The sequence below is a fragment of the Centropristis striata genome, chromosome 3, assembly GCF_030273125.1.
Source record: "Centropristis striata isolate RG_2023a ecotype Rhode Island chromosome 3, C.striata_1.0, whole genome shotgun sequence".
Taxonomy (NCBI): domain Eukaryota; kingdom Metazoa; phylum Chordata; class Actinopteri; order Perciformes; family Serranidae; genus Centropristis; species Centropristis striata.
This window is the reverse complement of record NC_081519.1, coordinates 41392262-41522646: the sequence shown is the minus strand read 5'-3', so window position 1 is coordinate 41522646 and position 130385 is coordinate 41392262. Positions and strand designations below refer to the sequence as shown.

Genomic DNA, 130385 nt, shown 5'->3' with positions numbered 1-130385 from the left:
TTTCACACATTATATTGCTTTGAAGAAATGTTTTTAAACAGTTTTACACATTGTTTTTTAAATTCTAAATAGTTCCTTATAACTTTAAATATTCATAAGCACTGTGGGGGCGGTGTGTGTCAATTCTTTCTAGTCACATGTATTACAAAATGTATTAATTAATTATTATAAGAAACTGTTGTAGTATATAAGAGTTGAGAACATTACAGTGGGGAGTAAGGATACAATTTTGAGTTGATCCCATTTGTTACATAGATTTGGTGCTAAATTTAACAACATTTTTACAACTTCACAATAGATAATGAGGCATTTATGTACATTTTTGGCGACTTGAAGGTGAGAATTTCTGTTGACTGTCAACTGCTGAGAAGCCCCCTTATTGTCAATATACCTAGGAAAGCTTTACATCTTCTAAATGCTCTTGGTCTCTAGTTTGTGGTCGTAAAGGTTAATGAGGCTGTGATTATCCTAGAGGTCACAGTGGGTCATTTTACACGGTGCGGTTTAATTTGGAGAAAAGAAATAGCCTCACTTCAATTAAATACCTTCTATGGGGACTAACATCATTACACATGAGTACAATCTCAGCATAAACTAAGCAAAAATATTAAAATACAATAGATAACATATTTGTACTGCATGATAAAATGTCTTTTCACCCCAAACTGTATGAGATTTGCATAAGGTGGGCATGCCTGTTATTTGTGTGTGCATAAATGGAGCCTAACTGTTTAAAAAGACTGTATCTTAATACAGAAAGTGATAAGACATTACATAAGAAACTGTAAAGAAAGGGATCTCCCAAAAAAAGTTTAAAAGGCATCTGTTTTTTGTGTTTTTTACCCTTGTGTAGTTTTTCTTTGTTCCCAGTGGATAACTAAGAGAGAGACTCACTGAGAATTACAAGACAAAACAGTGAAATTGTATTTAGTCTGAGCTATTGGTTTTATTTACCTCCAGTTAACCAACTGCCAGAAACAATCAGTGGAGATCCCTCTGTGTGAATGTGGTTCCAAAGTAGAGCACACTGAGCTTCATTGTACATATTGACTTTGAAAAGTACGCCTGTTAAAAGATACTTTCTGCACTTTTCTTGAGTTGAGCAATTGTCCAGGGAAAGCAGAGTTTGTGGTTAAACAAACCACATTGTGTAAGAGCTTTGAAAAGAAAACTTGGTTTCACCACATGGTCCAGTGCTCACAGCTATCTCTGCTTTTTATCTGATCTGAAAAGTCTCTCTTGACTCCCGTGTTGCAGAGCGGCCACTGTCGCAGTGGGAATATGAGAAGGCGAAGAGAAAATAACCTGCAGCCAAGGTACACATCCACCCTGTGTGCTTTGTGCGTTGTGCGTGTGCATGTGTGTGTGTGCATGTGTGTGTGCATGCGGTTTTGTCGAAAAACACGGGCCATTAGTCCTTTTCAGCAGCAGCCACATCTCCTGACAAGCTTTTTATATTTTCCTGGAACCAGGCATCTCCAAATAAATACTAGTTAGGTGAGAAGGTGACAGAGCGCCACGAGATGAGGTAACATCAGTGAGCCAAAGACCAACAGAGGAGTCTGATGGCGAGGGAGGGGGGGTCTGACAGAGGGGGGCCACCAACAGGATTGGTGAGGGAAGTGGTTTTTGCTGATAAAGAAAGGGAAAGGGTCGATTGTCCTCACCGCTCTAGTGATAGAGGTGGATGCCATTAAGATAAGGCGGATTAGACCTGCCACCTCGCTGTCCAAGCTGCTGCAACCTGAGGGGCACGTGGAGAGTAAAAGAGCCCGTCCAGAGGGGTTTGTTGTCACCTTTCAGTGACCAAAGAGACTGATTCACATGGAGTTAATAGGATATTGTTTGGCTTGAGAGCAATCCGTTAGTCGTCACGTGCAACTCTGTCACAAGCTTGAAAACAGACTGCCGCAAAACATTTTTATCAGCGGTGGAAGAAGTATTCAGATCCATCACTGAAGTAAAAGTAGCAATACCACAATGTGACAATACTCAATGTGACAAAATGCTACTCAAGTCAAAGACTGATTGAGTGTTCACATCTTGTCTGACTTTTATTTTTTTTATTCTTTTAAGTTTTTATCGTAGGGTCATCACAGACCTTCCTATTTGATATTTCTGCATGTTTGTAACAATTTATTTACTTAATGCATCAAGATATTCACATCCTGTTTGTTCACACATGTAGAGGAACCCCCTGTGTGCTGTCACTCCAAATTCGGAATCATTTCAAGTTTGCATATTGAAATGGCATATGTGTGTGTCAGGTGAATCATCTCCCATTAGGCCGGGCTTTATTTTTCACTTTCTTTTTCACTGACTGTGTCACATTTAATATTTAATGAAACAAGTCAATATATGTTTAAATATACCTTTTATTTAGTATAATGCACTTGCATTGGAATGTACTTACCTTGGTTGATGCTGTATTTTATTTACATCTGTTTATTCTTGTTTGTTTGAAGGTTTTTCACCTTTCTTCCTTGGTCATTGGCAAATAAACTAAGAACGAGTGAAATCCATGGTCTGACTGGTCCTTCCTTTTCAAGTGTGGGAAGCCACTGCGTGAAATACACTTGACAATATATCTACTACTCTATTGCAGTAAAATATTTCAATGAAAGAATCCATTTCTATGCGGGAGACCTAGTTCCAAACTAAAAGTGTGTTGCTGCCCTGATCGATCCTGCTTTTGTTTTTATTTGCAGGTCTGTCTCTCCTATGCAACAATATTCACACACAGCCCTTTTTGAAAAGCTGTATGTTCCATCTATAATGTAAAGTTAAATAAGAATAGTAAGCAACATGCATATGCACCAGGGACGTGCACATACATTTTGAAGAGGGCAGAGGCTGTTGCTCAAGGGCATTGTTCGGATTTTTAATTCAAAGGGTATCCCATTGGTTTTACAATTCGTTAATCCACAACTTAATAGTCATCCGGAACCTCAACGGCAAAAATAAAATATTTATTTTTTCCTCCAGAGGGGCAGCTCAGCCGAAGAGGACAAAGGAGGCCCGGCTCTGTGCACACTAATACACACTTAACATTTCCCTATAGCAGGCCCCGCATAAGCAGATTACGCTACTTCTTTTTAAATGGCCTGTTTTTACTTCTAGTTACAAAGAATTATGCTGGGCCACGCTAATGTTTGGCCTGAGAGAGAGAGAGTAAAGACGCCAGTGCAAATGTCCACAGTGACCACAGGCGTCTGCTCTGGCTGCCCGTATTTCAACACATCACACCTGGAAATCGTGATCTAATGGACACTGATTTATGAGACGAGGACAGAGACCATGAGGTTTGCTTCGGGTTCGAGTTAGTCAGCACACAACGGGGCTTTTATGTCAAGGCTGTGCTTAATGACCTGTGTGCTTCTCTAAGACCTATTAAACATGTGCAGTAAATCAACAGAGGAGGAACATACCAGTTAATCACACTTTGTTTCGGGGCTGAGGGACGACAATGAATCTAACAGAACACCAGCGAGCTGACAGAGAGTGTGTAAAGACGACAGCGTTAGACAGACGGACTGCCTCGGCAGCCACCTGCGTCAAACAACAATCAATGCCTCTATTTCATCCAGCCAACCACCCTTATATAACCAAGACGACAGGGCATTGTTAGTATTTGTAAGAGAGGACAAATGTAAGATAGTATCACCTCGTCACAATAAATAAGCTTTCTGCTCGAAAAACAGCATTGGCTTTAAGAATTGCAATTAAAAACTTGAATATTCTGCGCTGGTTAAGCTCACACTGACTGCTGGTCTAATCCGACAGCATTTAACACGAGACATAATTAACAGGAAGAGGAGAATGTAAAGCAGTGATTACTACTTATTGTCAAGCCACAAGCTCAAATATAGTGATTTCAGGCAAAAGCAAAAACAGTAGAAAAACTATGTTAAAAGCTATACCTATAAGGGACAGTTCACCCCCAAAATAAAGTTTGTCCCCTTACCTGTAGTGCTGTTTATCAGTCTAGATGATTTTGGTGTGAAAAATACATTAATTCATGACTGGGTAACTGCACAGACCTTGTAGTTAGCAGTTTCATGTAGGAACTATTAGGGACTTCAGTGACAGTTGTAGGGACAGCTATGACATTCGAAGTTGTAGCTCTCGACTACAACAGGAGACAGATTTAACTGATCGTCGTCCTTTTAACTGTTGTTTTTTAAGGTCCCTATTTTCTTTCTACTGTCTTTCTACTCTTTTTACTGAATTGCACAAAGCAAACCATATCAGCAGGAAACATGAATCTACTCATGGACGACAGATGTAAATTTTAATGGTTAGCTTGTGGAGCTACTTTGTAGCTAAGAAACAGAGTAACTAACATTAGCTTGGTAACACACTGCTAACATTAGCTTGATAACATATAGCTAACATTAGTTTGGTAACATATAGCAAACATTAGCTTGGTAACATACAGCTACATTAGCTTGGTAACACATAGCTAACATTAGCTTGGTAACATATAGCTAACATTAGCTTGGTAACATATAGCTAACAGTAGTTTGGTAACATATAGCAAACATTAGCTTGGTAACATACAGCTACATTAGCTTGGTAACACATAGCTAACATTAGCTTGGTAACATATAGCTAACATTAGCTTTGTAACATATAGTTAACATTAGTTTGGTAACATATAGCAAACATTAGCTTGGTAACATACAGCTACATTAGCTTGGTAACACATAGCTAACATTAGCTTGGTAACATATAGCTAACATTAGCTTGGTAACATATAGCTAACAGTAGTTTGGTAACATATAGCAAACATTAGCTTTGTAACATATAGCTAACATTAGCTTGGTAACACACAGCTAACATTAGCTTGGTAACACACAGCTAACATTAGCATGGTAACATATAGCTAACATTAGCTTGGTAACATATAGCTAACATTAGCTTGCTAAGAGACAACTTGTTCTCTTTGGTAGACATAAAGTGCTAAAACAATCATATGTTATGCTTAAATCAAATAGTTTTTAACTCGAAACAGGTATTGCATTAGTATTTAAGTGGGCTTGGTTAAAGTGTTTTAAATTTATATTTTCTTTGCTATAATTAGTTATTTCACAGCTAACAGAAATTAGCATTTACCATTACAAAAATAGTTCCTAATTGTTAGTTAAAGTTAGCTTAAGATTTTGACAGTTTCAACTCTAATGCTGTTTGTGTTGCTCGATCACATAAAAGGTTGTTGCTGAGAAAGAGAGCAGGGTTTTTTTTTTTTTTTTAAAGTTCCATTATATTTGAGAGAAGGCAGACATGTCAGCTGAACACTCAGCAACTCACACTGAAACAATCACGACTAGAAAATAATATTGATTTGGGGATGAACTGTACCTTGAAATGCTGATTAATTCATCTGGCTTCAAATAAGAACCCGCTGTTTTAAAATCTCTTTTCTCTTGAAAACAAAGAGAAGAACCATTTGGTCCATGTTGCACAACTGTAACTTGATATTATTTTAAGTTATGAGACTTTTTTTTTTTTTTTTTTTTTAAATATGTAACCTGTCATCCAACAACAACAACATCTTTCTCTCCAGTTTCCAAGCACACATTACATTTTCTGCCAAAGGCTTTTAGCAAAGTTGAGCAGCCTTCTCCATCAAATCCGTACAGTAGCATTCATCAACAGTAGCCTAATTAAAAAGCTTTCAAGCTTGTTTTTCAGATCCACTAATCACAGAGACAGTCCAGTATTTGTTTACGGCCTGTGTGAGAACAAGCATACACTGCCTTACAGCGAATAAATCTCCAATAATCTAGTTTGAAGTTCCCTACTTAAACGTAATTAGACTTACTCTTGCAAAAACCTGAGGATACCGTCTGCAACTCAAGTACATAACATGCAGTACCTAGACTGGAAACTGCAGCAGAGTCGAGATTTGATGTTTGCCAGCAGCTTGTTTGAATTTAAGTAATGATCATGACAAAAATGAAACAAGCAACACATTAGCTGTCAATGCTGCTACACAGAAAGCCCCAAACCACAGCTGGCAAAAAAAAAAAAAGGTTGTGACTCCTGGAAATGTGATGAAAATCTTATCAGGACTGCATCGTTCTGAGAGGAAAGAGGGAAAGAAGGAATATCAAAGCAACCAAGCCTTTAAAAGCACTGATGTTCATTTACATTGAGTGAAATTAGTATACATTAGTTGGAACTGGGACTAAGATAAAGCAGCTTCCAGCAGCATAAATCTGACTTTTTACTTTAATTTCATGGCTGTTTGCAGCAGTCACATGGGCAGATGTATGAGTCCCCTGTACCTACCACCATTCCTGTAGGATGACTTCATAGTTCAGAGGGACCCAGAGTTGACCTGACACTGTTATGCTTGATTACGTATTCTCTCTTGGCCTTTCCTGATTTATGTGAGTAAGAAGTAAATCTCTGCACTTCCCTGCAGGAATAACATGGAGACCTCGACCAGCCATCGAAGACTGCAGATGACACAATATACCAAACCTGAATGAGTATAAATCATGAGGAGGGAGGAATATCATGCAAGCCACATTTAAAACCTATGCTGCTAAAGCTTTGGTGGAGTATTTGGATTTATTTTGGGACCTTTTGTTAGCTGCAGGATTATTAAAATCTTTTTTAAGGCAAATTAGGGCTTGGCACAAAATCCCAAAATTTTCAAATGTAGGTTTTTGGGTGACCTATTCAAGATATTATAGGTATAAAATAATAAACAATATTTTGGGGTATTTCTAAGGGAACCCATTGTGCTCACCCTAGTTATTTTCTGTCATAAAGATGATGATAACAATGTTGGAACACTGCAAAAAAAGAAAAATTGGGTGAATTCAAAATTTCAAGGCAACAAATTTCGATAAAATTTTAAGTTGGACAATTAAACTAAATATTTTAAGTTTTGTTTTTGAGTTTGCTCAACTCTGAATTCAGATTTTTGTCAACTCAACTGTAAATTGTACTAATTTATAATTTAACATTGTAATAACTTTTAATCCTTACTTCTGCTAAGTTTTGCAATTTGACGATTGTAACGCCGCTATGAAATGTCAGCTAATGTTGCAACCACAATTTTGAGTTAGCTAATGGCTACTCTTGTAGCTGTAACAAGCAGCGCCGCTAGCATCAGTTAGCCGCTAGCTTTCGCTAATGACCGAATTTAACCGCTTTCCCGCATTTCTCAACAGAGAAATAAGAGTTATCAGAACTATTGTCCCTTGTTTTGAACCCCAACTTAAAGATATCAGTAACAACAACTCACCAACTTGTTTTTGAGCAGACAACTGGCTTCCTTTGTTGTGCTAACTTACATTATTGCCCTAAATGTCAATCATTTATATTTCCAAGTTTTACCAACTTAAATCACTGTTTTAGGCCAAAAAATACAAGTTAGCTTTTTTGCAGTGAAGTTCATATTATACATGGACAAAGTTTTAAAATTGTGGTAAACATATGATAAATATAAGTAAAAGTGAGTAGACGCCTGAGGTTGTCAACTGCTCCAAACTCTTTTTCATGAGAGATTTATTTGTACGGTGATCTGCTCCAGGAAATCTGCAATCATATTTGCTGATGTTGTTGATTTCTTCCCAGTTTCGGATCACATTCCTGCTGGAACACGGCAATTGACCATGCAGTTTTGTTTTTTGGAAGTTTTTATTTGGTGATTCTACACTGTAGAAAGTTCAGCTGCAGTGTTGTTTCTTTTTTTCTTTTTTCTTTTTTCTTTTTATTTACTTTTTATTCGTTTTTTCTTAGTAACATACACATAAGTGCCAGTGGGCACAAGAACATACAACATAACATAAACATAAACATTACAAGGGGAGGATTGTGCATTCAGTAAAACAGCAGAGTCGACATAAGCACATCATACATAAAAATATAAAGATGCTGCTTGAAAATAGCGAGGTCATTAAAAGCTGCAGTGTTGTTTCAGTCATTCCTCCCTGTCCTCCTGACAGACAGTACAGAAACCAATACTAACTCTTTTCCAATGAAAGAAGCTAGAACTAGCTCTAATAGTTGCTCAAAAAATTGGCAGATGATGTGATATTCTCATGTGCATACTGGTGACATCATAAAGCATTATTTGCATAAGTGGTGTGAATTAAAATACAATGTATTTCACACTTTTTCTGTGATGGAATAAGTGGCTAAATTTGTCACTTTTTAAAAATAATATTGCAAAGAGGGTCTGAAAAGTCTCTAAATCTAGCAAGAAAATCATCAAGTTTGCAACACTGACAGACGTAGAGAGCCCAAATGCCGGCAACCAATCAGAGCAGACTTTGCTTTTCCAGCAGTGAGGCTTACGGTGTGTTCAGACCGGACGCGTAGCGAATATTTCACGCGACAAGATTACATACAAAGTCAATGCAAACACGCGAATAGACGCGAATTTTTGCCGGCGGCGCAAATCGCGGGTTTCGCGCTACGCGAATGCTGCGATTGACGCGAATGTCGCAGCGCGAATGAAACAACGCGAATTCACGTGAGTTCAATAAATTCAACTTTGGCGAAATATTCGCGTGACGCTGTGTCGGGACAGCCTATCAGCGTTGAGATTCTGGACGACAGTGTCCGAGATACATACATGAGAGAGAGGAGAAAAGAGGCAGGAAGGAGGAGTGGGTCGGCAGGAGGGAAAAAGGTGGAAGTACTCTGCGGTCCTCTCTCCGTGCTGAGTGCGCCTCCGGATGATGTCACTCACCCAGACACGACGGCGTGTTTTCCGACGTATCTCGGACTTCCAGAGCAGGTACAGGGACGCTATGCTTGTCATGGTTGATGACAGAATGAAATGGAGGGAATTATTTGGCGCTAAATAGTCTCTTGGGCGAAAATTCGCAAGTTATTTACTCGCGCGAGTGACGCGAGTAAATTCAACTACTCGTGCGATCAACTCGCGCGAGTAGCGCGACGCGAAAATTCGCTACGCGTCCGGTCTGAACACACCGTTAAAGAAACACTTTACTGCAGCAGCTACAGGCAGTATTACAGAAAAAAAAATTTTTTTGAACATTAAAGACCTCTAAACATGTTCTTGTAGAAGCCCTAAAGACAATTATGAATCTAAAAATGTGCATCATACGTCTCCTTTAAATACAATTTTCACCCCTTCACCTGACTGTTTACTCAATTATAAACCTTAAAGAAGTGTAATTAACTTGTCCAATGTCCGGCACCCTAAAAAAAAAAAATCTAAATTAAGATTCAGGATATCATGAACATCAATTATATAGCACTTCACACAATGACACAATGACTATACGAGAGAAAACATCCTCTCTGCTAAATAAAATCTATGAATAAATTATTAACTCAGTTGCAAACCTCGACTCCCCGCCACGCTGCACTCCATCAGTCAGTGTTGTTGAACGACTGCAAGCTTCTTCACTCATAAACATTTCTGTGACATTAATCTTCAATGAATTTCAATGACGCTGCATGTGAGCAACAAAAAGGATCTTTTAAAAGCCTCGTTCTATTTTGGGCTTCGATCCATTCAATTTTGTTTACTCTCATCCTGTCTTGGGCAGCAGCGGCCACCTGAGCAACAAGCCTCAGCCAAACACACTCTTTCTGTTTATTATCAGCTAATTAGTGTGGTTAATCAGGCTGATAATGAGCCCGGGCACCGTGCCATTTCAATCTGACGCCAGGCCAGGGTTCAGATCCCCACCAAGAAACACCTCAGGTGTTCGAGATCTCGCCCGGTCTTCCTGGATGCGAGAGGAGACGAGGAGGATGACAAGGGCAACAGTGATGAGTGGCCTTTTTTTTCTGATGATGATGATGAAAGGAGGACACAAATCCAGACTTTTACAGCTGCGGGGATAATAAAAGAACAGCTAAAAGAGCTTTAGTAACTCTGTTAGTAGATTATCTGTCTGCAGAGCGCTTTAACAACATGTTTGTCTTATCTCTCTGGAAGCTTTCCTGGATTTTTCTGCCCTTTTCTGTCAGCAGCTGGTGAAAGAGAGAGAAAAAAAAATAAATTGGTGTTCCCAGATCTGTTGACCCCTCAGATACACACATATCATAACCCCTCGAAAACAATCCAGTAGTATCACCTCCCATTTTCCTCCTCTCTCCCTCCCTCCTTCCTTTCTTCTCTTGCTCTCCCTCTCTCACTGCTGCCTCACTCATTCCCTGAGCAGCACTCTGAACTGGATAACGTCTCCTTCAACCCGCAGCACAGACTCATTTCTCTACACACCAGCTCTGAGTGGATGCTCAGCAGGGGTGTTTGAGATATTAGCGCGCTGTGGGGGGAAAAGGCTCAGGGACTTCTTCCATCCACATACAAAAGGTAAGCCTCTGGATCCTTTTAGATTAGACTCCTGTTTGCTGTCAAGCACCAAAGTTAAGGTGGTTAAAGTTGAAGCCATCTGAAACTGCAGCCTTTAGGTATCACTCAGATTCTCAGCAGTCCCAGGACACACAAGATTTCTGGACATTTCTTTACATGCTGCTGTCTGTATTATTAGATTTGAAGTTATATGGTCAGTGAGGAATAACAGTAAACAAGATGAAGTGCGGTGGCAGTCTGATCTGAGAGTTAATCCTTGTTTTGTTTGGAGTAGTTGGTGCAGTAAGTTCAGAGAAGAACAGTACCAGTCACTGAATGTAATCTTAATGTGCTTGAAACAAGGAGTCCTGGAAACGTTTAGCACAGATTAGTCTCACTTTAAGAAAAAAGGGGATTTTAATTTGACACACTGAACCCCTGACCTGTTTGATTGCACCATGTCACTGGTATGTTAATGCTCTGTTTCATGCGTCATATCATATGCTCACTTACTTGTTTGTGCTGGAGACATATTATGAAAAAAAACGAGAGTCAGATCGTGTTGTATTTATAAATCTGCCCTTCTATGCATACATGTCAAAAAATAAAAAGCTCTATAGCCTGCCTGATGTTCTACAGATGGGTTATGTCCCCTTTCTCCACATTGTTGGAGATAACTGCTGTTGGTGAAGTGAATTTAATTTTGAATCAATTTGTTCAATGTGCTTGCTTTCCTATTTTTGCTCTATTTTTCAGTTCGCAAAATTATATTTATGCATTTTAACTGTAGCATGTGACAATTACAGTCTTAACCTTCTAATGTTGTTTTTTGAATTGACAATATTTAAATGCTGCCCTCTTGGCCGGACCCCTCGCTGGGTCGACCGATCGTTTGCAGAGGCCTCGCTGTGCTGCACGAGCACAGAGCTGAAGGATGTTTTTCAGAGCTGCAGCTGGAGGAAGAGAAGCAGATTTTCTCTGTCACTGCAGCTTCTTATTCTGCAGCTGGTTGTCTGTGTCAGTTATTAAAAATGCAAATACACTGACTGTTACCTTGTGCTCACAGCACAGTTCATTATTATTTTTTTTTGTCCTGGGTTTTTTCTCTCAGGCTTCACAGAGGCTGCCCTAAACATCTGGTTGGTGAATCTCTGCAGGCAATCTGCAAATGCTACTCAGGGCAAGAAGAAAAAGCACTCCAACCAATCATTTTTAAATGATAAAAAATGATCTTCATTTTACAATAAATTACATGTTATTATATTTTTTTGCTTGAATAAAAATATCCAATAATGAATGTAATTATTTTTATTATAATATATATTATAAGTTGTAGTGACAGCCCACCTACAGCTGCAAAGCTTCAAAGTCATATAAGTTATATAAGGTTATAAGAAATAAGAAAAACAATGAGAGAGTATGTTTTTAAAAAAAAGTTATTTACAAAAACACAAGATAAAAATTGTCATGTAAAAAAAACATAGCATAAGCAGGTTAAGGTCAACGCTAATGAAGCAGTCTGTACATTGTTTGCTTTAGGTTTCCCTCAGTTAATACAATAATATGATATTCAGAAGGGTTAATGCATTAATGTAGAGCAATGAACACACATTATTTATTTAAATCCTTAGTCTGCCATTATTACCACAGACATGCTTCTTGCTTTGGTCATTGACAACCTGTTTAATGATTTCAGTTTTAGCCCTAATAACAGACACATTTAGCCATAATTGGATTCAGTTTTACTCAAAATAACAATTCTAATGTGTCTATAAAATGTCCCAGGGACGATGTTTTTGCACACCAGCAGGCAGTTTATTGCTTCGGTTAAAAAAACCCCAACAAACTTAGTAGTTAGGAAATGCAAAAAGCTTTTTCACTTTGCTAAAACGCTAAGATATGAGGTTTTTTTTTTCTTTCTCTAATCTTATTGTCCAATTTTGAAAAATCGAAAGGGAAATGGAAAAGCCTTGGACTGAATATATGTGGGTATAACTTGAGTGCTGAGAACAGTGAGAAATGAAAGAGAAGTGCAGCACAGCATAAAATGTGAGGGCATTAAAAGATGTAAATAACTTCCTATTGGACCACAAATCTTGTATTGACACAGTAGGCTGCACATTATTGCTCAGTTGTCCATAAAGTGAGGCCTGTCTTTGATGCAGTATAACAGGATATCGCCTCGGAGTCTGATGCTGAGGATGACAGTAAAGCTCTAACAAGCCCCTGCCTGCACTTCATCACTGTAGTGCCAGATATGTGCCCATGAGTATTCATCAGGGAAGGCTAATGGGGCACAGCAGTGTGAACCTCTGATTAACAGCCCGTCCCCTGTCAGGCCTAATGATAGGGCAATGGGGCTGGTTATGGAGGAACAGGTGCTGCTGCAGAGTGAATAGATGCAAAGCAATGCTGCTGAAAGCTACGGGTGATTGTCGTTTTGTCCCCTGCACAAACGCTCATTTGCAATATTGTGTTCACACATACGTAATTATTGTGCATAGAAATAGCTCTCTTGAAGTAGGCTTATGGCTACAGGCCTGGTGTGTGTGTATGAACATGTGTGTGTGGGGGGGCAAACATTTCAAAGCCTGTCTCCAATAAGTTTAACGGTTCATTTACTGTTGCCTGAGTGGTTCCCGAAATAAATGTCACCTTCAATATACGCAACGACTCTCCATCCTATATTAACAGCAGATGGACCTCAGTGATAATAATGTCCTTAATAAAGTCAAACAATATGGATTGAATGTTATTAAAACAGGTGCTGAGCCCTGGGGAATTATCATTATTACAGTTAACTAATTACTTTAACAACCAAAGGCCTGATGTGCCATTTAGGCTGAGCCATATGGGGGAAAAAACGTTTATGTTAGTATAACTGGGAGAATGGAAAAACACCATGTAGTTATTCACACTTTAAATTTACTTAGTTAACAACATATGTCAAGACCTCTGAGGCCAATGCTGAAGTACCCCAAACCTGCATTCTTTCTAACAGCCAGCAGGGGGCGACTCCACCACTGAGCTGTCTTATACAAAATCAAAGTATTCTAAATACTACAGTATAATACTGTACTTAAAAAGTAGCTCTGATCTCCAAAGTTGCAAAATTGCATCTGCTTCTTGAAATTGTAGCTTTCCAATCTGTGTGATCATATCTCTTTCAGAAGCATCGTAATCCAGCACAGAACAACAATTATAATGTCTGCCATGATCATTTATTTATTTATCTATTTATGAAATGTGTTGTCATTATTTGTCTGCATATGCCTACAAAGTGTAAGATATATCTCCTGATGTAAGGATTGAGTCTGTTGATGAATCAGAGGCTGTTTCTGACTCCCTGTGTGTTGATCTAAGAGGTCAAGTCCAGTGGAATAACTAGATATTTTTCCCATTCTAGTGTCAGTAGATTTGTGCTGTTTGACAGTGGTGGTGAGGTTCAAACAGTTTGTAAAACTTTTTTTTTATTTAAATGTGTTTGAGAAAGTTAGAGAGACAGAAAATTAAAAGCACATTATGAGGGTATGGAAAAGTATTCCAATTATATGTCAATTATATTAAATCAAGTTGATGCTTTGGTGCAATAATTGCGCTGCCAATGGATATTGGATTATAAAATACAACATTTGCCTGATTTAACACAACTTCTGGTTAAAACCATTCCTGACATTGATGGTATATAAATAAATTAGTATAGGCACACTGTGACCTTTAAAGGTGAGAAAGGAACGAACAAAAGGGTCATTTTGTGGGTGCAACAGGTTAATCGGTTAATTGAAATGTCAAGGCTATGAAAATAATAAACCCTGGCTAAAATGAAGAAAAAAGAAAAGAAAAACATTTAGAGTGACAAACTGTTTGTGTGCAGCGAGACCAACAGTTTCACAACTCCTGTCAGTGAAGTTGTTGTAGGTGTTCAGCAGTTGAAGCTCACTCACTGCAGGTCAGCTGGCACAGTTTACTGATGGATCACTGCACAGCCCACACACACACACACACACACACACGCACACACTGGTAGCTCTCTGCCTGGACCATCCCACACTCTAACGGTGTCTTTCCTACAGAGCCGACAGTCAGGAGGAATATGGGCAAATCCGAAAGCCAAATGGATATCATGGAGAAATCAAGTAAACCTGGAAAGCGTCGTTGGACTGTTGCAGAAATCGGTCTGTCCGTGCTGCTGCTGTTGGTCAGCTGTGCCTTGGCCGGGCTGGTAGTCCTCTACACATCGATTGTGAAAGGTAATGACTCTGTCAGGCTGACTGTGGAACGATCCAGATATTACAGATGGAAGCAGCAGTGACAAGGGTCTCCCTGCTCTGTTTTGTTTTTGTGACTGCAAGCAGGAAATTATTCTGACCTTAGAAATGCTTTGCATTGCTTTTTTTGCAATATTGATGCACATATGTCATCTGCTGTAAAGGTTAATGTTAGTCAGCAAAATAAGGGTTTCGCCTTATTGTACCATATACTCCACTATACACACACACACAGGCCTAACCTTAAAGTAGATAACTGCAACTCCAGGCTCTTTTTTTTTGCAGTTTTATTGACAGAATATATGATATTTTGTGGACTTGCAAACACAAATCAAACTCGACATAAGACTTGATTGTGATAAAAGATGATTAAAATCTAGAATAAAGTCTTCCTGGCTGTGTCTAATACCTGAAAATGTGTTCCTTCCCACTTCAGAACAATCTAACAAGACGAGTGTGTCGAGGAGCTCAACAAGTGAAGGTGAGCGTCGGTCACTTTAAGCTGGTAAACTGCAGGAAGCTTTGTGTGATAAGTGGGTTGTGTGTCATATTGGAGGCTGCACCACTGATAGTCCCTGTAATGCTGTAATTCCCTTAACTGCCTGATCAGCAGTGCCACACAAAAGTCAAAGAACAGAGTCACTGCTGACATAGACATTGCCCGCCAAACACACACACACACACACACACACACACACACACACACACACACACCATAGACTGTTTAGAAGCTTTTTACACAACTGCTTGTCTCTGCGGGGGTGTATTTTGTCAAATCGTCTGCTTGCTTTCTTATGAATGTTGACACTGATCTCTCCAGGCCAGATGTCTCGCTCCAGCCTCGACAGTGTGTGCACAACTGCGGACTGTGTTACTGCAGGTGAGAGGAGCTGTTTTCTTCTTCGCTCGCCTGCTGTTTCATTTTGCAAACAATCACATCCCTGCAGAAAGCTCTTTTCTAACCACACGTGGATCTCCACCCCGTCTCTCTTTCCCCTCTCGTCTCCGCAAAACCTCAAAGCTGCTCGGCTCCTGCAGAACATGGATAAGTCTGTGAAGCCTTGTGATAATTTCTACCAGTATGCCTGCGGGGGTTGGCTGGAGAGACACGTGATCCCTGAGACGAGCTCCCGCCACAGCGTCTTTGACATTCTGAGGGACAAGCTGGAGATTGTCCTCAAAGGTCAGCCGGGTTTGATCTTTAGTGGCCAGTGGGCTTCAGCATTCAGAGCCCTGTGTGGGCTTCATTCAGAGATGAAATATGTGCATGTGTTTTGTTGTTGCAGGTGTTCTGGAGATGGAAAATCAAAAGGACAGAAATGCCATCAAGAAGGCCAAAGTCCTTTACAACTCCTGCATGAATGAGAGTAAGGCCCTTGTTATTCTGTCCAAATGTGTTTTAGCTCTCAAAGGTAGCACGATAAACAGTTTTTGTTTCTGTAGCTGTTTATTGAAGATTCCTCATCCCGGATATTTGCAGGTTCAAGTTAAATGTGGGACCTTTTAAACTCTTTCATCAATTTAATGTTTCATTACCATGTTGGCCAAAGTGTCAAAATATGACAGAAAACCAGTCGAGCTGATTATGACATTGTGCATCATATTTTTTCAGTGATTATAGCAATGTTAATTAATTATGATATAATTTACTTAATACATTCCACTTCTGTGGTCAGTGCACGGTGCAGAGCGCCACATTTAGTTTATAGGTGTATGACATTTCCTGACAGTCTCCAAATGGATATAAAAACATTTTAAAATGAACATTACCACCTGCAGGATGCAAGTCAAATAAGTAAGATTTTTCTCAATTAAATTAAAAACTTTTTGATACATTTCATCAAAGTAACTTTTGAGAACTCATAAGAAGACTTTTTGAGTGATTTAACATCATTCACACTGGCCGCGTCCTAAACTATGCATAACTTTCAGCCCTAATTTAACTAAAATGGGTGAGTTTCGTAATAAATCATCCCCCTCACAGGTGTCATGATGGGGAAATGAGCTCTGGAGACCAAAACTGTTTCTGTACCAGGCTATAAACATGTTTATTTTTGCTGTAAAGTGGGGCATTTTAACATGGGGTTCAATGGGGATTGGTTCGATTTGGGGCCAGCCCCAAGCAAGGTTATAATAGTTTTGGATTTTTCATTAGTTTTAGTTTTAATTTCGTTGTGAATTTTTGTTTTCAAATTCAGTTAGTTTTAGTTAGTTTTTAGAGTGAGTTTGCTAGTTTTAGTTTAGTTTTTATTTTTTGAAAATGCTTAGTTTTAGTTTAGTTTTTATTAGTTTTAGTGTTAGTTTTATTTTTTTTGTAATGGGCTATATGTTGGGTGCCAGATTCAAAGAGGTCATAATACATTTTGCCTTTATTTCCTTTGGTTTATCCATCTCAGCCCCAATAAGGTTATTAACTCTTACAGTTCTGGGTGTTTTGAATTTTGTTTCGAGTGTAGACATCCCAGTCTCAGTAAACATATTCACCATGTGTTGCATGTTCAAATAGAAACACTGAATTATGAATGAAAAAACGAAAACTTTAGTTAGTTATAGTTAGTTTTATAACCACGCAATACAGTTTCAGTTAGTTATCATTTTTTTAAAAACTCTAGTTTTTATTTGTATTTCAGTTAACGAAAATCTTTTTTCAATTCTAGTTTTCGTTATTTCGTTAGTTTTCGTTAACTATAATAACCTTGGCCCCAAGTGGTCATTTTAGGAAGTGCAGGTTTTGGGTACCCTGGAGGTTGCTGCTTGCACTTTAAGGACTTCTCCTACAATGCTCAAAAGTTGAGAGCAGTTTAAAAGTTGAAAGTTTATTCTTGTGGTGAGATTGTTTTCATCAACTGCTGTTTCAAGGTAGAAAAAAGCATGCTGTCTTACATAACGGACAGTAGACAGTGTTGTTGTTATCTGTTTATACATTGTGGTATTTTACCTGCAGGCCTCATAGAGCAGCGTGACTCGCAGCCCCTTCTGAAGCTCATTGAGAGTATCGGAGACTGGCCCGTGGCGTCAGATGACTGGAACACCACTACAGGTCGAAACACGCTCTGCTTAATAACGTCTGCAGCTTATTCTGTGCAAACATTCAAATGTGCACGTGCAGTACATCCACACAAACAAGCACTCATGTTCCTACTCAAATACATGTGCTCACGCAGAGCCCGTGCAGCTATATTTGCTCTCAGTGAATCGCTGAGTGTGTGCTTTGTTGGCGGGATCAAGAGGCCGGCGGAGGCTCTTCAGCTGAGCAGTTCTGTGTGGAGTTTGGGAGCGTGATGAGTGGGTAGAGGAGCAGGTCCTCACTCAGTACTGTGAAGGATGCTTTAAATAGTCTACGCTGCTCATCCCCAAGCTCCTGGCTCTTGCCACTTTAATTAAATGTAATCATGGATGGTGGCTCAAACTGAATTAACCACACATTACTGCATCTGCACACACAGATTTACAAGGAGAGCCCGGTTAAACGGGCAGCAGAGGCAGCGAGGGAGTCTGGTTTTTGCATCCTGCTACATTGAATAGTTTTTTTTTTTACAGCTAGATAACTGTGATTAAATGAAGTGCCCGTTTTTTTCTCTCTCTGTAATTTCAGAGGAAGCATGGAGCCTTGAGGACACACTGGCCAAGCTTACCGCTCATTTCCACAAGAAGGTTCTGCTGGACATGTACGTGTGGACGGATGACAGAGACTCCCGGCGCCATATCATTTATGTAAGTCATAATGTCATTATAGGCTCATTATGTGACAGTATGACTCTCTTAAAGCTGCAGTATGACCTAGCTCAGCCATGGCGGTAGCCTTATCTCATACACCTGGGCTTTTTCTCTGCTGGGATGGAGCTCTCGGAGACTCTTTGGGGACCTTTCAAATGCAACAGTCTCAACAGAATCTCAGTCAGAAAGTTCCCTCTACATTTATGAAGACGTTTCAAGATTTATTAAGTGTCTAAATTTGCACAATCATGAACAATATCATTACCGTATTTAGTGACTCATGTCATACTTGCACGAGTTGAAATTCTGCCTCTGTTTATTTGCAGCATGTGGCCAATAATTAAATATTGCTCCTTTAATACATTCCAACTAATTCACTAACCTGTCTGCGGCACTCAGGTCACACCCATTCATTTCTACTGGAGGCGTAAATCTTTAAAACCACATCAAAGATACAAAGATTTTAAATATATATTAGATTAAGAGGGTTTATCCTCATGTTCCTTCAGTCCTATATTAAGGTTAGGTTAGGTTAAAAGCCTATAGGGTTAGGGCAATGCCATTTAATTTTGTCAGCCCTTTTTTGGTGCTTTTTTTTAGTTCTAAACAACTAAAATTTTTCCAGGTTTCCAGGTATCAAGCTTCCTTAAATAGCTGCCGTTTTGAAAAAGGAGGACTAGACAATTTTAAGCTGTTAATAATAATAATAATAATTTTTCTAAGCTATTTATTTCACCTGTGAAAACACACAAAAGACAGGTGAAATGATTTATTTTACTACACAGTGCCTGTGTTCATTGAAATGAGGGTACATATAACCCAGTGCAGCATTGTGGCTCACTGATGTCTTTTTAATATATTTTTTTGACAGAGGTCTGTTGCAAAAAAGGAATAAACTATATTAAGCTTTAGCTACACAGAGTACACCGCAAAAAAAGCCAACTTGTATTTTTTGGCCTAAAACTGTGATTTAATTTGGTAAAACTTGGAAATATCAATTACTGACATTTAGGGCAATAATGTAAGTTAGCACAACAAAGCAATACTTATATCTTTGAGTTGGGGTTCAAAACAAGGGACAATAGTTCTGCTAACTCTTATTTCTTTGTTGTGAAATTCAGTCATTAGCAAAAGCTAGCGGCTAACTGATGCTAGCGGCTAACTGATGCTAGCGGCTAACTGACGCTAGCGGCGCTGCTTGTTACAGCTACAAGAGTAGCCATTAGCGTATCAATGCTAACTCAAAATTGTGGTCACAACATTAGCTGACATTTCATAGCGGCGTTACAATCGTGCCAGAGAAATTCAGAGTTGAGCAAACTCAAAAACAAAACTTAAAATATTTAGTTTAATTGTCCAACTTAAAATTTAATGGAAGTTTGTTGCCTTAAAATTTTGAGTTCACCCAACTTTTCTTTTTTTTGCAGTGTAGGACCAGTATTAGTTATTGTGTTTTATCACAATTAGTAAAAAGGGATCAGACTATTACCAGCCATCTCATTTGATTATACTGTTAAAAGCATGCAAAAAAATCAATGTTATTCTTGGTTATTCTGCTTAGATTGACCAGCCGGGACTTGGCATGCCATCAAGAGACTATTACTTCAACGATGGAAACTATAAAAAGGTGAGGCCTTAATGATCAGTTCACCCAAACCACAAAACAACAAACACATTTGTGACTTAACGCTCAAGGTATCTAATCATGCAGTTCATCTACTTATCAAGGTTTTGAGATATATTAGATTTGTCTCCACCAAAGCACATAAAAGGTGAAAATAGGGATTCAGTTTGTGGTGTAATTTGCATTAAAAACAGCTGCACTGCAGGTACTTTCTACTGAAAAACTGTCTGCAGTCAGGTCTTAATTATATCTTGTCTTAAAAGTCTCTTGATTAATATGTGTTTCCGGTACATTTTTGATAGATAGATAGATAGATAGATAGATAGATAGAAAGATAGAAAGATAGATAGATAGATAGATAGATATACTTTATTTATCCCAAGCTGGGAAATTACAGTGTAGCAGCAGCATTACACACAGAGACAATAACAACACAATTAAATAATTAAATAAAAAGAACAACCTAGGCATACTTCAAGCAATAAAATCTAAAAATACAATAAAATACAATAAAATGTAATGTGAAAATAAAAATAAAGTGTCTAAAGAATGAGTATGTATTAAGGAGTAGAATCCCAGTGCAGAATAAATATGAATATGCAGTATAAAAATGTTGGTGCTATGAAAACAGACTTATTATAGTATACTAACATCATTTTAATTTTGTCTAAGTGGTACACATGTAATTCTTTTCACCCCTGCTGTCCTGACACAACCTTGATTTTGTTGTGGAAATAAATTACCATAGGTTCGAGAGGCCTACCTACATTTCATGGTCTCCGTAGCGAAGATAACCCGTGAGGACAGGAACTTGACTCAGGATGACGACCGTGTGTGGGAGGAAATGATGCAAGTGCTGGAGCTGGAGACAGACATCGCCAATGTGAGTGCCAGCCACAACAGGAAATATGGAATAGTGGGACGAGTGCTCAAAGGAAAATTAACAAGGACAGGATGAAAAATGAGCAGCTCCTCTCTGCTTCCTGTAAATGAGAGAATCAGGCTACATTAAGTGTGTCCGTCAAGAGCGTGACGAATGAGACTTTGCTGATGTAAGCAGAGCAAATTGTGAATATATATATAACCGAGCATCAGTTTATACAGCGCTTCTTTCTTCCTGTTCCTGTCGACAGGCCACATCGCCGGCAGAGGAGCGCCAAGATGTCACCGTTCTTTACAACAAGATGACAATTGGAGAGCTACAGAGCACATTCAGCTTTAATGTACGTGTGATTTCACTTATTTCTTGTGTGCGACATACAAAGCAAGCCGTTTCAGGGTGTATTTCACTGCAACATATAAGTCATCAACACAATCCTGATTAACCTTTTATCAGGCAAATAACTATATTTGGTAACTTCAGGTAATATTTCGAGAAAAAAGTTGCAAATTTACTAGAAAAAAAGTTGCAGATTTAAGAGATTTTAAGTGGCAAATATGCACGAAAAAATTTGCAGATTTAAATCAAATCAAATCAAATCAATTTTATTTATATAGCCCAAAATCACAAATCACAGATTTGCCTCAAAGGGCTTCACAGACTGTACATGATACGACACCCTCTGTCCTTAGACCCTACATTAAGACCCTTTAAGAGATTTTAAGTGGCAAATATGCGCGAAAAAAGTCGCAGATTTACGAGAAAAAAGTGGGAAAAAAGCAACTTTTTTCTCCCAGATTCACCACTTTAACCCTTAATAGGGCACTCATTGAAATACTTGCAAATTACAAATTTCAACCCTAGAGAATATTGGAAGATATTACATACTGCCAGAATGTGTAAAAAAAAAAACATGAAAATAATATTTTGAGAAAAAAGTTTACGAGATTAAAGTGGCAAATCTACGAGAAAAAAAATGCGTAGATTTATTTATTTAAAGTGTTGAATCTGGGAGAAAAAAAAGTTGCTTTTTCCCACTTTAAATCTCTTAAATCTGCAACTTTTTCTTGTAGATTCGCCACTTTAATCTTGTAAATTTGCAACTTTTTCTCGAAATATTACCTGAAGTAACCAAATATAGTTCTTCGCCTGATAAAGGTTTAAGAGTTTGAGCGACTCAAAAATGTCTTTTGTGAAGAATAACATGGTTATAATGACATTAATCATTCAAAAAGTGCCCACAAGTGTTATGAATATCGAAGGAAAAAAATAGGTCTCCACATGCTATACATATTGATCTATTTGCATTATTACAACCTCTCCCATCCTCTCCTCCCTGCTCTGTGTAAACAATCGATCAATAATGGCTTCACAGTAGCAGGAGCGTAGAACTTAATGTTTTAACAGGATCTAGTTATTACAGACAGTTTATTCTTGGCGACCATTTAAATGAGACATGGAGAAAAAAGTGATTTTAACAGAAACGTTACAATTTTAAGCTTTATTTTGGTAAATTTTTCTAACGGAAAAACTTCGTAATTTATGATGTAGTAACAAACTTAAGGATTAAAAAAGCACTGTTGTTATCACTGGAGGCTAAGCTAACGTTACTTTATACCGGACAGGAAGTAAACTGACGTGCAGTTTGTGAAACGGATATACAGCACACTATATAGCAGGGGTGTCAAACTCTGGCCCGAGGGCCAAACTTGGCCCGCAGTGTAATTTTATTTGGCCCGCAAGGCAATACCAAATTATTATCTTATTATTGTACTATAAAAGCTGACCCACCGGTATTATCCGACGCATTTACAGCTAATACTACAAATCCCACAATGCCCTGCTGTTGTTTTGGCGCGTCAATCAGGACAGGACCCAGAAACGCTCCTCTGTGACAGTCGTCATAGCAACCAAGCTAGAGCTGTCTCCCAGCTACCCCTTCCCAAAAATGGAGAAAAGAAAGGCAGAATTTATTAACCTGTTGAAAAAGTTTATTTTGATATTTAAATCAGAAGGATGCAAATAGAACAGAGGCAAAAGATTTTTATTTATTTTTTATTTAATAAATTAATGATATTGATGTGTTTTTTATTTGAAATTTGATTTTGCATGTCTGCACTATTTAGTTATATATTGTATGTTTATAAACGTTGCTGGTTCCATATTTAATGTTAAAGCAAAACATGTTTGGTATATATTAAAAGGTTTATTGGTTCAATGTGGGCCCGCGATTTTATTCAAGTTTTAAATTTTGGCCCATTGTGTATTTGAGTTTGACACCCCTGCTATATAGTGTCTATATAGCAGGGGTGACTGCTATAAGTGATCGATTCTTTTAAAGTTTTTATAACAGAAGCCTCAAACATGACTTCAGCTAACAACTAACAAGGTAAACTGGCCTTCTACCTTTTACTCTCAAAGGTAATTTATCTCAGGTGACTACAAACAAAATATAACGTTGAATGAAGGTGTGTAACATACTCCATGTGTGATATTGAGAATAATGGACGGTGCACGGGGAACTAGAGTGTCAAGTGTACTGTTGTTGTTTGCCTCGGCCCTGTCTGTTGTTTTTATACATAATGACACCTTGTGTATTATTGTTTACTTCTTACAGATGGTAATTCAAGGTGCCACTTAGAAGGCCTGCAGTAGCAGGGAGCTCAATGTGTGAACGTGCTGTGGCTGAAATTTACACTAAATATTGATTATTTACAACATGTGACACTTTGAGAACACGAGACTGTTGTTGTTCCTGTTGTTTGTTGTCTGTTGTGTTAAGACAGAGACAGGCATTCAATTTCAAAATAGGGACTAGCCTAGTGAACCCTCTGAACAAAGCCATTGCATTTTTTTTACTCTCTTTACATTTTACTCACTGTGGCCTTGTATTTCACTGCAATATATAAGTATATAAGTCCTGAAGCTCTGTGGAATCAGCACAATCATGGCTATGTGAGTGGGAACAGCTCAAATCTGGTAAATATACATATTTTTTAAAAACTGGAATAAAGTGGAATCTATATAAACAACACTTTTCCAAGTGCCCACAAGTATCATGAATATTGGAAAAACAGCCTGCATTTCTGTCTGGTTTTCAGTTAATATTTGTCACATGACCATATGTCACAGTAGAGAGAAAAAAAAATCAATCATGGCTTCACAGTGTAATTTGAGAAGGACAAAATTTTATGTTTTCCACAGGACCTAGTTATTCCAAACGGTTTATTTTTGATGACGTTTTAAATGAGACATGTAGAATAAAGTGACAAATGTAATAACATATACAGTTGAAATTGACACAAACATATAATAAAAAATAAAAATAAAACATAAAATGAACATATTAAGATAACCCCTTAATTGGTTAGCTAGAACTATTTGGTTCCTAATAAATTAAAGGATTTCCATTAACATTTATAATCTTGAGTCTACTGAATTCAGCTCCACTAGCTACAGAGTTATAACTCTTTATAACCTTTTTGCTTTCCAGGGTTTTAACTGGACACAGTTCATCCAGGGAGTGCTCTCCAGCGTGTCCGTGGAGGTGCAGCAGGAGGAGGAGGTGGTGGTGTACAGCTCTCCTTATCTGGAGAAGATGAATGAAGTTCTCCCCAAACACAGTGTCAGGTCAGTTCAACAGAGTGTTATGCAAACAGCAGTGGCGGTTCTAGACCAGTGTTACTGTGGGGGCCAAGCAGGGGCCAGTGTTTAATCAGAGGGGCACATTAAAAACAGCAAAGATATTCCTTGAGAGGCTCGGCAGCCAATTTTTTATAAAAGATGGCAGCCTGTCATCACATATGTGAGTACCCTCACCTCTCTGGACCCCAACTGAGTCGATCTGATGCATCCAATTTTCATTTATTTTATTAAGGTATTTTTTTAAATCTTTTTTTATTTTTTTAATGAGCATACTTGGCATCCTGTGTTTATTTATGTATTGGTATTATTAGTATAATTGTTAATGTTTCTGTTTCTCTGCTTTTTTGCCTCCCTATATATTATTATATATTATTATAATACTATGTTTTTAGTTTTGTTTAGTTTTGTATTTATTTTTCTTTTGTGGTTCTTTGTTACCCTTTAAAAAACAAAAATGTGGAAAACAGCTGTGGAATAAGTTATGTCTTGTACTGATGCTTATGAATGCTAATTTCCAATAAAAAATATATAAAGTAAAAACAGCAAAGATGATATTTAAGCATTCAAAACCTTTATTTTAGCTTATTTAAAAATCTCATTTAAGTGTATTTGGAAGATACAAACAAATTGATTGAAACAATGAGACTTACCAACTATTTTTGCACGATAATGACATTTCTCATTTTTGTGCACAATTCCTTTTTTTATTTTGAAAGTGCAGTACAGTGAGAATGATCTTTTTTTATATATATACACAAGCTTTTATTGCACAATTAAATTATTATACAATGTACACATTCTGGGTTCCTTTTGTGTACAATGAGATATTGTTTGAACAAAAAATAGGTAAGAATTGTTCCGTTTCTCATCTTTACAAATTGATAATTTTATCATTAATTTGACACAAACAGGAGTCCATGAATTAGATTATTACAGAATAGCAAAACACCTGATTTTTATGTTTGCAGAACTATGCAGAACTACCTCATCTGGCAGCTTATCATTGACAGAGTTAATAGCTTGAGCCGCCGTTTCAAAGACGCCAGAGCACGTTACAGAAAGGTAACATGACATAACAGAGCAGTACATCTTGAAATGAGCTTTTCAAAAACTAAATGACAACCTATTGTCTGTCTGTGTGTGTGGGTATGGTCAGACTTTATATGGGACCACTGTGGAGGATGCGTGGTGGCGAGAATGTGTCCGTTATGTCCAGAGCAGCATGGAGAACGCGGTTGGAGCTCTTTATGTGCGAGAGACCTTTGCTGGGGAAAGCAAACGGATGGTAAGTTCTTCTGGTCTGCAACTCCCCCCAGAACATAACACAAGAAAGGAAATCAGTTATTACCACAGAGGCAGTTTACGTCAAACAATGAATGCAAGCTTTAACTGTCACATGCTGCATTGTGGTTAGAAATTATGTGCAAAAAAAAAAAAAGACCCTGAGGGGTAAAATGTCACTTTTCAAGCTTAAAGTGTATTATATGCTGCTTTATTTCTCTAAGCAGAAATCTGCATATGAATGCAGAGTCTGTAGGCAATGGGACAAGATTTTGGTATCAGAATTATTTTGGTCTTTTTTGGGCCTTTATTTGCCTTTTTTAGATAGTACAGCTGAAAATAAAGGGAAGGGGGGACGACATGCAGCGAAGGACTGCAGGTTTGAATTGATCCCAGGCTGCTCCGCGTTAGTCTATGGGGTGCATGCTCTTCCAGTTGCAACATGGTCTCACAGGAATCCGTGAAATAGCCACGGATTTGCTTAACTCAAAATCCGTGGAATAGCCACGGAATCACTCAAATTTCCGTGAAACTGACACGGATTTCGCTACAATGCAAGTTAATGACAGTCATATCCCGTGGCTATTCCAACATACAAAGTGATTATGTACATTCACTGAGTGAATATTTAGAAAATAAAACATATATTTCTCGCTAGAAATGTGATCAAAATCCATTTTTATGCAGAAACTAAGTCAAAATATTGATTTTTTCACTAAAAATGAGAGAACTGTCCGCCATGTTTTTTGTTCTGACCGCCGGGACCTTGAAAGTCACGTGACTTGGAACAAACCAATAGCCACGGGATATGACTGTCATTAACTTGCATTGTAGCAAAATCCGTGTCAGTTTCACGGAAATTTGAGTTATTCCGTGGCTATTCCACGGATTTTGAGTTAAGCGAATCCGTGGCTATTTCACGGATTCCTGTGAGACCATGTTCCCAGTTGAGCTACTGGGACACCACAACAACTTTGCTTTTTATTAGATTTTATATCGATTTATCTCCACTCATATTAGGAGAAACAATCTGGCCATAGACGTCCTCTCTGGTGCACTGACGGAACGTTTCTATGTACTTCCTTGAGTCCTTCATACATCTTAACAGCATAGTGTCTGAAAACATGCTCAGCAATCATGAACTCACCGGAAGCTCCGTGGATCAGCCAGCGAGAGTCAGCTCAGGGCATCACACTGTATCAGCAGTTATAAGACTAGACTGATAAATTAACTCAATAATGGCTTCTTTCTGAGTACAGTTTGTTGGTACTTAGTGGAGGAAAAAACCAACATGTACAGTAGTGTTCAAAATAATAGCAGTCCAATGTGACTAACCAGATTAATCCAGGTTTTTTGTATATTTTTATTGCTACTTGGTAAACAAGGTACCAGTAGGTGCAGTAGATTCTCAGAAAACCAACAAGACCCAGCATTGGTGATATGCAGCTCTTAAGGCTGTGACATTGGGCAATTAGTTGAAAGGGGTGTGTTAAAAAAAATAGCAGTGTGGCATTCAATCAGTGAGGTCATCAATTTTGTGAAAAAACAGGTGTGAATCAGGTGGCCTCTATTTAAGGATGAAGCAGCACTTGTTGAACATGCATTTCTCTTTGAAAGCCTGAGGAGAATGGGTCGTTCAAGACATTGTTCAGAAGAACAGCGTACTTTGATTAAAAAGTTGATTGGAGAGGGGAAAACTTATAAAGAGGTGCAAACAATTATAGGCTGTTCAGCTAAAATGATCTCCAATGCTTTAAAATGGAGAGCAAAACCAGAAACAACCATCAAAATGGATGGAAGAATAATCAGAATGGCAAAGGCTCAGCCAATGATCAGCTCCAGATGATCAGAGACAGTCTGGAGTTACCTGGAAGTGACAGTTAGAAGACGTCTGTGTGAAGCTAATCTATTTACAAGAATCCCCCGCAAAGAACACATCAACTGGCCTAAAGAGAAATGGAGGAACATTTTGTGGACTGATGAGAGTAAAATTGTTCTTTTTGGGTCCAAGAGCCGCAGACAGTTTGTGAGACGAGCCCCAAACTCTGAATTCAAGCCCCAGAACACAGTGGAGCATCATGATATGGGCATGTTTCTCTACTATGGTGTTGGGCCTATTTATCACATACCAGGGATCATGGATGAGTTTGCACATGTCAAAATACTTAAAGGTCATGTTGCCTTATGCTGAAGAGGACATGCCCTCAAAATGGGTGTTTCAACAAGACAATGAGCCCAAACACACTAGTAAACCAGCAAAATCTTGGTTCCAAACCAACAACATTGATGTTATAGAGTGGACCTTAATCCAGTTGAGAACTTGTGGGGTGACATCAAAAATGCTGTTTCTGAAGCAAAACCAAGAAATGTAAATTAATTGTGGAATGTTGTTAAAGAATCTTGGAGTGGAATAAAAGTTGACAAGGTGCCACAAGTTGGTTGACTCCATGTTGACAAAAAGCTGTGGTCATACAACTAAATATTAGTTTAGTGATCACAGGATTGCTAAATACTAGAAACAAAAAAAGTTTGTACAAAATAGTTTTGAGTTTGTAAAGTCAACGGCAGACACTGCTATTTTTTTGAACACACCCCTTTCAACTAATTGCCCAATTGCACAGCCTTAAGAGCTGCATATCACCAATGCTGGGTCTTGTTGGTTTTCTGAGAATCTACTGCACCTACTGGTACCTTGTTTGCCATGTAGCAATAAAAAATATACTAAAAACCTGGATTAATCTGGTTAGTCACATTGGACTGCTATTATATTGAACACTACTGTATAACTATAATGTATACTTGGTTGGTGGTCCCTTCTCTTCTGTTATTTTGTAAAAGCGACAACCCTTGGGGGGAGAAAGAAAGGCTCCACACCCAACTTTTTGACCTTCATGAGTGCAAAATACGGGTACTCATAGTGTACTAAATGTTTCCATGCTGTCAGTGTAAACACACTCGATCCACTCAAAGTAGCAAGTGGAACTACAGAAGAATGCGACTTGAGAAACAGAAGAGGTCTTGGTCCAGATATCTGTTTGCTGCACCAGAACACGAGTTATTGGCCGTTGTCCCTGGAGGCAAAAATGGCGTTGAAAGCTAATGAGATCGTGTTCCACTAAATCAAGAAAATCAATTTAAAATGTGTGACTCTTGGAAAATAAGTGAACTTTTGTAACATCAGATGCATTTACTGCTTTTTACTTCCAACTCTTACGTACGATAGTTGTAATAACACTGCAATTTTAATTATTCCTAATGCATGTTATTCTTCAACATGTGCATTTTCTGCACAAACAGTATTCATTATGTGCCATGAACCAGTGCATTATAGACTATTGTGTTTCCTAGGACTCTTTATTTATGTCAATGTGTTTCTGAATGGGATTGTGATTATACTGTTCACAGGTCAGTGACCTTATCGGTAAGATCCAGAAGGCGTATGTGGAAACGCTGGAGGAGTTAAGTTGGATGGATTCAACCTCAAAGGAGAAGGCAAGAGAAAAGGTAAAACACAGGAAGCAAAAATACAATACAATACAAATACCAAGCTGAGAAAACAAGGGTGTATCTTCTTTCATGTTTTGTCTTTTTCGTTCTAATTGTCCTGCGTCTCCTTTAGGCTATGGCGATCAAGGAGCATATTGGCTATCCGGATCATATTCTGCAGGAAAGCAACCACAAGCTTGACCAGGAGTACGCTCATGTAAGTCAGAGCCAAGGTTATAATAGTTTTGGATTTTTCATTAGTTTTAGTTTTAATTTCGTTGTTTCGTTGTTAGTTTTAGTTAGTTTTTAGAGTGAGTTTTCTAGTTTTAGTTTAGTTTTTATTTTTTGAAAATGCTTAGTTTTAGTTTAGTTTTTATTAGTTTTAGTTTTTTTGTAATGGGTATGTGCCTTCATTTCCTTTGGTTTATCCATCTCAGCCCCAATAAGGTTATTAACTCTTACAGTTCTGGGTGTTTTGTATTTTGGTTGGAGTGTAGACATCCCAGTCTCAGTAAACATATTTACCATGTGTTCCTGCATGCTGAAATAGAAACACTGAATTATGTATGAAAAAAGTCGACAAAGACGAAAACGAAGGACATTTTCACTATAATTTTAGTTAGTTTTAGTTAGTTTTGTAACCACAAAATACAGTTTTAGTTAGTTATCGTTTTTTTTAAAAACTCTTGTTTTTATTTTTATTTCAGTTAACGAAAATGTTTTTTCAATTTTAGTTTTCGTTATTTTGTTAGTTTTCGTTAACTATAATAACCTTGGTCAGAGCTGAGTTGGTTTTCAAAGTCATGCTGAACATTAACGACATCTGTCACTGATGTGTCCCGTTTCTGTTTCCAGCTGAATTTCAGTGAAGAGCTCTACTTTGAGAACATCCTGGAAAATCTCAAGTCAGAAGCACACAAGAGTCTGAAGAAGCTCAGAGAACCAGTCGACCCAGACTTGTAAGCTGTTGATACATCTGACAGTTCAAGCTGTGTTTATCAGTAAAACCTGAGCTGTGATTGATGATTTTTTTTGCTAAGTAAGGTTTCTAAGTGAAATGACCCATGTCATGATAAGAGCTGGTCAAACTCTCTGAATGCAAAGAAAAGGTGTCTTAATGCTTCCTTTCTTATCCCCTTTAGCATAGGATACACTGCACCAACCTCCTAAATTGAAGTTAAAAACACACAAGGTGAATTATTAAAGAAATCGATCTTCAGACTATTTTAGTTTCACCACTACAGACCCACGTCAATAACATCCACCGTCACCTAGTTACGTTACCTGATGTACACTGTAATAAATTATTCTGTAGTCATTTCGTTTTACTTAATATATTTGATAAAATGTATTAAATATAAATGCGTCTTTGATTTTGAGGCAGTTGTTTAAGTAACTTTAATATAAAAATGTTGAGATAGAATCTTATTTTGATCACATTAAATAGAATCTTTATGTGTATGTAATTCTAAATCAAGAGAATTTTGAATGAATCCAACACAATAGAATTAGTCCGTTTTTAACTGACAGGCACTTCCTGTTAAGTTATTAACTCAACTTGTAACATAGTTAGATTTAATTAATAATATTGCGTGCAATCTGTTGCCTCAATTTTATTGAGTAGCTATTGTTTTTTGTTTTTTACAGTGTATGTGGAGTCAAATTCTCTCAGCACTGGGTTTGTCCGTTTTTTCCTTTTTACATTTTGTCCCTACCTCATGATGTTTTCCATTGGAGTCAAGAAAAAAGTGGTTTGGAAAAGACATAGGATGTTCTTTTTTTCTTTTTTTTTTACCACAACAAGGTTCTTGCAGTCAAGTTGTTTTCAAGCGCATGACATAAAACGTCATCGAGGGTGACAACACACTCCCCTTTTTAAATTAATCGGATACAGTAGATGAAAGTCAGACAATTTTGCTCCCTCCAAGATAGTAAACAGGGTTGTGCTTAGCCAAAACATGACAAAAGTGATTTGCTAAAATGGAGCTTAAAACGTCCTCACAGTAACAAGAGAAAGACGTTCTGTCCTCATCAAGTAATCTGTGAAAAATGAAGGTTTAAATGTTTTGTATCATGGTGCAAAAATGTGGTCTGTGCGTGTTTGTTACAGCTTAGTATCGTGAACTAAAAAAAATAATTTTCCTGCTTTTAAAAAAAAATAATTTCTGAACCAATCACTCCTCAGGTGGATAATTGGTGCTGCTGTGGTGAATGCATTCTACTCACCCAACAGGAACCAGATCGGTAAGAAGCTTTACAAGAATCAATGAGCCCACAGGGAGCCTCTGTGACAAATGAGAGTTGTGTTATTTTACGGAGACACTGTCGTTTCTCAGATAAATCCTGTTTGGTGTGTTTTCACTCATGTTGTTTGTGTCTGTTCAGTGTTTCCGGCAGGAATCCTGCAGCCGCCGTTCTTCAGTAAACATCAGCACCAGGCCCTTAACTTCGGCGGGATAGGAATGGTTATCGGACATGAGATCACACACGGATTCGATGACAACGGTGAGACACGTGTAATTGATTGTGGATATTTTGGGAAGCCCAAACAGATAAATCATCCACTGTCAGTTTATAATAACAGTTTATTTTAACGTGCACAGGTTGCTGCTTTTAAGATGCATCGTGTTTGACAAACAGTATTTTACGTTTGTGTTTTCCTTGCAGGGCGTAATTTTGACAAGGATGGTAATATGCTAAACTGGTGGAGTAATTACTCTGCAGAGCATTTTAAAGAGCAGTCACAGTGCATGGTGCAACAATATGGCAACTTCAACTGGAAGCTCGCAGGTGGACAAAACGTAAGCACCCAGTGGAGAGAGTGAAATGAGATGTTTCGTCTTTGCCGACAATGTAAAACCATACATTAAGTGACCGCCGGTCCACAATGAGTGTTTTCATGTCGGTGTGTGTTGGTGGTTTTGTTTGTGTGGCTGCAGGTTAGTGGAATCAGCACTTTGGGGGAGAATATTGCAGACAACGGAGGGGTTCGTCAGGCATATAAGGTTGGATGTCACCTGCAAAACCGCATGTAACTATTTCAGATGGCACAATGTTTATAATAAACAATCTGTTTACAGGCTTATTTAAAGTGGGTGGAGATGGAGGGTGAGGAGCCTCATCTGCCTGGTCTAGACATGGATCACAAGCAACTTTTCTTTCTTAACTTTGCCCAAGTAAGTAAGAATAATGAGGGAACATGTTGTATCTGAATGTGTTATGTCAGCAGACAGGTCAGAAAATAATGTCTCCGTCTGGACGCGAGAGCCAAAGCTCAGAAGGGGCATTTTTTCAGTGGATATTTGTGCTGAGAAGTAAACAGTGGGACAAAGGGAGAGGGTCAGGGGGTGAGAGGCTGAAGAAAGCCCAGAACAAATCAGTGTTCGGCTGCACACACACACACACACACACACACACACACGGGATGAAGAAGGGCTTCCAAAGTAAAGCTCATCGTGGTGCCAGGGAATGTAAAGCATAAGCAGGAAACTGTCATCGACAATTTAACGGGTCAAACATTAACAGATTCCACATTGGGATGGTGAATTTCAAAAGCCAGTTGGGTAAAAAGAAGGGAAATCAAATAATTATTCAATGCAATGTGTTGTAAATACTGTATAAAGTAAATACATGAGTTATATTTGAAGTTTGAGCCAATATAAAATAAATAAATGCATTTTTTGGTATTAACAGTGTGCAGAAAGCTTATTTTAATGACTGCTTTTAAAAGGAAAGGAGTCAACACTCATGTAAACAGTTGTTTTTTCTTTGTTTGTTTGTTTGTAGGTGTGGTGTGGTGCATATCGGCCAGAGTATGCCAGCCAGTCCATCAAGACTGACTCCCACAGTCCCTTAGAGTACAGGTAAGGGCCTTTCTTATGCTCAGATATACTGTATGTATATATATGTGTGTATCATCTCAGCTTGCTTAAAACCTTGAGGTAGCACCATAGAAAAGCACCAGGTACTATCCACAACTTTTATACTCATGGAAAACCAAAGAAGAGTGAGTCGAGTCCATTCATATCATCAGTAGTGGAGCATTTAGCAGCTATGAGTGGGTGGAGACCAAACACGGAGCTACTGTATAGAGAGTGAATATTGGATCTACAGAAACAACAGATAAAATATATATAAATATGTATATTTTTTTTTTGCTCACCTTGGTCTGAAGATCATATGCCAAGTTTCATGAAGATTGGACAGAATATGTGGCCCCCTAGAGGTCAAAGGTCACCAGATGTTTTGGGTCATATGATGACGTAATATGTACCAAGTTTGGTTAAGATTTGCTAAAGGGTTACTGAGAAATGGGCTTACTTCCTGTTTGGCGACCTCACCATCAAGTTTGATTGGCTGTCACAGCCAAGTGCCTTTGAATTTCAAGAAGATGTTGAATGCATTTGTGTGTCATGGTCTGAAGATCATCTGGGCCAAGTTTAGAGAAGATTGGGCAAAATTTGTGATAAGAGAGGCCTTTTAAAGGTTTTTGATCAAATCAAAGATGGCGGAAAATCCAATTTGGCCGAAAAACCCCATTGAGGATGCATTGAGCTGGGATTGGCCCAAGGGTTCCAGTGATACATCCTTTGAGAAAAACGGATGAACGGGTCAAAAGTTAATAAACATTCAACTTTGACCTGTTGGTGGCGCTAGAGCTCTTGAGCTAGAGTTGCTAACACAGTATCACCACTTGAACCCAAGTAATGGGTGGTCTGCTGTTAAATTATTACAATATTGGGGAGTTATTACATTATCAGGACTTGCGAAATGAAGGCTAACCTGATAATGTAATAACCTCCCATTAATGTTGTACTTTATTACATTATTGGTAAAAAGTGTATTACATTATTGGGAAATGCACTTTATTACATTATTGGGAAGTTATTACATTATCAGGTTTTATTACATTTTCAATGGACTCAAGTGCAGATTTTTATTACATTAACAGGAATTTATTACATTATGAGGTTCTACAGGGACTACTCAGTCTAAAGTAGTTTTTGCTGATTTAAATTCACAGTAGAAAACCCACTCAATATATTTTTTACGGTAGTTGTGGCAACCACAGCTGCCGGTAGTTTACCGTAAATTAAAGAGATTTTATTTCATAGTGTACTTCACTATGTTTTGGAATTAGTCCAAATAAGAAGACTTGAAAGCTGGACTCACACTCCGATAACATTTTGTCTTTCTTTTGTCTTCAGGGTGCTCGGATCGCTGCAGAATTTCGAAGCGTTCTCAGAAGCTTTCCAGTGCCAAAAAGGCAGTAAAATGAACCCTGAGCAGAAGTGTCGTGTCTGGTAGAAAGTTTTACTCTTGAGAAATGTATTTCTTGACTTGGGCAACTCAAATGAAAAGAACAAGATGTACTCCTTAAACCCACAGAGACATCCTGCTTATTTCCAACTTATTTGGGGCAGAGTGACAACACAGACATTTGCATTTACTGTAGATGTATTTAAAACGGATGACATCCTGGGCTACATCGTAGTTTTAAAACTTGAAGCACGTATACCATAAAAAAAAAAAAGAAAAAAAGAAACTTGCTAAAGTGTTGTCTCTGGATGAAAAGGTCACTTGTTCTGTTTTTTTGCTGTGTCCCACGGCAGGTGACTAGTGGGAATAAAAAGGCTATGTAGAAAAACTAAGACCTGGAAAAGGTCAAAGCTTATATGGCCGGCTTTAAATGCTTTGCCAGCCTTTCTTGAATTAATCCTGAAAAGAATCTCTTGTGCAGATTTCTGTGATTTTTCCATTATCATTTGGCACTCAGCTGCCTTGGTATCTTTCCTCTGATGTATTATTTTCAAGACATTGTGCCACTTAGGAAGAAACAATAGTGAACAAATCTCTGACAGAGGAGTATGAAATAAAAACAAGAGCTATGGGCTTTGCGAAAGTGAAGCTACAATAGAATTAGTCACACTCTGAGAGTTTGGTCATTCACTGTTACATGAAACAAATTACCTAAAGACTTTAAGACTGTTAAATCTTTGCAGCTTTAACCTTAAATTAACATTCTGAGAGAGCTGCGGCTTTTTACACTCACAGAGTGGATACATATTTAAAATTTACAAAGCTATTTAGTACTTTTTGGAGGATATTTTTTTCTAAATTTCATTATCACGTCCTGCAAATGATTGTCGCTCAATACTCACTGCAGAAATGTATATGTACGTCCTGTGAGAAACCATATTCCAGATGTTTTACTGGTGGCCTGCTACTTTTTTAAGCAAGTGAGAAAAAAACACCTGCTGGAGATAGAGAGATGTGATAATGATAAAAAAAAGAAAAATGTATATCACTTAATTGCATTGTTGCCAAGTTTAGATAGAGGTTTGGATATACAGTAGGTTGCTAATCACCGCTGTGTTGTGTGTTTAAAGCTCGCTCCCTCTCTTTTTTCTGCTTCCACACATTCCACCTTTTTACATGATTTTGAGAGGTTATATAGCTACCAAAACAATTTGCACTTACCTTAATTTATTCCAAATTATAACGTCTGCTTGTACGATATCTGTAAGTTTACATTTAACTCAACACAGTGATCGAAATGTAGAAGAAGTGCGATCTCCAACAAAAAAGAAGGAGACGCAAACACACAGTGATAGCAAGACTTTTAGCCTCTGGGCTAGCCAATTACATGCTAAGGGTAAGAGAAGAAAAAACCCTCACAAACACACTCACACATGGACAGATGAAGTGGTTTGCCCTCTGATCTCGCATTGATCAGCGCTGTGTGAGATGAAAGGATGAAGCGCAGTGTGCTGAAGCGTGGTGACTGACCGCTGCAGCCAAACCACCAGCCCGCAGGCACACACACACACACACACACACACACACACACACACACACACTCAAGAATGAGGCTTGTCATTAAAAGAGATGGCCAGGGCCAGGACTGTTATTTTCTACCTTTATTAACAAGTAATGACAGGAGAAATCAAAGCAGAGCAGAACTCATAAGAGGGCTGCAGGAAGCCTTTTTTTGTGCAGGGGAGAGCTTGTAAACACAGCAGTAGAAACAAACCCAGTCGCCAGAATAAATGTTGGTATTGTCCATTTCTGAAAACCTCAGATATGTTGAATGTGAACGATCAGCGGCAGCTTTTAACCCTTAATAGGACACTCATTGAAATACTTGCAAATTCCAAATTTCAACCAGAGAGAATATTGGAGGATATTACATACAGCCAGAGTGTGTAAAAAAACATATGAAAATAATATTTTGAGAAAAAAGTTTATGAGATTAGAGTGGCAAATCTACAAGAAAAAAATGCGTAGATTTATGAGATTTAAAGTGGTGAATCTCTGCGAAAAAAATTTGCTTTTTTCCCACTTTTCCCAGATTTGCCACTTTAAATCTCTTAAATCTGCGACTTTTTTTCTTGTAGGTTTGCCACCGTTCTTTGCCTGATAAAGGGTTAAGAAGTGGCGTGAAACTCGGTTTAAATTTACTCTTGGTTCCCTGAATACTATTTAGAATTTTCTCTAGATTCACACATTCTCTAATCCAGCTTCATACCTTTAACATTGTGTCTTGAGATTCATTTTTCCAGTCGGGAACAAATCTTTCCGATTATTCTGACACCACAACAAAACCCCAAATTTAATGTCTTCTTCCTCTGCTCATGTTACACTCTTCTACCAAGTTTCAGGAAAATAAGGCCTTTCGTTTCTCGGTAAAGGTACTTAGAAACAGTTGAGGTTATAAAAAATGCATTACTTAGGCAATCCAACTAAGAGGTCTAAGCGGGACTCACACTTAGCAGTACTCCGATAACATTGCACAACTCGCAAATGCTTTTTTTTCTGTGCACCCGAGGGGTCGATGCTGGGTCTCTAAATCATCACTCTGTCAGGTTAAAGCTTAAAAAACAATAATTCCAGACATAACTTCCAATAATGTGACACAAAAATATGAGCCTGGACGAATTTGCCAAGCTCATTTTTATTTGCTCTGGCAGAAAAATCTCAACTCTTTCCCATTCAGAGTGATTGCCAGCCACTAAGGCCTGAGCCGCGCTAATCGGCAGGTTTAACAGGATAACTGGCAATCGGTGCAACTCACGAAACTCAGACCAAACGGTCAAACTAGGTAGCACTGACCAAATATGAATCAAGATGATGTGACTATTTAGCCTTTTTCTCAACTTTTTAGTGTACACACTGCAAAAAAGCCAACTTGTATTTTTTGCCATAAACAGTGATTTAAGTTGGTAAAACTTGGAAATATAAATTATTGACATTTAGGGCAATAATGTAAGTTAGCACAACAAAGGAAGCCAGTTGTCTGCTCAAAAACAAGTTTGTGAGTTGTTGTTACTTATATCTTTAAGTTGGGGTTCACAACAAGGGACAATAGTTCTGCTAACTCTTATTTCTTTGTTGTGAAATTCAGTCATTGGTGAAAGCTAGCGGCTAACTGATGCTAGCGGCTAACTGATGCTAGCGGCTAACTGACGCTAGCGGATACCTGATGCTAGCGGCGCTGCTTGTTACAGCTACAAGAGTAGCCATTAGCGTATCAATGCTAACTCAAAATTGTGGTCACAACATTAGCTGACATTTCATAGCGCCGTTACAATCGTGCCAGAGATATTCAGAGTTGAGAAAACTCCAAAACAAAACTTAAAATATTTTGTTTAATTGTCCAATTTAAAATTTTATCGAAGTTTGTTGCCTTGAAATTTTGAGTTCACCCAACTTTTCTTTTTCTGCAGTGCAGTTGAGATAATTTGAGAAAGCTTGTCATCCAGCTGCCATGTTTGCCCTTGAAAACATCCTTTTAGATTAACAATCAACATATCTGTGGTTTATAGAAGCCTAAAATGCAAACGATTTTTGGTGGCGACTGGGCTGAACGCAGCCAGTTTTGAATGTTTGCTCGTCTTTTGTCGGTCACTTTCAGGATGCCTCGGTAAACTGGACACGACATTTAGGCCTCAGCAGAGGCTGCTGACATGAATGTGCATATTGAAGCTTTACGCTGTCTCTGTCTTCACATATTGGCAAATACTGTTGTGTTTAGGACGGGGGAGAGGACACATTATTGATTTTAAAAAAGAAAAAAGAAGAACACTGTTTTACTCAGAATGTAAGTGGTGATACTGTGCTGCCACCCTAAAGTAATAGTTTGACTTTTTGAGAGTCGGGAGAGTTTAGACGAGGAAATTTACAACTCTCATCTGTTGGTTAGATATGAAACAACAGTCAGCAGATGGTGAGATTAGCTTTGAAACAGGCAACAGGAGGAAACAACACGTCTATGGAGCCAGAACAGTGACTTTAGAAGGCAAACATTTTTAATTAGGTATTGAAAACAAAACCTAAACTAAAAAAGGCAACATTGGCATTGAAATATTAAGAAAAGTTATATTGGGAACCACACCGTGTTCCATCGGACCTCTGCCAAAACCACCATAGAAAACTAATTATAAGCCTTCAGCAATAAGAGACAAAAAAATTGACACTGACATAATTAAAATAAGTGCATGGTGAAAAACAATTTTGTAACTTCTATTCTTTTTTGGAAGTTATAATTTTTTGTCCTCAGAGCCAGTACACATTTTTGTTTTTCTGGAAAGTGTTTTAAAAGCAGCATTTTCTTTTCCAGTTAATTTTGGATGCCAAATTTTATTTTAAGTGCCAAAATTTGAAGTCTGGCGCTGTTCAACAAAAGCAAAATCTGCCTTCCAGCACCTTGAAAACTTCATCTCAATTGTTGAAACCAGAGGTTTTCGGGACGGGAAGTGAAATTAGAATTACATTAGTTATCAAAAGATCACATATAATAGCCTAAATGTGTGTGATTTGGTGACAGAGACAGTTCAGAGATGCAGTCGCTTTGGGGATTTTACTGTTTTCCCACTTTCCGACAGTCAGAAACTCATTATAAATATAAAAAGAGTGTCTGTGGGAGGGGGTGGGATGCATTTTTTCCCAGTTCTGTCTGAGGAGCGTCCCACCATCTCAGACTTTGAAAACTCTGGCTTCACCTGTGCAAAACCAGTTTAAAACAAGAATTTGCCACGTTTATTGGACTAATATTGAGCTAATTTAGCAGTTGCAAGACATCATCATAGCACGTGTCTTGTAATGTATTTATATTAATACGTATTTCTTGTAGAGTTGGCCAAAAATAGCAGACGATTCAAATACAGAGCCTGATTTGACTGACGGTCGAATCGTCTCAGTGGTTACGAAACAAATGCACTAAAACTATTTTTGGCAGGTTTATTCATTTCAATTACATTCAAAATTTCAAAAGCAATTCCAAAAAAAAAAGTACAATTTGTGTAATTAAGTCAAATAAAAATGATATTAGTAGATTATAAGAAATGTATGTAACTATAGTTAGTTATTTTATAGCCTTTTAAAAAGCTTGATAATGTTTTTTGTATGTTATTGAAATGAGTAAAGCCTTTTACATTCTGAATGTAAAAGGGGGTGTCTGATTCTTTTACACAGAATTGCTTGGTTTCTCCCAATAAATCATGATATGTTGCCTATTTGGGTATAAATCTCAACCTATTAATAATACTATTAACCCTTTATCAGGCAAAGAACTAGAGAATATTTAAGAATATTACATAATGCCAGAATGTGTAAAAAAAAAAAACATACGAAAATAATATTTTGAGAAAAAAGTTTACGAGATTAAAGTGGCAAATCTATGAGAAAAAAATGCGCAGATTTATGAGATTTAAAGTGGTGAATCTGGGAGAAAAAAGTTGCTTTTTTCCCACTTTTTCTCATAAATCTGCGATTTTTTCGCAAAGATTTGCCACTTTGAATCTCTTAAATCTGCGACTTTTTTTCTTGTAGATTTGCCACTTTTTTCTTGAAATATTACCTGAAGTTACCAAATATAGTTCTTTGCCTGATAAAGGGTTAATATGAAATAGAAGTGCTCTGTACTGACAAGTATTGGCCCATTTCAGGCAGTAAGGTTCAGATTAAACAGGATGAATTTGTTACCTTTAGACAAGATGTTTCACTGTTTCCAGTTTTTGTGTTAAGCGGCTTCATACAGTGTTATAATTACAATTTCTCGTCTCACTCTCCCCCAGAAAGCAAAGAAGCAAATCTCCTGAAATGTCAAACTATTCCTTTAAATTACACAGCACATTTATCATGTGTGGGTCAAAGAAATGCTGGAAGATAAATAAATAAGCTGCATTGTTGGGCTGCAACAGATAGACTCCTGTATAGTTTGTCTGGTTCTCCACGAGAAGAGTAAAAACAGTTCAGAACTGTTACGTGAACACTAAAGGGTACATAATATGCGTTATTGTAGATACTTGATGTTCTATACTGCAGTATTTACATATAGAGGATTTAAATCAGGTAAGAAAGGAAACATACATTTCTTACCTTAGTTCTAGCTTCACATTGACGTACATGGTGAAATCGTGTCGTTTTGAACTTATACCAGCCAAGTACAAATACATTTTTGTTATATATGAACATGTTTCATGTGTATACCCATCAGAAGAGTTTATTTATCTACATGAATATTTATGAAATAACATTGTTGCTTTGCAAGAATTTAAACGTTAAAAAAAGATGTTTTATGAATGTTCCTGCTGCTATGTAATTATCTAGATTGCCATTAAAGTGACTGTCTCAACTGGTGTCATCTCAGCTCTCTCCTTTAAAAGGTGTTAAGATTGTAAAATAATAATTACAAGATTTCCTGCCTTTGCTTGTCTTTAATGCTTCTTGACATTTTAGTGCAGTATAATTTCTACTGATGCATTTGTGAGTGTTGTAGATTTTCATTGGAAAATGTATATACGGAAACACACATCTTCCAAATGAATTGCTGTATGTTTATTTGTTTACCCTTTATCAGGCAAAGAACTATATTTGGTAACTTCAGGAAATATTTCAAGAAAAAAGTTGCAAATTCACTAGATTAAAGTGGCAAATCTACAAGAAAAAAAGTCGCAGATTTAAGAGATTTAAAGTGGCAAATCTGCACGAAAAAAGTTGCAGATTTATGAGAAAAAAGTGGGAAATAAGCATTTTTTCTCTCCCAGATTCACCACTTTAACCCTTAATAGGACACTCATTGAAATACTTGCAAATTCCAAATTTCAACCCTAGAGAATATTGGAGGATATTACTTACTGCCAGAATGTGTAAAAAAAAACATACGAAAATAACAACCTGGTCTCACAGAAATCCGTGAAATAGTCACGGATTTCGCTTAACTCAAAATCCGTGGAATAGCCACGGAATCGCTCAAATTTCCGTGAAACTGACACGGATTTCGCTACAATGCAAGTTAATGACAGTCATATCCCGTGGCTATTGGTTTGTTCCAAGTCACGTGACTTTCAAGGTCCCAGCGGTCAGAACAAAAAACATGGCGGACAGTTCTATCATTTTTAGTGAAAAATCAATATTTTGACTTAGTTTCTGCATAAAAATGGATTTTGATCACATTTGTAGCGAGAAATATATGTTTTATTTTCTAAATATTCACTCAGTGAATGTACATAATCACTTTGTATGTTGGAATAGCCACGGGATATGACTGTCATTAACTTGCATTGTAGCGAAATCCGTGTCAGTTTCACGGAAATTTGAGCGAATCCGTGGCTATTCCACGGATTTTGAGTTAAGCGAAATCCGTGGCTATTTCACGGATTTCTGTGAGATCATGTTGGAAAATAATATTTTGAGAAAAGAGTTTACGAGATTAAAGTGGCAAATCTACGAGAAAAAAATGCACATATTTATGAGATTTAAAGTGGTGAATCTGGGAGAAAAAAGTTTCTTTTTCCCCACTTTTTTCTCGTAAATCTGCGACTTTTTTCGCACAGATTTGCCACTTTCAATCTCTTAAATCTGTGACTTTTTTTCTTGTAGATTTGCCACTTTAATCTAGCAAATTTGCAACTTTTTTCTCGAAATATTACCTGAAGTTACCAAATATAGTTCTTTGCCTGATAAAGGGTTAAAGAGCTCAAGGCACAAAGGGATGATGTTAATTTTCATGTATGCAGAGTCATAGCATCATGTGTCTTACTGTACATGAAGCGAGCCTCATGCTACTTCAGTTTATAGTCAGTAAATGAGAGTTATATGAGGTTCTACACTACGGTCTTTAGTCATGCATATAAATCAGTGATTATAAACACTGATGTGACAGTCAGCAGGTACCACAGACAGCATCATTATTCACAGCACTGTTTGTTCCTACCCTTAAAATTACTGCCACCACTTTGGAATCAGAATCAGAATCAGAATCACTTTATTTGTCCCTTGAAGGGAGATTTGTTTTGCAGCAGGACACACAAGACAAGGTACACAACAATACAAGACAAGGTACACAACGATAACATAACATAATAAGACCCAATAAATATCTAATAAAACACAGTCAAAGAAACGCCATACGCATATATAAAATCACTGACACATGTTCGTTGCAGAGCTGATACCCCTAAATGGAGAGTTACTACCTAGTATGGGTATAGGTAAAAAGTGCAATGTGCAGATGTGCAAGAAACAGACTTGTGAAGATGAGCAATTTGAGGGCTACTTTCTATTAGTTAAATAAATGGCAGTTGGTATAAATGAGACCTGGAGTCTTTAGTCCTCCACCTAGGGGCCCTAAGACGACGGCCTGAGGGCAAGAGCTCAAATTCATTCCGAAGAGGATGATCAGGACAATCCATGATGGCCATCACGCCTTCCTGCTGACTTCCTGAAATCCTTCCAGCAGTATTGACCAGCCTACCAAGGTGATTCTTGTTGGACAGGTTCAGGTTTCCAAACCATGCAACAATACAAAAGGTTAAAACAGATTCAATAAAACTTCTGTAAAAGAGAGTCATCATCTCAGAGGAGACATGGAAGCTCCTCATTATCCTTAAAAAGAACCGTCTCTGCTGGACTTTTTTGGAAGTAACCTCAACATGTGGTTCAAAGCACAGCTTGTTATCGAGGACCACACCTAGATATTTATAGCTGTCCACCATCTCAACCACAGCACCTTTAACAACTGTTGGAGGTGGAGGACAGGATGACTTCCTAAAATCAATGATCATTTCTTTGGTTTTTGACACATTCAGCTCAAGAGAGGACACATCACACCAGGCTACTAAGTCATCAACAACAGGCCCATGTTCCTGCTCGTCACCCTGAAGAAGACTAACAATAACTGTGTCATCAGCAAACTTTAAAATGTGTCTATTACTGAAGCTGCTGTGGCACTCATTTGTGTACAAAATAAAAAGGAGCGGTGACAAGCAACAACCCTGAGGAGAGCTGGTGGAAGAGGAGAGCACACTGGAATAAACATGATTAACTCTCACACACTGAGTCCTGTTTGTTAAAAAGTCAGTTATCCAACCAATTAGGTTCTGATTCAGCTTAAAATGATGGAGGAGCCTATCAGCAAGTAGATGGGGTTGGATAGTGTTAAAAGCTGAGCCTGGCATGTGTCTTCTGTCCCTCAAGGTGCCTGAACAAAAAGTTTAATAAAGTGACAACTGCATCCTCAACACCTCTGCCACTTCTATAAGCGAACTGCAGTGGATCTAGGTGTCGTTCAACATGCAACAAAATTTCAGTTTTGATTATCTTTTCAAAAGTCTTCATAACAAGAGAGGTCAGAGCTACAGGCCTGAAATCATTGAGTATTTTGGGGGAGCCACTCTTAGCAATTGGAACAATGACTGAATGTTTCCACAGCTTAGGTACTTTATGCAGCTCAAGTGAAAGTGAAAAGATGTAGTGAAAAATGCCGCTCAGCTGCTCCGCACAGGTTTTAAGTACTCTACCACAGACCTGGTCAGGCTCAGGACTCTTAGCCTTAGTTTTCTTAAAACGATTTGCCACATCATCCACATCGATAGAGAATGCTGGAGACAGTGTAGCGTTAAAAACACCTGTTTGTGCAGTAAAACCCTGATTTCCAAATCGGAGGTAAAAATGGTTCAAATCATCTGCTAAAACTTTGTCCGAAGTAAAACCATCCAATAAAATGTTATTATTCCCCTTCCTCTGTGCTCCTGTCATAGTTTTCATTCCATTCCATTCTTTCTGTAGGTTATTACTGCTCAGCTCAGCCTCAATTTTATCCCTATACCTTAGTTTAGCCTTTCTTATTTCGGACCTTACTTCATTGTTTAACCTCCTCACTGCAAAGACATCGCCTTCTTTGAAAGCAGTTTTCTTCTTATGAATGAGCCCCCTAATAGCCTTAGATAGCCAAGGTTTGTTATTAGGAAATATCTTAATTTCACAGATCACAGAGTCTCTGCAGAATGAGAAGGTATGAGGACTTGTTGTTGATCTCCTGCCAGCAAACTTTTTCTGCAAATACGAATTGTTTCAAGCTCCTCCCACCCCAAAGAGACAGGGCTCCACATCCACCAGAGGGGAAAACTACTGTTGCCACGATACACAACCAAGGGCTGAAACACTAACATAATATCTGTTTCTAGCTAAAACTATTGAAGTACACTCATGCTCAAATGTTTGAGGTCACCCAGAAAATGTCTGTGTTGTTTTTACATGATAACAAACTGTTTTATCCATTAAAAATGAGTTACAAAATGAATCGAAAAAACAGTAAAGACATTGAAAAGTTTAGAAACAATAATTTTAACCTGTACAAATCTCCAACTTTACCTCTAGATACTCAACTAGCCTGAGGAAGATCATTTTATTGCTTCTCAAATCAGCACAAAACAATTTTCAGCTGGGCTAACATAATGCATAATGCTTACTGACAATATATAATAGATATTTCATAAGAAAATCAGCCGTTTCCACCTTTAATAACCATTTACCACATTAACAATGTCTAGACTGATGTCAAAAGTTCAGATGTTTGGTGTGTCAAATTAAAAAAAAACATATAGTCATGGTTCTTCACCCTGTTTGTACAGCATTAAACCACACAGCAGCTTTCAGACATTTTTTGTTGTTGTTCGTTAACAGACATAATTACCAAGGAGGCTCCTTCATTCAATACAAAGTCAATGGAGAGAGATGGATTGTTTTCCCTCCGGTGGGCTTAAGTCTCTATCGGGTGGCAGATCAGCAGCACTGGAGTCTCTCTTCCATGAAGCCAACATGCAGAAAAGGCCTTTTTTAGACTTTAAGATTTATCATCAGCTTCATCATCGAAGGGCAGAACCTTGCATTATTTATACTAAGTATTGCTTAGCCCTCCCTTCAATTAATACTTTTGGTGAAGAGCACATTATGACTTGTTGAGGACTAAAACAAAGACTTTGTGCAACCTCTGTCAGCAGTCTTTAGGTATATTTCTAGCCTTAATCGGAAGGACGTTAATTTATAATGTTTATAAAGTGTCAGCATCAGCACCTCATAAAAAAAAATAAAAAAGTTAACTTTGAAGAGTTTAGAGAGACACTGGAGGTGTCAAACAATTAAAAGTTTAAGTCTTCAGTCAACACATTGACGGAGAGTAAACAGTGGAAATAAAGATTTGTTGAAGGTGATAATATGACGTGTTATCCTGTGATGGAGTTTTAAATTATTAATAGTAAATAATTGATCTTTTTTTGTCAACAAGCCGGATGCCTCCGCCCCTTTTAATAAAAACTCCACTCATGTCTGTAGTCAAGTGTTGATTTGAAACTTTTATTTTAATTAGTTACATATAAATAATTAATGTATTTGTAAAAAGTGTCATGAATGCAAATTCATAAATATCTTGTCTTGGTAAAATTCTTTCAATTCATTAACATTATGAGGGAATGGTTATAAAAGGAATGCTACTGTAGATAATACAATAATATCTAATGTTACTGTCACAAACAAATTACAAGGAATTATAAATATTGGCAGTAGTTTTATGTTCATTTAAGCACTTTGATGAAGTTCCACTTCTTTAATTTCCGTTTTAGCCTCCTGATGTTTAGATCTTCAGCAGCTCCGTCATCACCGTGTGCAAACATCATCGTTGCACTGAAAGAGAGAGAACAAGAGAAGTTTATTGATTTTATTGTTATTATTATTATGGTATTGACATCAACCTGCCAAAGGGACTAAAGATGGAAATTAGCTGTTGGCTATAATCTTGCATATTTACATGTATATGTTCATTAATATGTATTGTCCCTGTTTTAAATAAATAAACTCAAACTCAAATCAAGTCGAGTTTATTTAAACAGCCGAATATCACAAACTTTACAATCTGTACAGAATACGACCCCCGAGTCCTTCTCAACTCCTTCAGGTTGGAAAAAAACTCAAGAATGTGAACATATGTGAGAAATAGATCCTGGAGGATGTCAAGCGAGGTAGGGAAGGTTTAACAGCTTACTAGATGATATATACACATGATAAAGCAACTTTTTTTACTATTAAATGCAAGAATATGGATCGTTTCATCATAAAGCAGAAAATGTGCTTTTTAGATTGCCTGCTTGGATCTGTAGCGAACTTTAATTTTCTCAAAGTACTTTTTTCAAGCAGATTTGCCGCTTTAAATCTCTTAAATCTGCTACATTTTTTCTTGTAAATTTGCCACTTTAATCTAGTAAATTTGCATCTTTTTTCTCGAAATATTACCCCCTCCCCCCGGGTTTATATTTTTATTCATTCTTGGCCCTAATATGCCGTCATACTCAAGTTCTCCTGGTACAAGTCATTGAAGAATAACTCTTAGAGAATAACTCTTAGAAGAATAACTTTTTTCTAAATTTTTCATTTTTACATCGGAGGTCAAGGTCAATAAAGTTAATATTATTATATTATTATCATACTGATTGGTCAGATGTCATGGTGTCACTGTCTGTGACGTAGCCTGATCTTTGCTGATTATCTGGAAGAAATCCATGTGGTTCTACGACCAAACAGAGAGACATGGGGAACCATTGATATCCACTGAAGTTACCAAATATGGTTCTTCGCCCGATAAAGGGTTAACAATGCAAGATGGCAACTGTTGCCCTTTCGCAAAAAAAGTCAATAGAGTCATAATTCTGCCCTAAACCCGCACTCAATTTTATGATATATGCACTTTATTTTAGGATACATGTATTCTGTTCTATGTTCTTGTTCAATGTCCTGGGTTTTTAATTTTTTTAATCTCGTACTCAACAATGACAATACATTCTGTCTATATATCTATCTATCTATCTATCTATCTATCTATCTATGGCAACAGCCGGACCTGGAATATTTTGTCTTGACTTGTGTACGGTGGGAGCAGGTAAAGACATGTTGCCTGTTCTTTATACAGTGAATGTACGAGCCAAATGAGTGCAGTGCGAAGCCCGTTCTTTTCTTTTCTGATATCAGTGTGTGAAGAACGAGGTCCAGCTGTGAGTTGCACTCCAATTTCCAGGAAAAAGGCGGAACTGTAGCTAACTTTGTTTTCCTCGACCGAGAGAGAGTCAAGCACGTCTTGTTTCTGGGGACTCACAGAATCACGGTGCTGAACTTTTCTTCCGGGAAATCTAGTTAGAGGTTTTCAATCTCTCCGCACAGATAAGAGAGCTGCACCATCTATCAGCTGTTTGAACGGGAAAGTTTTGAACAAGAAGACTTTACTTTGTTTTATCCCGACCTGCCGGAGACTTGGCTGTTTTCAGGGCCTCTTGCACACAAAGCTTGTGACTCGCACTTGTTTCTGCCACATTCTGACCTCACAGAGATAAACAAGGTCTATTCTGTTCCTGAGCTGCAGCGATGACATCTCGTCGGTCTTCAGACAGGTCATGGGGAAGCCAACCGTACATGTTGCAAAAGCTTTGACATAGTGGGTTTTGTGGGAAGCGAGTAATGGAGCCGGGGGGAGAGGGCGGAGACGACCATGTGCTGATGTGACCAGCCATGCCGAAAGCACTGATGATCACAGGACAAAACCTCTGGACACGGGACCGTATGTCCAATGTGCTTTATGGTAAAGAACAAGACCTACAGTTTAACCCTTTATCAGGCAAAGAACTATATTTGGTCACTTCAGGTAATATTTTGAGAAAAAAGTTGCAAATTTACTTGATTGAAGTGGCAAATCTACAAGAAAAAAAGTTGCAGATTTAAGAGATTTAAAGTGGGAAATCTGCGCGAAAAAAGTTGCAGATTTATGAGAAAAAAGTGGGAAAAAAGCTACTTTTTTCACCCAGATTCACCACTTTAACCCTTAATAGGACACTCATTGAAATACTTGCAAATTCCAAATTTCAACCCTAGAGAATATTGGAGGATATTACATTCTGCCAGAATGTGTAAAAAAAACCATATGAAAATAATATTTTGAGAAAAAAGTTTACGAGATTTAAGTGGCAAATCTACGAGAAAAAAAAATACAGATTTATGATATTTAAAGTGGTGAATCTGGGAGAAAAAAGTTGCTTTTTTTCCCCACTTTTTTCTCATAAATCTGCAACTTTTTTCACGCAGATTCACTACTTTAACTCTAAAATATGTACATTTTCTTTATGCCAGCGAAAAATAAATAAAAAATGAAATTGAACATTCTTTTGGATGGTGGACAAAAAACATGATTAAAGCACCTTGTTTATATGTAAAAGTCTGTATTTAATGTTCTTAAAAAATGTAAATACAATATTGTGGAAATAATATTACATCTGTGAGATATTCTATGTTATTCTATCTATATTCTATCCCAGATACCAAAACCTCTGCTTAAATGACTGGATTTATGTGTTATGTGCAAAGACTTTCCATTAAAGTATATTCATAATTATCAGTGACACATTTGACCTATTAATTCCTCTAACTTTCCTGATATAATGACGTTTCATTTTGCAGCGGACTGCTGAAGCTTTTAGTTATACAACTTTGATGGCATTTGTTTGAACACTCAAACTGTTTGTGTTTGTGTTTGCAGAGCGTTTTTAAGTAGAAGGCAGCCTGAGATCCTCACTGGAGATAAGAAGTGTTGGGAGGCCTGTGACACAGACACTGACAGAGCATGAAGACGGAGTAATAAGTGTGAAATTGTCTTTGAAAAGGCGACTCTGATGTGTGTGTTGCGTCTGACGTAAAACAGAGTCGGCTGGAAGAAACTGACTAACTGACACGAGTCCAGTTTGGTTTAGTAAACACAGCCAGAACATTTTATTTAACCCTTTACTATGCTGTTATAAGACATCAAATGTTTAAGGGAGGCAGTAAAGATAACAGAGAAAGAAAATTAATAACAGAAATTGGAAATAGGGACATCTTAACCCTCTATAGCAAGGGTGGGCAATTAATTTTCCCAAGGGGCCACATGACCAATACCACGAAGGTTGCAGGGGCCGGACCAAAACTCTGAACTAAATTCTGCTCAATATTAATTTAATCGCTTTATAAAATACAGTAAATTATCTGGTTTTGAGCTGCTACTGATAGGAACACATGTTATAATAAGACTGTTAATGTGGAGTAAATCAAATATAGCAGTAAAAAGTAGTAATACTCCAATCACTATATTACTTAAACATTTATTTTAAACACAACTGTAAATTACCTTTAGCAAGGTTCCTATTTATGTTTTTGTATTATATAGCTTGTTTTTCATGTTTGTACATTTTCAAGGTGTTTAACAATGTTGAGATGCTTTTATTTTGAAAAGGTGCCGTCCAGTGTGAAACGGGTGCTTTAATTTTGAAAGGTAGTGACAGGAAATAACCGGTAGAACGGTTAAATGAAAAAACGAACGGTAAATAATAACGAGTGCGTCGTAATTCATATAAAGTTGATATAAAGTATCAAAAAGGCTTCTATAGTGGCTGACTGACAGGAACAAGGTTTGTTAGAGTTTATAAGTTTTTAATTTTATTCTGTCATATATATTAGTGCCTATATTTGTTGCCTTAACTATAGTAAAAGTGCTTGTTAGCTCTAGTGCGAATGATAATGTTTGCTATTTTTTTTTCAAAATAAAAGCACTGCGGTTATATTGATTTCTAATTTCTGGGTAACCTCATGCGGGCCGGACAAGGACAGCCAACGGGCCGGATGTGGCCCGCGGGCCGCCCAATGCCCAGGTCTGCCATAGAGGGTTAAAAATGAAGTGCATCTTTTCTCGTGTGTTTACAGGACGTCTTACCACCGGCCTCTCTCCTGCTGTCGCTGTGACTGAGATGCCCAAAGTCTTGGAAACGTCCTCCAGAGACGCGTGGTCTCCCGGTGAATCCTGGATAAAGTGCATCAGGACCTTTTCTCCACCTTAACACACACATTTAGGAGGAATCAGAACATACGCAGCTCGTCCACTTTATCATTTGCAATCAAAGATTGTTATGGATTTGCTTTGGTGAACTCATGACTCACATAAAAGCAGCAATAAAACACAGCTCATTTTTAACAGATATATTTCATATCCACATGTTACCGGTGATTTATAAAGAAAACATATAAATAGAAGGAAAAAAGTCTCTTGAACTCACGCATGTGATCAACGCACTTTAGTTCTAGCACACATTTGCACATGTATTCAAGGCACTTTTTATCTCCATGTGAAGTGATCTTGCATATTTTTACCATTTGGACTGTTTTTTTAATTTTTTTTTATTGTTTATTGTTCTTCCCTTCCACCTGACTGCAGCTAAATTTATCCTATGGGAGATAATAAGGATTGACTTGATATAAATGGGGGGTAAACACTTCATGATAACCATGATAAATAAATGGTAAATTGATTGTTTATTAAACTTTTATTTTGCTCTTAACAAATAATGTAATTATAATGACTTATCCTATTTTTAGTAATACTTAAATGTATGCTATTTTGTTGCACACATTAATGATTTTTTACTGAAAAGATTACAAAAACCACTTGTGTAAACATTATTTGGATCCTATTATAGAGCTGCACAACCAGGATACTGTCAGGAAAGGGTTTTTGTCATGGAGATATAAGTTCAAGACAATTTTGAAGTATTCCAAAAGGGATTGAAAGTATTAAGGACATGTTACTAATTATGAGTAATCTAATGCAATTTGTTACAAATTACATTTTTAGGGAAATTATTCAGTAATCTGGAGTGAAATACATTTTAAAAGTGACACTCCTAACACTGATTAAGGGAAGGTGGTTTTGAGAGCTCACTAGAAATTTTCTAACTCAGCTCAGTGATGTGATGCAGCAGTGCCCTCTAGAGGACAGACTGCAGAAATGCATTTCTTTGACCATTGATTTCCAATCATTTATATGATTTCACCCTTATCAATGCAACGCTACAAGGTAAATTACATGCTGATGTCCCTAAATTTAATGTCATAGTTTTCTATTCATTTATACACCTAAACAACACAGATCAGCACGTTCAGTCATCGGCTCATTCCACCTGAAATGCAAAACTCATTGAACAAATGTTCTCCAATTCACTGACACTTTAACATGTTTGCACTACTAGTTTCTTAGTTTGGTCTTGGTTGTTTGTTTGTATTTTTTAATTTATACTATTTATTTATTTTTATCCTTATTCTATTTCATTTTTTCTACATCATTCTACAGCTGTCTGATCTCATCGCAGCACTTTCTAAATAATGGATCAACAAATTGTTGACGACCCGGAGCCTTAACCCTTTATCAGGCAGGAACTATATTTGGTAACTTCAGGTAATATTTCGAGAAAGAAGTTGCAAATTTACTACATTAAAGTGGCAAACCTACAAGAAAACAGTTGCAGATTTAAGAGATTTAAAGTGACAAATCTGCGCGAAAAAAGTCGCAGCTTCACGAGAAAAAAATGGGAAAAAAGCAAATTTTTTCTCCCAGATTCACCACTTTAAATCTCATAAATCTGCACATTTTTTTCTCGTAGATTTGCCACTTTAATCTCGCAAACTTTTTCCTCAAAATATGATTTTCATTTTTTTTTTTTTTTTTTTTACACATTCTGGCTGTATGTAATATCCTCCAATATTCTCTAGGGTTGAAATTTGGAATTTGCAAGTATTTCAATGAGTGCCCTATTAAGGGTTAAAGTGGTGAATCTGGGAGAAAAAAGTTGCTTTTTTCCCACTTTTTTCTCGTAAATCTACGACTTTTTTCTTGTAGATTTGCCACTTTAATCTAGTAAATTTGCAACTTTTTTCTGGAAATATTACCTGAAGTTACCAAATATAGTTCTTTGCCTGATAAAGGGTTAACTGTTTTACTCTGCACTCGTGCTGCTGCAACAGCTGAATTTCCCCCATAGGGGGGATCAATAAAGGAATATCTTATCTTATCTTAGATTCTGACTTAAACTCCCTCTGGTGTGTTCTGATTGTACCTTTGGCCACGATGAGCAGGCCTCCGCTCTGGAGCAAATCCCCTGAGAAGTTTCCCTGGATGCCTCCAGCACTGGCCTGAAAACAGCAGAGGAAACAGGCAGTGAGGCCAGAGAGTCAAGTATTCTGATCCCTTACTTAAGTAAACGCTCTAATATCACACTGTGAAATTACTTCATTACAATTTAAGTCCTGCATTCAAAACTTACTGAAGTAAAAGTACAAAAGTATCAGCATCAAAATGTACTTAACTCATAAGAACCCACAGTGACATGGGTGTAACAAACACTTTAGTGACTTCTCCAAAATGTGGCTGTGACTGGAAACAGAAATCTAAAAAAGTAGCTTATTTTTTAAAAAAAGCTGATTTTTTGTTACTAGGCTAAGTTTAAACCCATTTAACAATTCTAATCCATTAACAGGGTTTCCTTTATTGCATTTAACTCTATTAGGGTTTGTTATTTATTTAAAGTACAAGTACCTCAAAAGTATACTTAAGTACAGTTCTTGAGTGTGTAAATGTACTTAGTTACATTGTACCACTGGTGGTTGCCGTATGAGAAGATAGATAGATAGATAGATAGATAGATAGATAGATAGATAGACAATGCTATAGTGACTAGACAGTATATAATAATAATAATAATAATAGTACAGTATATAATATACAGTATAATATGTAATAATACATAGTAACAATAAAAATAAAAATAAATAAAATAAATGCAGAGAAATAAAGTGGTTTACCTTTGCAGCTGCGTCTCGTACTTTCTTTCCCAGAGCAGCAGGTACCACACTTAATGCTGTGTATCTGAGTGTGAAGAAACACAGTTTCTTAATTAGAGATCATCATAAGGCAGCTCATCTTTTTCAAACGAGAGAGGATTACCATGAGCGCTGGAGCTTAGTAACCTAATCATTTCCCACAACCTCAGGAGAAGCTTTGAAACATCTTGATTTAATCATCCAAAACCCAAACATATTCACTTTACTATCATATAAGAGAGAAACCAAAAAAAATACTTAAACAACTAATCATTAATCAGAATAGCTGCAGATTAATTGTTGCATCTTTAATGTGTATAATTAAACAAATGAAAGCAGCTCACATCAGGAACACAAAAGAAACGTTACTCGACTCACCTTTTGAAGCCCAGATCCTTGTAGCATTTCTTTTGTTCATCAACGTAAATTGCTAAAAGAAGAAGAAGATGAATGATGATTATATACAATCCTACAAAAGGTCTGGCTGTTTGAATTGATGGCCTCAATCAGCATGTCTGATTATTTGTCACACACCAAGTGTTGCTGTTATGCAAGTTTGGTTGTGCAACGGCAACAATGCAGCTATTTTGTAGAGAAAAGTTAAAAAAGGGAAGGTTGTGTGTTGTTGTTTTTGTTTAAATTCCATTGTAACATAATCCTACTTATGTGAAAACTAGCAGAAAACGTACAAAACACAGAGATTCTGTTCTCTTTTTTATTCCTGAACAAAGTCAAATTCACAAGTGCTTCAAAATCTCATTTATACATGTTTGAATGGCCGCCATGTGACGGCCTATTTTTCTGGTGGATAATTTTATTTGTTTTTTAGGGGGGTGACACTGTTACAAAATACAAATACAAAAATCTCTTTACTCTTGACTCTAGAGTATGAGCAAATAATAAAAAATAACCATTTAGGGGTTTCGGGGGCAAATTTTAATGACATTTTGTAAAGGAGAATAAAGGTATGTTTTATTTAAGGCATCTTATTTTGACAGTCTTCTTGTAAGTTCTGTGATGGGTTCTGTTAACACACTGTGCTCTTATTTTGAAAGCTGCATGTGTTTAGCGACAGAGACTAAGTAGCTTTTTGTGATTAAAACAACTTTAACCACTACATCAAGAAGTAGGAATGTTGCCAATATCATGATATGCATTTTTTTTTTAACCATAAATAAAAAAATACCGATATTATGGTGAACGATACGATATGGCACACCCCTAGTGTCAGTACATGAATTTGGGAAATTGTATTAGATGAGTAAGTAGTATTGCTTACATCCTTTGAAAAATCCTGTGACGTGTAGCCCCGCCCCAAATCATATGATTCTTTATCTTCTAAATGGGGCCATTATTAGAACTATTGACATCAAATTGTCTTGAAGATCATTTTTAACAAGCGATTGAGGCCATATTGTTGTCCTGAAAAAAAATTCTGAGATAATAAATCAAGTGAGAAGTTTTCAAATTTTGCACTGAAATGAATGGGCAGATTTTTTTTGCAGCCAAACATAACGCCCCCTGCTGGAATTTTCTGTGGATTGCAGACTTAAGGCACTTCCTGGTTGGCCTCTATGCTCAGACACGGAGATTGCCATTAGATGAGTAAGTAGTTCTGCTTACATCCTTTGAAAAATCCTCCTTCCTTGAACTCCTTCAGCCCAAAGTCCTCTGGTCCGACCCCCACCAGTGCTACACCGTTGGCTGCTAAGTCCGGCTCCAGTTTGCTGATCTCTGCCGCCATCCAGCGACACACCTGACAGCCGAACCTGCGCAGGAAGAACAAGACCACCGTCTGCTGCTGCCACAGAGACTGCAGCTCCACACTCTGAAACACAGAGAGTCAAACCACAAAATATTATAGAATTTATTTTATTATAGCATTATAGAATTATTATTTTTATCAATAACAGTTACAATGACCCTTAAATTGATTTACTTATACTTGATTGATTTACTTAACATTATACAAACAATGCAGGCAAATGCATAAATAACTGTGAACATAAAGAATGCATATGAATTAAATAAATAGCTAAATAAACATAGTATTGAAAAAATACTATTTTAAAAAATGAATTAAAAATGGCTGTTTCTAAATCACACCAAGCAACATTTTCTGTAATATAATGTGTAAAAATAATAAAAAATAAAAAAAAGTTTTCATAAGGACACACATCGGACAACATTGATTGGCCAATATCGGCCGATAAAATCTATCAATTGATATATCTGTCACACTAGAGCTGGGCAATGTATCGATATGAAAAAATATATATCGTGACATGGAATTAGACCATATTGCATATATTGATATAGTTTTAAAAATGTCTTTCTTTATATATAAATGCTGCCCTTTCTAGGGTTTTTCATATTTAGCTATTTTGTAATGTTCATTATTCTTTTCTCATATAATTATATTTATTTCTGGAAAAGATTGGCCTATATTATTTCATAGGCTATTTAAATTTAAGATATTTTTTTCTTTAAATGTGCACTTTATGGAGCTATGATTTTATTTTTAAAGTACTCCTGTTGTTATACAGTATTTATGTTCACTTAAAACGTTTTCAATAAAACTATTTGTGACATGTCATATTTGACTTTGACTGAACATTTGCCCTTACTTTGCATAAAAATATCGGAATATATATCGTATATAGATATTCTGCCTAAATATAGCGGGATATAATAATAATAATAATAACTTTATTTATATAGCACCTTTCAAAAGCAAGTGCTGTACAACAGAAATAAAACATATCAAATACAATTTACTGACAACAACAAAATAAAACAACAAGAAGAAATTACATTTAAAAAAAACTTTAAAAAAATGTAAAATTCAAAATCACCAATCACAACAAGGGGATGAATATGACTTTTGGTGCATATCGCCCAGCCCTATATCGAGCTCTAGTTGTTATTATTATTATTATTATTATTTTAAATGCAAGGAGAAAATGGGTGTAGCCTAACCGTGTCAGTAACCTGAAATCAAGCATCATAGATTCAAACAGTGTAATATTATGGTTTGTATGAACACGTGATGCCTTCAGGTGATCATTATGTCACCCTGGAGGCTTCATTTGTGTAATGGCAGGTTTAATACAGCAGCTCGCAGCAGGGAACAGGGTCTCTGAGGGGAATAAATAAACCTGACAGCTGTGTAGAAACACAGAGCACCTTTAAAGAAAAATAATCATCCAGACAGACGAGAAATAAGAGGGAAGCTCGCAGCCCAGCAGTCGCTTTATAACTCACCTCTCCAGTTTCTCCGCTCTTTAACAAGTTCTTCCCAACTCGAGACAGGTCGACGTTTGCCATTTTCTACCGCTAAAATACACGGTTTGTTTAAGCTAAACAAAGGCACAGAGGTTGTAAAATTTGCACGTTGAATAATCTTTATAGTAACGATGTTTAAGTAACGCCTGTACAACAGTTACAAAACATCTGCATCCTGATACGCCCAACGAGAACTGACGGCCAATCAGATCGCGTTGCTGAGAATTAGCCAATCATAGAGCGCGATGTATGTAATGGAGGCGGGGCTTCGTAAGAACGGCTAAAAGCAACATTAAATCTTAATTAAGCCATTAAATTTTAAATGTAGCTGCTTTTTGTTGCTTTTTTACCCCCTAAACTACACGTGGAAAGTTTTATTATGCACTAAAAGGGGTTACTGAGTATTTACACTTTTTTTTCATAATGCAGGTTGCCCAAGGTGTGTTGCAGGTGAGTTCAAAGGTGAGAGGATTTATTGCATGGCCTTTGTTTGCATTTAATAGCTGTTCGTTTGGTCCCATCTGTCTGTTTTCTATTAACTCCTGAGACTACCAGAGATAACAGTCATTTAGATTAACCAGTGGTGAAAAATGTGCTCAGTCACTGTAAGCCTACATCTGTGTTTTCATCTTCTGCCACTTTATACTTCTACTCCATTACAGTTGGATATATTGTGCTTTTTTTTTTACTGTACTACATTGATCAAACATCAGTTTTCAGTTACTTTAAATATCAAGATTATACCCTTAATAATGACTTATGTTTACTTCTCCAATATTGCAATAGTACTTCTCTTGTGCATTTTTGTTAGTAGGAGACTTTAAATTGACTCATTTTTATTCACTTTTCTTTTTTCACTTGTCTGATTATTCTTATTTTTACTGTATTTCAATAATGTAATAAATATAATACATTTCTATCTTATTTGTCTGTCCCTGCACCCAGAATCATTTCATCAAAAATTGTTACAAAAATACTATCTATTATTTTCTGTGGTTCAGTGACAATTCATTTAATGCATCAGTGCTTTAGAGGTTGATTCTGTCCCTGCTGTGTCAACCTGCAGGCCAGATCTCACTACAGTCAATTAGATATAATGAGCCCGCTGTCTGAGGTGGCCCTAAAATCCATTTAGTGTTTCTAAAGAGACGAGTACATCCGGTTATAGTTTATGAAATACAATAATAGGTAGATATATTCTTTATCAGTCCCACAATGGGTACATTTTCATCAAGTGGATAGCAAAAGTAGAGGCATCCATAAAACAGCAATAAATTGTAATAAAAAATGTTTTTAAAAGAAACAAATATAAAAAAGTATTCTCAATTTAATAAAGAGCACTTAAACAATAATGGGAAAGTATATAAAATACAGACAGAAGATATATATATATATGTATTTATGTATGTATTTACAAAATAGATCATAAAACAGAAGCACAAACCCAAAATGTTCAACAAAAACAAAGAGGAGGCAAAATGACCAAGATGAGCCATACCAAGGAAATTCAATAAAGAACAAAGTATTATTTTAAGATTTCTTTGTAATGCTGGGCTTGCATCAAACGATTTCCCCAGTCCCAGACTAAAAACAGTAACATCACAATAATGTTAGTAAACTCAATCCTAAATACAAATATAGAGATGTCATATATTTACGGCCACAAGCGGGATTTTGGGGGCGCTGTTTCTTGGTAAAGAGAATAGTAAGCAGACCCAGTTAAAATGTATAAATAAATGTATACATGAATAAGTAATAAATAATTGATGATTAATGTGTGATTAACTAAATGAAAGCTGTTAGAGCTGATAAGTATAATTATTCAACTAAACAAATTATAAATAAATAGGACATAAATGTACACTACTGGTCAAAAGTTTTAGAACACACCAACTTTTCCAGAATTTAATTGAAAATTATGCAGTTTAATGTCTCAGTGTACATTTGCAACATTTAAAATTCTTTATTGAGCATGATAGTGATTTGAAAGTAAAAAAAAGATTCAAAATCACATTTTATGTTGGACTAAAGGACTAAAAAAAAAGACACAAAATGACCAAAAAAAAGACACAAAGACACAAAATGACTTACAAAGAAATGAAAAGAATTCAAAAATGGACAAAATAGCCCAAGACTCCATAGAGTTAAGTTGTTAACCCATTTCTTGTTCCCTGAAAAAGGCCTACTTGTATAATTCTGAAATGTACATTATTTTTCAGTTTTGGTTAAGCTTACCTTTTTTTATTTACCTCTGGCAGTTCACCACTTACCTTTGTACCCTTTCAAGCTGTTCATTTGACTTGAACTGCTTGAATTTCAATAAAAAACTGGAAAAATTTGGGTGTTCTAAAACTTTTGACCGGTAGTGTATATTATGAATTCTTTTCTAAATTTTCCTTTCCTTTATTCTTCCTTACATCTATTTTTACTGTAAAATAGTCAACTTTTCATGTCAGAAAAACAGAAATCCTTTTTCAGTTTTCTCCTCTTCTTTTTGTTGTTTCCTTTTTCAACACAAACCACTGCACACACAAAAATTCCTTTGAAGGTAAAAAATGCTAAAGGAAATCTAGTTGTAGTCTTGTAAATAGTAACCCTGCAAGATTGACAGTCTTTGTAGAATCTCAGTGTGAGACTAAAAACTCTCAACACTTGTCTTTAGATGTGAGCTGATAGTCTTGCAGGAGTCTTTCCAAATCTTTTCAAAGTCTTCTGGTGTATAGGTAGCATAGGTAGACATCCACAATTTCTGTTTGCGCACAAATGCAGCCCCACGAGTGCCTCTCATAGCAGGAAACGCCGGTTTAATTGCTGGTGTACAGGTCGTTAACGGTGCATGCTGGCTCACTGGGACTCTTGATCGAGCTGACACCTCGTTAATGAAATTTGTTTCACCTGAGCTTTTCCTGCTGTTACAGGTCAAACTGTCTGCTGTGAAAAAGGTCATTTTGACCTTCCCGTCTCATCCACCGTGTCACTCAATGCTAATCTAAACTAATCACGCACACCTGTTTTCACTTTCACTGAGTAAGTGAAAGATGCACAAATCAAACACGTTTGTATTATGTTAATTGTAACATAACCTCACCGATAAATTGTGAGATTCATCAAAACACGACCCTGAAAATAATGATACAGGGATTTGGGAGAAATTATGTACATACTATTATCATGACTAAGAGTTTTATTGATATAGTCTCATTGATATAGTCTCCTCAGAAATCATTTTATTATTATTATTATTATTATTATTATTATTATTATTATTATTATTATTATTATTATCTTATTTCACAAGTTGTATTTCATTGATCTTGCATGGGTTTCACTTCACTTTTAGTGACATTAGTTTGTTTAATTTGAGTGGCCTTATTATATATCAAATTAAATAAATTAATAAATGTTAAATCATTATTTTATATATATGATTATTTAACATTTAACATTTAATAATGTATTTAATTATATATATACTTATATATATAAATATGATTAAATAAATTATTAAATGTTAAATGTTAAATAATTATTTTATATATATATAAAATAATAATAATAATAATATATATATATATATATATATATATATATATATATATATATATATATATATATATATATATATATATATATATATATTATTTTATATATAATAATAATATATATATCCAGTGGGAAAAAAGTCAAGTGACACAAATATGATGTGAGGAACACCTGCATATAAATAATTCTACATAATAAATAATAACTTAATCAAATGTATTTAATTCAACCCAGTATCTCCTTTCCCTCCAAAGCAGCTTTAATTTTGTAAAAAAAAAAAAAACCCAACACACATTTTAATGAGTTATAGGTTTCTTTGTACTTTATATTATACACATTTCCCCAAGTATAGCACGGCATATGTGGTATCTTTAGCTTCACAACATGATTTTATAAAGACCCACTGAGGTTCAAGGCTTTAAACAACTGAGGGCCCTTTAATCCAGAGGCTTTTTAAAAAAAAAAGTAGAGGCAGGCTTCCCCAGGGAGGGTTGAAACGGCCTAAGGAAAGACCTTTTTTAGTGTATTTGGTAAAGTTTGATGTTAAGTCAAACAGCAATATTATGCTATCTTGGCTGAACTGTTGAGGATAATATAACCATGATCCCTTAGGCATCCAGCAAAACTTATTAAGTAAATTCAGGGTCAGTGACGGGACACCTTTTTTCTAGGCTTTATATGAGCTTTATCACAGTCTCAGACTTTGAAACCCCTGCTTTAATCTGTTTAGCATTCTTGAGACATTTCCCCTGATAAGTGATACATTTGTTTTAGGTTTATGAACAAATACATCACAAAGTGTTGGGAATAAGAGCATATATCTGTGTACTTTTATACAAAATGAATAGTCAGCATTGATTTACTCAATTACTGTACTTAAGTACAATTTTAAGTTCTTGTAATTTACTTGAGTATTTCCATTTTCGTAACTTTATACTTCTACTTCACTACATTTTAGAGGCAGATATTGTTCTTTTAACTCCATTACATTTAGCTGCCAACTATTGTAAGTAGTTAGTTTTCAGTTCATTTTATTTAACATGAAAAACATGATCAATTTATAAGTGATTATGCATTCGTATAAATTAAACCACATAACAGTATATTAAGTATTTAAAATTTGCCATTCTGTAAAACAAGTGATACTTTAAGTACATTTTGATGCTGATACTTTTGTACTTTAACTTAACCCATAAGAACCCAGACCCAGTAATCCTTAAAGCAGGGGTCTCAAACTCAAATTACCTGGGGCCGCTGGAGGCAGTATCAAAATGACCAAAAAAAGGACACAAAATTACTGAAAAAAGACACAAAATGAAAGAAAAAAAAACTAAATTACATAAAAAAGACACAAAATTACCCAAAAAAGACACAAAATTATTTTAAAAAAGACACAAAATTATTTAAAAAAGACACAAAATTACCAAAAAGACACAGAATTACTAAAAAAGACACAAAATTATAAAAAAAAAGACTAAAATAAGAATAAATAAATAAATCAATAATAAATAAAAACAAATAACCATTTGCCTTTTTGTTTGCATCTCCATAGCATATATCAAAATTGTGACTTTAATTTGTTCAGTTCCCTATTAACGGATTAGAATTGTTAAACTTAGCCTCGTAACAAAAAATAAGCTTTTTGAAATTAGCTACTTTTTCACATTTCTGTTTCCAGTCACAGCCACATTTAGGAGAAGTCACATGACCACCACACCACACCTTAGGGATTTAATGAGTTAAGGTGAAGCATAAAGCTGAATATGGGAGATTCTAGAAGATTTAAAGTGTTTGTTACACCCGTGTCACTGTGGGTTCTTATGGGTTAAGTAAGGCTTTGAATGCAGGATTTAAATTGTAGTGGAGTCATTTCACAGTGTGGTATTAGTACTTTTACTTAAATAAGGGATCTAAATATCTCTTCTTCCACCACTAATAGTCAGTCAATTAAAACATAATTCATAATATCATCTTACTTTTAGCTACACATGTGAGCACTGACGTGTAGATGGACAGATGTGTTATTTTTACAGCAGCGACTGTTCGTGGTGCTGATGCTGCAGGGAGGGGCGTGACGTCACGGGAGAGACCGGTAGGAGGAGGCGAGGAGGGGTAGAGGAGGAGAGGGGGAAGGAGAAGGGACGGAGGAGAGAGGGAGAGAGAGAAAGAGAGAGAGAGAGAGCGGGGGGACATGACTGCATCAAAAGGAAAAAACAAACAAAAAACAACAATCATGACTCCTGTAATCCATCCTACGTTTTCTATACACGCTAATAATGCTCGGTGTGTTTACCTACACAGTATGCCGCAATAAATGACGAGCCACCCCGATAAGGTAATTATCATCTTTCAATTTGCACGCCTGCTTCTTCTTCTAACACAGTTAAGACGATTCTGTGGTCTTTACCTTAAAAGCCAAATGTCAATTCGAGGGTATCATCGACGATTATTTTCCCAAAAAGGCTAAAGAAAGAAAAAAAGAAAAAAAAAGAGCAATCGATCGGCTACATGGCTACATAAAGGCTCTTTATGGCTCGCTTGTTTAGTTTAAATGAGCGGTAATGACGCGTTATCCTTGTTAGTGTCTTGAAGCCGTCATTATAACCCCCAGCGGCTGCATTGTGTCCGATTTGAGCTTCCTCCATGAAATATTAAAATGGAAACAGGCTTCATGAGAGCGGTGCCGCATACTACACTGCTGTAGTCAGCCACGCCGAGCACATGGGCTTTGCGCACAGTAACATGCGCATTGGTTGCAGTGCGTCGTGTTGGTGGCTGCTGTCTGCTGATGACTGCAGTGTCCTTTCCACAGCACCACAGAGCCCTTAGCGGCTCTAAGTTACTCACATGACTGCTGTGCTGCACTGGGGTGATCTTGAATGACCTCTAATCAATCCAAAAAAGCATGCACAGTTAACGACCCGTACACCAGCAATTAAACCGGCTTTTCCTGCTATGAGAGGCTCTCGTGGGGCTGCATTTGTGCGCAAACAGAAATTGTGGATGTCTACCTATGCTCCCTATACACCAGAAGACTTTGAAAAGATTTGGAAAGACTCCTGCAAGACTATCAGCTCACACCTAAAGACAAGTGTTGAGAGTTTTTAGTCCCAGACTGAGATTCTACAAAGACTGTCAATCTTGCAGGGTCACTATTTACAAGACTACAAGTAGATTTCCTTTAGCATTTTTTACCTACTATGCAATTTTTGTGTGTGCAGTCAGTGGTTTGTGTTGAAAAAGAAAACAAAAAGAAGAGGAGAAAACTGAAAAAGGATTTCTGTTTATTCTGACATGAAAAGTTGACTATTTTGACCAAAAAAATCAATCCAAAACAAGTTTTAACTTGACAATGTTTGTCCTTCTGTCCCAGAGTAAGCTGGCTTAGAGAGATGTCCTCTCCGGGTATGGGCACCCCCAGTGACCCCCTTTTGGCCAGTCCAGGAGGGAGGTTACCCACAGCTCAGGAAGGTCTCTGGAGGAGCTCACTCCCCAAAACTGCCAGCTTCCCAACGTCCACCACTCGGCACCTCAGCCACCGAGCCAACAACTTCCAAAGACAGCCGAAGCGCCGGAAGCTGATAAGACCTTCGCCGCCTCCGCCGCCCAACACTCCCTGTCCCCTGGACCAGCTGGATCTCAGCGAGCTTCCCCCAAGGCGTACTTTCCAAGAGCTGCTCTTCAACGGCTGCGTCCTGTTTGGGATTGAATTTAGTTATGCCATGGAAACGGCTTATGTGACTCCTGTGCTTCTTCAGATGGGCCTACCTGATCAGTTTTACAGCTTGGTGTGGTTTATTAGCCCCATACTGGGTAAGTGGACACCAGGTGAGGTGACCACCTGGTGGTCAGGGAGGTGTGATGCCTCCAGGGCTGAAAGAAATGCTTTTGTGTTGACTCATACGACTAATTGCTTAGTTGATTTCATTGACAGATTTGTAAAACTTCTCAGCAAATAACAGTGGTGGAAGAAGTATTCAGATCTCTTACTTAAGTAAAAGTACCAATACCACACTGTGAAATTACTCCACTACAAGTAAAAGTCCTGCATTCAAAACTTACTGAAGTAAAAGTACAAAAGTATCAGCATCAAAATATACTTAAAGTATCAAAAGTAAAAGTACTCGTTTTGCAGAATGACCCCACTCAGATTGTTAAATATATTCTCAATATATGATTTGATAATTATTATTGATGCATTTATATAAGCAGCATTTTATTTTCTCAAGGTAGGGCTCATTTTATCTATTTAATATGCTTTTATGAGGTCTAATTTAGAAAATGTCACTTTAAACTTTAAACCGATCATGTTTTTCATGTTAAATCCCGATCTGAAAAGTAACTAAAGCTGCTGGCTATATGTAGTGGAGTAAAAAGTACAACATTTGCCTCTAAATGTAGTGGAGTAGAAGTATACAGTTACATAAAATGGAAATACTCAAGTAAAGTACAAGTACCTCAAAATTTTACTTAAGTACAGTACTTGAGTAAATGTACTTAGTTACATTCCACCACTGGCAAATAATCATGCAAAAGCTTCACTTTAAATCTTGTGTTTACCGGAGATGTGCTCATGACTTTGTTGAGTCATTCAGCATGACTCATCACCTGAAGAAATCTAAGTCAACCAAGACCAAAATGATCAATTAGTCAACTAATTGACTAAAAGATGGCAGCCCTTAGAAGTATCATGCAATTTTAATAGCAGTCATTTTGTGCAGTACTAAAAACTGCGTCCTCTGTCTTTTGCTTGAAGGATTCCTCGTTCAGCCTCTCCTCGGAGCGTGGAGTGATCGTTGCACATCCCGGTTTGGACGAAGGAGACCCTTTATTTTTGCCCTGGCTATAGGTAAGAAATGTTGTGTTCTGCTTAGTTATTACAATGCTGAATATGAGTATGCTTGTAACTTTATTTATGTAATGTTGGGGGACTTAAGGAAGACAGATTAATAGTTTAATAAAGATGCAACAGAGGCAGAGATTTCCTGAGTTGTTGTCCATAATATGATGCTATGCTATGCTTCCCATAATACACCATGATACACATATTTTTCTAGAACTTTTCCACCTGGTAGATGCCTCCACAGCCTGATTTTAAAACACAGGCATACTGTAAAAGAACTGTAGTCTCCAGGATGGATGGATAACCGAACGAGCCTACTAGGCACACGCCCAGGGACCAAAGGAGTCCCAGTACTTCCCCTGGAAAGTGTAATTTGAAGAGACACTTACTGACGATGAAGAAATCCAAAAACAACTATAAAGAAATACAAAAAGACCACAGTGAGACACAAAACGACTACAAAGAGACGGAATAGACCACAAAATGACCAAAAATGACTATAAAGAGACACAAAAACAAACAAAGTGACTACAAAGAGACACAAATTTACCACAAAGAGACAACAACAGCTGCCTTTGTCTTGCTCCTCATAATTCATTCATTTTTTCATTCACCTTTATTTAATCAGGCAGGTCATTAAGAACAAATTCTTATTTAGCCTGACAAGCGACAAGGGCCACTTGAGGGAAGGGGAGGTGGGCTAGGGAGTAAAACACAGTAAAGATCGTAAAAACACAACAACAACAACAACAGTTACAACAATAACAAATAACAAAATATATATATATACACACACACACACACACACACACACACATACAGTACAGGCCAAAAGTTTGGACACACCTTCTCATTCAATGCGTTTCCTTTATTTTCATGACTGTTGACATTGTAAATTCATCAAAACTATTAATGAACACATGTGGAATTATGTACTTAACAAAAAAAGTGTGAAATAACTGAAAACATGTCTTATATTCTAGTAAGCAAAGGGTGGTTACTTTGAGGAATCTAAAATACAAGACATGTTTTCAGTTATTTCACACTTTTTTTGTTAAGTACATAATTCCATATGTGTTCATTCATAGTTTTGATGCCTTCAGTGAGAATCTACAATGTAAATAGTCATGAAAATAAAGAAAACACATTGAATGAGAAGGTGTGTGTCCAAACTTTTGGCCTGTACTGTATATATAAAATTACAACACTATCACAGACAGACAGACAGACAAACAGCAGTCAACAAAATAAATATGGAGAAAAAATGGTGAGGTGGTATTATAATCCCCCCCATAATCCCCCCATGGTCTCCAGGCAGACACTTCCTGAGATACCTTGTCCATATTTTTCCTCTGACTTGACAAAACTCCTCAATAGAAACAGTATACTACAGCTGTGAGTGTATTGTTCCACAAAGAGTGTCATTTTAATGAAGTCTACATCAAGGTTATTATAGTTAACAAAAACTAACAAAATAACGAAAACTAAAATTGAAAAAACATTTTCATTAACTGAAATAAAAATAAAAACAAGAGTTTTTAAAAAAACCATAACTAACTGAAACTGTATTGTGTGGTTACAAAACTAACTAAAACTAACTAAAATTATCATGAAAATGTCCTTAGTTTTCGTCTTTGTCAACTTTTTTCATACATAATTCAGTGTTTCTATTTCAGCATGCAGGAACACATGGTAAATATGTTTACTGAGACTGGGTTTTCTACACTTCTACCAAAATACAAAACACCCAGAACTGTAAGACTTAAAAACCTTATTGAGGCTAAGATGGATAAACCAAAGGAAATGAAGGCACATACCCATTACAAAAAAACTAAAACTAACACTAAAACTAATAAAAACTAAACTAAAACTAAGCATTTTCAAAAAAATAAAAACTAAACTAAAACTAGCAAACTCACTGTAAAAACTAACTAAAACTAACTGAATTTGAAAAATTCACAACGAAATTAAAACTAAAACTAATGAAAAATCCAAAACTATTATAACCTTGGTCTACACACACATTTTCTTTCCTACTTAGCAAAGATGTCGGCTGAACTTTTCTCTCTCTCAGGCGCTCTGCTGGGTCTGACCCTGGTGCTGAACGGGCGGGACATCGGAGGAGCGATGGCTGACACTGCATCAAATCACAAGTGGGGAATTGTCCTGACAGTGTGTGGAGTGGTTCTGATGGACTTCAGCGCTGATTCAGCAGACAACCCAAGCCATGCCTACATGATGGATGTGTGCAGCCCAGAGGACCAGGATCGGGGGCTAAACATTCACGCACTACTGGCAGGTAAGAAAACACTAAACACAGTCACAAACTGAATGAATGAATGAATGAAATAATGCTTTATTTCGGTTACAAAAAACAACAAAAAAAGACAACAAAATAAAATCATGTTTTTACAAAAGAATCCATCAGACAGCAACCGATAAAGGAACAGGCTGAAGCCCCACTAAAGGCTTATTTTTGCCTCTCCTGTACCATCTACATGCATATACATTACATTATATACATTACATTAACTGAGTAATTCACATTGTTACAAAACACATGATACCTTAAACTGAAAAATCAAATTCAATCAAATTTCATTGTAAACTTTGATAATTTTAGACTTTAAAGTCTTCTTGAAAACTAACATAGAATTACACATCTTTATTTCATCATTTAGTCCATTAATCCATAATTTTACACCCAAAACTGACACACATCTGTATTTGAGATTAGTTCTGACTTTCTGAGTTTCAAACATTAGCAACCCCCTTAAGTTATAAATCCCCTGCCTTAATTTAAACATTTTTTGAATACAAACAGGAATTGACATGTTTACCACTCGAAACATCATTTCTAATGTTTTTTAATATACAATGTCCTGAAATTGCAACGTGTGTGAAACTCTGGGTTACTTTATCATTATACAGTCAAAGCTGTAACTTCTATCCAGTCCGTGCATTCAGCCCATGTACTTCTCCTAAGGACATTGTTGCAGGACGCCTCAACGATAATTATAGTCATGAATCCACTAAAATATTTAGTTACAGAGGTGGCCTGGTCTGGGGTCATTATAGGAATGTCTCCATGCTCCTCTGGCTCTTCTGCAACTACGTGTTGCTACTTGTCATTTGATCATAAAGGTGACACTAATACATAGACTATGTAGGCTAACATATACTGTAGAATTGAGTCTTTAAAGCATATAGTTTAGAGAATATTGTAAATTCCAGACAAAAATTGTGAATTAATTTGCTACTTCAGCCCCAGGGTCAGCACCACAGATTTATCAATCGACAGCACAGTAAGGCTGCTGATATTTAAGATCATTCTGACTGTACTGCACTTTCAAAATAAAAAAAATGATTGTGCACAAAAATGAGAAATGTCATTGTCATACAAAAAAACTGTTATTGTTGGTGAGTCTCATTGTTTAAATCAATGTATTTGTATCTTCCAAATATACTGAAATGAGATGTTTAAATAAGCTAAAATAAAGGTTTTGAATGCTTGAATATAATCTTTGGCATTTTTAATGTGCTAATGTGCCCCTCTGATTAAACACTGGCCCCTCCTTGGCCCCCACAGTAAAACTGGTCTAGAACCGCCACTGACTAAACATCACTGCTCCTGCACTCTCTGCTACTTGAGGATGGAACGGGGCATGCATTTTGGTCATTTTGCTAACAAAGGTGATGGCATCATCCTTATAAGATAAGATAAGATAAGATAAGATAAGCTAGAACTTTATTTATTCTGAAGGAACTTCTGGTTCCACTTTGCTCCCAAGTTACAATTACAAAAACAATGACAATATAGGATAATATAAGAAAAACAATGAACAAAATAGGTAAAATTAACAATACATAATATAAATATAACAATATAAAAATAAAGACTAGAGCGCAGATGACATGGCAGGATGTAATATACAGACAAATTGCACATGATAATGAATAATACAGTCCGTGGTGTTGAAAAATGTATTGCACATAATGTTAATATTAGTCAGTCTGATATATTAGCTTTCCTCCCTGCAGAAAGGGGAGGAGTCATACTACCTATATGTGTGAAGTACAGTTATTGCTGTAGGCTATTTTATATTTGTCTATCTTTGAAATGTTTTTCTCTATTGTTTTACTATTTATTCTGTTTGTTTTGAGACATGTCTATGGTGAAACCAAAGAGGAATTTCCACTCAGTGGATAATAAAGTTTTCGTATTCGTATTCGTACAGTTGAAGGCCACAGGTTGAAAAGACCTCCTGTGGCGTTCTGTGGTGGTCTTCGATAACCGCCGTCAACTTAAATCACCTGCTGCTACTATTCTTTGAAGACAATTAGGAGCAAACAGAACTAAATTAAAACTTTAATGCAGTGCAACAGATAATTGTCTTTTTTCTTAATCTTGGTCTGCAGGACTAGGAGGTGGATTTGGCTACATTGTGGGTGGCATCAACTGGGACCAGACACAGTTTGGAAAGTCAATGGGAGGTCAACTGCGGGTCATATACCTGTTCACCAGTATCACCTTGGTGTTTGCCACAGCCATGACTCTGATGAGTATCCCTGAGAGGGCCCTACCAAAGAACAAAAGCTCCAGCAAAAACCATCTAAAAAGCCCCAGCCTCCCTCTCCCTCCCTCCCCCCCTGTTCACCCAGGATCGGCTTTGGAGCTGGACGAGGAAGACGAAGACGGTCTTTATGGCTATAACTTCTCAAAGTCTCACACATATAACTCTGACCCTCTGGCCCATTCTTGCAGTGCCAATGCACGCTTATGTGCAGGCCTCACTAGCCCCATATCGCCCCTGAGCCCCCTCACTCCCAAATATGGCAGCTTTATTAGTAGGGACAGCTCGCTCACTGGCATCAACGACTTTGCCTCTTCATTAGGAACCTCTTATATAGACAGTGTGCTCATAAACTGCTACACAGGTCAGCAGACACCACAGGCTTTGGCTCCCAACTCCGCCACTGCACCCCTGCCCCCTGGGGACTCCCCTCCTGCTGACGAGTCCGCACAGGGAGCAGGGAGCAGCCATCCTGCAGCAGGACACATCCAGGCTGATGTTGTGTCTCATCCGGCTCAGGAAGCTCAGGATGCAGAAGCGCCACAGCCTGAGGGAGATGCACAATCTCAGGTCACAGCTGGGGCTCAGCCTGGTGCAGGGTCACACCGGGGCTCTTCTGCCGGTATCCTGAAGCGACCCCAGAGTCTTGCACTAATGGAGGAGCCCATGGCAACGCAGATTGTTGGGCTGGAGAATGGACGCAGGAGAACAGTGACCTTCAGCCAGCAGGTTGGGACACATTTTGAAAATGACAAAAGCTGTTTAGTCAGTAGCTACTGCAGCAAATTTTTAACACACTGTCTTTTTTTCTCTGGCGAAGGTTGCAAACATTTTGCTGAATGGGGTGCGCTATGACAGTGATCTGAGTGAGAATGTGGAGACAGGAGAATCGCAGATGTCAATGAAGCTGCTGTGTATAGCCATCTACAGAATGCCTCCCTCTTTGCGGAGTTTATGCACTAATCATTTCCTGGGTGAGAATTATCCCTACTTACATTTTGTTTCACTGTCAAACTTGTCGGATTTGTAATATTAATTACGTTTATTTGTTTTTTTTCTAGGCTGGTTGTCCTTTGAAGGCATGCTGCTCTTCTACACTGACTTCATGGGGGAGGTTGTGTTTGAAGGAGACCCCAAGGCTCCCCACGACTCGGAGGCTTACCAACGGTACAATGCCGGTGTTAGCATGGGCTGCTGGGGAATGTGCATCTATGCATTCAGTGCTGCTTTCTATTCAGGTAAGCGCCACTCACAATCACAGCATGTCCTTGATGTTAGATCAGCTCTGGCCAGGCAGAGATCATTTTACCAGGAATCGTTTTTCCTTTCCGTGGCAAGCTTTACATGTGTGCCCTGTGTTTCCCTCTGGGGTTCTTCTTCTATTTTCAGCCATATTGGAGAAACTGGAGGAGCGTTTCTCTCTTCGCACTCTATATTTTTTTGCCTACCTGGCATTTGGTTTGGGCACGGGCCTGGCCACACTATCCACCAACCTCTACGTGGTACTTTCTCTCTGTGTCACCTACGGGGTGCTCTTCTCCTCTCTATGCACGCTGCCTTACTCTCTGCTGTGTGAATACTACCAGAGCCCTCAGGTCAGTATCTACATGTGCATCTTATGTCATTTGTAGTTGCTTATATTTTACCAAATAAACTAAGGAGCAGTGTGTAGGAGGTACAGTGAGGTTGCAGATTGCAACCAACTGAACACCCCTTCTCTCACCCCTCCCTTTTCAAGTGTGTTGGATAACCTTCGGAGGCCTTCGGGTAACGTAAAAACACCTAAAGAGCCTCTAAAGAGCCAGTGTTTGGATTGTCATTGTAGAAACATGGCGGTGCAACATGGCAGGCTCAGTGGAAGATATTAATGTAGATATTAACCCATAAGAACCCATGGTGACATTCGTGTAACAAACACTTTAAATCTTCTATAATCTCCCATATTCAGCTTTATGCTTCACATTAACTCATTAAATCTCTAAGCGATGTATACTCAACACCCTGGTGTGGGGGTCATGTGACTTAAACAAGAAGAGACTTCTCCAAAATGTCACTGTGACTGGAAACAGAAATGTAAAACATTTCAAAAAGCTTATTTTTTGTTACGAGGCTAAGTTTAAACCCATTTAACAATTCTACTCCGTTAATAGGGTGTCCTGTATTGCATTTAACTTGTTCTGACCATATTTCTTGAACAAATTAAAGTCAAAATTTTGATGGATGTTATGGAGATGCAAAAGAAAAAGGCAAATTTGTGTCTCTTTAAGCAGAAAATGTGTCTAGTTTTTTTCCATCTTTAAAACAAGAAATATCATAAACATAAATACAATAAACGCACAAAGTAACGTATATGTCATATCACAGATCTTTGACATTTAGGGGTAGTATTTTTTTTTTTTAAATATCAGAAATGTGTTCTATGTGGTTCACTTATAGAACACATCCTTAAAGGATAAGTGGGTCTGGGTTCTTATGGGTTAAGGGCTCATTCTGAACCAACAAACACACAAATATTATGAGTTTTAGGTGAGTATACAGTGATTAAAACATAATTATGAATATTATATTCCATTTCTGCCAATAGATTCCCCTAAATCCTACACACTGCTCCTTTAAAGGAGTTGTTAAAGATTTTAAGAATGATGCTAAATTACTTTTTTGATGACAAGATTTATACCACTTGTACATGAAAATGTCAAAAGTCAAAAGTGAGAGCTGGGTTATATATCATATATTTGCCTCAGTGTGAGCAGTGAACTACATGTAATCCAACTACCAGTTCAACTCAATTTAACAGTAGCTTGATGGTAGTTCAACCACATTCATATTTGCATACTAATTCAAATAGTAAAATTACTTTTTTTTGCCATTTTTGTGTAGTAACAATTGAAACTACAAACAATTTTTGACAATAAAATGAAAGAAATTCAAGAAGTGTGATTATGTAACCTTTCACCTCTGTGTAGTGCATGCCATAAATGCAAATGGTGCTCAGCTCTGTCAGGTTTATTGCTTCTGGGCAAGTTTGTTCAGCTGCCAGCCAAAAATGTTGTTGGAGAGGACCTTCTCTCCTAGCACCACACAACAATTCTACTTAAAGAATCGTCACTAGCACTTATTAATGGCTCTTATCGCACTATTCCTTGATTGTTTCCCTTTTTCTGTAAGAAAAAGTAGATCCAGTGTTTGTAAAGTAATGACAAAACACTCTATTAATATTAAAGTTATTTGTTGTAGGTGGGCAAAGTGTATATGTTGCTAGAAATAAATGTGATACGAGTTAAATAAAAATGTGACCTTTAAGAAATAGTTTAAACTAGTTTTTCTGAAGTTAACTGAAGCTACATTTCTCCCTAGAACTGCTTTGCTGTTGTTCAACTTCTCCCTATGTAAAGTCACTAGTAGCTCACCAGGCTATGCTTTCAAAGCAGCTTCCCCAACACTGATTAGCATATATATTAGCATATATAGCACTCAGACATTAATCCATATCGTTAACCTCATAGCATATTTGCCTAAGTCATATTTGAACGTTTTCGGAAAACAAGAAAAAACACAATTTTTAGTAAGCCCATTGGTATTTTTAATTGATATTGTAACAGTAAGTTCAAATAGAACAAGTTTGCATAAAAAATTAAACACGTTGATTTCATAACAGATAAAAGTCAATTAGGCAGAATATGCCCTGACTAAGGCAATTTTTCTCTTACATATAAATAATGTAGTTTGGTTTGTATGTAGCGGCAAAAATGCCTAAGTCAAAGAGATGACTAAGGCAGAAAGTGATTTTGGACTCTAACAAGTGTTCTGATAGGCTGAGAACATAGATAGATAGATAGATAGATAGATAGATAGATAGATAGATAGATAGATAGATAGATAGATAGATAGATAGATAGATAGATAGATAGATAGATAGATAGATAGATAGATAGATAGATAGATAGATAGATAGATAGATAGATAGATAGATAGATAGATAGATAGATAGATAGATAGATAGATAGATAGATCGATCGATCGATAGACAGACAGACTTTATTTATCCCAAGCTGGAAAATTAGTGTAGCAGCAGAATTACACACAGAGACAATAACAACACAATTAAATAATTAAATAAAAAAGAACAACCTAGGCATACTTCAAGCAATAAAATATAAAAATACAATAAAATACAATAAAATGTAATGTAAAAATACAAATAAAGTGTCTAAAGTAGGAGTATGTATTAAGGAGTAGAATTCCAGTGCAGAATAAATATGAATATACAGTATAAAAATGTTGGTGATATGAAACAAATAAGGTGCAATGAACAGTGTGCATAAAAAACACATAAAGTGCTTAACGACGGTATGTAATGAACCAGACTATTTGTTATTGTACAGTGTAATGGCATGTGGAAGGAAAGATTTTTTTTATCTGTCCCTATGATGAGAACATAGGCAATAAGGCAGAAAGATGCAGCAGTGGTAGGAGAGTAAAGTTAGGCAGATATCACAATTTGGCCAAAATATGACTTAGGCAATTATGCTATGAGGCTAACGATTGAATTTTAATTTATTTTATTTGATAGGGACAATGCAGTTAGCATAGATACAGGACATGCATCTGATGTGCTGCATACAGAGATATAGCTTCAGCTAATTTTCAACTCCCGTCCCTAGTTGGGCTTTTACAACTACATACAAAATCACAATACTATAAAAATCCAATATACAATTACACCATCTACAAAATAGAATAAAATTACAAACAATTACAATATACATTTACCCTGAGAAAAAAAAATAAAAATAAAATAAACCCTGTATAAATATAGCTTAGAGTTTAAAATCATCATAAATCTATACAACAATAAGGAGAAAAGAAAGAAATAACAGAAAAAAAGAAAGAAAAAAAAAACCTGAAAGATATTATCATCTAACTCCCAGCAAGAAAGCCCATATCCCAAAGATGTTGAACTACTCCTTCAGCTGATTTGTGGTGCACTGCATGGATTGATCATAAACTGTTTTGCTTGTTTTCTTCAGTTTTGCGGCTCCTCAGAGGAAGGGACCAGACGAGGGATGGGGGTGGACATCTCTCTGCTCAGCTGCCAGTATTTCCTGGCTCAGATCCTGGTCTCCGTGGCGATGGGACCTCTGACCTCACTGGTGGGTGGGGCCCAGGGAGTGATGTACTTTGCAAGCCTGATGTCATTCGTGGGCTGCCTGTACTCCTCTCTCTGCGTGGTGTACCAGCTGCCCCCCCCTGAGGGTGAGCCCCCCGATAGCGAGACCCAGCCACTACTGGTGCACATTTAGAAAAGCCTCTTAATTTAATTTACCTCACACACAAACACACACACAAACACACTTAACGGGCACACGCTCCCACCCTGTCTCTTGGTGTGTGAGTGTGTTGACCTTTACAGCGCTGATGGGACGTACACGCTTCACTGTACAGCACAATCCAGATATTGTTTCACAGTAATCAGCACCGCTCTCCTCAGAGCTAGACAGACAGACAGACAGACATTGGCCACTGCTCTAATATGTGTATACATGACCGGTGTGTTCATACAGTGTGTGTGTGCCCATGCATTTTTTCCTAACTTTCGCAAACGAATGTGTGACCTTTTTGAATGCAGTATGTGTGTGTGTGTGAGAGAGAGAGACTGTGTGTGTGTGTGTGTGACCTCTTTAAGGGTAGATAAGCTGTTCTTCTGTCTGATTTTTGCTGTAAAATCTTGCATCATCTTTTCTCGCTTGTTGGTGTTTAGAATAGAAATGTTGATCACTACATACAGGCTAACCACAGCTTTCCCCCCTCTTTTTCTTCCTTTTATCAGTTGCCTAATGTCTGCATGAGCTGCAATGTAATCTCTCAAAGCCTTGTGTTAATGTTTTGTTTTGGTCATACGGCCAAGGGAATGTCTACCTGCCTGTTTCTCTGAGTTAGCACATTAGCATCACACATGAGGCAGGACTTGTTTTGACTAAATGAATGTGCTGCCAGTGTCCACTCACGCTCACCGTTAAAGGCTCCTTCATTAATTCAAAAAGCTCTTTAATTTAGCAAACACATACTTAATATTCACTTGAAGCTGAACGCCACTTAATCACAGTTACAGTTTTTGAAGGGCTTCACATTTAAACAGCAAACAACGACGACACTTTCCACACAGTCCAAGCATTATGAGACTTGCCAGCGTGCTATTCCCCAAATTTCACACTTTGGTGCTGGGTGACTCTTAATCAAGTCCCAAGTATGAGTACAATGCCAATTAAGTACTTATTTAGCATAGAGCCATGACGAATAGGATCACACACATACACAAGCTCGTACACAAACTTAAAAAAAACACAGAGAAATGTGTGCTGGTGGCAAATTGTGTCTGGGCCCTCACTAAGCCATGGTGCAGCCGTGAGCTGTCACCCTACTACTCCTGGCCATGCCATTGTAATAATGACAGTGATTCTTGTCATTATCAGGAAGAGGAGAAGTTGAAACTGGGGTGTGAATCAGCATTGAGTCGGAAACCGAACAAAACCGGAAGAACCGCAAACAGGGAGAAGACTCATGTGAACTATGGGTAACCCTGAAGGTGGACGACATTGAAAGAAAAAGACTGTGGGGGTTCATAGAGCCAGCAGCGAGTGCTTATGTCATCATTAGGGCGCATGCTTAAGGTAGTAGGCCTTTGCTCCACCACGCTCGGCCCATCAACTCAGTATCGTGATAACCTTACTTTAGTCAGCCAGTTTCCTCACTGGAAGTGTCAAACTTAATTTATTTTCCATCCTAAAGAAGCCATCTTCAGCCGCAAAATGGTACATATGATTTATTTTTTACAGCAAACAGTATGCTTTGTCTGTTCAGCCTCAACACAGGCACAAAGCCTGACTTCAAGGCTTTAATAAAAGGTTAACTTTAGTATATTACCTGTGTTAAAAGCCTACCATAGTGATGGTTTCATTGACTGGTTCACACACTGAATACTCCAAACATTATGGCCAGTCATATTTGCTGCCTCTGCAGAATGTCAATTGCCTACTATTTAAGCCGCCTGGACTAAATGGGTGCACGCCATGCGAACGTTTCTGAGGAAACAGTGACTGTATGGATCATGCTGTTGCAGCTTGCTTGAGATAAAAAAAGAAAAAAAAAAGAAAAGACTTTGTGTTATATGGTACCACCTATTGCTCAATATTAGCAGTGTTACTGTAAAAGCTACTTTTATTCAGGGTTCAGTTAAAACTAAAAAAGATCATTTTGCCATTTTGGACTCCTGTGTCGATTATTGTTACTAGATTTCACCCCAGCTGACTTCAGAAGTATTGATCTGCAATCTTAAAACACACCACACGGGGGAGCCATAATACAAACAGCAGTCTTTTGATTCTGTGCACCCTTTTCCATTACCAAGTGAATGAGATTATTCCTGTTCCTTCCTGCATTTAAGCCAGCCATTTTCCATGTAAAAAAAAAAAAATTGGGTCAAGTGACGTCAGCTGCTTATAAAGGCATGGTTTTAAGAAGCACTAATGACCAGGTAACATACACACAAAACAGATATACTTAAGTAAAAAGACAATTTATTTGTTAATCAGAATATACAAAGCAGTGGCTGAAGTAACCGAATGTCATTCTGTTCTGAAAAAGGCAGTCTTGGACACAAAACTGGGCTACCCAGCCATAACATAAAATTCATTGAAAACGTAAGAAAAACAAAAGTATAAATGGTACAAACTTGCGTGGAATGCATACAGAACAAATGACCAAAGCTTTAAGATTTAAGAGGGGTTAATTAACATTGCAAAATCCTGCCTCCATTAAATAAGGTCAAGCAATCTTATCATGGAGGCACAAGACAGAGCCCCTTTATTCATTTGCACCATCTGTTATGTGAACAGGGCAGCCAAGCCAAGGATTAACTAGCAGCTCAATACAAAAAATGATGCTTCAACTAATAACGCTAACAACTGTCTATTAGCCCCTGCTTAAAACTTATCTTTGGTCCTTTAAGTGAATCTGAGAGGTCAACATGAGCCTTGGAGAGGAGGTGAGCAGCTGCCTGTATGTATGAATCATCTGGTCAGCACTGACATAATAGAGATTGTGCTTCTAACATACTGATATAAAACCTCAAGAAATGAAATAAACTGATCTCATGGTGTGGCCCAATTTGTACAAGTAAAAAAAAAGCTCATTTTAAAGACCAATAAATAACATTTCATAAAAAAAAAAGGATGCAGGGCCACTATGTTTCAGGACTCCAGTGCAATGTGATAACATGGGAGCAAACAAAAAAATATTTCTCAAAAGATACAGAAAGCACAAGCTCTACAACACGATGTTGACCAGGCTGGTAAGACAGTGCTGCAAACAAGTAGCAGTGCAGAGACCTAGGCCTCCACTTCTGCCTCTTTTGAATCTCCATTTTCCTCTGTCTTCTGCTTTTTTGTCTCCGCCTTTTCCTATGTAAAAAAACAAAACAACAGTGTTTCATGCATTAGCACAGACTGACATTCAAACAGACTAGTGCACACATTTAATAACATTAACATTGTATATTTAAATGTGGTGACAACCCACCTCCTCCTCTTCAGCTGCACGCTTCACAGGCTGTGCATCAGTCTCCTCAGCAGGGGGCGCCTCCTCTGCTTTCCCTGCAAGCACAGTTTGTCACTTCAGAGAATATCTCCTTTTGAGTTTAAATAATGTAACAAAGAAACTTGTCAAAATGTAGTTTTTTTCCACTTGAGGCCACAGAACATGACAGTATTTATGATGCAAATCAGAAGCAGAAGTGTGAAAAATGGACTCTGTAAACACAGTTGAACTCTTTTCTAAAAAAAAAAAAAAAAAAAGCAACAATGCTTTATATGAACATACCATCTCCATTCTTGTGTTTCTCCTCTGCCTTTTTCTCCACCTTGTCACTGTGATCAGCACCGTTCTGAATAAAGAGGGAAATGTTAGTAAAAGTCATAACTTAACCAAGTAGTGTTGCACAGAGGGGAAACAAATCCAAACATGGGATCCCAAGCATATTTAAAATAATCCTCCCAGAGTCTTACATGCACATGCTCCTCTGGGGACATTTAAAAAAAAGGCATGCAAGAAGCTCTTAAAAACTCCCCAGAGGATTAGCAACCAAGCTAGACTAGAGACACCAATTGAGACGTCCAAATGCTTTGCTAACTAACATCTGTGCCATTTCACAACCCAAACAAAGCACGGAGTGGGGAGCAGCTGAACAGGAGGGGGAGGCGGGTGCAGCGCCAGCGACACCTGCATGATGAGGGCTGCTAAGACAAAAGGCCATGAGGCTGGTCCTCCTCAAATACTCACTGTGCCATTGGCAGGTGCGTCCCCGTTGTCGGTCTTCTTCTCCTCCTCCTCCACCTCCTTCTTCTTTTCCTCCTTCTTCGCTTCTACTTCTTTCTTCTCTTTCAGCTCCTACAAAATAAAAGCATCGATCAATGTGACATGGGAGTTTATTCTGAAGTGCCACTTAGCCCACGTCTGGTTTTAATTAAAAGAAAGCTCTTTTTACCATATTTGGGATAAAGTCTAATTCAAGGAAGATTATGTTAGACATAATTAGAACTAGTGTTGAACATTTTCATCCCAGCCCGTAGTGTAATGTTACTGTGGCTTCCCGCCCACCAGCTGGATCGTTTCTACCGCTTTGTCTCTTCAATGAGACATTTTTAGTCGAAACACATCACACACGTTTCAGTTTCCCAGGCACAATGATGACCGTCGACGCTGGAAATTACAAATAAAACTCATTGGCGGTTTATGGTTGTCGACAAGAGACATTTTAACATAACAGTAATTTAGATAATTGGCATTTTACTCAATTACTATTTTAACTTAACGCCAAGTAACCCAAGCTACCTAAAACAACCGCTGCACAAGTAACACAACAACTTTAAAAAAAAAAAAAAAAAAAGTTCCTCAAATCTTTTAACACGACACTTGAAGCGAAAAAAGAAAGTGAATGAAACGCACCTTGGCTGTAACCTCTGCAGTTGCGGTCGTGTCAACAGCTGTATCGGCCATGGCTATTTTTGTGAATTAATTTAGACAATTATATCCGTGTTGAGAAAAAAAAAATATTTTTTTATTTCTTGGCTCTTTGCCTCCGTGTGAATAGTCCAAAGGCGCTGAGAGAGAAATGGTGTCTGCCTGTCTCCGCTTTTCTCTCGAGCTCGTCGAAAATTCACTCTCGTTGGATACAGCGGGTCGATCTCGCACGTGATTGGATAATGTCGACCACCGGAGCGTTCTATTTGAGGAAAAGCCTGTCAATCACAACAAAACTTCCCGCCTACTTGCTATCTCGTCGCTGATTGGTCAATTGTTTTAAAGCGCTGTACTGAGGTACCAGACTTTTTTTTTTTTTCTACTACACATCAGTTTGCGTTTGATTCTTGTACCAAAAATTTGAACAATGGATATAAGTGGCCTGTCGTTGAAGTTATAATAAGCAACGAGAATCTACTGATGGATGGATATTGTAGTACATAGATGCAGAGTAAAAGTTTCCAAATATATGCATACGGAGGGCATCTTTTGTCTTAGCGCTCTTTCTCTGCAGAGATGGGGTCTCAAATTACAAGCAAGGGGGGAATAATGTGACGATTTGAAAACACTGCGGCCACTCCCCCTTTCTATATTTAACGCTAGTAACAAAATGTGTTCCTGCTTAGGTGTGCTTACACTTTCACTACTCTACAAACCTGGTTAATGGAGTAAAAGCAGTGCAATGTGCACATTAAACACACAAAGCATAATTAAGCACTTTATTAATCTGTCACAAAACTATCAACCCTAAAGACACAACATGGCTGCATAGACTGAGAGCTGTACTTCCACTTTATACATTCAAATGTACTCAAATATTGAAAATGACAAAGAATTTACACAATTTGATAATTGCCAACTACACTTAGATCATTATATTTCATTCTTAAGTATTCGTACAGTGGTGTGGGAAACTAGTTGTCTGTTTCAGGCACTATTTGATACAAAGAAAAAAGAAAAAATCATATGCCACACACTGACCAAGGATAGGCTAAGCAATAAATGTGTTGCTTTATGATTTGTGAGTCTAGCAGAGGCTGTAATTGGGTGTGGTGTGTGTGTGGTACAGTAAGTGTGTGTACCTACAGTGCTGTGTGAAAGCCTTCACAGCATGCATTGAGTTACTGCTGCTGTCATAATAGGGCTATTATTTTTAGTAGAAGTGACCTTGCCATACACACTTACATGCAAAGAATTAAAAAGAAAAGCATGCGACCTATGAATACAGTATATGTCTGGGGTATTTAATGACAAAATGGATTTGTCAGACCTCATGCTTCTAAAAAACTTCTACAGTATTGTCTCTAATTCCTATTTAAAGTGTAACTGATAAAAACATGTTTTCATCTTTATATTTCTCTAAATATCTTTCCTTTCCCCCTGTTAGTTAAGAAACCGTTTGTTGTGTTGATCCCGATTGGTTGTTTCTTCTCTTCCTCCAGAAGTCCTTTGAGGTGAACTTTCTGTGCCGTTGCTGCACTTGCTCATCCAACTGTTAAACCAAAGGAAGTGGCAGCTCACAGCTTTGTGGGTCCTGAACTCTGTAATTTAAGCCTGCTTATGGTCAGTGTCTTGCTGTCAGTTAAAAAGAAGGCAAATGCTTTATATCTGAGGTAAGATTTACACATTTTATGGAATAATGCCTAAAATTGAAACAAAACAGCAAAAAAAAAAGTTGAAACAAAGTCATCTGACCGTGAAACAACCCTTATTTGCCACGCCTGTCATTGTTTCCGCCCACACACAGCTATCACTCATTTTCATAAAACGTTTACCTGCTGCTATCAGATAGTTGTCAGAGCAACACAGTAAATTACGCTCGCTTAACTAGTTTACACAACATATTTGTGTGTGTGCTCCAGACAATCAAATATTTCAAGATACTCTTACTCGTGTTTGTGTGTGTGTCTGTGTGTGTGTGTGTCCTTAACTTGCCCCAACACACCCGAGGATATCTTTGACACAAGTATGTTTTCAGTCTCTAATTTTAGGGCCTTCTAGGACCTAATCCTACACAGCCTCACTTATCTTCTCCATGCCATGACAGCATTCAAGCCACTGATTTCGAAGAAGCCTCGAGGCCCTCTTTAGTCATTCACCTCACATTCTGCTGAAATATAATTATAAAGACTGTAATTACATGCAGAGATCAAAGGGTTGTGTGCACTAGCTGGTTACTTTGAGATTTATTTTGTCTCATATGAGGATGTTTCTCTACTTATGCTGTGGAGGATATAGCGAGAATATATTAAATCATTGCTAATTGTCATTGAAAAGCTTTTGATGTTTCATGTCAGAGACATAAAATTACATTTATGCAGTATTTTATATTGTTTGGTTGAAAATTACACAAACCAACAATGAAATGCATCATGTCACTGCACTTTAAGACTCATCTTGGCATTGCATGAAGTGTTTTACCCTTTAATTTGTAAAAATAAAGATCATGTGGATATTAAAGCATAAAGCATTGAAGCATACATCCACAACATAATAGCAGCTCCACAGAGGAGCAGACTAAAAAGCAGCAGAAGGCATTACTCACTCTCTTTTGGTAACTGGAAAATGGGCGCAATCTGAGAGAGGGGGAGTGTTTGTGAGATCATTTCCTGTCTTTTTTTTTTTTTTCCTTATTTGCCCACCTCAACATGTTTCCATGTGCCACCAATCTGTTACAAAGAGGGAAAAAACCCCATCTATGGGCAGGCTGTTTTATTCTGCAGGTAAAGAAGTGAAGCAAAGTGTTGCAGTAAGTATGGTTGTCAAGGAAAAGTTGAGAAGAGATGCAATTTACAGCATGTGGTGATTTTTGCAAACCTCATACCGGTATTTGCCAACAATTGGCGTGTTTACCACACTTTCCGCAAGCAGCAACTGGAAAACTTTTTTTTTTTTATGCCATTCAAAGTTATGGAAACACCAAAAGCAATACTGTACAGAAGAAAAGCTGCTTTGTGTTCACAATGACACATGTGTGGAAGTACATGAAATGTTTTGCATCAGCTCTCATGGCCTGGGGAAACACTGAAATTGTATCTCCGCTCTAACAGGTCAGAGGATATAGGATGGGAAGAACAGCCCCTTAATTTCACCTTAATTTCTTCAGGACAAAAGGCTGACCTGACTTGTGGAATGTCAGTGCTCAAGGGTTGAGCAAAGTGGGGCCCATCAAAGAGCAGAGGTCAGGATTAGGCGGGGGAGGGTCCCGATAATTAAGAGGACTTGGCGGGGGCAAGCTGAACTCTTTTGTTTTGAACAGCAGTGTCCTGCATGCTCTGGCTGGCTTTCTCTGGGGTTCAGGTCATGCAGAGTAAAGGGCCAACATACAGTTGACTTCTTAGTAGAACCATTCAGTCCCATACACAGTGAGGGAGAAAGTTATTGATCTGTAATTAACACGATTAAGTACAGTCATGTAGTGCCGCCACGAGACCCCCCAGTGCTCGTACTGCAGGAATAATGACGACCATATGGCCAGGACATGTAAACTGTTAGGCAAGATCTACTCTTAATTCAACCGTAATTTATTCTTATGAATATTGTTTTGAAAAGTTTTTCTGGTTGTGCAAGAAGTAAATCTTTTTTTTTTTCTTTAAAACATATTCTGATATTATATACCAGTTCTTAAATGACCATGCAGCACAAAGACAGAACAAAACAACAAGACTACACTTATAAGAAATACAGTATTAATTAGCAAAAAAATAATTTGCATTTGAGAAAAATTTAGTTTCCACTTGAAAAATAATTAATTGTTTAATTAATTGTTTGTTTGTTTTGTTCAATACAATGTTTGCATATGATATTTAGACAGAAATAAAACACAAAACATTTAATTTAGTTTAAAATGATTGATTGCTTAAGGACTAGACAGTATGTCACGCTAGCAGCTAGTTATAGGATTGTAGGAAAATAAATAACTGAGTATAAAGTTCTTAAATGACCATGCAGCACAAAGACCAAACAAAAAAACAGAACAAAACAACAAGACTACACTTATAAGAAATGCAGTATAATAATTACCAAAAAATATAATTTGCATTTGAGAAAAATTTAGTTTCCACTTGAAAAATAATTAAATAACTAGGTTGTTTGTTTGCTTTGTTCAATGCAATGTTTGCATATGATATTTAGACAGAAATAAAACACAAAACATTTAATTTAGTTTAAAATGATTGATTGCTTAAGGACTAGACAGTATGTCACGCTAGCAGCCAGTTATAGGATTGTAGGAAAATAAATAACTGAGTATAAAGGTTAGCAATAATAAGAGCGGTACATCAAATGTGTGTGAATTGCACATTCATTGCAGTAAGTAAATAAATAAATCTTAAAGTCAAGTAAGAAATTAAAATCAATTTATATGCAGCATGAAATAGTGATATGAAAAACTGTATCTGAGTCTACAGAAACATGCATAATGTAAACCAAAGCTCCTCGGAGGCACAGTGCCAAGAGATCCTGACATCCTGCGGCTCTGGATATTGTTGGGGCTGTTGTGGTTGACATGTCTCTTCAGTGTTGCATGGATTAGTCTGTAGGTGCTTTGAGGATTTGGAAAATGCCAGAGCCACTGTGTCCCAAAGTCTACTCACATACACTGGGATTTAAGGCAGTGTTTGTCGCTATCTCAAGAAGTGCTATTCCACTTCAAAATGAGGGTTGTTCAAGGATATGCGTTGTTTGCTTCCATGTTTGTGATAATCACTGGCAGGATATAAAGGTGCAGTCAAAGTCTGGAGAATGTCGTTCTGTCAAAATTGGGTAATGAACTTTGTTTTTTTAGGGCTCAAAGTATGATACCCAGGAGTAAATTGTTAAATTAATAGGTAAGTTGAGATCTCCCAAAAAGAGGCAAATAATTTTCTACAAAAAAAAAAGGTGTCTTATCCATAGACTGTATATAAGAAATGGATGTACACGTTTTAAACATGGATGCATGAACAGAACTAGACTCGCCCAGTACATTCTTGTGAAAGTTGCTCAGTGCAGCAGGAAGCACAAAAAGTTTGACTTCTGTGTATAAAATTACTCAGACCTCCTATGGATCTTCCACATAGCTGGGCCCACAGATCAAGCACACTTTTTTTTTATTTTAATGGACTTTAATGGACTGAATGGATCAAAATCTGATGGTGAAATGAGTCCGTCTGCAGGGGTAATGACACTCAAAACATGTGTCTCTTTCATCATGTAAATATATGTGAAAAAGTATTTTCAGGCCCTATGGCATCATGTGACAGACCCAGAAGTTATTTTTCTACTCTTTAGCCAATATGTCGAATTTGCTTTAAAGTCTGGTGCTCTGGGGGCTTAAGTTTGTCATTTTGGTTGTGGTTATCTTGGTTTTGGCCATTGACAACTTGTTGTTGTTTTTTTTGCCAGATGTAGTGAGGGTAGAGTTAAATTATCGGCTAACATCAGTTAGCTTGGTTAGCAAGATGCAAAACCCCCCCCCCCAAAAAAAACCAGCCAGCTTGTTAGTGTTTCTTTTAGCTCAACCAAAGGCTTTAACTGAAAATACCCTCTGAAGGAGTCCAACTTCTAAGATGAGGAAAATGTAGACGGTGCACCTTGGTAGTGACAAGTTAATCACAAAGCACTCACGTACTAAAGCATACCCTTCTTTTTTTTAATCTATTTTCTTTCTCTAAATTGGATCATTAGAAAATGAACATCATGCTCTATTTAAGAAGTATTGAAACTAGTGACTAAATCAAGTGAGAAGTAGGGTAATTTTCTCGTAAAATTCTTTACAATTTGATTTTTCTTTGCAACCAGTGGAGTCGCCCCCTGCTGGCCATTACAAAGAATGCCTGTTTAAAGCAGTTCAGCATTGCTTTCACTTTTCAGATCCTGAGGTTGCTGTTTGGTCTTTTCCCATCGCGGTGAGGGGAAAGTAACTACCAGAAGAGTTCCAACCTGGTCTCACAGAAATCCGTGAAATAGCCACGGATTTCGCTTAACTCAAAATCCGTGGAATAGCCACGGAATCGCTCAAATTTCCGTGAAACTGACACGGATTTCGCTACAATGCAAGTTAATGACAGTCATGTTTTTCTGGCGAGATCTTCACCACAAAGTGATTATGTACATTCACTGAGTGAATATTTAGAAAATAAAACATATATTTCTCGCTAGAAATGTGATCAAAATCCATTTTTATGCAGAAACTAAGTCAAAATATTAACTTTTTCACTAAAAATGAGAGAACTGTCCGCCATGTTTTTTGTTCTGACCGCCGGAACCTTGAAAGTCACGTGACTTGGAACAAACCAATAGGAAAACGTAATTATTAACTGTCTTTAACTTGCATTGTAGCGAAATCCGTGTCAGTTTCACGGAAATTTGAGCGATTCCGTGGCTATTCCACGGGTTTTGAGTTAAGCGAAATCCGTGGCTATTTCACGGATTTCTGTGAGACCAGGTTGAGAGTTCAGATATTTCAGGGTCTCATCATTAACAAATCTGGGTAAAATTGCAAAATGCGCCCCCTTGGTTCATGGTGCTGAAGAAAGAGCTGAACCATAAAGAACAGACTCAGGACGTGCCGCAGAGACTACATCTCCCAGCTGGCACTGAGCTCTTGGTGGAGGTGTTGGAAGAAACTGCTGGGAAAAGGTCACCTGGGTGACTCAACTGACTGTGTTGCTACAGCGACCTTGACTCAGAAAAGCTGCTACAAAATGAATAAATGAATACATGGATGAACAGATGGATAAATAGATGACAGATATGATTTAATGTATCATGTACTCACATTACAGAAGCCAAGACACTGCATGTGTTCTGTAAACTGTATATGAAACGTGGGTTGAAATGCCACTGAATGTATCATAGACCGGATTTAAATTTAACGGATGTTGAAATGTGAACAAATGGAGTCCAAGTGCTTGATCTCGACTGTGTGTTTGTATTTATTGTTACCACCCAGCAATAGCAAAGCGTTTTAGTCCTTGACCATTAACAGTGTCGGATTGCAGCACTTTACTCCTCCGCATTGAAAAATAACACATCATACACCTATTAAAACCAGCTCCACACATGTCCAATACATTTCATTGTAAAACGTATACACAGAAAAAGAAGGAGCTCAATCTAAACAGGTATATGTAACTATTGATATGTCTGTTTTATTATCTTAAGTTGAATTATACTCTTCGAGCTGGTGCTACATCATCGTATTATCATGGATCATTTAAGTATTATCTTATTTATCTCAAATTACAAAGATTTTGCATACGTTGGCCTTTTTTGTGATGACTTTGGTTGATTCAAGTCAGATAACCGGATTATTCTACACCCATGTAAACACACCAGAGCCTGAAAACACTCCTGTCGATGTTTGCTGTTTAATTTTCAAGATTTTTTACTGATTTTGCCTTTGCAAAAAAGCATTAAACATACAAGAATTATTCAACAGTTTAGCCGATTTCCTGAAATTGTCTTTTAGTATATCAAAGAATAAGTCATAAACACAAGTGTCCATGATGGATGGGTATAAAGGAAAGATGAATGCATAATTTGTTATGGTGTCTGTAAATAATTAAAGGTTATAATAACTCAGTGCACTGTTAAATTGCATATCATTTCCCATAGACTTAAAAAAAAAACCTTTTAGACTTGTGAAAAGCAGCATGAGTAGCGTAGTGGGGTTTTCTCTGCTTAAGTTCATCTGTACTACCTTATTTATTTCACCTCTTTAAGCTCCACCCCTGCAACTGTCTTGCCAGAGAAAAGTGGAAATTTCCAGTAATCCCTACTGCTTTGCAAGAAGTGCTCCTCCTCCTTTTAGTTTCCCGCCTTTCAGTCTACCTGCTCCTTCCTGCTGCAAACTGGCCTCAAGACCTCCAGCCCTCTGCTGCTCAGCCTTGTGCCCAGCACATTTCACTTAGTACAATGAGAAAACATACTACTTCTCACATAGATGTAACACAACAATGCTTCTGGCATCATCACTGGCCTATAAATGTATTTACACTCACCCATAAATATGATCCTACTAAAGATGTGAAGATTAGGCTGTTAATTTTTTATTTTATTTGGATGGCAGCCAAAGTAAAAGGTTGTTTTATTAAATGCTGCTGATCTGTCTGTGACAGCTTGCCCAACTGTTTCTTTGTTTACTTGAAACTACATATTATTATGTTACCCTCTGCATTACCATTAAGGGTTAAGCTATATGTAACTATTTCATTAGCTCTTGAATGATGAACAAGGGTTGGTTTTGGGATCACAGAGCAGATGGTGGATTTGCATTTCTATTTCTCTGGCTGATCTGATATTCTGATGTCTGTTTTTTTTCTTTTTCCCAGAGATATCTCATGCTCCAAAGCTGGTCTTCAAAAAACAAGAATCACGTGAAAAAAAAAGAGATAACAAAAAAGGACCAGCTGTAGTGCAGAATTTTGAAAAACAAGATGATATCCGTTAACCTGTTTACAGCCTGTGAGGTTGAGTCCAGGCTATCTCTTTGTCAGATCTGTGGTTTTATAGCTTCCTCTTAATTCACAGCCACAATATAACGGTGTTCACACGAGCAGCCCTGGCGTTTGCTTGAGAATCATTTTAGATAAACTACAAATAAAGCCACGAGACAGCTGCAGTGGAGAAGTTTGAGTGTGTTGATGGCATGAGGCACACTGACCTTAGACCCATTGTGAAGCACCAACAAAGAGCCATCTGCACAGCAACCAGAGCTGAGATGAGGGACTCGCACACAGGGGGATCGAGGAGGGGGAGGGAGGGATACAGGGACCTGGAGAGTGTTAAAAAAAAGAAGAGAAAACAAATCTGCGATAAAGAAACATTTGAATGGGACTTGATCAGCTGGATCACGTCTGAAACATCAAAGCAGTCAGTGCTAATATCGCAGACTTTTGTACACAAAGAAAACAGGAAGCTGAGCAGCATATCAGCTCAGAGAGTGCATGGATCGCTCCACTGCTGGTGAAGTGGAAGACAAGAGCTGCTGGCCTAATCACTCAAGAGCACATTTCCTGCCTGCTGCATGATGAGATGAAGTCAACTGTAGCCGTTTAAAGCTAATATTTAACCCAAACCTGCATCTCAAACACAGAATCTCATTCATTCTGCCTGCAGAAACACACAGTCTTTGCCTCTGCATTGATATTAACTGCAATTATATCTTTTGGATTTTTTTTTTGGATGCAAATAATGTTATGGTGCAACCTAAATTTAGTTTTCCTTTCGAATGGGGTGCTTTTCAAAATGGTGAAAACAAAGACAAAATGGTGTCGAGGACATCTGTAAAAATCACAAATGTTTCACAGGTAAGACATGAGAGTCAGGATTGCTTAGCAACAGCAGTAAGAAATTCTTGCAGCCTGTGTGGTAACACAGAAACTCATCCTGCTGCCACCCAGTGGTGCACTGCTGCTAAGTGCTGCTGGATGAACTGGAAACGATCAAAGGCTCACTTCTCTAAAGCGTGCGCGTGCAGCAAGAGGAAACGGCCACAATCAGCTGCAAGGTGTAAAACGTGTAATTGAAGAAGGACTTGCTATGAAGAAGGAAAAAAAAAAGATGACATCCTCTTTTCTTTCTTAACACTGTTCAAAAATATGTCCAGTAATTTGATTGGGCAGAAATGCACCAGCTCTCATGTTGCTTAGCAACATTCATGGTAGGGTGGGATGTGGGTGGGTGAGAGTTGGGGGGGTGGGGCGTTCGTCTAGGGGAGGGAGCATTGTGGGTGCAGGCAGACTGACTGGGGAAATACCTGGCAAAATTCCCAAATAAACAAACAAGAGAGAGAGAGAGAGAGAGGAGGACAGAGCGGGAGACGGAGGACAGGGGCATTTTCTACGTCCTGATAACAGTGTTGTCTAAGATAATGGGAACAAGACATTTTAAGGGCTAACACAGTTCTTTCCCAAGGCAGAACAAGACTGGGGACAGGAAGTGGAGAGCATTAAACTGAGAACTTTCACTGTAGTGAGATGAAAGTTGACAAGAACTTTACAATACATAAAAGGCTCGTTGCTTGAGACAAAATGTTCTCCAGCATTGTTGTTTTTTTTGTCTGAGAGGAGGAACTGAGAGAACCGCTAACAGGACATGGGTTGTTGATAAGTTGTAACAGTTTGACGAGAAGCAGACGAACAGGCCACAGGCGAGCTAGTACCTCCCAGATGTGTGTGGAGAAACTATACCTGTGCTTGCATGTCTTTAATTGGTGCGGTTGGGTGTGTAGGTGTTGGCAAGACACTATTTGGATGATTACTTTTTGAACAGGATGAGTTGAAGTTAATGCAACAATCCCAACAGAATGCACCGTGTGCAAGAATAAAAAGGACAAAAATGACAAGAGATCACAAGGTGCACTAGAAGGTGCTCTGTAAAAATGTTGGAACGGTTAAGAGAAAAGGTGGAAAATGTGCTTATATGGAGAGGGAAGGGTAGATGAGGCTGCTGCTGGTAGGTACAGCCCGCAGAAGGAGGTTGGTCTTGGAAATGGCTGATGCAGGCGGTCTCTACAGGCAATGAGGACTCTTTGTCAGGAGTAGGAAATGAGGTTTCTGTTGTGATTAAAAGGAAGGTTTCTATGGCAATGCGGAGAGCCGTGTGCACAGAGAATTTGTTGGGAGTGGAGGGGGCTAAGTGAGAGTAGGATTTCAAAGAAAGCAGCCTCCTCCATCTCATCTCCCAGCACCGCCACCCCTCTGCCTTTCCACAGCGCCCTTTTATCTCTGATAATCTGTTTTCATAGCCACACAGTTGAAACTGCAAGGGGGATTATCCAGAGCAAACCAAGTCATTGGTCGATCAGTCATAAATGTTTACAGAGTAGCAGTTTCACTTCCCGAAAATCGTGGCTGTTTGAAACCTCCCAAGAAAATCCCCCCACCTTGGACAGATCAGCTAATTAAAACCACAACTCAAGCTACAGAACTAACAGAATTAGCCAGGTGTCTCTTTCTTGTTCAGACAGGTACGATTCTGTCAGCTCTTTCCTTGAATAGTCCATGAAAAAAAAGCTATGATGGCATCAGAGTGACCTTTAAAACCTAAATATAGAAACACCCTTTGTTAATTGTTTCACTTGGTAGTAAAAATATGTTTCTTAAAATAACTTCCCTGTCCCGATGTTCTCTTTAGTACGGAGGAAGTTGCTCTCAGCTCGCAGCAGTGACTGCCATCTTTGCCCCAACACAGACTCACTTGCCCCAGGATGTTTGGATAAGATGACATTTGAAACTCCTAAAGGATCAAAGTGAAGTTTTTTTTCATCCTTGAACATTACAAGCCACAATAACTGATTTAGAAAAAGAAAAAAAAGATACAGATGCTCCTCATATTACTGGTACACATGAAAAAAAATTGGCATGCCTACACAAAAAATAGGTACCTGAGCATGAAATGGGAATGATGTTAATAATTGTGGCGCATATAAACAGAGTACTAATTAAATAGGAAGGTAATAGAAAATGATTTAATCACAGAAATCTGAAGATTCACTTAAACACATCAGAGAAAAATCATTAATATTCCACCAATTTAAATGTGTTCTCAATCAGTGTGTACAGTGAAGCGCTAAAAGCTCCTCGTCTCCTTTTTGGAAACACACACTGAAGGTCTCAGCATGCCTATCAGAATTACAAAAAGGTTCTGCTGCCCCCAACCTTTTCGTTTGAGCATAGCAGCGAGTCTCATGCAATGACTGGCTGCCAGTGCAGCACGGCTGTACTGCGACCAGATTGTATAGTCAAAGCCAGATGGCAAGTCACACATCAAAAGGACAGCTGGTTACCAGAATCTGAAAAGGCATCTTTATAGCTCCAAACCTAATTAGTTCCAACTAAACAAATCACACCGAGATATTACAACCCATGCCAATGATTCATCATAAAAGGTGACATACACATAACATAATTATGCTTTGAATGTTTACATGTGCAAGCTGCAACATTTCAAAATGGCCAATCAGGCTCCATCCATCAGCGGTCACGGCCTCCATTGATCTACATTACAGCAAATGAGAGCAGGCCCTTCAGCTGCAGATGAGGATGTCATTTTAAACATGTGCGTAATAAATAACTACACTGATCAGGTCAGGGGGTCGGATTCATGCGTCTTCCAGGGAACGCTGTCTGCCGTCAAGCTGCTGGCTGATCTTTGAGGCTTTGGTTGCCGCCTGCCGGATTGAGCTCTCCTTCTGCTGAACCTGTGAATCACAACCAGACACATGAACACAAATAATAATAAATTAAACTGCCGACAGAGCGCCACCTAGGGGCCGATCTATAAAATCTTCAAGGGTTATCCTCAGGAGGGCATTGACAATAAGTATATATATTCTTTTAATAACTTTTTGTCATGAGGGTCCATAGATGCTGTGTGCAAAGTTTGGTGCAAAACGATGAAATTGCCTAGGAGGAGTTCGAAAAAGCAGGTTTGTGACATTTCGCGAATTTGCGAATTTGGCACGAATTATATCACGAATTATATCACGAGATTCAGCACAACTCAGTGAACGCGTGGATATAAGGTTTTTGAATGTGCGATGAAGTATGTGGGAGTTATAAGCCAAAACGCACTTTCCTTTATTATAGCGCCACCTAGTGGTGGAACTTCAGGATAACAATAGATTATAAAATTTTTCGCCATGTGTGACTTATATTCAAAGTTTCATGAGTTTTGGGGTATGTTCAGGCAGTGAAAAATGCAATCATTAGGGCACGAGAATAATAAATAATCATTCGAAATACAATAGGGACCTCGCAGGTCGTTGCCTGCTCGGGCCCTAATAACTTCAGTGTAGAAGTACCACTTTGTATTACACTTACCCCTTTCATTATTCTCCTGCGAAGTTCCCCCTGTGAAAGCGGTCGTTCTTCCTCATCAGTGACAGGAGAATCTTCTGCATCATACTCCACACTGAGGAGTTCAAACAACACAGACACAACACATCAACCTCCAGTGTTATAGAGATATACACTACTGGTCAAAAGTTTTAGAACACACCAACTTTTCCAGAATTTAATTGAAAATGATGCAGTTTAATGTCTCAGTGTACTCTGAAATTAATGCACATTTGCAACATTTAAAATTCTTTATTGAGCATGATAGTGTTTTGAAAGTAAAAAAAAGATTCAAAATCAAATTTTATGTTGGACTAAAGGACAAAAAAAAGACACAAAATGACCCAAAAAAAGACACAAAATGACAAAAAAGACACCAAAATGACAAAAAATAGACACAAAAAGACACAAAATGACTTACAAAGACATGAAAAGAATTAAAAAATTGACTAAATAAAAATAGCCCAAGACTCCATAGAGTTAAGTTGTTAACCCACTTCTTGTTCCCTGAAAAAAAGCCTACTTGTATAATTCCGAAATGTACATTATTTTTCAGTTTTGGTTAACCTTACCTTTTTTATTTACCTCTGGCAGTTCACCACTTACCTTCGTACCCTTTCAAGCTGTTCATTTGACTTAAACTGCTTGAATTTCAATAAAAAAATTGAAAAATTGGGGTGTTCTAAAACTTTTGACCGGTAGTGTATATCGGTTGACAGATGTTACCGGCAGATATTGGCCCATCAAAGTGTTTTTTTACACAATATATAATGCAGAAAATGGCTACAAATAGTGTCGGCTATTTTCTGAAATTGAACAGTAAATATAGAATTGGCTGGTAATGTAATACTTTGTTTGTATAATGTGTAATAATGTTAAATATTTGCAGAGTGGTGAGAAATCAGTCCACAATCCACACAAAAAAGGTCGACTTTCATTCCAGCTCAAAAATTACTAAAATTACGGCCACCATATCTGTCATCGATGAATTTCCCTCTTCTAAAATCAGTATCATTGTGCACATATGCATGGAAAGGTTTACTAAATATAAATAAGAGTATTAAAATAAACAGATGAAAGGCAGACCTGTTGATTGGGGGTTGGATGCTGATATTCCGCTGAAGCAGTTCTGGATTTTGACCTAAAAGAAATTTGGCCAGGTCTTTTGGATTGTAGTCTTTTTCCAGATCCTGTAAGACAGAGGTGTCAAACTCAAATACACAATGGGCCAAAATGTAAAACTTGAATAAAATCGCGGGCCAACATTGAACAAATAAACCTTTTAATATATACCAAACATGTTTTGCTGTAACATTAAATATGGAACCAGCAACGCTTATAAACATTCAATATATAACTAAATAGTGCAGACATGCAAAATCAAATTTCGAATAAAAAACACATCAATGTCATTAATTTATTAAATAAAAAATAAATAAAAATCGTATGCCTCTTTTCTATTTGCATCCTTCTGATTTAAGTATCAAAATAAACTTTTTCAACAGGTTAATAAATTCTGCCTTTTTTTTCGCCATTTTTGGGAAGGGGTAGCTGGGAGACAGCTCTAGCTTGGTTGCTATGACGACTGTCACAGAGGAGCGTTTCTGGGTCCTGTCCTGATTGACGCGCCAAAACAACAGCAGGGCATTGTGGGATTTGTAGTATTAGCTGTAAATGCGCCGTATAATACCGGCGGGTCAGCTTTTATAGTACAATAATAAGATAATAATTTGGTATTGCCTTGCGGGCCAAATAAAATTACACTGCGGGCCAAATTTGGCGCGCGGGCCAGCGTTTGACACCCCTGCTGTAAGAGTTTCAGATACAGAGGTACTTCATATTAGTGTGAAGGAATACAACAGAAATGTATGTTTGAAAAGGTAGGACAGGTTACTTTAGAGTTGATGAAAGCTTGTATGGTGAGCAGCTGGTTGGTCTTCTGCTCCACCAGACCCAGGTAGGACATGATGTTGTTCTCACTGATGCCTGACGAGGAGCCCAGTGTGTCCTCGATCACTGAGCGGTCACACTCCATCTTAGAGAAAATGCTGTTCACTCCTGTGAGACGGGAGAAAGCAGAGTCAGGGCTACCTGGAGTTTTCTGTGTTTTCTTGTGTGCAATCAATATTCAGCATAGATAGATAGATAGATAGATAGATAGATAGATAGATAGATAGATATATAGATAGATGGATAGATGGATGGATAGATAGATGGATAGATAGATAGATAGATAGATAGATAGATAGATAGATAGATAGATAGATAGATAGATCGATGGATAGATAGATGGATAGATAGATAGATAGATAGATAGATAGATAGATAGATAGATAGATAGATAGATAGATAGATAGATAGATAGATAGATAGATTGATAGATAGATAGATAGATAGATAGATAGATAGATAGATAGATAGATAGATAGATAGATAGATAGATAGATGGATAGATAGATGGATAGATAGATAGATAGATAGATAGATAGATAGATAGATAGATAGATAGATAGATAGATAGATATACTTTATTTATCCCAAGCTGGGAAATTACAGTGTAGCAGCAGCATTACACACAGAGACAATGACAACACAATTAAATAAAAATAACAACCTAGGCATACTTCAAGCAATAAAATATAAAAATACAATAAAATACAATAAAAAATAAAGTGTCTAAAGAAGGAGTATGAATTAAGGAGTAGAATAGAATTCCAGTGCAGAATAAATATGAATATATAGTATAAAAATGTTGGTGCTATGAAACAAATAAGGTGCATTGAATGCAGCATGTTGAAGCTTTTTTTGTTGTTGCATGTTTGCCTATTAGGGCTGTTCTGAATACCATTTTAGATGCTCTGAAGCTTCAGTGTTAATTACCCACGAATATTCAAAGCCTCAAAGCTTTGAATCACTTCACCACAGTTTGCCAGCTGCAGATGGATTCCACCAGGAGCTGATCACGGCCTACAAAACCCTAATTACTTACTAATTGTTGAAGCATACACTACCGGTCAAAAGTTTTAGAACACCCCAATTTTTCCAGTTTTTTATTGAAATTCAAGCAGTTCAAGTCAAATGAACAGCTTGAAAGGGTACAAAGGTAAGTGGTGAACTGCCAGAGGTAAATAAAAAAAGGTAAGCTTAACCAAAACTGAAAAATAATTTACATTTCAGAATTATACAAGTAGGCCTTTTTCAGGGAACAAGAAATGGGTTAACAACTTAACTCTATGGAGTCTTGGGCTATTTTGTCCATTTTTGAATTCTTTTCATGTCTTTGTAAGTCATTTTGTGTCTTTTTGTGTCTTTTTTTGTCATTTTGTGTCTTTTTTTTGTCATTTTGTGTCTTTTTTAGTCCTTTAGTCCAACATAAAATGTGATTTTGAATCTTTTTTTTACTTTCAAAACACTATCATGCTCAATAAAGAATTTCAAATGTTGCAAATGTACACTGAGACATTAAACTGCATCATTTTCAATTCAATTCTGGAAAAGTTGGTGTGTTCTAAAACTTTTGACCAGTAGTGTATATACTGGGGAAAAAATAACAAATTAAAAAACGCATGAAGCATTTGAGTAGTGATATGGTCAAAGTTGTGATGCATAAATTTCCTAATAATTCCATCGGACATTTCCTGAAAAAAAAAAAAAAATCTAAGGTAAAATAGGTTTTTCTTGAATTAACTGCTCTAAAAAAAATCCTACGATTGTTAATTTACTATTGGACATTCTTCTTCATACGAGTTGGACTGTATGCTTATAAATTAAATAAAAACAAAATGATAGACCTGTAAAATAAACTGCTGCCAAACCTGTTTTGATCTCGTCCAGGATTTTGCTCATGACGCCGGCTTGGTTTTCAAACTCTTCAGCCTGAAACTCGGTTTCCTTTTGTTGCTCATCGATGTCTCTCAGCAGAGAGCGGTGATCCTGCTCCTGCTGCACGCCTGCTACTCCAAACTGCTCGATCTCTGCCTGCGTCTGCAGATTTACATGGACATTTAAATCGATTATTGCTTTGAACCAACAGAATGTTTCCACACCAAGGTTATAATAGTTTTGGATTTTTCATCAGTTTTAGTTTTAATTTCGTTGTGAATTTTTGTTTTCAAATTCAGTTAGTTTTAATTAGTTTTTAGAGTGAGTTTGCTAGTTTTGGTTTATTTTTTATTTTTTGAAAATGCCTAGTTTTAGTTTAGTTTTTATTAGTTTTAGTGTTAGTTTTAGTTTTTTTGTAATGGACTATATGTTGGGTGCGAGATTCAAATAGATCATAATAAATTTTGCCTTTATTTCCTTTGGTTTATTAATTTCAGCCCCAATAAGGTTTTTAACTCTTACAGTTCCAGGTGTTTTGAATTTTGGTTCTAGTGTAAACATCCCAGTCTCAGTAAACATATTCACCATGTGTTGCATGTTCCAATAGAAACACTGAATTATGAATGAAAAAAGTTGACAAAAACGAAAACTAAGGACATTTTCACTTTAATTTTAGCTAGTTTTGTAACCACGCAATACAGTTTCAGTTAGTTATAGTTTTTTAAAAAACTCTAGTTTTTATTTTTATTTCAGTTAACGAAAATGTTTTTTCAATTCTAGTTTTCGTTATTTCGTTAACTATAATAACCTTGTTCCACACTGAAAACTACATGCTTGCTTTCACTTGTTCTAACTGCTGTCAAAATGATCTCTTTAGCTTTCATTTCATTTACTAAAACTTACTAGAGTTTTGTCTATGAGCTCTGGCTTTTAAAGTTTTTAATAGTGACTGCTCATAATGTTTGTAAACAAGGAATTAAGTGTATTCTACTGTTGCACTGAATAGGAGTTCAAGCATTATTGTAAACGTAAAAATGGAAGAAATCAAAGAAGAGTAAATAATAATAATAATAATAATAATAATAACAATTATAATAAAACATACTCACCTGGCTGATCTGATCCCTCAGTGCCTCTGCCTCGTTGTTTTGCTCATTTACAAAGTTGAAGAGTGCAAAGTTCCGGTCTTCAACTACACAGCGAAAACAGAAGCGATATTCATCTTAATCTTCAAAACTGAGATTTCATTAAATAATTTAGTTCCTTTAAAAGTAACTAATCGTTAAACTTCCTTTAAAAGTAACTAAATTCAAACACATGCTATAAATACACCAATGTCTGTAACTCAATAATAAATACACAACATACAGTACAGGCCAAAAGTTTGGACACACCTTCTCATTCAATGCGTTTCCTTTATTTTCATGACTATTTACATTGTAGATTCATCAAAACTATTAATGAACACATGTGGAATTATGTACTTAACAAAAAAGTGTGAAATAACTGAAAACATGTCTTATATTCTAGTAAGCAAAGGGTGGTTACTTTGAGGAATCTAAAATACAAGACATGTTTTCAGTTATTTCACACTTTTTTGTTAAGTACATAATTCCATATGTGTTCATTCATAGTTTTGATGCCTTCAGTGAGAATCTACAATGTAAATAGTCATGAAAATAAAGAAAACGCATTGAATGAGAAGGTGTGTCCAAACTTTTGGCCTGTACTGTATATCCTTGTAGCATAGATCCTGTCTAATTAACTTGAGTAATCAGATTAGTTCAAAAGCCAAAAAGACTGTTAGAAGCATTCTTTGTGGATGGATGAGTCTGGAACAGTCAGGTTGTATTAGTAAGCCTCACCCTGGATGAATCTGGTGACCAGCAGGTCCAGGTTATCCTCCCCCGTCACAGTCTGGATCCTTTCGAAGACCTCCTCTAGAGCGTCCAGTGACTCCTCCCCTGAGTCCATCCTCCTCTGCTCCTTCACTTCTGACACTGTGAATAACAATCACATCAGTATCATCAATATCATCACTGTTATCATCTATAACTGCTATAATTTATGTCAGCACTGGTGTTTTTCTTACTCACCAATTCCTTCTTTACACAAGCTTAAATCAACAATCTGAATCTAAGTCTTCTGCATCAATTTACATATTTTTTCTCCTTTTGTATCAGTGCTGCTACTTGTGGCAGAAACAAGTTAACAAACACTGTGAAAAGGATCTTTTATCTCTATTACAGCGTGCAAGGACTCACTGGCAGGACTCACTGTGCTGATTTTTTTCGTCTTGTTGTTTCCAAGCCAACAGAAATGTTAACAGAGTTTTCTTTATATCATATTTTTTTATTAATTTAATCTGTAATAATACAACATTTACTCTGGCTTCTGTCTGATTGTTTGTGCTGTAAAATCCTAAATAAATCGGTAGGCAATGTGTTAATTGTATACATGTTAATAATGTATACAGTTGTTGTTGCAGCATGAAGGCTCTGACTCTATGTCCACTTCTTTTATACAGTCTATGAAATGTTTATGAGGTGGGACACACAGGTAGAAGACAGGTGGGACACTCAGTTGCAACACCAGGCAGACAAGTAGGACAGACAGGACAGACATGTGAGATGGACAGGTGCGACAGGCAGGTAGAAGAAAAAGGGTCGGACACTGGAGTTGGACACTCACTTAGAAGAGACAGGTGGGACATTTAGTTGGGACAGACAAATGGGACAATCAGTTGGGACACACAAGGCAGACAAGTGGGTTAGACAGGACAGACATATGACACAGACAAGTGCCACAGGCAGGCAGGTAGAAGAGACAGGTTGGACATTCAAGTGGGTCAGAGAGGACAGACATGTGAGACAGTCAGGTGGGACACTCAGTTGGAACACAAGGCAGACAAATGGGACAGACAGGACAGACATGTGAAACGGACAGGTGCGACAGGCAGGTAGGAGAGACAGGTGGGACTCTGGAGTGGGACACTCACTTAGAAGAGATAGGTGGGATTCTTAGTTGGGACAGACAGGACAGACAACTGGGACACTCACATAGAAGAGGCAAGTGGGACACTTCGTTAGGACAGACAAAGCAAACAAAGTGGTCAGAGAGGACAGACATATGAGACAGACAGGTGCCACAGGCAGGCAGGTAGAAGAGACAGGTGGGACACTCAAGTGGGTAAGACAGGACAGACATGTGAGACAGACAGGTGGGACAGACAGGCAGGAGAGACAGGACAGCCTACCTCTCCAGGTCAGAGCTGCACAGTCTGTTAAGCACTTTAAAACATTATTAAAAACCTATTTATTCTCCTTGGCCTTCAGTCCCAGCTAGGCAAGAATCCTTGGCTTTCTTTTTACTTTTTTACCCTTTTATTTGTCTTTTTTTATCTCTAACTCTGTTTTGGATTGAGTTTTTATTACTATTTTATTGTTTTACTGTTTTAAGTATTTTATTGTTTCATTGTTTTTATTTATACCTATTTGTGTATGATTTATTCTTTTTTAATAACTGTACAGCACTTTGGTCAACTGAGGTTGTTTTTAAATGTGCTCTATAAATAAACTTTGACTTGACTTGACAGACATGTGAGACAGACAGGTGGGACAGACAGGCAGGAGAGACAGGACAGACACGTGAGACAGACAGGTGTTATTGTGCAGCCCACATACAACAGAATCCTCAAACAACATTCTCAGTGTGGCTACAGAAGGCTTTCCATCATCTCATATCATTTTATCAGGTCCTTCTATTTGTGCCACATGTGGACCAGATGGGGTTTTTCTCTCTAGCTTGTGCTCATAGGACAAAATGTGTCCTCAGATATTGTTCAGTAAATTGTCCCTCTGAACTGAATTCCACAAGGACAATTTACTGAACAATATCTGAGGACAAATTTTTAAGCACAGCCCATGTAAAAAGTCTATTTTGTTTTATTTTATTTATTGATTCTATTTTTATTTTCTATGTTTTCCGTGTATGTATATATATATTTTATATATATATTTTTGAGTTTCTTATTTTGCACCAATGGGAGTTGCACTCCAATTTCGTTGTATACAATGACAATAAAGGCTATTCTATTCTATTCTATTCTATTCTATTCTATTCTATTCTATTCAAATGGTAGGAGAGTGTGTCCGCACACTCATAAAGCACAAGCTGATAATTGGTGAGATTCCCCAATAAATAAATATTGAACAATGGTCTGTGTCTTACGCTGTCTGTGTCCCATCTCATGGCCGTCATCTTGCCCGCTCCTCTCGCTGCACTTGGTGGTCATAAACTCTTTGAGGCTGCACTCATGTGCGATAACTCTCTCCAGTTCCTTCATCTCAGCGTTGTACTGGGCCAGATCCTTCACTGCCTTCTCCCTCATCATGATCATCTTGGACTGAGCCTCCAACCTGCAGGTTTATAAGTAAGATATTCAACAACCAAGGCCATGAGGAGTTTTTTTTTATACAAATCTTTAAACGACAAACTGACCTGGCGTCGTAAGCAGCAGTGGACAGGTTGACAATTTCCCCGATCTTCTTGCGGACATCAGTCAGTTCCTACCAGAACAAGTGCAGAAATCTTTGAAAACCTGTTTTATAAATCTTGTCTCTGAGTCCTTTATGGTGTGACCTCTGACCTTTTCCAGCCTGTTGTGTAGTTGCTGGAAACGGACACGCTCTATATGAAGAGTCTGCATCTCCTCTCTCAGGTGGCTGTTTTTGGTCAGCTGCTCATTGAAGCGAGTCAAGGCCTAAACACACGCAAAATTTCAAATAAAACCAAAGAATTAAAACATTTGTGTGGATGTGCATTTCTGAAAATGGATCAAGAACAACAATATAACTTCTACTGAGAATATTTGGAGATCTGTCCTTTTTTTAGGTACTTTATGGTAACAAAACTCACCCTGTCCAGTTTGTATTCCAAAGTACGTATAGCCTTCTGAGTCCTCCGTACCTCAGAATTTTGCTTATCACCAGTACTGACCTCCCCTTTTCTCAGATCAGAAAGCTTTAACTCCATGTTTGCAATCTGCCCACATTAAAGACACATGACATCAGCTGTGACCACAAATATCAGTATAAATGACATGTATAGTATCGTATAGAGTGAAAATGTACTTCACCTCTGGATAATAAATGAAGTTGGATACCGTGATTCTACAAATCAGCTTTTTATAAGATCACACAAATTAAAATTTAAGGACATTGTATATTCAAAAACATTAGAAATTATGTTTTGAGTGGTAAACATGTCAATTCCTGTTTGTATTAAAAAAATGTTTAAATTAAGGCAGGGGATTTATAACTTAAGGGGGTTGCTAATGATTGAAACTCACAAAGTCAGAACTAATCTCAAATACAGATGTGTGTCAGTTTTGGGTGTAAAATTATGGAATGGACTAAATGATGAAATAAATATGTGTAATTCTATGTTAGTTTTCAAGAAGACTTTAAAGTCTAAAATTATCAAAGTTTGCAAAGAAATTTGATTGAATTTGATATTTCAGTTTAAGGTATCATGTGTTTTGTAACAATGTGAATTACTCAGTTAATGTAATGTATATAATGTAATGTACAGTACAGGCCAAAAGTTTGGACACACACCTTCTCATTCAATGCGTTTTCTTTATTTTCATGACTATTTACATTGTAGATTCTCACTGAAGGCATCAAAACTATGAATGAACACATATGGAATTATGTACTTAACAAAAAAAGTGTGAAATAACTGAAAACATGTCTTGTATTGTCTATTCCTCAAAGTAACCACCCTTTGCGTACTAGAATATAAGACATGTTTTCAGTTATTTCACACTTTTTTGTTAAGTACATAATTCCACATGTGTTCATTAATAGTTTTGATGAATTTACAATGTAAATAGTCATGAAAATAAAGGAAACGCATTGAATGAGAAGGTGTGTCCAAACTTTTGGCCTGTAATGTATATGCATGTAGATGGTACAGGAGAGGCAAAAATAAGCCTTTAGTGGGGCTTCAGCCTGTTCCTTTTTCGGTTGCTGTCTGATGGATTCTTTTGTAAAAACATGATTTTATTTTGTTGTCTTTGTTTTTTGTAACCGAAATAAAGCATTATTTCATTCATTCATTCACCTCTCTCTCCAGCTCTTTCTGACGCTGCCTCTCCTTCCCCATGTCCTCCTCCAGCGTGTCCCTGTGCTCCAGCAGAGCACGGAGACTCTGGGTGTCCTCGCTGTCCCGCTGCTGGCGTGACGAGCTCTTACAGGCTCCGAGGTTTCGATGCAGCTCCTCCTGCTCCTTCAGCAGCTTCTCTATCTCCTGCCTTCAACCACATCACAAAAAAAACAATCAGGTTTATAAAAACACCCAACACATACACTGTTGACAGTGTGATGTAGGTGTTATTCACTGTTGTTTGCGGATCTGCTCTCGGGCCTGAATGTTGTAGGCCTGTCGATCTCCTTCCATGATCCTGAACTGTCTCTGCAGTCTGGCCATCTCTGACTCTGTGTAAGAAAATATCATATGCACATTATAACTATTTTAAATTATTTAAATCAACTGGCAAAATAACATAACTTAGAGAGCATCAACATCTACTAGTTGTAGAGTGTGTATATTTAAAAAGTTAAAAACCAGAACCAACACCAAATCACGATGCACCACGGTAACAGCTGTTAATTTATGGAACAAATTGGAGAAAGACTTGAAAACTTGCAATACCATTAACTTATTCAAACAATTATTTAAAAATAGGATGATTAATTTATATAAGTTAGAGTAATGAGTAATAAGCTTCTTTCTTTTCTCTCTTTTGTGAGTGTGCGATAAATAACAGATTGTACATTTCTAATTTTAAATTATTTTATTTTAATTTATTTATTTTTTAAAACTTTATTTAAATTTACTTGAGTTGTAACAGGGTAGGCGTAATAAGCTATGCTTCAGCCTTTTCGGTCCAAATGTCTATTATCAATTTTCTCTCTCTGTTTACATGTTGTTTACTTTGATCAATGTTTTTTTTCTGGTTTGTTTTGATGACATGTATTGACCGAAATAAACAGATACGAAACGAACACAACAAGCTTTACCTGTTCCATCAATATCCACCTCACTGCTGTCTGAGCGGGCACTGGTGGCCAATCTTCCTCGGAGCATGGTGACACTGGGCTTTACTGGACAAAAAATAAAAAGCAAAGTGTTTACAAGGAATATTGAAATTTTACTAGAGGGAATGTCAGTGTACTCTGACCATTAAGTTGAATCAAACTTTATAGTTTTTAAACTGGAATTGAAATCTGAATATGACGCTAAATATGTTAGAAATGCTTTCTTTCAGTGATTGAAATTGCATTTATTTTGCATGCATATCACATCATTAGTATAAGAGTAAAAAAAAGGCAAAGACCCCCCCCAAAAAATTTTTTTTATTGGTTTCGCAGTGGTAGTTTTTGAGAAAATGCTACATAGACATAATTGTCTTTTTATTTACTTGTAATGTACATTTGGATTTTTTTTGTTTTATTGTTTGATTATTGCATATTTTATCTAATAATCAGACAATGTTTTTATCTTGTGTTTTCATGTATTTATTTGTGTTTTAATTTTAAATTTTCATTATTTTTTTTCCCCAATGCCATACTGTGAAGGACTTTGAGCTGCATTTTAACACTTGTAACATTTTATTTTGACGGTGTCTACATAAGAGTGACATGAGTGTGTCATAAACATGACATGGGATGTGTCATGAACACTAATGTCACTTTGAAGTAACATTAATGCTCATGATACTTGTCATGTCATGTTTCTGACAGGCTTGTGTGACTCTTATGTAGACACCTTCAAAATAAAGTGTTACCATATCTTGCTTAAGTCACAAAGGCATGTTCAAAAAATTGCCTAAGTCATTTATTTCTCTTAAGTTACATAATTTACAGTGTTATTACTTTGCCAATAGCCATCCTTTGTTACACCATTTTGAGTGAAATGATCAATAAATGTCATATGTTACACTTTTGGTGAAATTAGTTAGTTGTGTTTCTTGCAAAACTTGAAAAAATTACTTTTTTATTTTATTTTTTTATTTAAACATATACAGCAGTAGTACAGTAACCGGAGTAGCAGGGTAAACATTACATTAATAAAATTTAAGAAACATCTCAATAATCCAAAAATAAAGATAAATACATAACTAAAAAATGAAAATAACAATAGTAGTGAAACAAATAATAAAATAAAATAAAAATAATAATAAAAAAAAAAAAAAAATATATATATATATATATATATATATATATATATATATATATATATATATATATATATATATATATAAGTAAAGATTGCCAGGGGTCACAAGCGAAGAAAAATTAAATTGAATACTTGAAACTTGAAAAAATTACGTAGGCGATTATTTTAACAGGGTGACGTTATCGAAAAGGTCATCAAATCTACCCACAATTAACGTTAGCCCATTACAGCTATAATAGCTCACTAAACCAAACAAATTAGCCTTGAAATAGTTACGTTAGCTTGTTTATAATTACATATGACAGGCATCGAAAAGGGTGTCTGCTAATTCGGGAAAAAATAAGATTTTGTCTCACCAGTTTAAGGTTTAAATAGTAAAACTCCAGTATCACCTTCCAGGACTCACAGCAGCCTGAGTTGTTAGCAACCGTTGCTAAGTGGCTTGAAACTCTGTGGTAATATTTACGGCCAGGTTGAGCGCTAAAGAGACACAGCCTGAAGCTGCTCATGTCTGTCAGGACGAAACTCCGTGGATAAAGGTGAGTACGGATATCTTGAACAAATAACGTTAGCTTGACTGTTAGGGGTCTTAAACTCAAATTACCTGGGGGCCGCTGGAGGCAGTATCAGCATAACCAAAAAAAAAAAAAGACACAAAATGACAAAAAAAAACTAAATTACTTTAAAAAGACACAAAATGACCCAAAAATACACAAAATTATTAAAAAACACACTGAATTATTAGAAAATGACCAAAAAAAAGACACAAAATGACCCCAAAAATACACAAAATTACTAAAAAAAACCCACATAAAATTATTAGAATAAGACACAAAATGACCAAAAAATACACAAAATTATCAAAAAAGACACTAAATTATTAGAAAAAGACACAAAATGACCCAAAAAATACACAAAATTACTAAAAAAAGACACAATTATTAGAATAAGACACAAAATTACCAAAAAAAAGACAAAATTATTTAAAAAAAGACACAAAATTACTAAAAAAAAGACACAAAATTACCAAAAACAGACACAAAATGACTGAAAAACACTACTTTTTTTTTAAAGACACAAAATTACATTACGTAACATTTCCACTTCTTCCGGTAACAACAACATGGCAGATAACATGACTTCTTGCTTCAAGCTAGCAGTAACGTTATTTATACAGTCTATGGTTACCACAGAGGATAAAATAAATTACTCTGTTACAAGCATAGACAAAAAGACTAAAGCTTGAGTAAAAGTAGCTACATAAGTACAATGTAAGCTAATACCTATGGCTATTACAAGCAAAATGTACTAATTTTAATTATTTTATATATCATTTATATTGCTTTATATATTGCTGGGTAACTTTCTTCCTGAAGATCAGTGAATTCTAACTGATATAATAATATCCCCATTTATGTAACGTCATGTATTATATTTTGTATAATTAAATAACTAGTAAATAAAGTTATCAAATGTATGTAGTGGAGAGAAAACCAAATAGCCTAGTGAAATAGAATCAAAATACCCAAGTAAAGTACAAGTACCTCAAACTTTAAGTGCATTTAGCTATAGTTAATTTCCAACACTGACTGAAAGAATCAAAAGTTCTCAGTGTACACAATATCCCCTTTCAGAGTGTGTGTTTTTTATTGTATGTTATGCACACAAGACACTCATTTCAATAAAGTTATGATGAAGGTAAAAAACAAACAAACCCAAAAAACAACATCAACACCCAGGACTTCATGGGCTCTCCTGTTAGTTTTCTTGCAACTATAACTTTATCATTCCTATATGATGATCATACACACTATATATGTATATCCCAGGATATAGTTATTTTGCACAACTCCAGTCTGAGTGGATCTAATTAGCAGCATAAGTGTAATCACATGTGAAGGTTTGTGGGGCCTCAAATATAACAATTCATCATATTTATTATGTTGGTTGTGTCATCGTTTGTAAAATCCGAATGAAATGAATGTAGTTAATTAAAAACATTTAATGAATTCCCTTTGAAATAGTACTTCAGTACCTCAAAATTGCACTTGAGCACAGTACTTAAATAACTGTGCTTAGCTGCTTTCCACTGCAGACTAATATTACATTGTAGAGAAAAATATGATGCCTACTTTTTAATCTATTATATTATCTAAATGGTGCATATTAACATTAGCTCCACATTGACCTGCCACATTAAAATGCTGTTTACATGTTAAGACTCTGGCTAGCTGATATGGAGAAAATACAATATCACAATGTTTTGTCCAAATATCTTTATATCAATGTAATAATATAAAGGTTGACTTTATGTGCTTTCATAAAATATTGACACCATGAGAATTTTAATTTAGAAAAAAAATCACAAGTACATCTTCATAATAGGTCAATTAACAGGTCAATAACAGGTCAACTTTTTATAGCTTAATGTACAACATGTTTCGTAGCCTATACTGTAGGCCTAAACTAGTTTTATTTTATGAAATCAACCAACACTCTTTTATTCATCTATATTTAACCAGGTAGTTATTGAGATCAAGATGTCCTTTCCTAAAGAGACCTGAGAACAAGAAACATTCACAAGAATACCATCAGCAAAACAGAAACAACACAAATAAAACTACAGAACTACACTTTCATTTCATGTAGTATAATGCATGCAAATTAACATTTTACAATGAAGGTTACAGGTACTTTTTATTCATTAAATAGCACTTTAGTTTACTTTGCTGAATCTGTCTGTGGCTGTGGTTCCTCCTGCGCTGCTGTTGGTGGGACGCCCTCGAGGAAGGTACAGAAGTGCTCTGCTTTATTGAGCTCAGGTTTTCTCAACAGTAAGTGGCATTTGGGGAAGTAGTAGGCTGCTACCAGTCCAAAGTTGCTTGTCAGGGTGAAAGACACATGGACAATAGACCTGTTCTTAGTAGTTAAGCCTATGTAGATCGGGATAAAGGTCACCCAAATCACACAGTAGATCAGTGTGGAAAAGGTGATGTCCCTGGCAAGGTTGTACTGATGAAGAGGCTTTGCTGCCATAAAGGTGCACATGAATGATACAAGGGCCAATGCGCCATTGAAACCTTGCATTACAGCAAAGCCAGTCAAGGGTGACACAGGACATGCCAAAAAGGCTCTCACAAAGTCGATTTTCATATTTGCCACGTCTTCAGACAGTGAGGGCCCTTCTTGAACAAACCAGCCACAGAGACCAGCCTCCAAAGCACAGCAGCCCAGCAGGAACAGCCAGCTCCCAGGACCTCTTAGTGTTTGCAGATGAGAGGCAGCCGTCTTTGGGAACTCTGTCACGTACAGTATCTGTTTAAAAAGAGGGGTTTGAAGCCTGATTACAATGTGAACTCTTTGTTTTGTGCTACAATTATGGCTGGGCGATATGGCCCTAAAAGAATATCACGATATTGCAGGCTATTTTTGCGATAACGATATTCTTTGCGATATTAGGAAATACTTTAAAAATTATAGAAAATATGATTTTTTTTTAGTCTGTATAAATAAATAAAAATCTAAAATGTAGTTTGAAGTGCAAATCTCAACAGCTGCCAAATACAAAACAATTTACTCTTGACTCTTGAGTATGAGCAAATAATAAAAATAACCATTTAAGGGTTCTGGGGGCAATATTTTAATGACATTTTGTAAAGGAGAATAAAGGTTCTTGTATGTTTTATTTAAGGCATCTTATTTTGACAGTCTTCTTATAAGTTCTGTGGTGGATTCTGTTAACACACTGTGCTCTTATTTTGAAAGCTGCATGTGTTTAGCAACAGGGAGTAAGTAGCTTTTTGTGATTAAAACAACTTTAACCACTACATCAAGAAGTAAGAACGTTGCCAATATCATGATATGCATTTTTTTAAACCATTAAAAAAATATACCGATATTATTGTGAATGACACGATATGGCACACCCCTAGCTACAATACAATAATGTGTTTTATTTTTTGTGTCGTTTCTCACCTGTAGTGAGATGGATGTGATAACAGAGAGGGCCACTGTTTGGAAAATGGAAGTGAGCGGCAGCTGAAGGCGACAGGACACATCCCCTGGCGTTCCCAGGAAGAGCAGCAGACTGAGGCAAGCTCCCATCAGGCTTAGCAGAGCCACAAAACTCAAGGGTCCCCCTGAAGCTGCTACCAATAGGGTCCCCCGGTGTTTCAGGAACACAACACCCACTGATACCTGACATACCAGGAGCACCACTACGGCCAGCGTCAGTTGCAGAGCTTCAGGCGTGTCCCAGGTCAGAGAGTCAAAGGTGGGTGAAGTGCAGTTTGTACTGCTGATTTCAGACCATTGACGATCAGGGCACTTAGTGCACTGGATATCCTCTGTGAGTCAGAAAGCACAACAAGAAATTTGGTTAAGCAAGCACTCCATTTATAAATAGATAAAAAATCAAAACAGGACTTTAAGTGTTGCACAGTTTGTTTGCATCAGCATTAAAAGAATACAGGTAGTTTTACTTGAAGGCAGTGAGTTAGATAATTATTAGTACCATTCTTATGTCTGTGCATTAAATCTGGAGATACAGCCAGCAGCTGGTTAGCTTAGCTTAACACTAAAGACTGGGGGCTCTGTCCGAATATCATAATATCTGCCTTCAACAACTCCAAAGCTCACTGTTAATTACTTAAACTGTACAACAACTAAAATGTGAAAATATCAAATTGTTTTTGAGGCAGATTTGGCTACTTTTGGGCAGAGTCAGACTAGCTGTTTCTTCCTGTTTCCATTTTTTATTTATCTGATGCACTAGATGGATTGTTTCCCATTTTCACACACTAGATGATGAGTGCAGCCTTATGATTACACTACAGACAGGTGTGTGTTATAAACTTTGTCATTTAGCGCTAGGTAAAGTTAATAAGCACATCTCTCAAAATATTGCACTATTGCTTTAAGCATCAACATTTTGGCAGATACCACATTACCGTCATTTTTCTGGTAAGTTCCTGGCAAACAGTCGATACAATCAAAACAGCAGGAATGAAAGCCTTTGACTCTGCGGACCTGGCCGTTCCCACATGCTGCTGAACAGGTGGACTTAGGAGGCTGCAAAAGTTATGGTTACAATTAAAGCATTTCAGGGAACTCAAACTGGACTATGATCAGGTGGAAACCAGAAATCTTTCAAAAAAATATATATTGATGAAATTACCTCTGGGCCTGGTGTGTGCCATTTGAAGAGGGTTGTATTGATGGACAGTGTACCGTTAAAGGTCCCGACAGGAGTGAATTCTAAATTATGTGAGTCAATCCAGTCCCACTCAATTATATCGTATCCTATGTTTGGGTTGCCATGACTGTCAAACTCTATTTGTGTGCCATGTATGGTTATAGAAGTATTCTTTAAAACCTTAAACAGCTGCAAAAAAAAAATGTTACTCATGAATTAATGTCAATGTTAAAAAATAATAATAAAAAAAAAAAAAAGAAAAGCAGAAATTACCTCCCAGGGATAGACTTTTGTTTCAGATCCCAGTATACAGGCAGTTTCATTGCACCCCAGCAGGGTGTGTAGTGCCTGTGCCACACTGTAGACGGCAGCATACACACTGAAAGCTGTGCGCTTGACTGCTTCATCTGTCACCAAGCTCATATTATCAGGTGACAGGTTCCAACATTGTGGGCAAGGATTGTCAGGGTCAATGATGGACTCTGATGCTGGCGGGGGCGTGTTCCCCCTCTCCTCCCTCAGTTTGGTGAAAAGCTCCAAAATGAAGGGAACGAGCTGATCCAGATTTTGTACCTTGTCAATAAATCCAATGATTGTGCCGACTGATTGGATATTGTGCAGAGAGGTCAGTAGATTATTGAGGGCCCAACTCGTGCTGGCAATCCACACAGCCGTTACATTATTCCTGATGACCTGGAGGGAATAATTAGATTGGCACTTAACTGGATATGAAGACTACATCTGTAGTGCATTATGAGCGCATTCATAGTGAATTATAATGCTCATTATAATCAATCATAATGCATTATGACTGCACTCATAAACACATATAAAGCTTCATGATGCACTATATCAACAGTTAAATAATAGTTAAATAATAAATATAGCTTATAATGACTTATAAATCCAAGTGTCTTATGAGTGCTCTTGACTGGTTATAAACTACAGGCTGACTGATGAGGCTTATAATACATTACAACTACTCATACCCCTCTATACACACACCTCAACAATCAATTGTTATAAGGACTCATAGGATGCCATAAGTATAAATAATGACTTATGATGCAGCATAGCTTCTTTTAAATGCATGAAAATGTGTTACACTTTACTTAACGCCAACAATGAAACATCATGATTAGCTATACTGCATTATAGATGCGTCTATATGAACCTCACTTTACTTAAAGCATACATTGATCATTTATTTATACTTATGGCATCCTATGAGTCCTTATAACAATTGATTGTTGAGGTGTGTGTATAGAGGGGTATGAGTAGTTGTAATGTATTATAAGCCTCATCAGTCAGCCTGTAGTTTATAACCAGTCAAGAGCACTCATAAGACACTTGGATTTATAAGTCATTATAAGCTATATTTATAACTGTTGATATAGTGCATCATGAAGCTTTATATGTGTTTATGAATGCAGTCATAATGCACTATAGATGTAGTCTTCATAGAAAGTGTTACCATCAATAACATGTAGTACTTGTTTAAAGTGTTTCACTGACCTCTTTAAAAAAGGCTTCAGCTGGCTCTGGAAGAGAAAACACCACCACGACTCCGACTTTGGTTGCTATGATATTTTGAATGATGGTCTCGATCGCAATTTTAGGGTCAGTGTAGACTGGAATCAGCCCCTGATAGGCCACGCAAACTGACATATTTTCTGCTATTTTAGAGAATTCCTGCACACCTCTTTGTCCGTACTCTTCTTCACTGCCAACCACTGCCACCCAGTTCCACTTAAACTCCTTCAGCAGATGTGCCATGACATTCACCTGCCATTTGTCACTGGGCACCGTACGGAAGAATGATGGGTAGAGAAGCTTGTTACTGAATTTGTCGCTGGTGGCACCATAGCTAACCTGAAGTGAGGAAAGTCATAATATACCACTTTTACCACACTGATTTTCTTCTCAATTATTCACACGTAAGACCTAATGCATGTTTACTGAGGTTAAAGGATAATTTGCACTACAAGTGGGAAGTCTCTAACTATATTGTGAAATGATCGATGAAAAAGATTAAAAATGGATAATAATGAACAAATTAAAATTTTTATATGATATAACTTGCTTGGAAACTGTTGAAGATTAGCAATATCTTATTTAAGAAAATGGGTAACACTTTACAATAACCATCATTTATAAATGGTAAACAGATAGTTTATTAATGTTTAATCATAATTTATGAACTGTATATAAACCATTTAGAATGGTAAATACATAATTTATTCATGTTTAAATAACTAAATCATATATAAATGACAAATAGATGGTATATTAATGTAAGTTTATAGTTACTTTACCATTAAGAAACCAAATATAATAATTAGTAGTTTATCAATAGTTTTAGTTGCACTCATTACAACATTTTTAACACCATATTAAGTATGTTAATGATTTTGAAATGATTCATATACCTTTAAGAAATTGGTTGAAAACAATTAAAGATTAAATATGTAGCACTTTATAAATGGTTAATAATTGGTTTATAAACCACCTATAAACATTACTTAGTTGGGTATTGTAAAGTGTTACCAGAAAATGTAAAATCAACTCTGGACATGAATGCATGTAGACATGTAATTAGAAATATTTATGACCAAACCTGTGGCATAAGAAAGAATCCCAGCAGTTTTCCAATGACTGACACCATTTCCGAGCTATAAGGACCAATCACAGCTGATATGCTGGGCTCATAGTCTGTGTAATTACACTCCACAGAGAGCGCTTTGTTGGATTTTGCAGTGAGGAAAGAGAGGGTAGGCTTCACGATGACGGCAGATTGTCTGCATGTGTCATAGATTTTGTAACCCAACTTGATGCCAGGGAGCAGAATTTGGTTTGCGTTGATTTCATCCACTGCATATTTCATTACTAGAGCGAGACCCAGCCCACGCTCATTTAAACTGTGGGACCACGGGCAGAAAGAAATAGAGAAAGGCCTTATTAGTCATAGAGAAACATACATGTCGGTGCAGAATCTCAAATAATAGGGTCATTATTTCCCCAAAAATGCAATTTTTCACCACCCACTTACCTTTCACAGCTGATGTTTTTAGGCTCAGTCCTCTGACTCAGGTTGCTGGAGAGCCGGTTGATGGGAAAGAGTCCTCCAAGCATGATGTCTCCAGACGAACTAAAGAGACTGGTAGAAATATTGTTGAACCATTCAGGTGTACTCACACTGCAGCTCAGCCTGAACACCGAGCACAAAACCAGCAGAGTGAAAGGTGCAGCCATGATGCAGATAAGCTGCAGACTGCAGCTCCAGTAATAAGAACAGCACGGATATGTGTCAGCACATCAGTTGTTGTATGCAAACTCGGCCTAAAGTGACGAAACAAAACTTGAGTTGGTACCTCCTCTTCCTGGCCACCTGAAGGTGTGATACAAAGTTACTGCAAATCATGTCAAGTGGTCCTTATAATTTTCACCCACATTTCCATTTGTGGTATGAATGGATATGACATATTTCACTAGTGTTATCAGAGAAATACTATAGCTAAAGCATTTATTGCCAGAGATGTGGAGTCGATTTATATGAAAAATATGAAGATTTTGAAAAGATTTGCAACTTGACTTGAACTTTAGCACAATAGACTTGTTACTACACTACTTATTGTATGTGTTATCATTTAGAAAAGTGTGCCATGACTGCTATTCAGTAACACTATTTTTTCCCCAGAAAGTTAACACTTTATTTCCCAGATCCACTTTATTTGAACCAGTCTGACAACATCCGATCAATTTTTGTGAGAGAACTATGAAAAACAAATAAATATACAGCTTTAGAGGCATTTATGATTTATGTAAATTTAAAAAAGTATTACTCTTTCTCCTTCAAAATGGTATTAATTTTGATGAGAAGCACATTATGACATGGGACTTGAGGCTTACTTGTGAGCTGTAAACCAATGACCTGTTTCTAGATCACTGAGCATTGATGAAACTTGTATCTTATTTAATGGCATCATTGATTGTGTTATTATAAGTTACTGCATGTAGAAACAAACAGCTCACTTTACACCTTGTGTTGTGTAGATCTGCTTGTGTTGCGCAATCTTCTTCTTCATCTTCCGGAGCATTTTCCTGACATTTGCTTGTGGTTTTCTTTTGCATGTCTATTTGCATGCAACACTGGATGTTTGACGCCTTTGAAAAAAAACAATTGACATATTTCCTCCCAGGATATTTGCCTATAAGCTTCGAAAACATATGCTCACCACAACATATTAAAAACCATAATACGTTTTTTGTTTTGCTGTTTCAGGACCAGGCCTCTCATAGAACTTCGAAAAACCACTTAGCTTATTTGTTTAAATGTTTTATTATCCTGTAAATCAATTTGAGCTACTATTTGTATAAAATACTTCTGTATAACTGGAAAGAGAATGGTAGCTTAGCTTGATTGCAGGCAGGGAAAAACCACAAACAGGCTGCCAGCCATGGACAGTGTAAAAGCCTCCTGTTTACCTGACACGCAGGTGTTTGTAGTGTGAGAGTAAACTTGATCATTTAGATAAAACAAATGTGGTATCAGGGAATCATGGAAACACTAGTTGGCAAATGAAAGTGACAGTGCTGAGAGCAGAACTACTATTCTGCCTTGTACTCAACTTTTCTATCTAGTTGCCTTCTGTTAAAATAAGATACAAATGTGAGACACCTTTCCTTATTGGGTTCTTCAGAAATATTACAGACTTCAAGTAATTCATGTTAAATGCAAAGTTCAAATTTCCCCATTGTGGGACTTATAAGAGAATCTAATCTTATAACTTTTTACATGTCAAGCCAATATTTACATATGCAAACTGCACTTTTATCTAGAATGTGAGCACACTTCCAAGACCAGAGTTATGCTTGTAATATATTTTGTGAGAAAAGTTATAAGAGATTATTTCCCCTCTCTGTAATGTATATCCTATGAGCCATGAGGTGGGGCTTTTTTTTTATTTAATCCTGTTCCCATATAAAGGGGATTAAATCATATTTATTTCAGTAAAATAAAATAAGTTGAAAAAAGTGTTTTACGTGAGAAAATAAGTCATCCTGCAGTTTTTTGTTATTCGTGTTCTATTGTACACTCACTGGCCACGACCTTAGCTAGCAAGGTGTACCTAATAAAGCGGGTGGTATGGTCTTCTGCTGCTGTAGCCCATTTGCTTCAAGGTTGGAGGTGTTGTGTGTTCATAGATTGTCTTCTGCATACCTTGGTTGTAAGAAGTGCTTATTTGAGGTAATGTTGCATTTCTATCATCTCAAACTAGCCAGAGAACTGATGTTCAATGGATATTTTCTCTTTTATCGGGCCATTCTCTGTAAACTCTAGCGATGGTTGTGCGTGAAAACCCCAGTAGATCAGCAGTTTCTGGAATCTGAAACCAACAATCAAGTCACATAAATCACCTTTCAGCAGCTCGGCGTCACTATGTCTACATGCCTAAATGCGTTGAGTTGCTGCCATGTGAGTGGCTGATTAGATATTTACACAATAAAGTGGCCAATGAGTGTATATATAACCTTTAAATTGGTATAGTGAGTAAGGCTAGATATATATTTTGTATGCTATTGTATTGTTAAAGTAAGACTTCTATTGGGAGCATAGACTGTATGAAAGAAATGGAGTCATCGTGACATCATCCTTTAGTTTGTTGACAACTGTTTTGAAGCCTCGAGTTTGGCATTTTGGTTGTCACCATATTGTTTTTATGGAACCAGAAATGACCATATTTGGACGAGAAGCTCAGGAGGACGATGCTATATTATCAGCTAGCGCTAACGAGCTAGCTTGGTTTGCAAAGTGCATCAGTAATTCAAAACGAACAGCTAGAGGTTGCTGCTTGATTAGGAGGCAAAATTGAGTAGTCACTTATAATAATAATAATAATAATTACATATTACAGGCTTGAGGATATTGTTTAGAAATGCCAAAGTAATAACTTAAGTGTAGCACTGATTGACTTGCAGAAAAAAATGCGGAAAGTATAAATAGAAACAAAAGCAAGACTGCTTCATAGTTTTAAACTATACGGAAGAGTTGGTTTTGTCAGTCCAGTTCCTGAATATTTGTCTTTGATGTGTTCTTACTCACTTTCATTTGACAAAGACAGAGTCAATGGAGGGAGTGGTGTTTTATTTTCTTAACAATGGCAAAATGATTCTTCTCAATCACATGTGAACACGAGAATCTCATTTAATTAATAGGTAGAGAATTAGTTGCTAAACAGGGTAGAGGAAGCCACAGTGCAGAGTAAATACCATGCACACCTTTTACCGTGCACATGTTTTAGTTGACATTCAGTAATGATTTGACTGTCGTCTAATCCATTCTTATGTTCTCTTTTTCTTTAGATCACTTGCATAGTGTTGCATAGAAATGTATCTTTTTCTCTTTGTCTGTTTTTCTTGAAAACAGTATTTGTTCATTGACATATTGAATTTCATGTTATATCACAGCACAGAATATCAAATTTCAAGTTTGTAGTTTTGCATTGAGCAATCCACACTTATCTTAACAAACCTATAGTGTGCACAGCTGCAGCTTCTTGTAATTGTGCAACATTGCCCTACTTGCATCACCATTTTTTTTCATGTACAATTATCTTTTGAGGCGAACAGGACTGTTTCTAGGACATATCAGTTACTGGAAGGGTTTGTTCAGGGACATAAAGGAAGCATTTTACTGCCTATCTCGTCAGTCATCTTGACGTAAGAAGGCCGGTGATGCCGGCACTCAAAGCTTTTCTTTAGTACAGCCTGTCTACTCCTTCCACCTAAAGCTCATTCTTGTACAACAAGCCAGCTCTCAAGGTTTTATCTTTTCTGTGCACATTCAGAGTGACTTTATGTGCAAAAACATTTAAAGTTGCGTGCATGTTTTTCACTGTGATCTTGTGTGCAGACAGTGATTTCAGATTAAAATCTTGTTTGTGTTTGTTTCTCTCTCAAGCGTGAATTCACCTTTTACCTTGTTGTGCGTCGTAGCTACGGAAAACTTTCATTGACGACCTGCGCCAGCGTCACACACATGCAAAAAAAACGTTCTGTTTTGTTTTGTTTGCAGGTATTAAATAATTCCTCCTGACACGCACACACTTAGTAGAAAATAACTGGCATATGGAGAATCACTCAGTCATAAAAGTAACCTGCCTGTGTATTGTTCAGAACAGTAAATGCATGATAATAATGTGGTGTAGATGTAGTTTCTCCAGTAGGATGACCTCAGATTGCAGGGTTTGAGGTAATTTTGTCATTCATAATTGTGGCCGATATAAAACAGTGTATAAAAAAGTGTCAGGTTGGGGTTATCTCTAGATGCTCCAGCTAACTCCCACAGCGTTACGACATGCTGGTTAGGTTAACTAAGCAAAGGTGTGAATGTGTCAGCCCTGTATGTATACCTTCAGAGGTAACTGAGATTTTTTTTTTTTCTATAACTCGCCTGAACTGACCCTGTAAAAATAATGAACACTTCTACATTTAGTCCTCTGACTGCCTCAGCTTCTATTAAATGCACAACTCCAGAGTGCAGATATTTACATAGCTCCGCCACTAGATGGCAGGTGTGTGTATTTTATCATCTTCACCCATTGACTCGCACAGTCTGCCTTGCCTGTTGGGGTGTTGAAATCTGGCACTTTACTTGTACATACAGAATGGGAATATTTATGTTCTGAGGACCTGGAGGCCTAAGAGAACTCAGAACGAGACTTATTGTGTTGTTAGTGATGGAGGTAAAGGTGGAGCTTCCTGCTGCTGTGTGGGCAGCAGGTACATTGTGTAGCACAGGGCTGTTTGAACAACTGATAACAGAGGGGAGTCAACCTGCATAAATGTTGAAATGATTTTCTTGGTACTACTATGTTTTGGTTCACTCGGAATCTGAAGGCACATGTTTTGTCCTGCAGGCCTGAAGCCATTTCCCCGTGTTTGTCTGTAGATTTCCATGGGTTAGCCTTATGACCTGCAAAGGAGGGAACATTGTTGCACAACACCTCTCAGATTGAGAAAACATTGACATTTTTTGCATTAAGAGAACACTGTACATGCGAGAAGAAATAAATACTCTGCACGCAAAAGTTCTTTGTGCCTTTGTGCTAGTGGTAACGTTCTGTGGCTGGAAAACATAATATGCCACCAGTGCCCCCTCTGTCAGTCCCTAATGGCTTGCAAAACACTGTCAGAGCTACATTCCCTCCCTGAGAGCGACTCAGGAATACCACCCTCTCTCCCTGGCTTTCCCTTTTGCCCTCCTTCCCTCCCACAACTCCCCCCTCTGCATGCACAGTGGCCGGATCAGCCCCGCTCTCTAATCTCCATCACTGGTCTGAGAAACACTGGGCCCGTTGTTGACATGCTGGCCTCATACCCCACAGGGGCTGACAAATTATTAGCCAGCTTCTCCGTGCAGAGTGAGGACAGCCAGCCAGCCAGCCAGCCAGCCAGCCAGTCTGTGCAGCCAGGCAGCAGAATACTAAAACTGTGCTGCTGGACATCTGTCTGGATCAGCTCTGTGGCAATGATGCTGGGGGAAATGTGGGAACGACGAGATCCTGTTGTATGACGGCGGGGGCGGCTGGTCAGGGTTGAACCAGCTGTGGTGGTGCAACATTGCTCAGTTTACAACATCATGTAGAAAAGCTTGTGTTATTGCTGCCTGAACACGTGTGCTATGGAGGTGTTTTTACCACACCATGAAGGGTTAAATAAAGGATTCATCCTCCCCCTTTCCAGCAGTAAAACTTGTTCTTCTTCGTGTCTTCAGCCTGCGTGTGTGTGTGTGCACAAGTGTGTTGCAACTTGTATTTGTACATACATTCACATGTGCAGGGATATATAAACAATGGGATACATCATTGTGCATTGTTTTATCACAATTTACAGTCAGTTGACAGTTCAGGCCTCTGCTTTGTTTCACATCTGCTAATGCTTAAACCTAACACACTTCTCTGTGGAGGAGACTGTACACAGAAGTCAGAAAACTTTGATAAAATTCTACAAAATTGCCCACAAATTGAACAAATTCTTAGAACTGTGTAAGCACTGTCCAAGGACTGGAACAATAATGTTTGCACTCTGGGTTGACTAACCTGCAGGTAGAAAAAACTCTGATGTTGGCCCTGAAAAACCATTTACAGTTCACATGAGGGACAGAAGTGTTTCACAGGAGCTCATGGGCTTGAAGCAGTACACATTTTATGAGCTTGTTTAATAATGAGAGTAAGGCCAAGAAAAGGGTTTCACCTTGTTCTGGAAGCTTGTACACTGTTATGAAATAAAAAAGGGATTGGCAAACAGCTGACTTGCAGAGCTGTCACAAGTTAAGTTTCTATTTTAAGTGTTTTAAGTGTGCATGATTTATTCAGACTGTGAGGGCAGAAAGTTGCAGGGGAGTAGGGGCAAAAAAATGACAGAGGACCTTGAGTTTTTGACACCAGTGTCACGATTGAATTGGTTTTCTTTTTTTTGTGTGCAAGTACACAGTGTTTAGAGGTCCAGGTTGTCACAGCTGTGTAAATTCTGGTGATACCATGGATCAATGAACTGGAGAGAAGTAAAGTTCATGTTGTATAACCAGCATCAAACCTGCACAAAGTTTGCTTTTACTCTTCCTGTAAGTCGCTTTGGATAAAAGCGTCTGCTAAATGACTAAATGTAAATGTAAAGTAGAATCCATGCACTCACCATGCACTGTATATATTAAATAGAAAAACTGCTCAGTTGTTATCTTGCACATAACAGGCACAAAATAGGAGTTATTTGGTCATCTGAAACGAAAACATATTCACGTATGATTTTTCAGCTTTGAAAAAGAATTAAGAATGTAATAGTTTGTGAATTGCATCAGCTAGGATGTGTGTAACTGATCCGTTTTATTGATGTTCCACTCTGTGGACTTATGGATTTTAAATGGATATGAGTAATGCAGCAGAAAGCTCTTAATATCTGACTTTATATCTGTCATGTTTGACTCTGCGTGTGTGTGTGTGTGTGTGTGTGTACTCTCCTGCCTGTGTGGTGGTGTCGTGTTACATCCTAAAGTGAACTGATAGGTCTCATCTGTCATCCTCCGGTCTGTGACTCATCAAGTGAGTTATCTGTGATCTCTGAGTTAGTCTGCTCTGCTGCTGTGGTTTTTACCTGCTGGAACTGGTGATGTGAGACATTTTCTGAAGTAGAAATAAAATAGACAAACTCAGAAGATGATGTAGTGCAATGGAGTGAGTCTAAAAATGTTCAAACATTTTAAAGGAACACTCCACCGTTTTTTCATATTAAAACATGTTATTCGGTCAAGTAAGACGAGTTGATACAGACCTCTTGCATCTCAATGCGTGCACTCAATCACCCTGGCGCGCGGCGCCACTTGGCTAGCACTTAGCTTAGCCCAGTTCATTCATTAGGATCCAAACAGATGGACAGTTAGAAGCGACCAAACTCCTCCATGTTTTCCCTATTTTTCCTGAAAAATCTTCTCCCCTCAGGAGTGATGATATTACTGCGCCGAGTCGAAGTGCTCCCAAGTGCTATTCCGCCATACATTATTGTTATCCTTTTTATCCGCTTCGAAAAGCGCCACGTTTTATTTTGTGTCGCCATACTTGGTCGTTTAACTACTTGTGTAGCTGTATTTAAATAGGGAAAACGTGGAGGAGTTTGGTCGCTTCTAACTGTCCATCTGTTTGGATCCTAATGAATGAACTGGGCTAAGCTAAGTGCTAGCCAAGTGGCGCCGCGCGCCAGGGCGATTGAGTGCACGCATTGAGACGCAAGAGGTCTGTATCAACTCGTCTTACTTGACCGAATAACATGTTTTAATATGAAAAAACGATGGAGTGTTCCTTTAAAGCTATATTTTAATCATAACAATGAATCAAATGTGGAAACAATGTGACATTGACTAAATTTACATGCACATAGCATTCCAGCTTTTGCCATAAAAGACAATATTCCTACTTACTATAAAAAAAATTACTATTCTGCTGTATAACCATTTACATGCAGCCGTGCATTCTGTGTATCACGTCAAAATATAGCCTGCTTCTTTGAATCAAAATGGGATTTTGCCCACCAGTCGACCGACTTATTCACCTCCGTCTTTTATTCTTTCGACGCAGTCGGCGTTGCGATATTTGTTCATATCCAAAAACTTGAACCAGAATTGTAGGCTTTTCTTCTTGTCATACATCTCTACCAAAGCCATGCAAACTGTTGCCTCTTTGGTTTTTTGCCCAGCCACCATGAAGAGCGCCGGCTTTAAAGCCAATTTGAAACCATGGCCAAGCTGTGGAATCACAACTTTGGCTCCTGATGGTATGGGGCCCCATAGACTTACCTTGTGAAAGAGACACCTGTAAATCATTGGATACATTTTGATACATGTTGATCGTCACAAACCCTGCAAAATTACTAATTTTACTTTCACTCTTTGATCCATTCAGTCAGATAACAGGGAGAGTCTAGAACAAGGTTATAATAGTTTTGGATTTTTCATTAGTTTTAGTTTTAATTTCGTTGTGAATTTTTGTTTTCAAATTCAGTTAGTTTCAGTTAGTTTTAAGAGTGAGTTTTCTAGTTTTAGTTTAGTTTTTATTTTTTGAAAATGCTTAGTTTTAGTTTAGTTTTTATTAGTTTTAGTGTTAGTTTTAGTTTTTTTGTAATGGGCTATGTGTTGGGTGCGTGATTCAAAGTGGTCATAATAAATTTTGCCTTCATTTCCTTTGGTTTATCCATCTCAGCCCCAATAAGGTTATTAACTGTTTTGAATTTTGGTTGGAGTGTAGACATCCCAGTCTCAGTAAACATATTCACCATGTGTTGCATGTTCAAATAGAAACACTGAATTATGAATGAAAAAAGTTGACAAAAACGAAAACTAAGGACATTTCCACTTTAATTTTAGTTAGTTTTAGTTAGTTTTGTAACCATGCAATACAGTTTCAGTTAGTTATCGTTTTTTAAAAAACTCTAGTTTTTATTTTTATTTCAGTTAACGAAAATGTTTTTTCAATTCTAGTTTTCGTTATTTCATTCGTTTCTGTTAACTATAATAACCTTGCTCTAGAAGAGCCGCATGTTTAAATAATCATATTTCTATTCGAGTTAGCGAGCAAGCAGCATTACTGCCAACAGTCAGCATCTGATGCTCATTGTGCACATTTATCCAAGCATAGCTCAAATTTGACCGAGGATAAAAGTACTGCTTCCTGTCTTTCAGATCAGTGGTGGCCAAAGCATCCCCAGTTCATGAGAGGAGCTTCAGGAGATGCTGGACAGCGGGAGGCCAGACCGCTCACAACAATGACACAGTGTTGTCAGATGATGGACTCTTGTAAAGGTAAAGCCTCTTCTACAGTCAACCCTCATTTAAAGTGAGGTAGCCTGTTTGTGAGCAGCTGGAAAAACATCCTATGAGTGGGTGGCTGGATGTGAACAGTGAGAAATTGTTGTCACTACAGAGTGAAACACTTGGAAGTCAGAGGAGTAGGGAGCAAAGCAAGAGCTGTGGAATTTTACCAGGTCAAGCTTATGTAAGAGACTGAGCTGACAGAGGACAGAGGATAAGAGTCATCCAGTCAGACAGACAGTGGAGTGGAGGAGGGAAATGCTGTTTGTGAAGAGAGAAATAAATGATGATGAAAGTGTAGGATGTCTGGAGCCTGAAGCTCTGTCCTGACCTCTAATTTAGTTTTCTCTTTGCCATTGTTGAACCTTTTCCACTTCCGTCCAAAACGTGAGTCATGCTCCGAGGCTGTCAGTCATCGGATGATTAGATGTGGGTTTATTAAAATGAGGCGCGTCTTTCACTCTGACTCAATAATTGCTTCCTTCTGAAGACAGACAGAGATCAGCATCTGCTGCGAAGAATAGGGGAGGAGGTGAGGGAGGTTAGGTTGCCTGTTTTTAGAAACATACCAGCTGCCACAGTCTGACCCTCGGGGTGTCTGTCCTCCTCAGCAGGTTGGGAGCTGCCCCATGCAGCCAAATGCCCAGTCAGAGAACCTGACTGTCTCCAGTCATGGCGCTGTTCATGATCCACACCACAAGCCAATATTTCATCATTGCGAAGTGAGTGAGGTTGTACTTGTGCTTCCAGTTGCATGGTTGTTAATGCCTTACTTACACTACCGGTCAAAAGTTTTAGAACACCCCAATTTTTCCAGTTTTTTATTGAAATTCAAGCAGTTCAAGTCAAAGAACAGCTTGAAAGGGTACAAAGGTAAGTGGTGAACTGCCAGAGGTAAATAAAAAAAGGTAAGCTTAACCAAAACTGAAAAATAATGTACATTTCAGAATTATACAAGTAGGCCTTTTTTCAGGGAACAAGAAGTGGGTTAACAACTTATCTCTATGGAGTCTTGGGCTATTTTGTCCATTTTTGAATTCTTTTCATGTCTTTGTAAGTCATTTTGTGTCTTTTTTTTGTCTTTTTTTGGTCATTTTGTGTCTTTTTTTAGTCCTTTAGTCCAACATAAAATGTGATTTTGAATCTTTTTTTTAACTTTCAAAACACTATCATGCTCAATAAAGAATTCTAAATGTTGCAAATGTGCATTAATTTCAGAGTACACTGAGACATTAAACTGCATCATTTTCAATTAAATTCTGGAAAAGTTGGTGTGTTCTAAAACTTTTGACCAGTAGTGTATGACTTAACTTATTATACCAAATGTGTACTTTACTTGAGTATTTCCATATATGTAACTTTATACTTCTACTTCACTACATTTAAGAGGCAAATATTCTACATTTTACTACACTACATTAAGCTGTTCTTTACTTTTCAGGTAAAGATTTAACATGAAAAACATCATCAATTTAAATTATTTTTATAAATTAGAGCACATGACAGTCTATTTAGTAGTTGAAATAACCTTTACACCACTACAATGCTGCTTGCATAAAGGCATTATTATTATTATTATTATTATTATTATTAATAATAATAATAATAATACAATCATATTTTTGGAATACATATAAGAATCTGAATGGGTCCATTCTTTTACTGTCAACACTTTAAGTACATTTTGATGCTGATACTTTTGTACTGTTACTTAAGTAAGTTTTTGGAATACAGGACTTTTACTTGTAGTGGAGTAATTTCACAGTGTGGTATGAGTACTTTTACTAAAGTAAGTGGTCTGAATACTTCTACCACCATTGACATGTTCACCTTTCAACTAATTTTTTATTAGCATTTATATTAGTGGCATTTTGGCTCTCTATTAGTCATTAAAAGGATTAGGTTTAGGGTTATGTCTTATTCTGCAGGACCATGCAGGACCATATTCTACAACTACTAGGAAAAAGAGAGTTTTTCCTCATTTACCTCCTAAATACTGCTTATTTATAGTAAGGAAATAGTTTTTCTTACCTGCATGGTTATTTATCAGTATCAGATAGTTTTGACTGCAGATTGTTGGAGATATGAGCTGTAGAGATGTCTGCCTTCTTTTGAACATAGTGGGACTATATTGCACTTTGCTTCTCCATCCACAGATCTCGTTCTGAGCAGACTCATGTAGGAGTCATAGTGGGAGACTAAATAGTCCCTCATTAAGAAAATGTTCCTCATTCTAAAGTAAAGGTCGTGCTCACAGCTCATTTGCTAATAGGTTGACACTTATTAACCCACACAGGTGCTCTATTCTAATGTAGCTTCCTCTTCTCACTCAGTAAATCCATTAATAGCACATAACTGCAGCGATTTACAGACCGTATTCTTCAGGGATGTGTTGGAAAAAAGAGTAATTTGAAACACGCAGGTTCTATTCTCATTCAGAGGTTAAGAACAAAATTAATAAGTAAAAATGATGTCCTTAATTAAAGCAGCTATTCTCAACCTTGGGGTCCCGACCCCAAATGGGGTCGCGAGATGATTTCTGGGGGTCGCCAAATCATTTTGGAAGTCAGCTCTGTCTCCACTGTGTTAAAGTGTTCATGTGTTTTAGTCTTTTTGGTCATTTAATGTCTTTTTTTGGTGATTTTGTGGTTTTTTTTAGTCATTTTGTGTCTGTTTTGGTGATTTTGTGTCTTTTTTTTGGTGATTTTGTGTCTCTTTTGGTCATTTTGTGTCTTTTTTTTTTATCATTTTGTGGTCAATTTGTGTCTTTTTTGGTCATTTTGTGTCTTTTTTTAATAATTTTGTGGTCAATTTGTGTCTTTTTTGGTCATTTTGTTTCCTTTTTTTGGTCATTTTGTGTCTATTTTTAGTCATTTTGTGTCTTTTTTTTTTGTCATTTTGTTGTTGGGTGATCTGAACTGTGCGTGTGAGATTGTGTTCAGTGAGCGGGGGTCGCGTACAACATGCATGTTAAATTGGGGGTCGCGACTCAAGAACTACTGAATTAAAGGACCAGTTCAGAGGATTTCAAACAAACTTCTAGTGAATTAGTTACGAAGAATGCCTCATTTTAGAACGAGGAACATTTTCTGAGTTAGAAAGACTTTTTATTTTTGTAACCCAAATGGAAACACTGGCTGCTAGCTGCCAGCTAATTAGCAAGCACAGTCGATAGCCCTGAACATCATTTAACCAGAGCGGCCTTCACATCACTGTTATCACTCCATCACTGGCCCAAAATTTCCAGCGTTTACTAATGAGTTGCAGTTGCAGTACCTCTGCATTTTCCAGCTGCTCATTAAGGCTGCTTGACAGTGTATCACTATTTAAATTATTTTTAGTGTGGCCAGCCCGAGGGCAGCTGCGTGGGTGCTTGGGAGGAGGGAGAAATGAAGGAGACAGAGAGGGGGATGGAAAAGGGAAACAGGTAAATATTAAAACGAGAAAGATTTATTGTTTTAGGAGCAAGGAGAGTTTTCCAGGTTCTAAACTATTTTTAATCACCTTCTTTCGCTGTTGGAACAGTAATTAAACTGGCCTTTTTAAACTTGTAATTGCTGATTTTTTAGCCACTTTGGGGCAGTGGAAACAAGCTGTAAACATCACATATTATCACCTGTATTTTTATATTGTCGTCTATTACACATTGTGCAGATACAGAGCAACATTAGCATTATTTGAGTCGTGCTTCTGAGCCCGCAGCAAATATATAAATAGATCCTGACTGGAACTGCAGTGTCATTGGTTATTCTCTGTAGTTTTTTCTCCTTTTACATTATACATTCACTTCATGTGACCGAAGACAGTGGTTCACTTCTTACCGTTACCTTATGCTGCACACCTAACCCACAGGTTATGTTTGAGATGAGAGATCAACACAGATAAAAGCACCGCCTACTGACTAATCGATTCTCTTGGAAAATAGCATCACAATATATAGAAGGTTCTGTGGAGTTCGGTGCAAGGATCATGAGAGAGTCTCTTATGGGCTGCAAGAGAGAGAAAAAGCCTTTAAAAGGCTTTCCCAGACGATGCTTTATATAAGAGATAAAGTCTGATTGAAGCACTAAAGGCACTGCATGTGAACAATACATATGTGTATATACAGACTGACTACAACATTAAATTGTTGTGCTGCATAAATATATTCTCATAGCATGTTTAAGTCTTATTCCTTCAGCTGCACCTAGCAATGAGTAACAGACTTTGGAGGGTATTAAAACATGATTCAAAGCAATAAATCAGCTTAAATATATCAAAGTACAACATCTATATACGTTCTATGATTCATATGAGTCACGACTTTTTGCCAGCTGTCTTTCCTGCATGTAGCAGCTGAAACTATGTTGCTTTTTGAATTGGATTATTTGTCAAAGTCCTATAAACAGTTTTTATTTCTCTAATATTATACAATGCTATTTGCTTGAAAAATTCAGTTCTGATTGGTCATTTGTTGCAAAAACTGCTCCTTTTATGTGAACACACTGAAAACAAGATTGAGAAACCCTGGGCTGACTCACCAGGTTGATAACCACCATCGTAGGACTGCTTAGCATTATTGCGGCTGTAAGGTTAGCTAAGCCAGATAACGAACAGATATCCTATGTATTGAACTTGGTTCGTAGTAGTAGCACAGGGCCCAGGTCAGGTTTGAGGGACTTTCTTGCTTGGCGACAATGCTAACAAATGAGCCATAAGGATTTTGGGTCATCTACACCAGCTATTCTCAACCTTGGGGTCGGGAGATGATTTCTGGGGATCACCAAATCATTTTGGAAGTCAGCGTGTGTTAATGTGTTTTAGTCGTTTTGGTCACTTAATGTCTTTTTTTGGTAATTTTGTGTCTTTTTAGGTAATTTTGTGTCTTTTTTTTGATCATTTTGTTTCTTTTTTTGGTCATTGTGTCTTTTTTGGTCATTTTGTGTCTTCTTAGGTCATTTTGTGTCTTTTTTTGCTCATTTTGTAGTCAATTTGTGTCTTTTTTGGTCATTTTGTTTCTTTTTTTGGTCATTTTGTGTCTTTTTTTGGTCATTTTGTTTCTTTTTTTGGTCGTTTTGTGTCTTTTTAGGTCATTTTGTATCTTTTTTTGATCATTTTGTGGTCAATTTGTGTCTTTTTTGGTCATTTTGTTTATTTTTTTGGGTCATTTTGTTTCTTTTTTGGGTGATCTGAACTATGCGAGTGAGATTGTGTTCTGTGAGCGGGGGTTGCGGACCACATGTATATTAAATTGGGGGTTGCGACTCAAAAAAGTTGAGAACTACTGATCTACACAACTCGAAAACCTGGAGAAGAGGGCCGCTGTTTGGTGTAAACCAGATTTGGCACAATGTGATTCAAAGACAATGTGACAGCCCTGTGAAGGTGCTGTACTCACACCGGGTATATTGCATTTTATTTGGATAGATGACTCAGTTTGTGCTCTTGAGACACGGGTTTTGCGTCACTCTGGTGACCTTACAGGAAAATCCACATTGCATTACTTCAGGCAAGTGACAATACCAGTCATCACCATTATCATACATTGGTAATAGCCCTCATGATGACAGGCTAGCACTGTGATATAGGGAAGGGCTCCTGATTGGGCTGAAGACCCCAGACTTTGTTCAAACTCCCTTAACCTAAATCAGGAAGCGTGTCCATTTTTAGATCCTCGGTGTTCTTATCTTAACACCCAGATTTAACTCTGTTTGTCTCTTTTATGGTGCTTAATACAACATGTATCAGTGCTTGTTATCCTGAACCATAGTAAGTGCAAACTCTACCTGTGTCTGCTATAAATTTGCTTCCCGGGAGAGAGATCAGTCATATCTAAGCCTGGTCTAAATCTGTCAGCGTGTAAACACAGACACCCCAGCTGCAGACCCTCTGACTGTCTCCAGGGTGATGAATGATAACCTGCGCCGCGGCTCCTCCTGACTGACAGCAGGCTTGCGTGTCAAGATGCAGGCTGCCTCACAACTATAAACCTAAAAAACCTGGGGAAGGGGGTGGTGTCAGAGGCCTCCCTCAAATTGCAAAACACCTGTATCTGACTCACACAGAGTTAATCACACACCTTTACAGCACAGCAGAACAGCCCAGAGAGAGAACAATGAGACGGACTCCGGCTAATCTCTTTGAACTCTATTAGACCTCGAATTTGTTTCAATGATTGCATTTATTGCATCATTCAGTCATTATAATCTAGTTGGTTTTTATTGACAAACTATCCAAAATACATTTCCTTCAATTTTCGTTTTTAATATTGAAATGTTTTTACTTTTTGAATTTTTAACTTTTTATTTTCTGCCCAAAGACTATTTATTTAATGCCAAAAACATTTGTTCTGATTGGTCAAAAGTCTTGAAATATGCTACGGATATACTTTAGGCAAGTATCCAACAGTACAACTTTGAAGTTTTTAGATCTCTTAAAAAATCACAGGATTTGTGAAAAAAAATATATTAAAAATACTAACATAAATGTTTGTTTTTTTACATAGCGTATGCATATCTTTGATATTCAACTTGTTATAAGTTCATATAGCAAATACTTGATTGTGCTCCTTGTAGTCTCTGAGATAAAGCTATTTTCATATCATACTATATTTAATCTTTGGTCACACATGACTACTGTTTTTTCTACTAAATTAGAATGTAATCTAATAGAAAAACAGAAGTCCAAGATGCCCAAAGACTAGTTATTACAAATTAAGAAAGACTAATTTGACTGATTTTGAAAATGTCTTTTTTCAAAAATGTGTGCTTATGTAAACCAAGAAAACACTTCCACCAATGGATATAAAGAATTTCAGTTGCAAATGAGTTAATTGTTTAAAAAAAAAAAAAAAAAGGTTGCAGTTTATTGTTCACTGCAGTAGAAGTTTACACACATCACACCTACAAATATATAGTATACAATATACAGTTATATTGTACTATGGTGCAATGGGCAGGGAACAGAAAATAATGATTTAGCATAGCTATAAGTAAATAATAAATAATCAAACAGAGCACATTTTTATAAGATAACAAGTGTTGGTGTCATAGGGAATAAAAGGGACATTTTAATGACATATTTGAAGCACTATATACCTGATTTTCTTCGAGCCATAATTGTTACTCATTTACATATTTGTAAATACAGGAAAGATGTTTATACAGTGTGTTGGTAGTTACTGTTTCAGACTTTCAGAATTGGAGCATCAATTCAATTAAAAATCAGGACTTCTCCTCCAAGATCAGTACCTGACCTCAGTAATGCTCCTGTGGCTGAACAGGAATAAACCCACAGCCAAGCACTTCAAATCCTATGTAAAGCCTTCCCAGAAGACTGGAGGCTGTCTCAGCAACATATTAATGCCCGTGGCCCTGAAATGAGATGTTCAACAATCACATATGGGTGTAATGTTCTGAAGGAGCCAACGTACTTCAATGCGGTGTCTGTACTTTTTTTTGGACATGTAGTGTTATTTAGCTTTGCTTTAAAAACAAACACCAGATTAACAAACCTGTGCTGTTCCCGTAAAGTAGGATTGATGTGGCGGGGGATTAGTCTGTGAGCAGATGAATCACAGCAGCATCTAGATGTCCATTAGCAGCTGCGGGGGATATACTGTACCAACCGCCACGTCCACAGAGAGATGCATTTACATCAATTTAAATTGGGTGAGCAGTCGGCCTCTCTTCCTGCCTACACTGCAAAAAAAGAAAAGTTGGGTGAACTCAAAATTTCAAGGCAACAAACTTCGATAAAATTTTAAGTTGGACAATTAAACTAAATATTTTAAGTTTTGTTTTTTGAATTAGCATTGATACGCTAATGGCTACTCTTGTAGCTGTAACAAGCAGCGCTGCTAGCATCAGTTAGCCGCTAGCATCAGTTAGCCGCTAGCTTTCGCTAATGACCGTATTTCACAACAAAGAAATAAGAGTTAGCAGAACTATTGTCCCTTGTTGTGAACCCCAACTTAAAGATATAAGTAACAACAACTCACAAACTTGTTTTTGAGCAGACAACTGGCTTCATTTGTTGTGCTAACTTACATTATTGCCCTAAATGTCAATAATTTATATTTCCAAGTTTTACCAAATGAAATCACTGTTTTAGGCCAAAAAATACAAGTTGGCTTTTTTGCAGTGTACTGCTGTATGTCGCGTGTTGGTCTTCATGTGAGGGAGAGAGATAGCACCCAGCTACTGCTATTCACCAGTGTGTGTGTGTGTGTGTGTATGTGTGTGTGTGTGTGTGTGCGTGCGTGTGTGTGTTCTAGCTGCGTGGACAAACCAGCAGAAGGGAGGAGCTTCTCTTCATATCTACAACATAAAAGATCTCAAAGCTCATGTTTACATTTGGTTACCAGCAACAAGATTGAGGCAGTGATGTGCATTGGGCATACATTGTGTATGTGCACATGAGCGAGACAGACTGTGTGTGTGTGTGTGTGT

At 37.4% G+C, this 130385-nt stretch overlaps 6 protein-coding genes across 7 annotated transcripts; 2 read left to right on the top strand and 4 right to left on the bottom strand.

Moving 5' to 3' along the window:
• Nucleotides 1–10160: 10160 nt before the first annotated feature.
• On the top strand, nucleotides 10161–36046 carry mmel1 (membrane metallo-endopeptidase-like 1). The gene is made up of 24 exons (XM_059329079.1): nucleotides 10161–10315; nucleotides 14368–14544; nucleotides 14999–15043; nucleotides 15383–15442; nucleotides 15584–15745; nucleotides 15849–15929; nucleotides 17507–17602; nucleotides 18158–18276; nucleotides 19841–19906; nucleotides 20652–20786; nucleotides 21037–21126; nucleotides 24277–24413; nucleotides 25397–25490; nucleotides 25585–25713; nucleotides 29115–29213; nucleotides 29329–29412; nucleotides 30051–30154; nucleotides 31381–31439; nucleotides 31581–31700; nucleotides 31863–31996; nucleotides 32135–32200; nucleotides 32276–32371; nucleotides 32982–33058; nucleotides 34403–36046. Exons 2-24 carry the CDS (start codon nucleotides 14388–14390, stop codon nucleotides 34500–34502), a joined length of 2310 nt encoding a protein of 769 aa, XP_059185062.1. The 5' UTR covers nucleotides 10161–10315; nucleotides 14368–14387; the 3' UTR covers nucleotides 34503–36046.
• Nucleotides 36047–45818: 9772 nt separating this feature from the next.
• Nucleotides 45819–56764, bottom strand: prxl2b (peroxiredoxin like 2B). Its single transcript, XM_059329095.1, has 7 exons — nucleotides 56457–56764; nucleotides 54816–55020; nucleotides 53571–53622; nucleotides 53175–53238; nucleotides 52430–52505; nucleotides 50257–50375; nucleotides 45819–46157 (listed from the first exon to the last, which is right to left on the bottom strand). The coding sequence occupies exons 1-7, from the start codon at nucleotides 56517–56519 to the stop codon at nucleotides 46131–46133; spliced, it is 606 nt and encodes a 201-aa protein (XP_059185078.1). The 5' UTR covers nucleotides 56520–56764; the 3' UTR covers nucleotides 45819–46130.
• Nucleotides 56765–62061: 5297 nt separating this feature from the next.
• On the top strand, nucleotides 62062–76697 carry slc45a1 (solute carrier family 45 member 1). Of its 2 annotated transcripts, XM_059329078.1 has the most exons (10): nucleotides 62062–62355; nucleotides 63394–63833; nucleotides 64777–64869; nucleotides 66938–67162; nucleotides 69283–70166; nucleotides 70258–70411; nucleotides 70499–70675; nucleotides 70827–71032; nucleotides 74468–74693; nucleotides 75911–76697. In XM_059329078.1, exons 2-10 carry the CDS (start codon nucleotides 63413–63415, stop codon nucleotides 75937–75939), a joined length of 2415 nt encoding a protein of 804 aa, XP_059185061.1. In that variant the 5' UTR covers nucleotides 62062–62355; nucleotides 63394–63412; the 3' UTR covers nucleotides 75940–76697. The 2 variants fall into 2 exon arrangements, with proteins under 2 accessions (XP_059185061.1, XP_059185060.1); XM_059329077.1 differs by having other exon boundaries at nucleotides 74468–76697.
• A 300-nt stretch (nucleotides 76698–76997) lies between these two features.
• si:ch211-222l21.1 (prothymosin alpha) lies at nucleotides 76998–79634 on the bottom strand. The gene is made up of 5 exons (XM_059329097.1): nucleotides 79440–79634; nucleotides 78774–78881; nucleotides 78315–78378; nucleotides 78015–78088; nucleotides 76998–77896 (listed from the first exon to the last, which is right to left on the bottom strand). The coding sequence occupies exons 1-5, from the start codon at nucleotides 79488–79490 to the stop codon at nucleotides 77825–77827; spliced, it is 369 nt and encodes a 122-aa protein (XP_059185080.1). The 5' UTR covers nucleotides 79491–79634; the 3' UTR covers nucleotides 76998–77824.
• An 11968-nt stretch (nucleotides 79635–91602) lies between these two features.
• odad1 (outer dynein arm docking complex subunit 1) lies at nucleotides 91603–103317 on the bottom strand. Its single transcript, XM_059328869.1, has 14 exons — nucleotides 103246–103317; nucleotides 102564–102660; nucleotides 102287–102476; nucleotides 101078–101203; nucleotides 100809–100922; nucleotides 100661–100728; nucleotides 100391–100578; nucleotides 98026–98160; nucleotides 97270–97352; nucleotides 96154–96322; nucleotides 94233–94396; nucleotides 93425–93528; nucleotides 92324–92414; nucleotides 91603–91701 (listed from the first exon to the last, which is right to left on the bottom strand). Exons 1-14 carry the CDS (start codon nucleotides 103310–103312, stop codon nucleotides 91603–91605), a joined length of 1695 nt encoding a protein of 564 aa, XP_059184852.1. The 5' UTR covers nucleotides 103313–103317.
• A 3804-nt stretch (nucleotides 103318–107121) lies between these two features.
• LOC131968818 (taste receptor type 1 member 3) lies at nucleotides 107122–112850 on the bottom strand. Its single transcript, XM_059329856.1, has 8 exons — nucleotides 112648–112850; nucleotides 112216–112516; nucleotides 111114–111470; nucleotides 109872–110291; nucleotides 109581–109787; nucleotides 109354–109474; nucleotides 108380–108750; nucleotides 107122–107719 (listed from the first exon to the last, which is right to left on the bottom strand). The coding sequence occupies exons 1-8, from the start codon at nucleotides 112848–112850 to the stop codon at nucleotides 107126–107128; spliced, it is 2574 nt and encodes an 857-aa protein (XP_059185839.1). The 3' UTR covers nucleotides 107122–107125.
• Between the last annotated feature and the right edge of the window lie 17535 nt (nucleotides 112851–130385).

Coding starts and splice junctions, on each gene's coding strand:
- mmel1 (XM_059329079.1), top strand. CDS start 14,388: ATGGGCAAATCCGAAAGCCAAATGGATATCATGGAGAAATCAAGTAAA. Junction 29,214..29,328: donor AGGAGAAGGCAAGAGAAAAG/GTAAAACACAGG, acceptor CGTCTCCTTTAG/GCTATGGCGATCAAGGAGCA. Junction 31,997..32,134: donor AGCTCGCAGGTGGACAAAAC/GTAAGCACCCAG, acceptor GTGTGGCTGCAG/GTTAGTGGAATCAGCACTTT.
- prxl2b (XM_059329095.1), bottom strand. CDS start 56,519: ATGGCAAACGTCGACCTGTCTCGAGTTGGGAAGAACTTGTTAAAGAGC. Junction 50,376..52,429: donor CCTGCTCATCGTGGCCAAAG/GTACAATCAGAA, acceptor GTGTGTGTTAAG/GTGGAGAAAAGGTCCTGATG. Junction 46,158..50,256: donor CAGCAGGAGAGAGGCCGGTG/GTAAGACGTCCT, acceptor TCTCTCTTTCAG/TGCAACGATGATGTTTGCAC.
- slc45a1 (XM_059329077.1), top strand. CDS start 63,413: ATGTCCTCTCCGGGTATGGGCACCCCCAGTGACCCCCTTTTGGCCAGT. Junction 64,870..66,937: donor TATTTTTGCCCTGGCTATAG/GTAAGAAATGTT, acceptor TCTCTCTCTCAG/GCGCTCTGCTGGGTCTGACC. Junction 70,412..70,498: donor ATGCACTAATCATTTCCTGG/GTGAGAATTATC, acceptor TTTTTTTTCTAG/GCTGGTTGTCCTTTGAAGGC.
- si:ch211-222l21.1 (XM_059329097.1), bottom strand. CDS start 79,490: ATGGCCGATACAGCTGTTGACACGACCGCAACTGCAGAGGTTACAGCC. Junction 78,882..79,439: donor CTGCAGAGGTTACAGCCAAG/GTGCGTTTCATT, acceptor TTTATTTTGTAG/GAGCTGAAAGAGAAGAAAGA. Junction 78,089..78,314: donor GAAACACAAGAATGGAGATG/GTATGTTCATAT, acceptor CTGTGCTTGCAG/GGAAAGCAGAGGAGGCGCCC.
- odad1 (XM_059328869.1), bottom strand. CDS start 103,312: ATGCTCCGAGGAAGATTGGCCACCAGTGCCCGCTCAGACAGCAGTGAG. Junction 98,161..100,390: donor TGAGATGGGACACAGACAGC/GTAAGACACAGA, acceptor TGTTATTCACAG/TGTCAGAAGTGAAGGAGCAG. Junction 93,529..94,232: donor AAGCTTTCATCAACTCTAAA/GTAACCTGTCCT, acceptor TCTGTCTTACAG/GATCTGGAAAAAGACTACAA.
- LOC131968818 (XM_059329856.1), bottom strand. CDS start 112,850: ATGGCTGCACCTTTCACTCTGCTGGTTTTGTGCTCGGTGTTCAGGCTG. Junction 109,475..109,580: donor GGCACACACCAGGCCCAGAG/GTAATTTCATCA, acceptor TAACTTTTGCAG/CCTCCTAAGTCCACCTGTTC. Junction 107,720..108,379: donor TCACATCCATCTCACTACAG/GTGAGAAACGAC, acceptor CTTTTTAAACAG/ATACTGTACGTGACAGAGTT.